Source organism: Rhinatrema bivittatum, chromosome 4, assembly GCF_901001135.1.
Source record: "Rhinatrema bivittatum chromosome 4, aRhiBiv1.1, whole genome shotgun sequence".
In the NCBI taxonomy this organism is placed as follows: domain Eukaryota; kingdom Metazoa; phylum Chordata; class Amphibia; order Gymnophiona; family Rhinatrematidae; genus Rhinatrema; species Rhinatrema bivittatum.
The window spans coordinates 468,536,047-468,640,818 of record NC_042618.1 but is presented as its reverse complement, the minus strand read 5'-3'; the positions used below and the strand labels follow the sequence as shown (position 1 = coordinate 468,640,818).

At 44.7% G+C, this 104,772-nt stretch overlaps 1 protein-coding gene and 1 non-coding gene across 7 annotated transcripts; one reads left to right on the top strand and one right to left on the bottom strand.

Moving 5' to 3' along the window:
- Positions 1 to 10,426: 10,426 nt before the first annotated feature.
- Positions 10,427 to 10,820, bottom strand: LOC115091381. The gene has a single exon (XR_003856693.1).
- A 331-nt stretch (positions 10,821 to 11,151) lies between these two features.
- On the top strand, positions 11,152 to 91,156 carry RAB3IP (RAB3A interacting protein). Of its 6 annotated transcripts, none has more exons than XM_029597202.1 (11): positions 11,152 to 11,295; positions 33,253 to 33,525; positions 44,354 to 44,609; positions 45,197 to 45,292; positions 54,639 to 54,716; positions 56,112 to 56,315; positions 58,644 to 58,772; positions 59,788 to 59,900; positions 71,023 to 71,122; positions 71,574 to 71,643; positions 90,771 to 91,156. In XM_029597202.1, the coding sequence occupies exons 2-11, from the start codon at positions 33,278 to 33,280 to the stop codon at positions 90,851 to 90,853; spliced, it is 1,377 nt and encodes a 458-aa protein (XP_029453062.1). In that variant the 5' UTR covers positions 11,152 to 11,295; positions 33,253 to 33,277; the 3' UTR covers positions 90,854 to 91,156. The 6 variants fall into 6 exon arrangements, with proteins under 6 accessions (XP_029453062.1, XP_029453056.1, XP_029453060.1 ...); XM_029597196.1 differs by having other exon boundaries at positions 11,153 to 11,295; positions 44,351 to 44,609; XM_029597200.1 differs by lacking the exon at positions 11,152 to 11,295 and adding an exon at positions 11,344 to 11,459 and having other exon boundaries at positions 44,351 to 44,609.
- Positions 91,157 to 104,772: the final 13,616 nt, after the last annotated feature.

The window sequence follows — 104,772 nt, the reverse complement described above, 5'->3', positions numbered from 1 at the left end:
GTGCGTATTTCCTCGCCAGTACTGCCTATATTCTGTTTGCATTTAAGTAATTCTCACCAGGCCGTGGGCATTTCTTAGCAGCTGAAGCCCCGGCGGAGAACTGAGGGTCAGAATCCTTCGCTTTACCAGGGAACATTCCCACGGAAAGTTCCCACTGAGGGCACGACACAGTAGCCAGGGTTGCTCCTTTTCTGTTCCTGTTATTTGTCCCAAGCTTCAGGGGCAAAATATTTCCAGGGAAACAGCTGTGCAGCCCACAACTCTACCCCCCCCCCTCCCCTCCCACTCACACAGGGCATTAAGGAACTTAAAATGGAGAAGTTACTTACCTGATAATTTCGTTTTCCTTAGTGTAGACAGATGGACTCAGGACCAATGGGTATAGTGTGCTCTGATAGCAGTTGGAGACTGATCAGATTTCAATCTGACGTCAGCCCCTAGTACATATACCCCTGCAGGAAGTGCAGATTCTCAGTATTTTTCTGTCTCCAAAGCAGTTAGGAGCTATCTTCACGCTCACCGAGCGTTACAACAAAATTAAAGAACAAAACATCCTGAAGACGAGCCCCGCACTCCTGCGGTGATCCCCTCGGGTCCCTCCCCCAGTTGAGTTTCCCGAGGTGATTTCCATGGTCCCTCGGAGGTGAGAGCCAAGTGCAACAAGTACAAAATGCCTTCTCTGTATTAAATACTGAAGAAGTTCTTGAGAAAAAGATTGAAGTGTTATCTGAAAAGAGAGAAGAAACCCAATGCATACAGAAATTCCAGATCAGAAACCAAAGAAAAAAGCTCACGGTGATGGATGACTCTGTCATCAGAGGCACAACTGCAAAGGGAAAAGTGGATAACAAAACTCAACTAAAGAGGTACAAAAGGAGTCCAGGAACAGCAGTAACCTGAACAAAGAAAGCTGGAAAGCTATGAGCACAAATGCTCGTAGTTTGGGCAATAAAATCCCAGATCTGCAGGCCCTAATGGCAGAGGTGGACTTGGACGTTGTTGCTGTGCAGAGACGTGGTTCACAGAATCTCATGATTGGGATACAGCAATACCAGGCTATAACTTGTTAAGGAAGGACAGAGTGGATAGGAAAGGCGGAGGTGTGGCTCTTTATGTCAGAAACAATATCCAAGCATCTGAGCTGCAAGGAAGATGGGGCAATGAAGAAGCACTATGGGCCGACCTAAAAAAAGATGGGACATCCATTTTTATTGGAGTGGTTTACAGGCCTCCAAACCAAAAGGAAGAGCTTGACAGAGATCTGGTTGAAGACATCCAAAAGATAGGAAAGAAGGGAGAAGTGGTTATTGTTGGAGACTTTAATATGCCAGATATAGACTGGAGAATCCCATCTGCAGAAACTAATAATAGTAGAGAAATAGTGGATGCCCTGCAAGTAGCTTTGTTCAAACAAACGGTAATGGAACCTACGAGAGGAGCTAAACTCGACTTAGTGCTCACTAATGGAGATAATGTCTCTGATGTCCAGGTGGGCGCCCACCTCAGCACCAGTGATCATCAAACGGTATGATCAAACGGTATCAATGATCAAACGGTATGATCAAACGGTATGATCAAACGGCTTTTAAAATCAGCCCCTATGTTACCGAACCTTATGGCACCTGTGTAAACTGATAGATTTTAATAACATTACTTTTTGTGCCTTACTGTAAACCGTTGTGACGGTACCCACCTTAACGACAGTATAGAAAAAGATTTAAATAAATAAAAAAATAAATAAATAAATAAACAAACAAACAAACAAACAAACCTGGCAATTACCCAAACATTAAGAAGATCCCATGCCACTGATGTAATTAAAAAAGAAGAATGAACATAAAGTGTGAACAATAAAGAGCAATATACGGGGCTAGTAAGAGGGCTAACCAAAAAAGTGATTATCCTTGAATATAGCTACCATACAAAAAACCACCGAGCAAGGATTTCCCTTGAATAAGTGGGTGTTGTAGTAAGTATCAGACACTTGAAAGGTGGTAGGAATTGTTTTTATGTTGAAGGGTAGTTGTAAAGCATTTCATTTAATTTTATTTATTCAAGAAAATGTTTGTGCACTGTGAACCCGGACCGGACACAGTAGATTTTTCTCCCGCAGTCCCTGAAGCAGGCACGCTGTGCCGAAACATGGCCAATGTCGGGCAGGCGAATCCGAACCCATGAGAAGCAATGAGGGCGGCAGCCTAGATAAGTAAAGGAGAAGAAAAATTAATGGTTGGGTCGGATAAGCAGCCAGGGAGAAGGGATAATGAAAGGAAAAGGAAAAAAGAAAAGGAAAAAAGAAGAATGAACATAAAGTGTGAACAATAAAGAGCAATATATGGGGCTAGTAAGAGGGATAACCAAAAAAGTGGTTATCCTTGAATATAGCTACCATACAAAAAACCACCGAGCAAGGATTTCCCTTGAATAAGTGGGTGTTGTAGACTGATGCAATTAATAGCAGTGGCTATTCCCTAAGTAAACTTGATTAATAGCCGTTAATGGACTTCTCCTCCAAGAACTTATCCAAACCTTTTTTGAACCCAGCTACACTAACTGCACTAACCACATCCTCTGGAAACAAATTCCAGAGCTTTATTGTGCGTTGAGTGAAAAAGAATTGTCTCCGATTAGTCTTAAATGTGCTACTTGCTAACTTCATGAAATACCCACTAGTCCTTCTATTATTTGAAAGTGTAAATAACCAAGTGACATCTACTTGTTCAAGACCTTTCATGATCTTAAACACCTCTATCATATCCCCCCTCAGCCATCTCTTCTCCAAGTTGAACAGCCCTAACCTCTTCAACCTTTCCTCATAGGGGAGCTGTTCCATCCCCTTTATCATTTTGGTTGTCCTTCTCTGTACCTTCTCCATCGCAACTATATCTTTTTTGAGATGCGGCGACCAGAATTGTACACAGTATGCAAGGTGTGTCTCACCATGGAGCGATACAGAGGCATTATGACATTTTCCATTTTATTCACATTTTATTCTGTTTCTCGAATAAAAAATGGACACTGAGACTTTCAGGTTAAAGCACCGTTTTTAAGTTTTTTAACTTGTATACTCTATTGTAACAATACTTTGTACCGACCTTTCTTCTTTCCAGCTGGTTGTAAGCTTCCAAGTTCTCTCCCCTGTTGATTGTAACTTTGACTTATTCCTACCTATTGTTATCTTTCGTTTACTTGAATTGTTACTCTAGTTCTCCCTCTGTTAAACTGTAAACCGATCCGATATGGTTATTCACTATGAAGGTCGGTATAAAAAACTGTTAAATAAATAAGGAGCTAAACTCGACTTAGTGCTCACTAATGGAGATAATGTCTCTGATGTCCAGGTGGGCGCCCACCTCAGCACCAGTGATCATCAAACGGTATGGTTTAATATCACAAAAAGGATACGGAAAAGAAGCACAAAGACCCAGGTTTTGCAGTTCAAAAACACAGACTTTGATGAAATGGGGAAGTACCTGGAGGAAGAACTAAAAGGCTGGGAGAATGAGAGAGATGTGGATCAACAGTGGACCAATCTAAAAGGAGCAATTACCAAGGCAACTAATCTATATGTTAGAAAAGTAAAGAAAAGCAAAAGAAAAATGAAACCTATCTGGTTCTCAAAGGAGGTGGCTGACAAAATAAAGGCTAAAAGAACAGCGTTCAAGAAATATAAAAGATCCCAAAGGGAGGAGCACAAAGAAGAATATCTGGTGGAACTGAGGGAGATGAAGAAAGTAATCAAGACGGCAAAAAGTCAAGCGGAAGAAAGGATAGCCAAAGAGGTAAAAAGAGGTGACAAAACATTTTTCAGATACATCAGTGAAAAGAGAAAAGTTCAAAGTGGTATAGCGAAATTGAAAGGTGGAAAGGATCAATGTGTGGAGAGAGATGAAGAAATGGCAGAAATATTAAACGAATACTTCAGTTCGGTGTTCACTAAAAAGGACTCTGGAGAAGGACCGTTGCTAGTTAACAAGAAACTGGAGGGGAGTGGAATAGATGTAACTCCATTTACAGTAGAAATCCCCTCTTACAGGAACACAATACCTGAGTAAAAATCCCCTTGTCATTAAGACCATGATAGGAGTCTGAAAGATAAACAGGCCTAAGTAATGAACCAAAGTGCACAATTGCCTGCACAGCTCCTATGAAGTCACCTTTCTGCAGAAACTGATAGCTACAATATTAAGAAACATTAAGAAAGGCAATGTTGAAAGCAGCCCTCATACCACCCCCACCTTCCCTTGTTCTAAAGGAAACAGGTGCAAGCTGCTAGATTTAGGGAAGTACAGGAAAAGCAACAGGCCCCCTCCTACCCTCCCCCATACCCCCCCCCCCCCCCCGATATGTACCAAGAAGAAACAGAAAAAAATAAGTTAACCACAAGGCTTAAAAAGAGGAACTAAAACGGGTATATAAGACCCTGATGTAATCAATAACAAGCTTATGCTCTCATTGTTAACACATGCGTGTGCTGGCTTTGTTTGCATCCGTTTGCAAATGATATCATAAAGACTTTGTTTCGCTGAGTCTTTTGTTTGTTCACTGCTTTATCATTCCCGAGAGGGAATAGTGTGATTGTTACTTCCGAGCTATCTGCATCTGCTGGAGAAAGTGAAATACTGAAGGGACACAGGGGGAGCACTGTCCTGATAGAGGATACCTTTTGAGTTTTTACTCTGTCTCCATCTGCTGGAAAGGAGGCTCAACCCACTGTCTGGACTGATCCGGGTACGTACAGGGGGCCAGGCATATATGCATATCCCTCCAGGATGTGTGCAAATACACGCTGATATGCGTGCCTGAGTTTTAAGCGTGATTAAGCGCTTCACAACGCTCAAGACTAGGTCACAAATACACACTCAAGTTTAGGTCACAGATGTATGCTCTCAAATCTAGGCAGCGGCCTTATTTGCACAGGTCCCTGTGCATGCAACTGCCACGTGGCAGGAATGCGCACACTCATGGGAAAAAAAAAACTGCTGCCATGGCCTACCACACTGTTAAGCAAAGCCTGCCTGCACTTTCGGCATGTTTAGGCCCAGATCCGTTTTAACAACCGGCACCGAAAACCATAGGCCTGAAGAGCTTCAACAGCTCAGGCCTCGACTGGCCGACAATCCATGGAGACTGGGGCCAGGAGCCAGCATCTCGCTAAACGCACTTTGCGCATAAGCAAATCAAAACCATCAGAAGACCTCTACCAGAACTAGAGACTCCTAAGTGCAAGTGCCTCTTTGCACCTCTGTGGGACAGGAACCACAGGCAATAGCCGAGGATGCGATTCACCTGTTCCTCCCGCCGACACTGCTAGGGAATCAACAATGGTCACCATTTCTACACTGATGGGGAAAGCCTCAGTGCTAGACCCCATCACCCATGACATTTGTTTTATGGATGCAGTCCTGCTCAACGTAGACCCCTGAATGCTATGCCACTTTTGCCGCACGCACACACTATTCCTCCCTGCACCTGTGGCATCACCAGCACCTCCACGGCAAGCAGGGGGAACAGTCTCTCAGCTTCCTGCCCCTCCCCCTTGCACAGATTCCTCTAACTAGTTCATTGTTCTCTGCTTTTTTTTTTTTTTTGTACCGATAACAAATAAAGATATATAGAAACCAATACTTTCCTTTGGTGCAGAGGATCACGTTCCAGGAGCGCAGGCCACATGGCAGATCAGAAAAGAGCCAGACACTGGCTGTATCAGTCTCTTTTCACCAAACTTTAGCAACCCACCCCAGGACAAACCATATAAAAGGGATACCTCCCTGCTCCACTGGGCTTGTAGTGCAGAACTGCCAACAGATTCCACCGCCGTCTCATGGGGGATGAGGGATCTGGCCCATCATCTGTCCACCCCATGGACCTCTGGACCAAGTTCTCAGAAGGGTCAGCAACCCCCTGCTCGTCTGCCTCTAACCAGAGGGGATGGCCCCACCAGGACCTCACAAGCCCCTGAGAGGATCCAGAAATGTTGTCTTTTAATCTTTTTTTCCCTCTCTCCAGCCTGCAGGTTTTACACCATCTACTGGAGACAGAGAAATACTGAGGGACTGCAGGCAGCACACTAGCAGGCCGATACAGTAAGGAGCGGTAGAAAGAGCTGCGTTAGTGCCGGGCGCACCCGCGTTTGCCGCACGCACAGTCTGCATCACCTACCGCTCGATACTGTATTTAAATGGCATGCAAATGCAAGCCGCGTCCAACGCGCGTCCATGAAGCACAATCCATTTTACTGTATAGGCGCTATACAGCACCTATACAGTATCCTGGGTGCGCTGGTACCTGTCATTTCAAATGACATTTGAAATGACAGGTACCAGGAAGTGGATCCCAACTTTAACCAAAGGAAAACCTAAAATCCCCTCCTCCCGAAGCAAGGCGCAGGCGAAAAGCGACTCGACATGTAAAGTGTAACCAAAGTTAACTTTTTTCTTGCAGCCCTCTCTGCCCTCCTCTGGAGACGCGCACCTGCCGGCGGCTGCCCCCCTGCCTCCCGGGGGCAGCCGCCGGCGAAGATGGATGCCCGGCGGCGATGGATGCCCGGCGGTGAAGATGGATACCCGTAGTGCACGGGCCCCCCAAGTCAGTGAAAGCGTATGAACGGGGGCCGCTTTCGCTGCTTTTGCCACCGGGCATCCATCGTCGCCGGCTTTCGCCGCCGGGCATCCATCTTCGCCAGCGGGGCCGCTTTTGCCGCCGGCTGCCCCCGGGAGGCAGGGGAGCTGCGGTGCGCGTCTCCCCTTGTGCAATAATAGAAACATTGGGCTGCAAGAAAAAAGTAAGTTAACTTTGGTTACACTTTACATGTCGAGTCGCTTTTCGCCTGCGCCTTGCTTCGGGAGGAGGGGATTTTAGGTTTTCTTTTGGTTAAAGTTGCTTCGGGAGGAGGGTAGAGAGGACTGGGGCTGCCCCGGAGACCAGCACCCATGAACGCGGCCAGGGCAGGTGAGCAGGGGCTGGGGGAAAGTTTGCCGCCTACCCTTACCCCTGCCTCTAACGCAGGGGCAAGGGTAGGCGGTAAGTTAGTGGGCTAAACGCGCGGCAAAACTGCAGGTTTAAAAAGCGATAATCGGGGCGCGCGTTACTGTATGGGAGGGAATAGCTAATCCGATCGTTTACATCTCATATACATGCCGCGGGCGGAAAGGGTTACCCGTTGATTTAAAGAGGCGGTAAGGATGGGTTAAAAGGGATAGTGAATAGCAGGTTGGTCTAACGCCGCCAAATTATGAGTAGAAAGCGGGTTAGAAGCAGGGTAACCGCGGCCGCACTTTACTGTATTGGCCTGTAGGTTATGTACAGTATCACTGAAACTGTCTCCATCTGCTGGCAGGGAGGCAAAACCCAGGCGTCTGGACTGATCTGAGTACATGTAGGGAATGCAGGATGAACTTTGGTGAGACAATGTCATGACACTGGGGACCTATCTGGCACTTTGTATGGGGGCCCAATCAACATGGAGCTGATGTAGCAGGAACAATGGCAGGCCCAGGTATAATGAAGAAACCAACTGTAAGACTGATTCCACATGTAGACCTCTGATAACAACATATCAGCACAAATGAAAGGATTTAAGTCCCAAGACTAATTTATGCAGTCCAGGTGCTTGTCATATAAGTCTTCCTAATCTATCATGATTATAGTTTAAAATTTGGGAGTGCCTGTAAGTAAGATTATTTTTATGATATTTTGGACTTTCCTTGCTCCATGAGTTCACTATTATATGGTAGTCTATTCCAGGTATTCATCACTCAATCACTAGGAGTCCATAATCAGGCCTGGATTTGGCAATAGGCACACTAGACCTGTATCTAGGGTGGGAAATATATGGGTGTGTTGGGGGGGGGGGGGGGAAGAACAACAGGCTGGCTGAAAATGTACTGCCTTCTAGCTGTATTGAATTTCACTCAGCAGTGAACAGCCCTCTGCTTCCTGATCCAGCCCCTCCCTTTCCAAGAAACAGAAATGACGGCAGAAGACGACCAAACGGCCCATCCAGTCTGCCCAGCAAGCTTTGCACTTTTTATTCTCATACTTCTGTTAGTCTTGGCTCTTAGTAACCTTTTGGTTCTATTTCCCTTCCACCCCCACCATTAATGTAGAGAGCAGTGTTGGAACTGCATCTAAGTGAATATCTAGCTTAATTAGTTAGAGGTAGTAACCGCCACAATAAGCAAGCTACACCCATGCTTATTTGTTTACCCAGACTATGTAATTCAGTCTTTTGTTGGTTGTCTGTATATAGATCCACTTTTCTTCATTCCCCCTGCCATTGAAGCAGAGAGCTATGCTGGGTATGCATGAAGTATCGGTCTTTCTCCCCTGCCGTTGAAGCAGAGAGCTATGCTGGGTCTGTGTGAAGCATCGGTCTTTCTCCCCTGCTGTTGAAGTAGAGAGCTATGCTGGGTATGTATTGAAAGTTAAGTATCAGGCTTATTTGGTTTGGGGTAGTAACCGTCATAACAAGCAAGCTACTCCCTGCTTTTTGTGAATGCAAATCTTTTTCCACATTTCCTCTTGCCGTTGAAGCTTTGTTGGAGTTACATTAACCGTGTGTATGTTTATTGAATAAGGATATTATCTCCAGGCAGTAGCCGTAATTCCCGCGAGCCACCCACTCTTCATTCACGTCCTCTAGACTTTATGGATCCACAATGTTTATCCCATGCCCCTTTGAAGTCCTTCACAGTTCTGGTCTTCACCATTTCCTCCGGAAGGGCATTCCAGGCATCCACCACCCTCTCCGAGAAGAAATACTTCCTGACATTGGTTCTGAGTCTTCCTCCCTGGAGTTTCAAATCGTGACCCCTGGTTCTGCTGATTTTTTTCCGACGGAAAAGGTTTGTCGTTGTCTTTAGATCATTAAAACCTTTCAAGTATCTGAAAGTCTGTATAATTTATTTATTTAAGTTTTTTATATACCAACATTCAAGACAATAGTCCCATCATGCTGGTTCACATAAAACAGGAGTGCAAATTAAACTTAAACTTGAACAATAGTGCGGAAAAAGCAGTTACATGTAACAGGGAAAAATAGAACTTGGAGTAAGAAGTAAAAGGAAACCAGATAATTACAAATCATATCACCTCTGCTTCTCCTTTCCTCCAGGGTATACATATTTAGATTCTTCAATCTCTCCTCATAAGTCATTTGATGAAGACCCTCCACCTTTCTGGTCACCCTTCTCTGGACCGCCTCCATCTTGTCTCTGTCTCTTTGGAGATATGGTCTCCAGAACTGAACACAGTACTCCAGGTGAGGCCTCAGGAAACAAAATGGGAGGGAGGAGCCTGGAGCACAGAGAGCAAAGGGAGATCATTTTTGTAAGATTAGGAGGGGAAGAATCAGGATCGTTGGTGGTGAGAAGAGGGGATGAGAGTGCATCAGATAGGGGGAATAGGGATGTGTTTTGTTAAGAGTGAGAGGAGTTGTAAGCTGGAACAGGACCAGAGCACAGCAGGCATACTATTGCCTCTCCTTCCCCCTCCCACTGCAATTCAGGTTCTCTACCCACATCCTAGAACCCTCTCCAATATTTCCTCCTCCCTTTCTCAATCCCAGGACCTCCCTCTCTCCTATCCCAGATTTTTTCCACTTTCCTCAGTCTTCCCCATCTCTCCTCCTTTCCATCCCCAGTCCTTTTCTAGCTCTCCTCTCCTTCCTGTCTTCTTTACTCCTCACCCTATCCCTCTTTCCTTCTCATATTACTCCTCTCCTTCCTGTCTTTACTCCTCACACCATCCCCCATCCTTTCCTTCTCATATTCCTCCCTATTCCCATTCTTTTCACATCCTCCTTTCCTCTTCCTGCTATTCTCAGCCTCTCCTTTTCTGCCCATCCCCGAGATCTCCTTCCTGTACTATTTGAGTTTATTTTCCTCACCCAATAATTATATACACACACAACCAAGGTTGGAATTACTTAATTTTTTATGAAAGATGAAAATGTTTGCCAATGTGCTCGATTTTTCCACAGTATCTATGCCTGAGCTGCCGCAGCAGAACCGTAGGACTCTGCCTTACACTTCCTCCTAACTCGCTGTTGTCTGACCTTACCGGAGGGGGGCACAACAGCAGCAAAAGTGCCTAGTGGTGGCAAACTCATAAATCCGTCTCTGTCCACAGTATGACAATTCCTAAGGTGAGGGAAATAAAGATAAATAAAAAACAGCAAGTGATAACTTTTTATTGGACTAATAATTCCTTTCGTGCCTGGATGCGCTAAAATACCTTGCTCAGTTCAAGGATGATGCGCCTGAGCAAGCATACAATTCACAGACAGGGCAGTGGTAGGGGCCTACTCTTCTTCCTCCCATCCACCACCACAATCAAACAACACTTTCTTCCTTCCAAGGCCGTCTGGGATCTTCGCTCACAGTAGGCCCCAGCCTTTTTTTTTTTTTTTTTAAATTCCCGGGTTTCGGATCAGAATCGCTTTATTATTCAGCGCCGGGGCCTTTGCGGCAGACCCAGAGGTCACACCGCCAGCGCCCCAGCTCATCTATCTGATCGTTTCATCACGCCCGAAACCCCTGGGAAAGGGATAGGAGCAGCCGGTAGCACCGGAGCCTCCACGCACATGGCCGGGAGAAGCCCAGCTAGCGGGAGGAAGTCTTCTCACGCCGGGAGCGGCGGCTGCATACCGCGCCCGATCAAATAAGATCAATGTGTAGGAAAAAAACGCACAGAACCAGGAGCGGGACGCAGACAGATTATACACACGCACGCAAATACTCACAGAAATACGCACAATCCCTCACGGATACACACCCCATACAAACAGCCCTTCCTCGCACACAATCCCTCACGGATACACACCCCATACAAACAGCCCTTCCTCACACACAATCCCTCACGGATACACACCCCATACAAACAGCCCTTCCTCGCACACAATCGCACGCCACACACCCTCACCCAGCTCCCCATCTGCCTTACGCTTCCGGACACGCGCTTTATAAGCCAGGTCGCGCGCCCTCCCCCCACCGAGGCAGAGGCACGCGCCTAACTCCTCCCCTGCAGCGCCTCTCGCGGTCGGAGGATAGAGGCTCGCCTCCTTGCCGGCTGCTCGTCATCCTGCTCTAGCGTCATCTCTCTTCCAGAGACGCGTCCAGCAAGGCTCCGGGCGCATGCGCCGAGCGGCGGCGGCGGCTGATTGGCTGCGCTGTCTTTCCCGGTGCCCGGTGACGTGCAAGGAGCGCTCCTAGGGTAGACCGGCGGCGGCAACTCACGGGGGAGCAGAAGGAGTCCCACTGGTAGCGCTACCCTTTCCTCAGCGGCGGTTATCAGGTGAGGAGAGGGGGCGGGGTGACAGCGCCGGCGCAGCCTCTTGCCGGCGGGAGTGCGTCCTTGTTGCGAGGTGACGGGATCTGTGACGAGAAAGGTGCTCGTGCACGCGTGCCGGGGGACCACGTGAGCAGGGGGGTCCCGTGTGCACGCGCATCTGACCCTTGGTAAGGTGGGGGGGAGGGTCAAGGTGCGCTCGCGCGGCGGGTTCCGGGTAAGTGCGGTCAGTGCGCGCGCTTAGCGGGGGCAAGGGTCAGGGCGCGAGGGCGGACGGGTGCGGTTGCTGTTTACGTCCGTGCAGGTAATGGGTGAGGAGGGGGCCTCCGCGCGCGAGAACCTCTGGGGGGGTACTGCCCTCGCGAGGCTTTATTCCAGCGGGCAGGCGAGCTCCCGGGGGTGCCTGTGACGTCAGCGCTTGCTCCCTCCCCCTCCAGTGCTCAGGTGTCCCTCGGGTCGGTGCACCTGTTCTTTGCTTTGGTGTCTGCTCTGCAAGGCCGGGGAGAGGCCGTCCCGATTGTAGATGGAACCTGTTACTTCGAAACCTAAATGATACTTCGGGAGGTTGAGGCATAAAATAACTGAAAGAGGGGAGGGAGAACGTTTGCTCGGATTCGTGGCCATTCTGTATTTGCAGGTAGAATGCTTTGCTGCAAGTCTGGAAGTCTTTCAAGCGTCATCTCAGTGTTAACCAGAATCTTCAATTAACTGGCTTGCCTCTAGGCTTTATTGCTTCCCTTTCTGCTGGTTTTGTTTCCAGGTCGCCCGTAGTTAATTTTTTTAATTGATTTTATTTATGCTTGTAATGAAAACTTTATTATGGCCCTAGATGTTTTGCTTGAATCCGCTCTTCATCCTTTATATTCATCACTGTAACACCTCCAGCATGGGGTTCTGCATCACTCGCCTTCGCAGCCCCTCTCCTAATAATGTCGAGAGTGGCCAAGTATGAACAGCTTTCCAAAACTTTACAGGAAACGATGAATCGTCGTGATTTTTGCATTAAATCACGAAATAAATTAAGTGCAAAGATTTTTTGTTGGTGCTGATGCATTACTACAGCTGCTCATTTTCAAATATAACTTTCAGATGCATTCTGGAATAGGACACAAGGCAGAAGATTTGGATTTGCTAGTTTTAGTAGAAGAAAGGAGTTGAGTTGAGTTGTGGTCTGATAACTGCACGTTTAGCAATTTTTAACAAATGTTCTGATCTTGGCTTCTCTGTCAAAGTAGTATTTTTGATAAATTTAAATAGCTGTTATTTAACTTTGCTTGTCAGTAATTTATTGTGGTTGCCCTGATAGTCCATGCTGGTTGTCAGTGTTATTTTTGTTCAACAGTAGTGAGGAGCAGGTAAGCAAACCTATTTAACTTTTTAACTGATAAATTGGAGTGAAAGGTGGTTTGAAACATTTGTTCAATCTTGTAGGATGAGGGAGTGAAACTTCTTTTTGAATAATGTATCTAAAATTGTAGAGGCTAGGAAGGCTAGGTGACGTGTCAGTGTTTTTAGCATTAATATTTTATCCCTTTGCCTGCCATTGTTTTCACATTTGCCTTTTTTTTTTTCTTTCTGCTGAATGCACTTTAACACTTACCATTGTTGTTTGGGTCTTGCCCACTGACTGTTCCTTAGAATGAATTTCCTCTGTTGTTTGTTTAACTTTAGGTGAGCTGAGCAATAAATACATTTAGGGGATCTGTTTACTAAAGGTTTTCTTCCATTGTTTTTGTTAATGACATCACAGGAGCTGGATTAGCTACCTTCTCCTCAAGGGAAAAGAGGGTGGGACATTTTAAGAAACTGAGACTGGTGATTGCTACCTTTTTGAACCTGTGGATAAAATCCTTAGTTAAAGAGAGATTCATGTGGAAATTATACTTACAGAGCATAAGTCTCTCTCTTTTTTTTTTTTTTTTTTTTCCCATGACTGAGTCGCATGCTAGAATAGATAATCACAACCAGTTAGTGGCCTGTTGGGGCTTCCCTAGCAACTAAAGCCCTGACTCGTCGCCTCAGTTGTATAGAAGTTTAGTTCTGGCCTGTGGGCCTACATTGTGTACATTTCTTGAGCCCTGTATATCTATTTATTTATTTGTATGTTTTTATATACTGAAGTTTAGCGATGGCCTTCACTCCGGTTTACAGGTATAACAACAGTTTACATGAAAGATCAACAGTTTACATTAATAACTGTGGGAGGTGGCACAGGCCTACACTCCAAAATACAAGTGAAAACGTATGTGGCTAGGTATCTGGATATATTAAGCCTGTAATATATTTATTTTCCTCATGATGTAAAAGAGGTCTTCAGGCCAGCTTAGGGGATATTAGGTTGTGTCCTGCAGGGATTTATTCCTCTGAGTACTTGTTTATTTTGCACATTAGAAGTTGTAATGAATAAAGCTTTAAAAAGGGTTGTTATACTACAAGCACAAACTATAAATAAACCCAAGCCTCTGTAGTGAATCCCCCCATAATAAACACAAAACCAACAAAATGGGGAATCAGTGATGTTTTGCCCAACTCTGATGTCCGGTACTACTTCTGCAGGTGATAACCACTCCTCAGTTATACCTCAAATGGTGAACAAGTACCATTTTACTCTATATACAGCTATTACATTTTTCATTATTTTGTTTATACCAGTAAAATCTTGGTGTGTAATTGCTCAAAATGCTTGTGAGGTAATATTCAAATTGTGCAACTCTCCGAATGTGAATACACTCAACTTGTGAAATTACAAAGACTCATAAAACTTATCTCTGCTGTGAATTATTACTGTTGTAATCAGAAATATCTCTTTCAAAGTTGAAACTCATGCCTGCCCAACAGTGACAGTGTTTTAACGCTAAGTGTCTGCTTCCGGGGCTGGTGAGCTGGATGAGAAACAGTAACACAGTCAATATATACCTAAAATCAGAGGAAAAGCAATTACTTTAAGGTGACTTACTTGTTGCGGCATCTCTTTGCCTTTAAATGGCCGTCTTTGCTGTCGGACAGGTTAATAGTTACTACTCCCCTATTTCACAATTTGAGTGTATTCACATTCAGAGAGTTGCACAATTTGAATATTATCTCACAAGCATTTTGAACGATTACACACCAAGATTTTATTGCTATAAACAAAGTAATGAAAAATGTAATAGCTGTATATAGAGTAAAACGGAACTTGTTCACCATTTGAGTTGTAACCGAGGAGTGGTTATCACCCACAGAAGTGGTGTGTTTATACTGCAAGCACAAACAACGCACGTACATAGAGATGTAGTCAAATACCACGCATTGTTAAGCAATATCAGCTAGAGGTTTTGTATGCCTTCCTGCTGCAGGCTTCATGTGTTTTGGAAACATGATGTTTTAAAGCGTTGCTTTCGGATGGTTTTGAGCAGAGTTAAATTTTTACTGCCGTAAACTAATCCGAATTACTCTGCTTTGAACAAAAGGGGGAATAAATAATTTATTTCGGCTGTCATGCTTTTAATAAATAAAGTCTGCTCATTTTCAGCTGGCTGGGCAGTACTCAGAAGGTAGATTTATCCTGTTAATAGGATGATACGTTTATAGAAAGGTAGTAGGGTTATATCTCCCTGATAGATCCATGGTGTGCCGTGCTTCATGTTATCTGGAAAGGCCCGTATGGTTCTACAGTAAGATTAATGTTGACCTGAGATGCTTTTTTTCAGAACTTTTTTTTAAAGAAGTATTGTAAACTGCACTACTCTAAGCATGGTATATGCGTATCTTCATTTTTGAAAATATATTGTTAGAATGACTTTGCAGTGGGCATTTTTTTCTGGAGTAATGGCTGCCACCTTAGGAAAAAGCTTGTCCCTGTGAATCACAAATGTGGTGCTCAGCAAAATAAGCAAGTTTTCTTTTTAGACCAGCGACGTATAGATACGCAACCATGGAGAGTAAATTGATAGCTTCTCTGAGTCCTGAGGCTTTTCCTCATAATTTTAAGGTCTTGGGTTTCTGAATACCAGACCACCTGTTTCATCAGGAGTGTTTGACCTATTGTCCTTTTGTGGAAAATTCAGTCCTTTCTTCCGTCAGGTGCTGTGCTGCAATAGGTAGAGTTTTTTAAAAATTTTGAGTGGGAAAATGTATTTAGTGCGGAAAAATAGGAAGAGAAATGTTTTTGGTTTATTTTAGGAAAATCCTATAGAGAAAAGGAGAAATCAAAAGCAGTAAAGTATATGCATACATTCTGTCCTCCCGCCTTTCAAAAACACACACACACACACACACACACACCTACTGTCATAATTCAACAGTTTGAATGAGTCGGTCCCAGCAAAAGTCTGAGTAAAATATAACAAAGCTCTTTTATTGTCTTGAGTTCTCTTCTTTTTCACTCTCCATCTTCAAACTGCTCCTCAGATATTTTCTTTATATTTTCCTTAGGTGGCTCTGGTGACCCTCTCTGGCTCCAGGGCCATCTCCTCTGAGAGATACACTTAGGGCCTCATTTTCTAAAGTATCGCAGGCCTGCTATACTTTAGAAAACTGCGGTAATGAGGGGCGGGGGGCCGAAATGGGGGGGCATTCCTGCGCTAGCCGGCAGCGATCGCACGTCTGCGGTGAGATCGCTGCCGGCATCGCGCCCAATAACTACACCATAGAAGGTGTAGTTATTGGGCGTGAAATAGGCAGCGAAAAGGCCCTTACCTTTTCGCTGTCCGCGCTGTCCTCGCAGAGTCGGCCCCGGTGATGCCCAGACTCCTCCTCTTCCGGGGCCGACTCCGCCCCGATGTAGGTAGCGCAAGCCTGCGACAGCCTTGGAAAATAAGGCCCTTAGTGTCCCTTGTTGGCTCACAGGCTCCTCCAGGGTAGCTGCAGCAGTTATTCTCTCTCCCGCCCTCCCCAGAGCTGTGTGACCATGCCCTTCCAGCCTCGAGGGGACAACATGCGGTTCTAAGGCATGAGCCATAGGACTGGGTCCCCAGGTAGGTTTATCTAAAAATAAAAAAATAATGAACAGCTTAAATGCTGTATCTAGAGCACTGCATACTTCCATAGTGCTATAGAAATAAAATAAGTAGTAGTAATATGCACACAGAGGATGGCTCATATCGCATTGACGTATATTGCTACATAATCTTGCAAGGGTGGACAAGAATATGCTTAAATTGTTGTCCGTTGATCAATGACAAAGATGTGAAGGACGTGAAACTTGTATTTTCAAACTGAACTGTATTGTAGATGAGAAGCTGGGAAGAGGCATAACTGCTTCCTGTTTTACACCTGGACCTTCAGGGTACCTGTGTGACTCTTGTTCTCCATATAGGAGGTGGAGGTGATTTGCATGAAGCCCTGGAAAGAAGAGCAGCGTGGAGGAGCTCAGTTCTGTAACTGGGTGACTTTCAAACGGGGGGACCTCAGCTGAGAAGAAATTGTTAGGCCCAAGGTTATCTTTTTGTCCCAAAACAAGGTGAAAATGGAGCAGTAACAGCTGCCTGTTGTATTTTCCTTATTAAAAACAAAGGAAGGATAGTGGCAGGCCCAAATTTCATCTGCTCGTTAAAGCTGCGGGCAAGGTTCTCTTACAAACTGAAATTCTTGAGAGTACTTACTACAAGTAAGCAAAATTCTGCAACGGAGATTTGGATTGGCCTTTATGTAAATTCAGGAGGCCAACTTTCCTGGGGATCAAAAAAGAAATCGTAATGGTTAGATGGTCACATCCTTAGCAGCTTAAGATTCAGTGGAAAAACATACAGAATCATTTATTTGGGGTTCATAATCCAAGCAAGCAGTATATGATGAGGAATGAAATATGTATGAATCAGAAGAAACATCTCAGGGTGATCATATCTGATGTTCTCAAGGTTGCAAAACAAGCCAAGGAATTCTAGGGTGCATAGACAGAATTTTATTTAATCTGTAGAAAAAAAACAGATAAATCCTACTTACAGGTCCTTTGGCGAGATCTCTTCTGGAGTGTTTTGTCTAGTTCTGGAAGCCATATTTTCTAAAGGATATGTTATCTGACTAACAGGCCAATACAGTACAGTGCGCTCCGACGGAGCGCACTGTTAGCCTGTCGTTGGACGCGCGTTTTCCCTTACCCCTTATTCAGTAAGGGGCGGAAAACGCGCGTCCAACCCGCTGAACCTAATAGTGCCCTCAACATGCAAATGCATGTTGATGGCCCTATTAGGTATTCGCGCGCGATTCAGAAAGTAAAATGTGCAGCCAAGCCGCACATTTTACTTTCAGAAATTAGCGCCTACCCAAAGGTAGGTGCTAATTTCTTCTGGCACCGGGAAAGTACACAGAAAAGCAGTAAAAACTGCTTTTCTGTGCACCCTCCGACTTAATATCATGGCGATATTAAGTCGGAGGTCCCGAAGAGTAAAAAAAGTTTAAAAAAAAAAAAATTGAATTCAGCCCACAGCTGTCGGGCCGAAAACCGGACGCTCAATTTTGCTGGTGTCCGGTTTCCGAGCCTGTGGCTGTCAGCAGGCTCGAGAACCGATGCCGGCAAAATTGAGCGTTGGCTGTCAAACCCGCTGACAGCCGCCGCTCCTGTCAAAAAGGAGGCGCGAGGGACGCGCTAGTGTCCCTAGCGCCTCCTTTTGCCCATTTTTACCACTGGGCCTAATTTAAATACTGAATCGTGTGCGCCGGGAGAGCGGGCATTTGCCCGCTCTCCTGCGGACTTTACTGTATCAGCCTGTAAGTCTGGTCGGGCCGGAGAGCAGGCCTAAAGTTAGCCAGAGAAGTTTATCCAGCTACCTGGCACTTTATCCAGCTGAATTCAGCATAGTGTGTAATTGCAGTGTTCCGCTGAATATCCTGGCTAACTTTAGCCAGATAACTTGTTCTCTCTCTGTTCTGCTGAATATCAGACTCTTAGGTATTTTGTAATGTTACGTGTCACCAATTAAAGAATGCCTTCTGGGGAGGTGATCTCAGAAACTGTACGTGTAATAGGATGCAACATGTTTTATTAGAAAGCAAAAAATAAAACCCTGTCAGCAGCACATGGGAATAATATTGCTGCTTTCAAGATACATTCCAGACGCAGTGCACTTGAGCCAAGCACATCAACGCCCATGAACAGCAAGAAACTCTGCCCTTTATGATAACAATATAGAAAGCTAATACCAGATTAGCAGAGGGTGTGTCTCAATGCAAGCATCACATTTTTTTTCCCCTCTATGGGGGATAACCTACGATCAATTGGATCCAAAATAAGTTTGTAAAAAGGAAATGGAGACCTAGAAGATCATTTTTATTTTGGGCTTGAGGCTAATGGTTTGCTTCCAGGGATACCCAAGTTTGATTCCTGCAGCTCAAGCTGTTTTAGTCCTCAGCTTGCCACCAGTGTTGCGCGCACTGCACCCTGGCAGAGGACTGACCCAAGAACGGCTCTTGCTGCGATGGTCTAGTGGGCAGAACAAGAAACGGGCATTGAGGGTAGCTGTACAAGAGCTGTCTTCAGTATCCTGTGGCAGAGGAGACTGCAGTATGCGGCTGATACAGTACGTAGAAAGAAAATGTTTGAAATCCCACTGTTAGCTGCCTGGAGAAATTCAGAAGGAAATTAATAAGGCAAGAAGCTTCAATATGCTTGGCTTTTGCGGGTAATACTTTTATTTGTTCTTACAATGGAGTTTCTAATTTTCCCTTTGTTAAGTGCCAAATTAATTCCATTCGTGTTTCAAACATGTTTGAGCAAAAGTTGAAATGAAGTTCAAAGAAATCCAGAGCCATGGCGGCATGGCCATATCGCCTGTCTGTCCTCTCTCCCCAGGCCTTACGTCGCAAGGTTTTGCCTGGAAGTTTCTTTAGAACTGAGCCCTCCTGGGGCTAGGGTAGCATTAATCTTCATTTCTAACTCCCTCCACCTCCACTGTAAACCCTTCTTCCCATCTAGCCCAGCCAACGCGGTGTCCAGGACCCGAGGTGGAATTCCAGCCATGTGTCTTTGTTAAAGTTGAGTAAAATGAGCCACATCCAGGTAAAAAGCCTTGCCCAAGGTTGCATGGATGAGTGGTGCTGACACGGGTCTCTGGCCTTTCTTCTCCCTTAGTGCCAGCCAGTTGGGTTTTCAGAACACTGCAGATGAGTACGCATGACAGACATTGGACGCAGTGCATGCAGATATCTCCCATGAATATTCATTAGAGGTAACTCATCTGGCTGCTGGAGGTGTGGTGTGGAAAGAAGGGGAGGCAAAGACCGGTTTGAGCACCACTGGCATAGAGAATGAGTGTCAAGTTGCAGATGGCTTCATGATCTCACCTCTTTCCATACACAGTATAATCATCGTGCTGTAATTTCCTACCCAGAGAAATAGAAACCCTCCCCCCCCCCCCCCCCCCCCCCATACCCAGAGAGGCTCGCATCCTCTCTGGGTATTGAAGACCTTGTAAATGTCAGAAGAGGTTCAGGGTGGCATGGAGCGCTGGCAGATTGTGTTGGACAGACTCTGGGCTTGAGCTTGGCTGCTGGGTCTGTTTAAGATGGGATTTGTTAATTGAAATGAGCCGCTGGCAGTGGAAGCCCAAATACAGCGCGGCTTTCCAGCTGCTCCCTCAGTTCTGCAGAGCGGCCGGCTGCGTTGCCGGAAGGGCAAATGACTTGTGACGGATCACCAGAGCTGCGAGGAAACTGGATGCTTCCTCTTGCTTTGAGTAACCAAATGGCAATACCAGTACAAAACAGGGCTGGGGATCTGGCGCCAGGAGCCTTCATTCACAGCAACCCGGGAGTGTGTTCCCCCCTCTCTCGGCTTCTTTAGTCCCCTCATTGTAGCAATGATCCTGGACTGGGGCCATCCACCGCCACCAGCTCTCCTCCCATAACCCTGCGATCATGCATCAGGTATCACCCTTAAAACAGTGCCCATGATCCCCCCTGTCCTCCAAGGCCCAGGCCTGATGTGCAAACTTCGTGTAGCGCTATAGAAATGTCAAGGAAGAGGAGGATTGAATTGGGAATCTTCTGTATGTAGTGCACCACTGGGCCGGCCGTCTGTCTCTTTGACATTAAAACATGCTACAAGCCCTATTCCTTCATGCGCTGAGAGGGCAGAGGCTTCTACATAGGAGCACTCAACTTACAAACCTATTCAGACTTTTGTAAATAATATTGCATCAGTATCTAGACAATAACTTGTGCATGGGCTGCTGGTTTTGGAGAACTCATTGGTATGTAGTTGGCATAGGTTCAGCTGAACCTAACTTAAATTTTCTCAGTCGTGGCCTTGCTGTCTTATCCAACTTGTTTTTCACTGTACACCTTGTCTTAAGTAGATTGTAAGCTCCCAGGAGCAGGAACTGTCTCTGTACAGCTCTGCATACATCAGGTATGCACTGTACAAATGATGATCATGATGTGACAGTAGGTAAGAAATTGCTCTTTGCTAGTCTTCCTAAATTGCGCTAAACTGTGTGAAAATATTAACTTGCTACTTGAGTCTTTTATCTCTGTCTCCTAGCAAAGCTGTCTGAATGTCGAGTAAAGGGAATAAAATGCCTCTGAGAAAGAACAGAACATTCTTTAAACAAGAAAGCATTCCCAAATCTAAGTGATAATGTATCACCCCCTACGTATCGTTCTAGTTAGCCAACTAGTGGCCACTCTGTTTGCTCCTTGTCTCGATAGTCAACTCCCATGCTTCTATATGTTGCTCCTCCATAGTGAAGAATGATGTAATATGCTGTTCTGTCTTATCCACTTGATTTATGTATGTCTATATTGTACCAAGCTCTGACCCTATCTATTTGATTTATGTATGTCCATATTGTACCATACTTAAGGGCGGGTAATAAATGCTTTTTAAATAAAGAAGAGCACCATCTTTCAAACAACAAATGACATAGAAATACCAAAAAAGGGTTTGTGCAATATTTATTTAAAGATCTGCTTAAATATTTGCTTTGGAACATAAACATTTTGTTATCCAACATTCAACCAACCAGAAAGCAATTAACCAGCATCTTGCAGTGAGGCTTCTTTGCTGTAGTAAAAAAAAAAAAATAAAAATATATATATATTTTTTTTTCTAAAGCCGCCCGCCTACGCTCGTATTTGCTGCTATGTGCAGAAATGAAAAGTTCCGAAAAAGGGGCGGGGCTTAGGCATTCCTGGTTTTCACCTTGAAATTTGCACGTAAATACTTAGTGCGCATGCTGGGGTCTCCCGCTGCGTAACTTCTGTTTCTGCTATGAATGGCGTGTAAGTCAGGAAAAAGAAAACAAACACATCAGTGGGATTTTAAGGGTCATGGTTAACGGGAGAAGGGAAGCTATTAAACTAGGAAGGTTTAGAAGTCCTGTTCCTTACCTGGGTGAACTGGGAATGAACTGGTAAAACTGGTAATGGAGTCTTTTTTTAAAATCCCCACTTGCATGGCAGAAGCGTCATTTGAGTGCCCAGGTGTGTGGCCACTTAAAATTGCACGCACATGAGCACGTGGTCAGACTTTTATACCATGCGCGCATATACGTATGTGTGTGTTATAAAGTGGCCGTGTTCCTGGGTGGTGGACCGAGAAACACGTGAACGTGCACCTTCGTGCCTGTTTAAAGTTACCGCCTTAGAGTTTTCATTTATGCACAAATAGGTTAGAAATTTTATGAAATGAAATATTTAAATCTATAACAACACTTTTCCTGTACAATGATACGATAAAAATACAAATTAATATAAAATGTAACGTAAACATATAATGCACATATAATACAGTAAGATAAACATGATGTCATACAATTAGAACCATCCTCTCACCCAGTATAAAACAGGAGCAGCTATTGAATTAACCCTACATAAGAATATGCCATACTGGGTCAGACCAAGGGTTCATCAAGCCCAGCATCCTGTTTCCAACAGTGGCCAATCCAGGCCATAAGAACCTGGCAAGTACTCCAAAAGTAAGTCTATTCCATGTAACCATTGCTAATGGCAGTGGCTATTCTCTAGGTGAACTTAATAGCAGGTAATGGACTTCTCCTCCAAGAACTTATCCAATCCTTCTTTTTTAAACACAGCTATACTAACTGCACTAACCACATCCTCTGGCAACAAATTCCAGAGTTTAATTGTGCGTTGAGTGAAAAAGAACTTTCTCCGATTAGTTTTAAAAGTGCCACATGCTAACTTCATGGAGTGCCCCCTAGTCTTTCTATTATCCGAAAGAGTAAATAACCTATTCACATCTACCCATTCTACACCTCTCATGATTTTAAACACCTCTATCATGTCCCCCCTCAGCCGTCTCTTCTTCAAGCTGAAAAGTCCTAACCTCTTTAGTCTTTCCTCATAGGGGAGCTGTTCCATTCCCTTTATCATTTTGGTAGCCCTTGTCTGTACCTTCTCCATCGCAATTATACCTTTTTTGAGATGCGGCGACCAGAATTGTACACAGTATTCAAGATGCAGTCTCACCATGGAGCGATACAGAGGCATTATGACATTTTCCGTTTTGTTCATCATTCCCTTTCTAATAATTCCCAACATTCTGTTTGCTTTTTTGACTGCCGCAGCACACCGAACCGACGATTTCAATGTGTTATCCACTATGACGCCTAGATCTCTTTCTTGGGTTGTAGCACCTAATATGGAACCCAACATTGTGTAATTATAGCATGGGTTATTTTTCCCTATATGCATCACCTTGCACTTATCCACATTAAATGTCATCTGCCATTTGGATGCCCGATTTTCCAGTCTCACAAGGTCTTCCTGCAATTTATCACAATCTGCTTGTGATTTAACTACTCTGAACAATTTTGTGTCATCTGCAGATTTGATTATCTCACTCGTATTTCTTTCCAGATCATTTATAAATATATTAAAAAGTAAGGGTCCCAATACAGATCCCTGAGGCACTCCACTGATCACTCCCTTCCACTGAGAAAATTGTCCATTTAATCCTACTCTCTGTTTCCTGTCTTTTAGCCAGTTTGCAATCCATGACTTTTTACTTTTCCTAGAAGCCTCTCATGAGGAACCTTTGTCAAACGCCTTCTGAAAATCCAAGTATACTGCATCTACCGGTTCACCTTTATCCACATGTTTATTAACTCCTTCAAAAAAGTGAAGTTATATATATAAAATGTTATACTTAAGTCGATTTGCCTAGCAATAAATTCTAAGCATGCTGTCAATATGGGAAACAGATTACAAAGGCCTACATCCAACACTTTAAAAAGGACGATATCTAAAATTGGTTGCTAGTACACTCATTTGTACTGTAGTCAGAACCCCCCAAAACAGCTGTGGTCTAACACCTGTATATGTCCTAGCCCTAACTTGAACTTAAAGGAAGGTTCTCTGAGTAATTAGAAAGTCTTGTGTGAAGTTTATCCGCTTCCAAAACGCCACTGGTTGATTTGCAGAAGTAAGTTGAGTATGCATCAGCTATCTTACATCCTTCAGGTATCCCTTGGGAGGCAGTAACATCCCATCCCACTACCCCCTTTCTGTTCCTATAGACAAAGTAAATGTTTAACATCTTTCAATCAGTCTTTTTTTTTTTTTTAATGGCTTTGAATTTTAAATATTAGAAAAGACAACCCTTGAAACAGCTGTTGGAAAGTTTTGTGCTAGAAATGCACCCATCCAGCGCGGTCTTGTTGTTCCCTTTCCATTCATTGCGGGGTTTCTGGCCAGATGAATGGATGAGATACTATTTTCTAGAACTAGATATGTCACCCTGGTCCGTTTTATTTCTCCATCTCCATGTTCTGAGCTACTGAGGTGGGGTGTGTGCTGGAGTGTATAAGGGACTTCATGTAGGAGTCTTGATGGCTGATCTTTGTGCTGGGAACAGAAAATATAGCTAAACCATCTTCAGTAACAGATAACCTGCAGGTTCCTAAGGGTCAAAGAGGTCAAGGCGGACCCTTAGCCTTGTCCCCGTGCAATGTATACCGAATAATCTTTGCTATAACTCAGCTGTGTAACATGTCTGCAGCAGTTGAGGTGCTAGCCTTGGTCCTGGTTGTGTTCTGACCCCAGACTGCCCTTAGCTGGTCCAGATGCGAGGTTACTACATAACACTGGTACAATCACATTGATAGTGGGAGTAATGCACAGCACACGCTCTCACTCAGGACTGGTATTCTGCTAGCACCGGTATGGCGTGGTTCTGCCATCTGTTTTTCCGCTACAGTAATCGCAGAAGGATTCCAGATTATAAAAGAGTTAAGAGAATTAGCCAATGAGAGAATTTTTGTTTTAGACACCACATGTCATGGAGATTGAAGCTCTGTTGGTTCCAGGGCAAGACCATGAAACGTATCTCAGTTCCTTTTCAACACAGACTCTTTCTACTCCTCTAAAATTTTTAAACTGTTAATGCTTTGTGAACCTTGTGACAGACAGGACAAGAGCTGACCCAGGGAATGGTTAAAGAGAGACGGATTTGATAGGAGCAAATACTCCATATAAAAATGAGCCAATACTATACAAGTGACCAGGGTAGAGCCCAGCTCTGGAGGCAGCATTTTCTCTTTCCAGGCTACCAGTATCTGAATGAAGAGGAGGAGGAAGTCTTGTCTTTTGAAGCTGTCTTTATAAAACAAAATAGTTTTGGTTGGCCCATTGTAGTGTTGCGTACCGCCATGCAGAGGACCTGGGTTCCGTTCTCAGGTCAGGGCTAGCCAGAGCTGGGGATGTTGCAGAGATGATGTTTACAGCCCCTAAGGGGAAGCAGTCCAGTCATGCAACAGAGGTATCTCATGGTTGGATTTAGGGCCCGTGATTGCAGAGCTCCTGGCCAAGAACTGCTAATGTGATGATTGGGCTGAATGAGTTGGGAGAGATTATAAAACAGCGAACAAATTCCCAGTAGTTGTAAAAGATTCCCAGCTCAGGTTCTTATTCAGCTGGAAGCCCCAAAGAGCAGGGAGAAGTTGCTGGACTGCCCCCCACCCCCCAAAAAAATAAACGTTTCCTGTTGATAGGGTTGAATTAGCCATGCTGTCATGGGAACTGTCCATCAGGCCCAGGAGGCAGAGCTTCCTAAGCGATGTCAGAGCTTTGCTCTGAGGCTGCGCGTGGTTTCCCGCACTGATAACGACTCTCCTCAGTCTGTTTTTCTGCATGCGGGATCGCACGCGGAGCTTCAGACCTCCTCAGCTAAACTTTTCTTCAGGGAAGTGCAGCTACAAAAAATGAAAGAACACGGTAGGAAACATGCTCCCCGGCCCTTAGGGTTCAAACCCTGCCTCTGCGGGAAGGTCATGTCCATCACAGATGAACATGACCGCTGTTACAGATGTCTGGGCCCAGACCACCCGCTAGAGTCGTGCCCTCGCTGCGGCCGGATGTCCCCGAGGGCGCGACGCCAGACAGGGGAAGAAATTGAGTGCCTTAAAATAGTGAGGGCCCGCCATGGCTGCGCCACCCCCGCAGCATAGGGCAGCCTCCATGGAGCCTCCTACCTCCAGACCTTCCGCGGAGCACCGAGGAAGAGTTAAGGTGCAGGCCTCTCAAGATCGGGATTCCTCCCACGACAAATGCCGAAGCCGGGAAGAGTCGCATGAGCCGGGGGCAGAAGAGAGCCTGCCCACGGAGTGTCCCATTTGTCGAAGCCACCGACACAAGATACACCGATGCAGCGCCATGCTGACGCGGCGCATGAGTCTCAGTCCACGACGCCGGAATATCAGACGCACAAGCCGAAGCCATCCATATTGACACACGAACCCCATGCGTCAACTGCGAGCAGGTGCGTCACTGATGCAAGTGGAAACGCCGTCAAGGCACGAAGGGACGATGCCGGCGCACCAAAGCAAACTGGGGCAGATCACGGTGCCGTCGGAGCCCGTAACAACGCCAACGGCGCCGGGACATGCTAAAAGGAAGAAATCATCTAAGATGTCGACGATCTTCCAGAACCTAGAACGGAGAAAAGAAAGGGATCTCATTTTTTGCCACCGTCTGCTACCCACGCAATTTCAAGGGCCTCCAGATGTGAACCGCTATCACTAGCACATTTTTCACCGGCCTCTTCGTCCAAATCAGAGACGGAAGAAGGCCAGATCCTCCTTTCTTCTTCTTCAGTTTCATCCGCTTCCTCATCTCCTGTATTCTCAGACTTATCCTCGGCTTCTAAACGCCGCTCCTGGAGTGACGTCCTGCAGGAACCGCTGGTAAAGAAGCACAAGGAACCAGAAGTACTACTCACCCGTAGCCATGAGACCAAGCTGCCAGATTCGGATATTCTGCTGGCGGCAATTCCGGCAGGGTGCCGGCAGGCACCATCTCGGCCACCCATGCCGCCAAAGATGAAGGATGCTTTCGTTAATCTCTCACTAGCCCTATCTGGGTTTTTTTTTTAGGTCATACAATCGTCCTATCAGCTAGCGGAATCCTCACTCAGTACTGGACCGGAATCTCCGCAACCATCAGTGCACTCGTCTCCACAGTGCCCACAGCCTTCTTCTCCACGCGCACCTTCTCTGATCCCAACGCCGTCGCAACAGCCTCAGGAACGGCCACTTAGCCCTGTGTCGCCGGATCTCCAGACATCGTCACTAGGCAGTTCGACCGGGTACCCTTCGGAGCCAGGGGAAGAACCAGTAGAACCTTACTCTCCGCCGGAAGATCTAACCTATCCGAAATTTTTAGAAAAGATGGGTTCCATCCTCAACCTGAACATTCAGAAGGTACCTGATCCAAGATCTGAAACCTTAGGTCTATTAAAAATCTTCGACCTTCCGGCAGAGCCCACCTCTCTGCCTCCCCATGCCGTACTGGACACAGTTCTGGAACGCTCTTGGGACACCCCTTCACACTTCCAGCGGTCTCCAGGAAGACCGACCTAAAATACAAATGCAAAAATTGCCCTATTACATGGCGCCACAACTGCCTTATGTGTCCCTGGTCGTAGAATTGGGAATGGCGAGAGCAAGGAAATCCAGATTATTCAGCAACCCCTCCTGGCAGGGACCTTCGGTCGTTGGATGAATTTGCGAAGCTCACATTCCAGGCTTCTATGCTAGCTGCCCGCATTAACCACCATCAATTTTACATTGTTCAGTATCTCTACGAATGTGTGCAATGGCTGAAAGACAACGCGGAGCTCGCCCACCCGTCTGGGGACGCTCACACCATTCAAGACCTGGAAGAAGGCATACGCCATCTGTTGCGCACAGTATATGAGGGGTTTGAGACCTCCTCCCATGCGTCGGCGGCCGCTATTGCAGCATGGCGTGTGGCCTGGCTGAGAGCCAGCTCCATTAGAGAAGACGTCCATGACAACTTGCCCTGCAAGGGGGACAACCTGTTTGGGACATGGTTTCAGGAAACAGTGGCTCAACTAAAGGAGCAGTCAGTGGCAGTACAATCCCTAGCCACCCCTCAAACCTACTCTACTTCACGCCGATATTCTACACTGCCCCGGAGACAAATCTTCCAGTGCCGGCCTTATCGACTATATGCGTCCTATCGTCCCCCATCCTATCAGCCGACTCCCCATCCACAGACTCAACAGAACCAAAACCACAGGGGATGCCTGGGATGCCTGCGGGGCCAGCGCCCACAGGCTCAACAACCTACTGCCCCCGCCAAACCTAATCCATCTTTTTGAACATCGCCCTGCCACCACCGCAGACGGTGCTAGCAGGGGGAATCACGGCACACGTCCAGGAATGGGAGAAGATCACAACAAACCAATGGGTATTGGACATTGTTCGTCACGGTTACAAAATTCATTTCCAGTACCCTCTGCCATTCCCTCACTTAGTGCTACGGGGATCCAGACCCCACCAAACCCGATTGGAAGAGGAGGTGAATGCCTTATTACGACAAGCAATTCGCCGCATGCCTCCAACCGACCATGTTACAGGGTTCTACTTCCCCTACTTCCTCATTCCAAAGAAGTCGGGGGATCTTCGTCCAATATTAGTCTCAGAGAACTGAACAAATTCATAGTCAAGGAAAAGTTCAAAATGATCTCTCTCAAATCTCTACTACCCTTGATCCAGCCCAAAGCTTGGATGTGCTCCATAGATCTCAAGGATGCGTACACTCACATTCCTATGCATCCTTCCTCCTGGCAATACCTGTCTTTCCAAGTGTATGGCCAACACTTCCAATACAAAGTCCTTCCCTTCAGCCTGTCAACAGCAGCCAGGGTGTTCACCAAGTGTATGGCAGTGGTGGTAGCATTCCTCCGTCAGCGGGGGATCATGATTTTTCCTTACCTCGACGACTAGCTGATTGTGGCCGCCAGTCCGGACATTCTACATCATCATCTCCGGGATACAATCCATTCCCTCGGCAACTTGGGTTTGATCATCAGTTATCAGAAGTCCAACTTATGTCCTACGCAAACGATACAGTTCATAGGAGCACATCTGGATACCATCAGCTGCAGGGTTTTTCTGCCGACAGACAGAAGACTCAACATGAGGAGACTCTTCCGACAAATAAATCGACCATATCGCCGACGGCACATCAAATCCTAACAGTGTTGGGACATTTGGCGGCCTTGATCCACGTGGTCTCCAATACAAGGCTTCACATGAGACACATACAATGGGGTCTCAAGTGACAGTAGAAGCAACATTCTCAGCTACTACAATGGAGAGTGTCCTTGACAAAGACCATGTTAGCAGACTTAGATTGGTGGTTATGCAAACCGACACTCACCAAGGGAGCTCCCTTTACTCTTCTGCCACACAATGCAGTCCTTACCACAAATGCCTCCCGCAAAGGATGGAGGGCGCATCTCAATCACTTCCAGACGCAAGGCCTCTCGACCCAACGAGAGCAGCTCCTACACATCAATCTCCTGGAATTGAGAGCAATCCTTTACGCACTATGAACTTTTGTATCTCACCTTCGAGGTCACCGAGTTATGGTTTACACAGACAACCAAGTGGCCATGTTTTATATCAACAAACAAGGAGGCTCGGGCTCTTGGAGCCTGTGTCACGAAACCCTCATCATTCTGCAGTGGGCAACCTACCACTCTATTCAGTTGCAAGCCATTTACTTGCCAGGCATCGCCAATACTCAAGCGGACAAACTAAGTCGGATATTCCATCTCCACGAATGGTCCCTCAACTGTGACATAGCAGAGACCGTCTTCTAATGGTGGGGATGGCCATCCATAGACCTTCTCGCCACAGAGTCCAACAGGAAAGTGACTCGCTTCTGCTCTGTATGGCCGACCCCACACAGAGTTGCCCAGGATGCCTCTCTCATTCCATGGACGGAATCAATGATGGATGCGTTTCCTCCAATTCCCCTCATCACAAAGACGCTGCAAAAGTGTATGCGGGACGAGGCGCAATTAATCCTAGTGGTGCCAGCGTGGCCCTGCCAACCATGGTACACACATTCCTGCACCTGTCCTCGGACGCACCGTTTCGATTACCCAATCAAGAAAATCTACTGTCACAAAAGGAAGGAAATCTCCTCTACCCGTTACACTCCTCCCTGCATCTCACAGCTTGAAGATTGAATGGCACTTTCTGTCAGAACAAGGAGTTTCCATCACGGTGCAAGATGTAATCCTGGCATCCCGCAAACCTTCCATGAGGAAAAACTATAACTTCAAATGGCAGTGTTATGCCACATGGTGCGAATCCATGAGAGTTGATCCACTCACCTACACACCGGAGGTTTTACTGGACTACATACACACGTTGTATGTGGCCGGCTTCGCTACAGCTTCAGTCTGGGTCCACCTCAGTGCGATAGCCGCCTTTCACCGGCTACATAACGGCCAACCTATCTCCATCCATCCAATGGTGATTCGATTCGTACGGGGACTCATGCACCTTCGTCCCCTGGTCTCCAAACCACCAGTGCTGGGAATCTGAACCTTGTTCTTGAGCAACTGATGGTCCCACCATGTGAACCGATGGAGTCTTCCCATCAAAATTTCCTCACCTGGAAGGTCATGTTCCTCGCTGCAGTGACTTCGGCACGACGAATTAGCAAGTTACAGGCATTAGTTCATTATAGCCCATATCTTCAATTCTATCATCAAAAGGTACTCCTCCGTACACATCCCTCGTTCCTACCGAAGGTGGTATCCCAATTTCATCTCAACCAATCGATTGAGTTGCCGACATTTTGTCCAAAACCTCACAGGAACGAAAGAGAAAAGCTACTGCATACATTGGACTGTAAAAGAGCACTAGCCTACTATAAACAAAGAACCCACTTGCCCACCAGGGCATCGCAATTGTTCGTATCTTTCAACCCGAATGTCCCGGGTCTTCCAGTAACCAAATGCACCATTTCTAGCTGGATTATGCAGTGTATACAATTCTGTTATGAGAAACGTCAGTCCAAACTATCGTCTCAACTCACGGCTCATCAAACACGAGCGGTAGCGACCTCAATGGCTCATCTACGACATATTCCACCAGTAGACATTTGCAAAGCAGCCACATGGGCTTCTCTCCACACCTTCACGTCCCATTACTGTCTTGACCAGCAAACAGCGGACGATGCAAAGTTTGGTAAAACACTTCTACAGTCATTGTCCATGGACTCAAAGGGGTCAACTGTCACTTAACCTTCATCACGCTGTATCATACACTGACTACTAACTTTAGTGCAGCGTGATGGGAGCTTAGGACTCCCATGACAGCATAGCTAATTCAGCCCTGCTATTGACGGGAAAAAGCAAGTTTGCTTACCGTAAATGGTGTTTCCGTAGATAGCAGGATGAATTAGCCACGCTGACCCACCCACCTCCCTGACCAGTTGACTCCATCTCTACGACCACGCTTGCTTTATCACAGACTGAGGAGAGTCGTTATCGGTGCGGGAAACCATGCGCAGCCTCAGAGCAAAGCTCTGACATCACTTAAGAAGCTCCGCTTCCTGGGCCCGATGGAGTGTTCCCATGACAGCATGGCTAATTCATCCTGCTATCTATGGAAACACCATTTATGGTAAGCAAACTTGCTTTTTCTGCACCTATAAAGGAAGTGGATATCAGTTCAACAGAGTTTTAAGAGTGACCGCTGTGTTAAGAAGGAGGCTGAGATTTGGGAATGGCTTTTATTTAAAAAAAAAAAAGGAGTTTCTCTTAATGTTTTTGAACGTGGTACTTGTTATGGATTCCTGTATTGCTGTAACACTGGGAGCTGGGCTTCTGATGTCCCTGGAGGGAGGAAGCCTCCCATATTCGGAGCTGAAGTGATGTCAAGTTTGCAGAAACATTAGAAGCCAGGTTCTCACTATTGCAGTAGTATGTTTAAAAACATAAAAAATACCTTTTTTTTTTTTTTTTTTTTAACAAATGGTGCTTCCAGAATCACAGCCTTTCATAATAAGTGATTGCAGGATTCCTTTACAGTCAGTCTTCCTTATAAAGCCTCTTTCTTACAGCACCTGGCAGTGGATGTATTGCTTGGGCAGTGTTATCCTTAATGTTTCTCGGCCCAAGTACAAAGGCTGGTTTCTTTCTTGTGGTGCGACTGTACTCTGAAATGAAAGGCCATGTGTGTATACTGGTGTGGTTTCTCCCGCTGGGTTGGGCTCTGCTTTAGGGATTGGTCTAATATTAAGGGAAGCCGTTGACCGAAAAAAATAAATAAATAAATAAAAGGAAGGCCAGAACACGGTTTCTTCTGCCAGATGGAGAGGTTTGCAGGTGACAAATGCGTAAAGACCAATTGTTAAAGGCTTTACATTCTGCTGCTCACTGATCACTTGGATGCAGAGCGGAGTGCACCAGTTGTGTGATCTAAGCATGGAAAATGAATCAGTTATAATAACTTCATCCAGAAATTGTTCTCTGGCAGCAGGAAAGATTCTTCTTTATTTTTAATTGCGATGCTAGTCTGCCGTGCTGTTCCCTTGCTGATGAGGTGGAGAGCATTAGCGACTCGTTTGAGGAAAGCTGATTATACTCTTAATTCTGACACAGCTGGGTTGGGTTGTTTGTTTGGTTTTTTTTGCCATTCAAATGCCCTTGGGGAGCTTGGTATCCTCTTACTTCTTGTGCTGCCGCTGCCTCGGAATGTGCTGGCTTCTCATGGCTCTCCTGCGCTTGCTTTCTCTGCCCCGAGATATATTGTGACGGGCAGAGTGCAGAGACAGTGGTAAGGCCATGAATCTTGAAACTGTGTGTTGTGAAGCTGCACTTTGTGGCCCCCGGCCAAGGACTGTCACAGGGCTGGCTGGGCAGAGCCTGAGAGAGGAATATCAAATTGGGGCTGGGGGGAGGGATTCATGGTGCTGGTTCCGATAAGAGTTGGAAGACCAAAAAAAGCAGGAGGGAACCGCTGGGCTAAATAAAGATTCGGTAATTTGCTGTGGTATAAATTTTTCCCTCTGGTTTTTATTTTATTTATTTTTGTTTCTTTTTCAAGCCCTAATATATTTGTGGCTTTGGCCATGTGATTGAACTGGAACAAGGTGAGGTATCCAGATTCCAAATATACATAGATTATTTTCAGCTTGCTGTGTCCTAAAAGACGGTGCTATTTGTAACTTGACGATGGAATGGCCGTTCTGTGGAATTGCTTTGGAGAAGTGATGGCTTCTGGCCGAAGCTGCTGATGGACACTGTCTTTCTGAGACTTTGTTGTTGTAAAGACCAGATGCAGCAACCATAACTTTAGCTCCATAGGCGAACAACCAGCTAGCTAACTTTTAATCTTGCTAGTAGAACTAGAGTCTATAAATATTTTCTGCGTCTCTTTATCTGCGCCTACAAGTCCTTTCAACCCTGACCAGTCTAGAGGTGGGCTCAGGACTCAAATCTGAACCTTCAGCTAGACCGCATCAGCTGGCTGCCTCTAACTAATTTATCATGGTAAATAAAAAAAATCAAGCCAAACCAGAACACTTTCATAACGGATCACTGTATTGTTTTTTTTTTTGTGCATGCAGACAAACAGCATTGTGAATAGCTATGGTAAAACTAAGTCCTTTTTGTAAGGATTTAGGTTTTATTGTATTAAAATGTGACTTGACGGCTGCATAATAAACCCTTGATAACCAAATATCTTTCTTGCGCAGGGTTTCATATGATGAGGCTGTTATTATGGCCAGCGACCCCCTGGAAGGCTTCCATGAAGTGAACCTAGCTTCACCCTCAACTCCGGACCTGCTCGGAGTGAGTGAGCCAGAGACCCACGAGCTACCTACCTCACCTGGCGTCATCTACTGGTCTCATCCTCCCATCAGCTCCACACCCATTCAACCGAACACATTAAATGCCTCCGACCTTCCAACACAGCCCGTCTATTCATCTCCCAGACACCGGCACTGTGAGGAAACTTCAGGGATCAGGTATGCTCTGCAAGACTAATTCATAAAACCCAGGAAAATATAACTTTTAATCAGCTCTTATTATGTACTATAGAATGCAATCAAGGACAGAATTGTTATTTTGCTAATCCCTGCTTTCTCCACCACAGCTCATAGAACTCTTTAAACTTAATTTTTATCCAATTACTTGTTGATTTCCCTTCAGTGGTAATTGATCACTTTCACTCCTGTCTGAATATAGACTCTGTTTTGCTACAAAATACCTCCTCTTCCTAAGGGACAATCCTCTGTGCCAAGATCGCCATCTGCATTAAGCTGTGCGAGGCATTCCTCCACTGCCAGAAGGAGGGTGGGTCCACGTTCCTCCATGCCAGTAGCACTTCTATTAACAACCTTGGGCACTTCGTTGTAATCTCTAATATTGTTTCATCAAAAAGCACACCCTCTGCAGTAAAAATGATCTCCTCTCTTACCACTTGGCCTGAGTATCTTCTAAACGTTCCCTAGTACTCCTGCACTTTTGGGTGGCCCAGAGTTCCAACGTCCTCTCTACACATTTGACATTGGTCCATCTGTGCTACTTTGGCCTTGTATGTATGCTATTACATTCCATAGGCTGTCCTTAATAACTTCTATTGCCCTTCTTGCAGGAGCTCGCTATTTAGCAGTATATGCTAAACATCTGATCACTTGTGATCATATGAGATTTAAGTCCAAATCTCCCCTCCATTTCCCCTTTAAGTCATCAAATGTACTGTCTGATTCCAGCCCCCTGCGGGGCTTATGCAGCTCAGACAAAGAGGCACTTTTTAACTCTTCAATCTTGAAAACATTTTCTAACTTTGTTAGAGAGATTCTCAGACCTCTTGAACTAATCTCAGCCACTCAAATAGATTACCCCTCTGTAATCTTCCTTGGTGACCTCAGCCTTCACGTGGACGCCTCCATCAGCAGAACAGCTGGAGACTTTATTGAAACTGTGACCACCCTTGGATTTACCTAATATGTAAATAAACCCACTCACCAAGTCAGACACACTCAACGTCACTTTCTGTGCTCAACCTCCCTTTTACCCTACACCAGTGGCAACCCCCCCACGTCTCACCACTGTCATGATCAGACCACTTTCTAGTGACACTGTCCCTGACTCTCTGGCAGGGGCACCACCTCCATTAGCCATAGAGCCCACCACACCAGGAAAATCACCCACAATTATTCTTGGAGAATCTCCAACTCTTCACCAGAACCAACTGCAGAGGACATGGTACATCACCAGTGAGGTATTATCGTTAGAAAAAACCCAAATGGTTCATCCAGTCTGCTCATTAAACTTCCCTTGACAGGAACTGCCACTACCTGCAGGTTACCCCCAAGTGTCCACCAAGAGCAGTAACTGCTGCTCTGTGCAGGTTACCTCCATGCCTTATGTTAAGAATAGTATACTTACAAGTAAAACCAAGCAACCATCAAACCGATAACAAAATTACTGCAACATTTTTACACGGTGAGCAGCTTTCCTGATAATTCAGACACTGCTGCTTGAACATTCTTTGCTTTTGGACTTGGCCTTAGAAGTTTTATCCCCAATGTCAGTGTATTAGTACCTTAGACTGTAAAAGTCGGGGCCCAGTGTTGGCTGTCTTCAGAACGCAATACCCTTTTTTCCCCACACCGCCATCAAAACGGAGAGCGATGTTGCAGTTGTGTCAGAATCATCAAGACTAATTGGTTAAGGGTGGTAATGCCCCATGTCTTCTGGTTAAGGGAAATAACTGCCGCTCCGTACAGGTTACCCCCATGCACCCTTTTTTTCATGATCATCCTCAGGCCTTTAGGGATTCACAGTGTTTATCCCATGCCCTTTTGAATTTGTTTACTATTTTCATCCTCACCACTTCTTCTGGAAGGGCATTCTAGGTATCCACCACCTTCTCTGTGAAGAAATATTCCCTTGTGTTGGTTCTTCCACCCCCGGGATTTTCATTTTGTGACCCCCTAGTTCTAGAATAGTAAAGTTTTGAGTGAAATGGATAAGCTAGCTCTGTGGAGAACCCATGTCAAAACATCACAAATCTTTGCCCTGGTTCACCACTGATCTACATAACCTATGACCAGAGAAGGCGCCTAGAAAGACTCTGACTGAAAACTGTCTCCACATCTGATAGGCTGAAGTGCAGCCAACATAGAACAGTCTATAATAGATCCATGGTCCTCGCAGAGAAAAACTACTTCTCATCTCAAATTGAGAACACTAAAAACAGCACCAAATAACTGTTCAAGATCTGCAAAGATGTCCCCCAATCAGATGCCAAGTTGGATAATCCACTGCTCTCCACAAACAAATGCAAAAACTGTACTCTCCACTTTGCTGAAAAAATCTTGAAGCTCCGCCCATACTTTCCACTCTCTCCCATTTTCATGGAGTCTCTAGCAGTGATATCCTCAGGATCTTTTTTGACCTCGATCTACTAACCCAGCACACATGATCCTTGCCCAGCCAAGCTCTGCCTGTCTAGCTGGATCATCCAACTGGTGAACCAATCATTAAGGGTCGTAATTTGCTAGCCATGTTAGAGATTGTAACATGCTGCTGACCACAGGGTGCTGCACCGTGGTCAATGTCCTGTACCTCACAGTCCAGGGCCCAGTGCTGTGTCTTGTGACCTGCTGGGGCCTCCCAGTATGAATCCTGGTGTCCTGCTACTCTGAGCAAGAACCCATAGCAACTCACCAGCTTTATAGGGCCAGCACCCAGGATTTCATGTGGCACTGAATGATGACATCAGCACTGCTCTACTTGACACCTTTCTCAAAGATTCCAACTCTGGAAAGTCCCCCATCCTGATACAACTGGAATTCTTGGTGGCCTTCAACATCAATCAAATAGGCTGGCTGACAGTAAACTGGTTCTGATAATTTGTAACCGGAAGAACTTAACAGGTTGACATGGGTGATGCCTTAAACTTCTGCCTGTCTAGTTTTTTTTTTGTTGAGAGAGATGCTAACATCCTCCCTGCCCTATTCCTATTTCTGAACATTTTCAATTTATAGAAAAAGGCTTTTTGGCTCGCTGGCAAATGTGTGTTCAGTACTACCTGAGAGGCCAGCAGTTCTGCTCTAGCTGCCATAGTAGGTCTTCTAGCTAGCATCATTTTTCTAGTTTCCGCATCCTGTTGTCTCTTGGTTTACAGATTGAATAACGTTTCCCTGCATCACCATCTTGGCTGTCTTTCAGAACAATGCTAGTGTCTAGGTGCTCATGATTATTTTCTTGAAATTCATCCCACTTTTTACTCAAGTATTCAAGAAATCCTAGATCACTATAGAAGTAAGCAGGGAACTTACCGCAAGAATCGCACAATTTAAGTCAACCCATATTGGAAAGTGGACCAATTTCTGCCGAAGTCACCATAGAAAAGATTTGTCTAGATATCAATATGTAGTTGATTCTAGATTGTGTTATGTGTACCCGAGACACGTGGATGTAGCCCCTCTCCTGAGTGTGAAGGACCCTTCAGGCATTTAGTAAGACTGAATTGGTCACACAGTAAACCTATCCATTCCTTCTCTTGGCAGGCAATGCAACTGGTCTAGAGCCGGTTTATGTCCACAGTTCATGTCGCCACCAACTATTACATCAAACTCCCTAAGTTTTTGTGTTACCCTTGAAAACATATTGGGGACATACAAATGTACAAAGGATAATTCTTTTTCCATACGGTTTACCCTTTACTATAATGAAACCCCCTCCTGGGTCTTTCACTACTTTTTCCATTGCGAATACCATATTTTTTTGTAAACAAGGTGTCGAGCGTTAATTAAAACAGGCGAAAAGAGAATTTAAAAAGACACTTGCCAGAGAGGCAAAAACTCAAAACTAAAAGAAAAAAATTTTCAAGTATATTTGAAGCAAGTCACCTGTGAGGGAGTCAGCTGGACCACTAGATGACTGAAGGATAAAAGGGGGCTGCTAAGGGAAGATGAGGCCTTTGCAGAAAAACTAAATTAATTCTTTGATTTCATCTTTACTGAGGATGGTATCTGGGAAGTACCTAAGCTAGAAACAATCTCTGAGGGTGATGATTCAGAGGAACTGAATCGAGTCACAGTGAACTGGGGAGATGAAACAGAGCAGATCTACAAACTAAAGAAAACAAATCATTGGAACTGGATGGTACATCCCAGAGTTCTGAAAGAATTAAAACGTGAAATTGTAGACTTATTACTGGTAGTCTCTAACTTCTCGTTCAAATCAGCTGTGGTACCTGAGGTTTAGAGGGTGGCCGGGGTAATGTCCATTTTAAAAAAAAGGCTTATAGGGGTGATTCGAGAAGCTACAGACCGGTGAGCTTGATCTCGGTACTGGGCAAAATGGAAGAAGTCCTTTTGAAGAACAAAATTACTGGTCATCTAGATAGAAGCAGATTAATGGGGCAGAATGAGCATGGATTTAGCAAAGATTTGTCATTTATTCTGTTAGATTTTTTTTGATGGGGTTAATAAACGTGGATTAGGGTGATGCAGTGGGTATAGTATATCTGTATTTTCAAAGGCGTTTGACAAAGTCCCTCGTGAGAGGTTCATCATGGGATAGGAGGTAATGTCCTGTTCTGTATTGGTAACTGGCTAAAAGATTAAAAAAACAAAAGTAGGACTGAATATTCATTTCTCTCAGTGGAGAAATGTAAATAGTGGAGTGCCCAGGGACCTGTACTGGGACTGGTGCTTTTTAATAGATTTCTAAATTATTTAGAAAAGGAAGTGATGATTGAGGTTATCACATTTGCAGATTTAAAAATAAATATATTTCTTTATATTTTATTTATTAAAAAAGCTCACAGCCTCCAACCTTAGTCCATGAGGTTAGCAAAACTTAAAATATTCATAATAAAAACAATGGATACCCAAGAATCATAAAACACAAACATAAATAAGCAGATCGGTACCAAATATTCCCATTAATGACACTCCCTTTAAAAGCATCACTAAAAAGCAAAAATATTCAAAATAGTTACATCATGAGCCAGTTGTGAGGAATTGTATTCACCTTGCAAGACTGGGGGAATGGGTGTCTAGGTTAAAGATGAAATTTAATGTGGGTACGTGCAAAACGATGCACATGGACAAAAATAATCCAAACTCTTGGGTCACCACCCAAGAAAAGGATCTTGGTGTCAGTGTGGACAGAGCTTTGAAATCCTCAGCAGAGAGTGCAGTGGTCAAAAAAGCAAATAGAATATTGGTTATTATAAAGATAGGAATAGGAAATAAAATGGAAGATATCATAATGCCTCTAAATCAATCCACGATGTGACCACAACCTGAGTACTGTGTGCAGTTCTGGTCACCCACCTAAAAAAAAAATAATAATGCAGCGGAACTAGAAAAGGTACAGAGAAGGGGTGCACAAAATGTTAAAGGGATGGAATGGTTCCCCTATGAGGAAAGGCTAAATGGATTGGGGCTCGTCAGCCTGGAGAAGAAACGGCTGAGAAGGAGATATTTATTTATTTATTGGGTTATTGTTCGATTTGCTATCACAGCGGTTTACAATTTTTAATCTGATTGTCAGAACTTAGCAAGGAACGTGCTACATACAACTGGATCTAATTTGAATAACATCGAAAAAAGTGGTCCAAAACATTGGATCTAAGTCAACAGATATGATGGAGGTCTGTAAAATCATGAATGGGATGGAATGGGTAAATAGGAAACATAGAAATGACGGCAGAAGAAGACCAAACAGCCCATCCAGTCTGCCCAGCAAGCTTTCACACTTTTTTTTTCTCTCACATACTTATCTGTTTCTCTTGGCTCTTAGTAACCTTTTTTATTCTATTTCCCTTCCACCCCCCACCATTAATGTAGAGAGCAGTGTAGGAACTGCATCTAAGTGAAATAGCTTAATTAGTTAGGGGTATTAACCACAGCAATAAGCAAGCTACACCCATGCTTATCTGTTTATTCAGACTGTGTAATTCAGTCCTTGTTGGTTGTTGCCTGAATATAGATCCATCTTTCTTCATTCCCCCCTGCCGTTATTTATCCTTTCCATTAGGACAAGGGGGACACTCCATGAAGATAACAGGTTGCACATTTAAAACAAATTGGGAGAGTATTTGTTCACTTGGTGCACAATTAAACTGAGGAATTTATTGCCAGCAGATATGGTGAAAGCAGTTGGCGTAATTGGGTTTAAAAAGAGTTTAGACAAGCTCCTGGAGGAAAAGTCAATAAATTGTTATTAGCCATAAAGCTACTGCTTCTCTCTAGTTCTGAGATAAGATTGGACCTGTTCTTTGGGATGCTGTCAGGTACTTGTGACCATAGTTCCCTCTAAGCCGAGCACGTGAGCGATCGCTCTCACATTGTGGAGCGTTGCTGACAGGTTTTATGTGGTCGCTCACATGCTTATTTTCTTTGTGCTATGTACAGAAATTCAACACTAATATTGGCGGCTCAAAAATGGTTCCTTTAAAAAAAAAAAAAAATTGCTGCTCAGATGAAAAAAAATGTGCCCGCACCTAGTCACTCCTTGGAGGGAGCATTGCTTGTAACCTGGCTTGGCCACTGTCGGAGACAGGAAGCTGGACTTGATGGACCTTTCGGCTTCTTAAGAATCGCAGACCCTGTTTTTTGTTTTGTATTTTCAATCTGTGGATGACCTGAACATCTCTCCTACCCACCATCGTTTTAGCTTCCCATGCTTGGTATAATCTAGGAGGTGGATCTCCTGCAACATGGCATCACCAGCTTTGTGATGGCGTTTTTTTCAGGGCGTGTAAGACCTTTTGTCCTTTTTTTTATATTGCAGCCAAGTCTAGCTACATTCCAGGAGACGCACCGCACTTCCTTCTTATTCGTAACCCCCCTTTTTTTTTTTTACTATCTATTCTACACCTTGAGGGAATCTCCCTCCTCTCTCTCCCCTCCCCCCCTTTTACTGTCCTGTCTGTTGTTTCTATTATCTCCATCATTTCTACATGTTCAGCCACCATTTGGTATTTTCCCCGTCCTTCCCCCACACCTCTTCCCTCTTGTTTGGGACAATCGCATGCTGCATGTTAGGACCCACTCCATCACCCCGTCCACCCTCTGCCTTTCCTTTATCCTCCTCACTGCATCAAATGGGAGAGCTCTCCCCTCCTCTTCCCACTCTTCCTACTGATGAAAAGCACATCCAGTGTTAGCTTTCTGGGTGTAACTGTCTGGCCGGCTGCAGGAAGGCCCCGCAACCGACCGCGCCTATCTTGAGTGCCTCTGAGGTCAGGATTCCACCAGGATCTCCTGCGGCAAGGACGCCGCCACGACGCATCTGATCCCCCTGCCGCCTTAGGCGTAGCGCACTGCTCCTGATTATAAGACCTATGGCGGAAAAGTCCCCACGGCAGTTCCCGATGACGTCACACGCCGATCCCATTTAAACACTGGCAAGACAACTGACCGATGCCTCAGAAACATGTCTCACTGCCTTGCTGTGTGTCTTGCTCTCCTGGTGGCTTGCATTGCTCCTTTTATTTTGCCTTGTTCCTCTGTGCCTTGTTTAATCTGTCTGTCCTTTGCTCTGTTGCCTGCCTCCTTGTTGCCCAGCCCTGCTTGTGTGGCTGTCTTTTTGTTCTTTCTTTGTCTGATTCCTGGTACCGAGCCTTGCCTTGGATCTCAACTTCTTTTCTTGCCTGCTGCCTGCCACTGACTTTTGCTATGGACTCGGACCCTCCTCTTGCCTGCCACCTGCCATTGGCCTCTGCTATGAACCCAGACTACTCCTTGTTCACTGCCTGCCCTAATCTCAGCCCATTTCTGGACTCTCACTCTAATCACTCTCAGGGACATTCGTCTAAGTCCTGGAACCCAAGGGCTTAACCTAAGGGGAACGGGTTGGTAAAAGTGAAGGTCGTCTTGGTCCCAGCCTAGAGCGTGTCTACCAGCTGTCAGAATGGACCTAGTAGGCTGCATCAACCTCGCCGTAGCACAAGGGGCTACAACCGTGATACCATGCCAGATCAGTTCGACATAAAACATTTCAATCATTTCAGCCTTCTGAAGAGTCACTGTACAACAGGGTCTTTTATCTTAGCTGTCTTTTCATCAGAAGTATCTCCGTTTGATTCTTTTTTTCTGTTGGCATCTTCAAGCCATTGGCCATCTCTACTGTGCATATGTTTTCATCTCTCTAAAAATGTGAATTTTACATGGTACCCAAAGCTTAAAATGACTGTCTCGCTGTACACTATAGGGAATCCTTCCCCTCCTCTGTGCTAGCTGCGTAGGTTTTGATGCATCTTGATTCACCTCTACCCGTTAATATGGTCCCAAATTCAGCACTGTCCAGGTCTCCGCAGCTTTACTCTTCTGAGAGTGGTATAGTCTCCTCCACTTTTACAACAAATGTGTGCGCTTCAGCAGGCGTCTTGAAGAGGATTGCTTCTCCTACGTGGCGCGCAAAGCCGTGCTGGGTACAGACTTTCAGCTCGGACAGCTTGGGTGCAAAACCGTGAAAACTCTCATCTTTGCATTGCCACCTTAGCTGAGCAATCTTGGAAAATAAGAATCCTTTTCGCTTCATAACATTATTGGAGGCCCCTCTGGTCAGCCTGCAGGACTGCCACTTTGTGGGCAGTGTTTAAAAGCCTCATGATCGCGACTCTAAGCTGCCCTGCGTTTTTCTCTTTTCGGCCCCGTTCTGTCTGTGCACTCAGTTCTCAAAGCACCTAACACTATTGCCTGGTTTAATTTCTCTGGGGGGAGGCCACATTTTCAAAAATCCCTGCAACTTCTTTTCTGCTACGCTTCTCAGGGCACCCACAAAGCATGAATTGTGCCTGCCTGATTTATTTGTTGGTCCTCCAGGTTTTCTGCGTAAAGTTTCAGCCGTCTCACGGGGCCTTGGCTGTGCACACATGTGCTTTGTCCTCTGCTCTTGAAACGCGTTGCCCGATTCTCCAAGCTTCCTTCCCGAAGGCCACCAGTTTTGCATTTCACATTTCTTATCTGAAGCATTCAGGATCGCTGCTGTTACTTCAGACCCCTAGCATCTGCTTTGCTGCTGCAGCCACTTGACTCGCCACCATCCTGGGGGTCTGCAGCTTCACCTTCTTTTTGTCTTTTTTGGAGGGCTTTTGAGAACATAACCGCTTGGCTGTGTCGGCAGGTCCCCGGGAAGCTAGCATGGTCCTAACAGCCTTTCCCTCGGACTTTAATGCACAGGAGTTTTACCAGTCTGGGTGTATGGTTAGGTAGCCCTGAGAGCAGCAGAGATTCGCGTTTTTTACACATACACATTACTCCGTCCAACTTTAAACCCTAACGTATCTTTCAGGATTAAAATTAAAATCTGAATTGGGCAGAGCAGTGATCAAATGGGAGCTTCTCAGTTTTTAATTTTTAGCACTTTTCATCCAGGGCTGGAAGTGCCATGGGAGTGGTCCTTTCTGTCCATTAGTCTGGGGACAGGATAATGTCTGAGAGTTCATTGACTGGGCCCAAACCTGGGATGGAGAGGGTTGGAGCCGGGGCCTAGCACCTACTCTATTGAAAGTGATCTTGATGCGATAAGGGTGAGGTTATTTTCAGTAGGGTCAAAGTTCTTTTTTACTCAACGCACAATTAAACTCTGGAATTTGTTGCCAGCGAATGTGGTTAGTGCAGTTAGTATAGCTGTGTTTAAAAAAGGATTGGATAAGTTCTTGGAGGAGAAGTCGATTACCTGCTGTTAAGTTCACTTGGAGAATAACCACCGCTATTACCAGCAACAGTAACATGGAATAGACTTAGTTTTTGGATACTTGCCAGGTTCTTGTGGCCTGGTTTGGCCTCTGTTGGAAACGGGAGGCTGGGCTTGATGGACCCTTGGTCTGACCCAGTATGGCATTTTCTTATGTTCTTATGAGCTGGACTTTCCATGTGGGAGTCTTAATTTTTGTTTGCTAATGTTGCTTTGAAAGACAGGAGAACACATATGCTGTCTGCATCGATGGTGGGGGTGGAAGGGAATTGGAACCAAAAAGTTACCAATAAGGGCCCTGACCTCAGCGGTCAGAGTAACAGATTATGAAAACAAATAGGTGTGAAAGCTTGCTGGGCAGACTGGATGGGTCGTTTGGTCTTCTTCTGCCGTCACTTCTATGTTTCTATAATTTACGGTTTTAAATTATGAAAGTGAGTACCCAACCACAGTGATAACACCGCACACAGTCTGTCACAACTTTTTTGGCTAGGAGGAAAAGACTTCAGATACCGAATCATAGGCTTACTGCCACCGGTTTGGTAATGGTGCAGAATCATCAGTCAGAAAAGCTTCACATTTTTTATTACTTTCTTTCATACTATGACAAAACAAATTTTTAACTACATTCTGTGTTGCAAAAAATGTTTTGACAAATTGTGATTTCCAGTGTTCTTAATAACCATGCATGGAAGCCAAAAGTATTACTTAACTTGTGTAGTTTATTATACATTGAAACTCATTTTTTGAAGCTTGGAAGCTCCTTTTAAACTGCAGAATACTTTTCTCAATTATGATCTTAAAACCTGTCTAACAGCACCTCTGACTTGGCCAGTGTTTCGCCGTGGAGGCCGCATCAGGGAGATGTCTGAAAAGCCTGCCTAAAAATTCTTAAAGAGAACAAAAGCAATTAAAAATGGGAGTGTGTGCTAGAAGTCAATTAATGTCCTTTCAATTTCAGTAAAATCAGTAGATAATGGCTTTTTTTTTTGTTTTAAATCTCTTAGCACACTGAAATACACTTCTTATCGGTTTTCTAGGTCAGATTCTTTTTAAAGTAACAAAGAAAAAAAATCTTGTTGTGTGCACATTATTTTATTACTATTTTTTTTTTTCTTCTAGCAGCCATGCTACCGACCCAATACTTTGTTCTACCTCGGGAGTCCAGCAGTTCTCACCCAAACCCAGCTGCAGAAAGGACAGCAACCGTGCAGAGAGGGAGTTCCTCCAGGGGGCGACACTGACGGATGCTGTGGACAGCGCCGACGATGTTCTTAAGCTTAGCACTGACAGTCTGTCCCACCTGCGCAGCCCGTCTGTCCTGGAAGTCCGTGAAAAGGGATACGAAAGGCTCAAGGAAGAACTCGCTAAAGCTCAGCTGGTAAGAGAGCAGGCGTGCAGTTGGTATTGTGAATCTTGCATGAAAACAGCCCATCATAAGTGTCTGTGTCCTGATACGTTTGCTGCTTTCTTAATGCCTGGGTCACTATTGCGTGTGGACTGCAGCTTTTGTTGCCATATAAATGTTGTATTTTTATAATACTAAGAAAAATGTTTGAAAATAAAGGTAGGTATCAGCTTGCATACTTCTCATCTTCAGCTGCAGGGTCTCCCATCTGAGAGCAGCGAACTGTGCCAGTAGAAGTATTGCCTTCTACTGGCAATACTTATTAAAGTCAGGAAGTTTAGAAATGTTTATTGAGCTGGTTAAGGTGCAGATTGAAATAGTGCAATACACTTTCGAACATTTTTCTGTAAATAGCTCTTGATCTTCATAAATAATTGTATTTAATTGCAGTTTGCATAATATCCATAAGCACAGTAAAACAGATCTTAAAAATGTCAACTGCTTTTGTAATACCTGGGTTTCCAACTTAGCTTGCAATGAAGAGTTCTTTGCTCCTTCCCTATAAAGAGGATATTAACTGCAGCAATAAACCTGACACGATGTTAATGATCACCCTCTAGGAGCTGAAGCTCAAAGATGAAGAATGTGAAAGACTTTCGAAGGTGCGAGACCAACTTGGACAGGAGCTGGAAGAGCTCACAGCCAGTCTGTTTGAGGTTTGTTGGATTTTTTTTTTCTGAGACAGAGGAGTCAGTGCGGCTGTATAGCAGTAGTTTCTTCAGTGATCCCCAAAATCCCAGTTTTGTACAAGCATCTTTCAGCAGGCCTCCAGCGATAAGTCAATGTTTAAAAAATCAGACCATTGTTATGATCCTGTGATGATATTCTGTGATTATACAGATTATATCTGTTCACTAAATCAGTTCAGCAAACCCAGTGAAATAAAGTGCATTAGGACTTAGTGGAATCCTGACAGTTGGCCTGAGCTTCCTGTTCTCATGCTGATGCTGTGGTGCATGGGGACAGCTTTACAAGTTCTCTCGTCCTCTGGTTTGTGGGCGAGGGACTTGAAAAAATGGGCTTCCTCTGCCTTCTGGCAGGTCCATCCCACCAGCGGGTTGTGCACCTCTGCCAGCAGCTGCAGACGGAGCAAAACGCAGACGTCACGGATATATAGCCCCGCCCCGACATCAAGCCCGCCTGTGTTCTCTGGGAAAAGCCAAACTCTGCAAAAACTAATTATATTTGAACATTATCATTAGCAGCCAACGAGAACGCTGAGTTCAGACAAAAGAAAGTAACACATGCACTAACTAAGGGGCTAGAAAAGTCTTCGGTGAAGCGCAGGAATCACACTCTGCTGACAGGGCTAACCACCATTTAAACATCGGCAGCCTAGGGTGGGCCTGGGATTGACCTGCCCTCACTGGAGGAAAGAAAATTACCAGTTAGGTAGCAATTTCCCCTTCCTCTGCATTCTGGCAGGTCATTCCCCACTAGTGGGAAACACCAAAGTACTAATCCCAACCAGGGCGGGAGGCTGCCAGCGGGCCAGTCAGTACCGCCCGTGCGAATGCGCGGCGTCCCTCCCTAGCCTGAAAATCCAAGCGGCAGTGCACGGGAAAGGTGTGGAAAGATGCGCACGTCGCCACTCGGCGGGTGACACCAAATTGATGCCGCCGGAGCCTCCGTGGAATGCAGTCGAATTTTGTTTCTGCGCTGCGGCCTCAGCTGCCACGTAGGCCAGCGGTAATGGCTTCTGTAATCCAACTGGCTGTCGTTGCCCGGGTCGCCTGTTCGCCGCCAGCGTGGAGCACGAGCAGGCAGAGTCTGACTTGTGGTCAGTTTGTCACTTCCAAGTACAATAGGAAAAGGGGGTGACTCTCTGTCTCTGTGTAAATCTCTAGTGAGCTCTCATTGGGGAAGTACTGTGTTCAGTTCTGGAGCCCACGCTTTCAAAAGGATACAAACTAAGAGTTGGTTCAGAGGGCAGCCTCTAAAATTGTCAGCAGTCTTTATCATAAAGCATATGGGGATGGACTTAAAGATCGAAACATGTATCCCTTGGATGAAAGGAGGAACCGGGAAGAAATGTACAGGAGGTGGGTCTCATTCAGTGGAAAATAGGCCTTGGACCGAGGTGTCGTGAGATTAGGGTGCAAGAGGGTAGTCTCGGGCGTAATCTTAAGGAAATATTTCCTTACAGAGAAGGTGGTGGGTGCATGGAAAAGCCTACCTGCAGAGTTGGTGGAGACTAGGACAGTATCAGAATTCAAGAGAGCATGGGACAAGCACAGAGGATCTCTAAGGGAGAGGAAGGGGCTATGAAGCTGAGCAGAAGGTGTGAATGGGCGGATGAGATGAGCCGTATGGTCTTTACCTGCTGTCATTTTCTCCATTTCTGTGCAGGCTTCTGTCATGTCAACCTCGTGCGAACCTGCTGTAAGGAAAAGCAGATCAGGGACGAGGCATATAGTGACAGCTTTTTCAAAATGTGGTTTCAGTGGTGCAAACCAGGATCCTAATTGCTATTTGTGGTGAGAAGCTTGAAAATGAGAGTTTAAAACAGTCAGCATTACAAAGGCATCTAGAAACAAAACCTAGAGAACTTGTGCATAAACCTCTTGGACGTTTTCAAAGAAAGGCACAGGAATTAAAATTAACTGCGTTCAATGATCAGGCTTAACTAACATCATATTTGGTTGCATACTGTTTGGCAAAAGAGAATGGCCCATACAGTTGCAGTAAAATGTGTTCTTTGGCATGCTTGAATAGAGTGCATACGGTTTTCATTGAGAATCCATCAGAAAAATTAAGACCTAGTCCTGTCAGCGATAACACAATCCCTCACCGAGCTTGGTATTATGAGCTGGGCTTCCAGATTCTCCACGGTTACGGGCAGCCAGGGATTTTGCTGTCCAGTTTGACGAGAGCATAGATATTTTGGACTATGCAGTACTGTTGGTTGAACACGATGACTTTGTGTAAGGCTGCTGTGATGTCTGGATGTACCAGCAAAGAGTACAGCAGCACAGACATAGCTGTAAAATGCACATTTTAGACCGGGTTAATTGCGAAGGAATTACAAGTGATGATGTAGCAAATACGACAGGGAAAAAAAAAAATACAGAGTTTGTGAAAAAACTAAGTGAGGCAGCTGGTAATGTTTGAAATGATTGCTTTGTTCCTGTCCACGTGTGTTCCCCCTAACCTTAAGGCAGTACTGAAGGAATGGGGTGCAAATTGTTACTTACTTTGCTGAAAAGCAGGCCTTTTAAAGTGTTATTCTCAGAAATGGGAGCAGAGTACACTCCTTAATGGTTTCATATTAAGGACCAGCGGCTCTCCCTGGGCAGGGTACTTACAAGCTTGGGTAAATTCAAGGAAGACTTTCACATTTTTCTGGTAGAGAAACAGTCTTACAAGATTTGCTTCAGGGTAGCAGTTGGTTAATAAAGTCGTCATATTCAGCTGACGTTTCCTCAGTTTTAAACAAACTGAATTTGACGCTACAAGGAAGAGGTGGTGATTTGGTTTCGACGCCGAACAAATAAAAGCATTCCAAAATCGTTAGCACTGTAGCAAGCACCGAGCTGTTGCAACGTGGTGAGGAAAAAAAAAATTAATGAAACGAGCGTCGTGCAGTTACGTTTTTCTGTTCTTCCTTAAGGGGTTTGGTCACTTACTTCCCTGCAGAGGGGTTTGAAAGAAAAGCGCTGGGTGGGAAATCCTTCTACTTTTAGAAAATCCTGACTCAGCCCTGTACGAGACGATGAGCCACTGCATCCGACCTGTGATCACGCGCTGAAGGACATGCCACCGGTTACGTTTCCAATCATTTTGGATCAGTGCCTTTCAAAGAATATCCACTGTAAAGTGCTATCGGAGTTCTGTCGCTACTGCCATTGGGCGTGGGCTTGATTTTTCAGCTTTAATGAGGTTAAAAACGGTGGAAAGAAACTGAATCTGCAGTGGATCTGTGATGTGCAAGTGGCTCTCTCATCTTGTGAAAGGCTGGAAAGGAGATCATGAGCCAGCAGACAGGCCCAGCCCTCACATTAAAAGCCAGTGAAACTCAGGGGAGGGGAGGGGGACAAAGGTTGATTTAAAAGGGATTGGAGGGGTAAGAGGGTGAGCAGCAGGGACCGGGGAAGAGGATGAGACAGAGTGAGGGAGAGAGTGACAGAAGAGACTGATAAAAGATCAGGGGCAGGCAAGCCCACCCATTACCTTAAAGTCAGTGAAACACTTGATCTTTTTTATTTTTTTACCATATTTATTTTATACTGTAGCTAAAAGGTTAACAAGTGATCTCAATATTTTTTTAGTTATTGCTTGACATGAAGCGATTAAAGCTAATAAATATTTCCTTCATCTCTATGGGGAGAAGAGATCTTACAATGAATATATATTTTTTTTCCCACTGGGACCTGCGAAACAAAGTTTGAAAGTCACTGGGTTAGGTAATCTGTCCCACATTACTTTTGGTGGGAGTTAGCTTTCAGAAATGAGGGATCTCTGAGAATGCTCTTGTGTTCATGGAGACTTCCGTCTTAGTTTATCAATAGTAAAGTACTTAAGGGTTTCTCTCTGTATTAAACCAGGTAGTCTGTTCTGCATCCCTGTGATTTACTGTCATGTGCCATGTGACCCTCTGTATTTATTCAATTCCTTTTACTTTCTGTCTGTGTATTAATAATTCCATGTACGTACCCAGATGAGTCCAGACTTCTGGGCTTTGCCTCCCTTCCAGCAGATGGAGACAGAGAATGTTTTACTGACACTGCCATATAACCTGGTGTGCCATCTGCAGTCCCTCAGTATTTCTGTCTCCAGCGAATGGTAGATGTTGCGTTGGAGGTGGACCCTTGGGCTGAGGTGGGGCTGATGCAACCCATGGGCAAGGACCTATGGGTCCCCACTGTCAGCAGGTGGAGTGGGCTGAAGCTAGAGGCCACTGGAGCTTCACCTATACCAGCCCTCGTTCCCCTCGGGTTGGGCCTTTGAGTGCCGGGGCCGGCAGGACTTAGGTGGGCCTCGAGGTTAGCTAGAGATGGAAGATGATTCAGCCCAGAGACAGCAGCCGGTAGATGGCGTAGTCGTATCCTGGACAGGATTCGGTACTGGAACTCGGGCACCAAAGGAACAACGAGTAACTGGAGGCGCTCAAGCAAAAGAAGGCCTAAGCCTTGTAAGTCCACATCCAGAGGATAGGTGAGGGGAGGCGTCACTGACAGGCGAGGGTCAGAGCCGGCGGCAAGTGGAAATTGTGGCAAGCAATGTGGAACTCTGGACATAGGAAAGTCTGTAGCGTAGTTGTTCAAAGCAAGGGTCAGGACTGAGAAGGCAGGCGTAGTCAGGTGTAGCGGAGGTCCGGGGCTGGAGAGAAGCTGAAGAGTAGTCAGGCGTAGCGGTGGTCAAATCCAAAGAGTCAGTCCAACCTATAGACGACATAAGAACACAGAGAACAGGAACCGGGAACCACAGGGAAACAGGAACGCACGAAGGAATGATTCTCAGAACAGGAATGAGTAATCAGAGTAAGAGGAGACCTGTTGCAAAAGCAACGCTATGGAACGAGGCCTGAGCTTTTATACGCTGAAGAGTCTGATGTCAGCATCCGGGTCTGCGGCCAGGTTCCCGCCGTGGGCCCTTTAAAGGAACTAATGATGTGTGATTGCCTAGGAAGGGGCGTGGTGCCGATAGCGGCGTCTCCACAGGCCATGCGGAGAGGCCCGACGAACAGGGATACTTTTTAAATAAATTTAATACTTTAAATACTTTTTTAAATAAAGTTTATTTTTAAATAAAATGTATAAAGTTTTATTTATAAAGTTTTATTTATAAAGTTTTAAATAATGGTTTATAAAGTTTTAAATAAAGTTTAAAAAAAAAAAAAGGGGGGGAAGACAAGCAAAGTTTTGGGTTGGGTTTTTTTTCCCCTGTTTTCCTGCACCTTGGTGGCAGAGCGCCGGTGATGCCTGTAGAGGTTCAGCTTTCATGGGATCTGATAATTCTTTTCCCTCAGGCGACACACTCCTGTGGTCTGAATGACCACGGGCATGCCACGCGGCAGCAAATGTGCAGCGTGTGGAGAGTCATGCACACGTCTCCTGGAATGGCCTCTGTACCTGCTGCCTCTCTGGGGGAAAGGGCAGTTCGGGATCGCTTGCGGGGGTGTCCGAGCGGCAGTGCAGGTCTGGAAGGCTCCTGCCTGTGTCACGGGAAACGTCGGTCCCATTCCCGGTCAGCTCGGGAATGGTGGCCATCTTGGATTCCTTTGCGGCTGCTCCAGAGGCCATGGAGGGGGAGGGGGATTTCCCTCCACCACTATCTTCACCCAATCCAAAGCCCTGGGGAGCCTGAAGAGGGGTTATTTGGGGGTGGAAGATGATCTCCTGGGGGAGGCTTCAGACAATTCTTTCACTTTTTCAGCAGAGTTTGTATTTTTATTACACAAGGCTTATTTGGCCCAGAAAGCCGTGGGGTGGTAGGAGGCCAAGCATGAGGTTTTGTCTTCTCCGCAGCCCAAGAAGAGATCCAGGGTCCCAGGGACTTCGGGGGCTACCAGGGTTCGGTGAGCCTTTGGGGTGCTCTCACAGGACTCCACAGTGGATGATCTTTCGGATGGTTCCAAGATCGGGGTGCCGGCAGGTTCGGGTTCTCCTGAAGTGGATCTTTCCCTGGGAGGGGGCAGGATCCGGAGGATGAGCAGGGGAAAGGCCCACCTGTGGAAGGAAACATAGGGGATTAGGGGTCCCAACTCTTCCCTGTTCCACAGGGAAGAGTTGGGACCCCTAATCCCCTATGTTCTGGTGGAGTTAGGAATAAAGGAGGAATTCAATTGGGAGGATGTGGATCCGGTCATGGATGACTTTCGGGGTCTAGCAAAGGTGTTTCCTTTCCAAAAGTCCGTTAAGTTGGTGGTCAGGGAGTGGGATACTCTGGAGACTGGCTTGAAGATTGGCAGGACAATGGATAAGTTATATCTTTTGCCTAAGGATACGCTGGAACTCTTGTGAGTCCTGAAGGTGGATGCCTCAGTGTCAGCAGTGACTAAGATGGCAACTATTCCGGTGTCTGGTACTGTGGCTTTAAAGGATCTGCAGGATAGGAAACTCAAGGTCTATCTGAAAAAGATTTTTGAAGTGTCTGCACTCTGCATATGGACTGCGTTGGTGCAGCATTTTCAGGCTGACAAGTCCATGTCTTCCCAGGAGGCAAAGCAGGTGGAGCGGCTGGAAGCTGTGATCAACTATGGTGCTGATGCGCTGTATGATCTCATTAGGACATCCTCTAGGACAATGATGTCTGTGGTCTCGGCCAGGAGACTTCTTTGGTTGAGGAACTGGTTGGCGAATGTTTCGTCCAAGTCTTAGTTAGCTTTCCCTTAAAGGGTAAAGTTCCTATTTTTTGCGAGGATTTGGAGGAGCTGATAAAGCATCTGAGAGAGAATAAGGTACACAAGTTACCTGAGGACAAGCCTAAAGTGGCAAGGAGTTCCTCTTCTGGACACTCTCGGTTTCAAGGGAATAGGCGGTTTTGGCAGAGGTCTTCGGGAGGAGCCCAGGGACAGGCCTCGGGGGGGGGAGTGAGCAGCAGTCCTGGAACCAGTCCTTTTGAGGCCGGAAGCCAAACAGGGATAGGATCTGTCTGCCAAGATCAGTCTGTGCAAGGCCAGTGGTTGATGGAGGAAGCGTCATGGTCTATTAATCGCTTAGAGACGAGAGTGGTGCAGTTGGCACTGCATGCATTTCTTCCTCTCTTGCTCGGCCGTCCAGTCAAAATCTTGTCTAATAATGCAACGACAGTGGCTTATATCAACCAGCAAGGTACCAAGAGTCAATCAGTGGCTCAGAAAGCCCGGGAGCTAATCCACTGGTGGAGGCAGCATCTGATGTTGATAGTGGCTTCTCACATAGCCGGGACCTACAATATGTAAGCGGAACTTCTCAGCCGTCAACAACTGGATCCTGGAGAGTGGGAGCCGTCAGAGGAGGCAATGACTCTCATCTGTTGCAGGTGGGCAAGCCCTGCATGAATTTAATGGCAGCTCAGCTAAATGCCAAGGCGTCCCACTTCTTCAGTTACAGAAGAGAGTGCGGAGAAGAGGAGGTCGATGCCTTGGTTCTTCCTTGGCTGCTGGACATTCTGCTTTTTGTGTTTCTGCCATGGCTTCTGGTAGGCAAGATTTTGCGGCATGTGGAGGTTCACCTGGGAGACATGATTCTGGTGGCTCCGGAGTGGTAGCGGTAGACGGCCCGTTGAGGCTCGCTCATCTGCCAAAGCATCTGCATCAAAGTCCCATATTTTCAGATCAAGTGGCTCGCTTCTGTCTTGTGGCTTGGCTTTTGAGAGGAAATGCTTAACAGAGAGAGGTTACTATGAAACTGTTATTTCTACTCTTTTGCAGGCTAGAAAGTCTTTCACTTCCTTGGCGTATGTGAGGGTCTGGAGAGTTTTTGAAGATTGGCGCATGGAGCAGAGGATTGTCCCTATGCTAGCTTACGTAGCACATATTCTTACCTTTTTGCGAAGGGTTTGTCCTTTAACTCCTTCAAGAGTTCAGGTGGCAGCTTTAAGTTGTCTTCGAGGCAAGGTGCACAGAGCGGCATGGCTGCACATCGGATGTGATGCGTGTTCTTCGAGGGGTGAAGCAGCTGTGTTCCTCCTACAGCCTTACCTTAGTCCAGAAAGGCATGTATGAGGCGCCATTTGAGCCTTTTAAAAGGACTACTATAAAAGATCTCACTTTGAAGGTGGTTTTCTTGCTGGCAATTTGTTCCGCTAGAAGGATCTCGGAACTTCAAGTCTTGTCATGTAGAGATTCTTTTTTGAGAAGTTCGGATTTGGGAGTCTCTTTGCGGGCGGTTCCAGCCTTTCTGCTGAAAGTAGTATCGTCTTTTTACATAAGTCAATTGGTGGAGTTCCCGGCTTTCTCAAATTTGGAGGCTACAGCACCTCATGCGAAAGAGTTGCAGCATTTGGTTGTCAAGTGTGCATTGTTGAGGTATCTTAAAGTTACTAACAGCTTCCAGTTGTCGGATCACCTTTTTGTGCTGTGGAGTGGTGCAAAAAAGGGGCATAAGGCGTCAAAAGCCACGATTATGCGGTGGTTGAAGGAAGCCATTGGCTCCGTTTATATCTGTCAGGTGCGTCTGGTCCCGAAGGGCTTATTCTACTCGTTCCCAGGTGGCATCCTGGACCGAATGTCAACAAGTGTCACCGCAAGAGATTTGCAGGGCGACTACTTGGAAGTCTTTGCATACTTTCACCAGGCATTATCATTTGGATGTCCGGGCCCTAGAAGCCATAGGCTTTGGGAAGAGTGTGCTTCGAACAGTATTCTTGCGGTCCCACCCGGCTAGGGAAGCTTTGGTACATCCCAGCAGTCTGGACTGATCTGGGTAGTGGGTATGTACAGGGAAAGGAACATTTGGTTCTTACCTGCTAATTTTCGTTCCTGTAGTACCATAGATCAGTCCAGAGTCCCACCCGGTTGAGGTAGGGGGTTTAGGAGAGTCCACTCAATCTCTTGTAATTAATCTGAAGAATGGCACAGGTTTTGTTTAGTCCTTCACGTTGTTTAATGTGGACAAGTTTATCTGTTCTAAGTTTCCACTTCCCACTGCTCGTTCAGGAGATATTAATTCGTGGTTGGTATTAATGTTCTTACTATCCTGGCTTTGGTACAGGCCCATACTGAGGGACTGCAGGTGGCACACTAGGTTATATGGCAGTGCGAGGAAAACTTTCTCTGTCTCCATCTGCTGGAAGGGAGGCAAAACCCAGGAGTCTGGACTGATCTGTGATACTACAGGAACGAAAATTAGCAGGTAAGAATACATTTTCCTGTCTTACCCACTTTTTTCCTAGAAGAAGAAATTGAAGCTTTGTAAATTGTACACCTTTGGGCTTTATTCCTGGTGTTGTGTGCACCTCTTCTCATTATTTTAACCTGTCCCAGGTATTCTCCGATTACTATTCTACTTCTGCCACAAATGTGTGGTGCTTCAAATGCAAGTGAAGTTCTTATGTCATCAGCTTAACCTTTCTTTGTAGGAAGCACATAAAATGGTACGCGAAGCAAATGTGAAACAAGCTGCTGCAGAAAAACAGTTGAAGGAAGCACAAGGAAAGGTTGGTTAATTTGTGGTGTTCTTGCTTGGAGGGAGGATTAATGCTTATTTATTTAAAACATTTATAATCCGCTTATAATAGTGTAATCCACTTAGCATGATTTTATCATAAACATAAAAACATTTTGTTTCCTGCAGAACTTTGATCCTGTCTGACTCAATGACCTTTTTAATATAGAGCACCATTCCTCCACCAATTTGATCCATCCTATCATTTCAATATAATTGAAACTCTGTCACAATGTCCCATTGGTTTCTTCTTTCCTCCAGGTCTCTGAGATGCCAATTATATCAACTTTTTCATCGAGTGCCATCCACTCTAACTCTCCCATCTTATTTGTTTTAGACATCTAGCATTTTAAACAGACATTTCAAAGTATGTTTTTTGTTATGTATTAACAACCTGCTATCAGTTAACAGGGATAATTTGACATCTTTCTTCTGTCTACATTTTACTTAGACACCTGGTCTATTTTGGCATTTATTGCAAACTCTCTCTACTGGGATGCCCTAATTCCCTATTCTCTTAGTATCCTTCAAAGATACATCATTCCCAGTTGAATTTCAGATATCAATCCCTGTTGGCTCTAATTTAATGCATAAGGGTTTCTAATGACTGCAGAAACGGGTGAGAGGGCATCCCAACCTTGTGCCTTGCTGCAATTGAATTGCCTCTCAGTATGCACCATGTACTATGACTATATCTTTAGGATCACTATGCAGAGGCTGAATTACACACATGAAATTGCCTGAGAAACCATCGCTTTTCAAGGTCTCAAAAAGAAAGACCACTCTCCCCTATGGAAAACTCTCTGCGCATTCAGATTTATCTATGCGCAGTAGAGATTCCAGCCTCAACACGTCCGTCTTCTCAGTGCAGAAGAGAGAGTTGCCTCTTAACACAGCCTTAGCTGCTTCCCAGAACAGAATCTGAGAGGACTGGTGTGCTTTATTAAACTCCATATATGTTTTCCATTTGCTAATCACAAAATCTATGAAGCATGCATTCTTGTAAAGAAAGTAAGAGGGGGAAATTTCCATCTTATCTATCGTCCTAGTTGAAACCCCTCTAAATGTCTGCATTCCCAATTTTGAAACGGTTATTTCTGTTAAACAGTAATCTAGTCTGGTTTGACAATCACGTGTTCTTGAAAAATGGGTTTATCCTTGTTCTAAAGGTGAAGAGTTATCCAGATATCAACCATGTCCAGGTTTTTGCACAAAAATGGGATACCTCTGTGTTTGTTTTGAGAAGGCATTGATGAAGTGGGAATTCTGCCTGAGAATCATAGATACCCACCCTTCAATACCATGAGGAGAGATCGTTATGTACGTGCATGCGCATATACATGATCTACAAGAAGCAGAGTCATTTTTTTTTGCTTTTGTTTTTAAGATTGATGCGCTACAGGCTGAAGTAGCAGCTCTGAAAGCGCTGGTGCTGAACACCTCCCCCACGTCACCGACCAATGAACTTCAGCCTGGAGGGAAGAGCCCTTTCAAAAAGGGTCACGTGAGGAATAAGAGCACCAGCAGCGCTATGAGCGCCAGCCAGCAGGACCTCAGCGTCCTGCAGCCTATAGTGAAGGACTGCAAGGAGGTAACACTGCAGCAGCAGCTGCTTTGCAGAGCACCGCTGGTCATTATGGGCAGGAGTGGGGAGGGAAGAAGAGGGTAGGGTGCTGGTGGAGGAAGGAAAGAACTGAATTTGGGGTGCGTCCTGGGCTTTCTCCAACGAGCTACGAACCAGTGCTTTTAGGTGATTCTCACGATTTACACAATGTAATTGAACTGAGATTCTGTAAGCAGCGTGTTTTTCTGCCGATATTGTTAATGCATGAAAGAAGTCCGCAAATTCCTAATGTTTGTTGTTGTTAAATGTATAGTGCTACCAGGCATACATAGCACTATACAGGGGCTGGTATTTTATTTGGCTGCATTCCCAGAAGAGATTTAGGTAAAACTTCAGACAGAGATGGGAACAGTTGAATCCAAAGAAACAGAAATGCTCTTTGGATTTGAATATTCTTGGTAGTTAATAATGAGGAAAGGTAGTAACAGAAAATGTACACAATCGTAACTTTGCATCGGTCATTGGGAAGAGTCTGATGCATAGTTGCTGTCTGCAAAACAACCCAGCTTTTTAAAAAAAAATTTTCACACAATAGGAGGCAAGGGACAAAAGGAACAACTACTTAGCATTTCTATAGTGCTACACGACATACTCAGCACTGTACAAATATACAAAAAGACAGTCCCTGCTCAATAGAGCTTACAGTCTAATAAGACAAACATACAGGACAAGAGACTTGGGGTATAAAGCAAGACAATGGTGAAAAAGAAAATAAACAACATGCTAAAAGCATCTCAGGGTGCAGAGCACGTAAAATACCGTATTAATATTCATAATAAAAAGGACCTTTGAAGAGAATAAAAATGCTGCAGCATCTCAATAACTCTTCTTCCAGATCTTGCTCCTCCCTCTCCCTGCCATTTTTTTTAAGCATGGCCAGCTATTGATTTTGATTGGGGAAGCCGCGCTCCGTCAAGCCCCTTTTACCCAGCACCGGCCAATAGCAGGGAGAGGGAGGAGCAAGACCCGGAAGAAGAGTTATTGAGATGCTGCAGCATTTTTACTCTCTTCAAAGGTCCTTTTTGTTATGACTATTAATTCAGCCTCAGGTTTGTTGATGAGATGTAAAGTGCTAGAGGATGACATGCCAATTGTTTCCCTGGCAAAGTTTAATGCAATGTTCCCAAGAGTAAGGGGAAGCCGGGCTTCGTCAAAAGGGGCTTGCCGAACGCAGCTTCCCCGATCAAAATCAAGTTCATCAAAAAATATAGAAAACTGTTTTTTTCCTTAAAAATGTGTTTAAAAAGGGGGGGGGGGGTGTGTGCATCTTATACGCCACTGCGTCCTGTATGCCGGCAAATACGGTACATTAAAAGGAAGTTTATATGTTGAAAAGAAAACATTTGTATTTACTTATTCACCAGTCTTGAAGATATAGTAATGTATCCTCTGTGCACAAGATTGGCGACTGGGCCAGTACAAATGTTTTCTTGTGCATTTGTTTTTCAAACCATAAAAATGTTGTTTGTTCTTTTAGGAAAAGTACACTTTTATTGAGAAAACAAATTATTTCTAAATTTACATGCACAGTTTTTTGGTTTGTTCAGAAGCAGATTCCATATTCTTTAGTTCATGGTTTCCTAGCCTTTTAGAAATAGGAGGCTCTCTCACTGGTGGCTCGTTTCATGGTCATTTAGTAAATGAGTAGCCCATCCAGCCTGCCCAGCAAGGTGCAGATTACCTCCATGCACAGGGCACCCCAGTCCTTTATAATCCTCCCTCTTGCCACTTGGGTTCCTGATGATTGAAACAGCTGATCAGCCCTAGATGAGAGGCCTAGCTTGCAGGCTGGTCTTAAGATGAGTGTTCAGGATTATTCCAGTATCTCTGACGTTTTAGATAAGGCAACCAGCTCAGAATAGCGGCCAGTAAGTTAGTAACAATATAGCGAGACCTTAATGCATGCAGGGAGGTTTGAAGTTTTTGTTCTTCCTTAAAGAATATATTTTCCTGTTCTTGAAACCACTTGCTTGTCTGAAGTTTCAAACAGCAGCCTTGCAGGACATTGCAGTAATTCCTGCAGGCAGCTGCAGAATGTGAACGAAATGTGGATAAGTCATGGGAGGGAAGTCCGTCTTCCTGACGTTCTTAACTGCTTTGGCAGGTGGAGAGAGCGCGTATGGGATGTGCAGTGAAGGTTATCCTAGCCCTGTGCCCACAGGCAGCTGTTGTATTCATTTTGTGTTACTTTTTGAAAATCTGGTTGCTGTGATCTGGCCATCAGTTGCTGCTTGCAAAATGTGTAGCTTGGGGTGGTTTTGTTTAAAAAAGTGTCTTTCTGGGTTTGTTTGTTAGGCTGATTTATCTCTGTATAATGAATTCAGATCCTGGAAAGAGGAGCCGTCTATGGAGAGAACATGTCCTTTCTTAGACCGAATCTATCAGGAAGATATTTTTCCATGTTTGACCTTCTCAAAATGTGAGGTAAATTTTGTGTGTGTGCGTTTTTTGTTTTTTCTTCATATACTCCTAACCCGTGTGATGAGATTAAAGTATTACACCCATTCACAGTAATGCTTAGTAAACATGGGACTGAACGTTCGTTCTTTTACAGACACTGGACCCTTCTGTTTTGCAAGGCATATTTTACAGTGGTGAAAGTGGGTAGAGCGAGGCCTGGTTCGGATAATTCTCTCTGTTCCTGGTGCGGAGGAGGAGTCAATGGGAAGCTACACTGAGATGTTCACATCCATAACCCTCATGTCTTAGGCCAGATTTGAGCCCAGGAAAGATCCAGTTTTTGGTTCTGGAGTTACCCTTCAGCTCTTTGCCTCTCCTTAGAGACGGATTTGTGTGAGAGATCCTAACATACACGGGGCCCTGAAGAACCAGCAGAGAGGAGAAGCATGGTGTCGGGTTCCAGGCCAGGTTTATTCGGGATAACGGGCACACACCGTCTCGCACACGGAATAGTCTCACGTGTAAGGGGCATATAGAGTTCAGGTGCGGGTACAGATAGGTCGCTCAGGATCAAAGTCCAATCCAGTCCGGGCTCCAGAAATTTAAGTTTGGGTTTAATTAAACCGGGTTTAGGTTCCTGGTCTCAGCAACCTGTTTTCAAGCCTGGGGGCTCAGTTCTTTTTTAGGGAGTGTTTATTGGCCCTGCCATCAGGCTAGCAGGCCCGTTCCCTTCGGCGCCTTAGTTTTCTCCGTGCCCACAGGTTTAACCCAGTGTACAGAGCACCGGTCAGCCTTTGAAACAAAGAAATCCAGGAAGAGAGAAATGAGTCCTTACCTCTGAAGGTCCTTCCAGCTCTCTCGTGGCATGCATCGAGGTGGTGGTCGAGTTATTTCTGTACAGCGTGAGCTGCTAGTGAGAGGCTGCTGCAGTGAAGGGCGGTGCCACCCTGCCGGGCACTAAAACTGTTCCTTGTTTTGTTTTTTTTTTTTTGTCTGTCTGTTCTTTTGTTGTTGTATTTTTTTTTTTTTTAAATTGCAGTTGGCTTCTGCTGTCCTTGAAGCGGTGGAAAACAACACCCTGAGCATCGAGCCAGTCGGCCTGCAGCCCGTTCGGTTCGTGAAAGCTTCTGCAGTAGAGTGTGGAGGACCCAAGTACGTGAAAAGCCGAGATACTTCCGGGAGAGACCCGATGATTGATTGAGTTCATAGCTTTAGAACAAGAAACTGACAGATGGCTTCAATAAAATGGGGAAAAAGCGAGCCCCTGTCATGACATAAGCTGCTGTTGTGCCCCCCGTATCCTTACATGTGCTAGAAGCCTGCATTAGCCAGAAGCCAGGGTTCGGGGACCGTTTTGTGAAGAGACAGTGATCGTGCTGTATGAATATGCCTTATTTTAATTCTTCCAAAATCTTTTGGATTTTTTTTTAAAGACTCTGCCATATCTTAAATGTCCCGTGCCGTGTCGGAACCGTTCTGATCCCTAATTTTCCAGCATGGTGCTGCCCATGTGCGAATGCGACCCATCCCTGCCATTTCCCCTGTTGGCTCCAGGACTTCTGATGGCCGTACCTGCAGGTGCTCCACAGCTGGTGAGAGACTTGCAGCCAGCTGTGAGAAGCTATAGGTTTTCCAGTGGCCAGCGTTGTCCATGGGTACATGTGAATAGTTCTGCTTCCTCTTGAGTCGTGTTTTCCATTGGGGAGGAATTTATCTTGTAGAGCTGATGGGATGCAGTCTGCTGTTGAGATGGCCTCCTCCTCGTTTTTGGGGGCCTGGGAAGGATTCTGTAGACTTTCATCCTGCTGTCTTATTCCACCCCCAAGCCATTTATACTGCTGAATCTAAAAGTGGAGATCTGAGAACCTGTGTGAAAAAAGTTCTGGCTTATAGCCTCCGGTCTTTCACTTCTCAGCACAAACCGCATTCAGATGTAGGGTAATGGGAGCAATCTGATGTGGAAGAAAGGCACAGATTACTTACATTAAATGGAGTCTTGACAGAGCTGTGCATAACCAATGTGTGCCAATCAGATCCAGCCCCCAAGACCTCAGCCCAACGCAGGCATGCCCCCCCCAGCCTGGCCCTGGCACTCTGTGACCTGTCCCTCCACAGGTAAACACCCATCACACTCATTCCCCTCTCCCCCCCCACTCTCCAGCCTGTCCCTGGCACTCTGTGACCTATCCCTCCACAGGTAAACACCCATCACACTCATTCCCCTCTCCCCCCCCCCCCCCCCAGCCTGATGCCAGCACTTTCCTCCTCCTCTCCCCACCTGGATCCCAACACCCACTTCCCCCTTCCCAGCCCCAATTCCAGCATGCTGGCCCTCTTCCCCATCCTGACCCCAGCACACTCCTCATCTCCTTCCTGACCCCAACATATGCTGTTTCCCCAACCTCAGCAAACTCTTCCTTTCATCTAACCACGGCACACTCTCATCTGTCCATGACGGTGGGGTGCACTCCCTACCATCCACCGAGCAGCGTATGAGCACAGTTTTAGAGTTATGCGCATACCTGCCAAGCTATCTGCAGAGCTCATGCTTATATGCATACCTCTGAGACCATGCACATCTGCTCCTCAGCGGGTGGCATGGGACGCAGAAATCACATGCTTCCCTAAGCATATTGTAAATATAGACACTTAACTAACGAGCATTCCCTGTACGTACCAGGATCAGTCCAGACCGCTGGGTTGTGTCTCCCTTCCAGCAGAGGGAGTCAGAGAAAAAAACTGAAAAGCACCACCCACATAACTTGGTGTGCCACCTGTGATCCCTCAGTATTTTCTCTGACTCTCAGCAGAGGGGTTGACTGAACCTGCGGTCCTGATTTTTCAATTTCTTTAAATTTAGTTACATCTTTTTTCTTACAGAGTTCTAAGGCTCTGGAAGGTTTAGTTAACATCATGTGGCTACAGCAAGTTGTTTGTATAAAATAAAAAAAAAAAAAGCTCAGTGTGGTTTTTATTTTTCCAGGCTTTTCACTCAGCAGGTAGAGGTAAGGCAGGGGCTGGCAGCTCTAAAAGCCTTGTTCCCAGCATTAAGATTGTTTGTTTGTTTTCTTTATATACATAATTTTGTTTGGCAGTAGCAAGTTGGTAAAATTAGGTTGCATGGGTGAGAATAGTTTGTGAGACCCATTTTCCAGGAAAGCCCGATAAGAAGTAGACTTGGAACTACAGTGAAAGTGTATCAGAGTAAATACCAGTAATAAGGACATCTGAGCTTTTCGTAAAGTAAATTGCCCTTTTGCAGCAAACCTGATGCAATCGTGACACCTGCTGTGTTTTCATTTAAAACCAGACAATGGATTAAAGTGATGCAGAAGCTGGATGTTCCCTGTTCGTACCCAGATCAGTCCAGACTCCTGGGTTTTGCCTCCCTGCCAGCAGATGGAGACAGAGAAAGTTTCACTAACAATGTTCATAACCCAGTGTGCTACCTGCAGTTCTTCAGTATTTCTCTGTCTCCAGCAGATGGTAGGTGGTGCAAAACCTGCAGTTCTGCAGTCAGGAGACTGTTTTGGATTTATGCGCCTGCCTCCCAGGGGGGGGTTTGGATCGAGGTGGACGAGCTCAGGGGTTGGTGACCCTTTTGTACGCTTGCTCCTTTCTTCCATGGGGTGTAAATCTGGTAGGCCAGATCCCTCCCTTTCACGAGGCTGCTGAGGCAGCTACAGGCTCAGGGCCGCTGTTTTCTTTTAGTCAGTCCCCTTTTTTGGCTGATGTTTCTTTTTTTTTTTTTCCTGCTAGCAATTCTGTGTTCCATTCTAGGGAGTAGGTATTGTAAGTCTGACTCTTTTCTGATCTGCCATGTGGCCTGTGCTCCTGGAACTTGAACCTCTGAACCAAAGGAAAGTATTGGTTTCTATGTAACAATCTGTCAGCAGCGAGGTTCCGGGGGGGGGGAGCTACCTTAGCAGCTCAGTAGCTCAGCAATGCCAGGGAGACTGGGTGTTGGCTCCGTGGTGCTGAGGGACTGTTCCCCTGCTTACTGTGGAGGTGCTGGTGTTGCTACAAGTGCAGGGAGGAACAGCATGTGCATTCAACAAAAGCATTCAGGGGATTGTGTCAAGCATGATCGCACTGGTAGAACAAGGTTCACGGATGACGGGGTCTAGCACTGAGGCTTTCCCCCTGTCAGCGTGGAAACGGCAGCCATTTTCGATTCCCTAGCAGCATTGGCGGGAGAGGCAGGGGAATCCCCTCCTCAATTATTGCCGGCATTTCTCTGTTCCGCAGAGGGGTAGAGAGGCACTTGCACTGAGTCATCGTCTCTGGTTCTGCTAGAGGTCTTCTGCTGGTTTTAATTTGCTTATGCGCAAAGTGTGTTTAGCGAGATGCTGGCTCTTGGCCCCAGTCTCCATGGATTCTCAGCCAGTCAAGAGGCCTGAGCTGTTGAGAAGCTCTTCAGACCAATGATTTTTGGTGATGGTTGTTAAACGGATTCGGGCCTAAATGTGCTGAAGGTCCAGGCGGGCTTTACTTATTTACTTATTTAGCCATTTTATATACCATCGTTTCAAATCCAGATCACACCAGTTTTCAACATAATGTTCATATTATACATTGACAAGAACAATGACATAATGAGGTCAAACAAAAAAAAATAAAATAAAGATCACAACAGTTTACAACATGACAGACTTAATGAGGCCAAACATACAATTTAAAAATGTACACTTCCCTGTATGTACCCGTATCAGTCTAGTCTGCTGGGTTTTGCCTCCTTTCCAGCAGATGGAGACAGAGAAAAACTTTGAGAACACCCTCTCTTAACCTGGTGTGCCACCTGCTGCTCCTCAGTATTTCTCTGTCTCCAGCAGATGGAGGTGGTGCACAACCTGTGATTCTGAACCACTTTTGGGTTCTTTAAAAAAAAAAAAAAAAAGTATAGAAAAGGAGAATAACTCAAAGATCAGCAGTTGTCAAGCAGAACAGGAACAACTCTCTGTCCTCCCTGGGGGACCATCCCCTTTGGTCGTAGGCTCTTTGGGAGCTTGGGTCGATGACCCTGCTTGCTCTAGGTCTCTAGTGCCGAGGATGATAGCTGATGGTCTGGTTCCCTCCCCTTGCCCTTCTAGCTGGTATTGTTTTTAAGCTGGTATTGTTTTTAAAAAAAAAAAAAGCAAGTATTGCTGTTGGCAGAGGTACAGCGGCGAGCTCGTGGCACTGAGCATCACGGCTAGAGCTCCGGCGTGGTGGGGCAGCGTTTGGAGGAGACTGCCGGGTCCAATGGCTGCTGGGAGTTGTCTGCTTCTGTTGCACGTGCGCTTCTCTGGTGGCTGGCATGCTGCCAGAGGACTTCCGGTTGAGTGTGGGAACGGCAGCCATTTTGAATACCTTTTCAGCTGCTGCGGGGGGAGGAGAGGATCTTCCTCCCGTGCTCTCACCGGAGGATTTGAACCTGGGTGGACCTCAGGGCCCTTTTGTGGGGGCAGCCGCATTACAAAAGGAGGATTTGTTGGTCTATCCGTATCTGGGTGATTGGCTTATTCATGCAAAGTCAAATGACCTCTGTCAACAATCAGTACAATGTGCTTGAAGTCTCTAGGATAGGTGGCTAACCTAGCAAAGAGCCATTTAATCCTCTTTCAAACTTTGGAGTATCTGGGAGCTCAGTTCAACACACTGGCGGAGAGAAATTGCTGAAATTGAGGAGTCAGATGAGGCTTCTGCTAGAGCTTTCAGTGCCCAGGGTCTGGGACTATTTACTGTTCTGGGTTCTGTGGCATCGACATTGGAATTAATGCATTGGGCATTCGCATGTATGTGGCCTCTGCAAGGGGCTCTTCTCCTGCTGGAATCCATTATTTGAAGAGTTTCATCTTCCTCATCCATTACAGGGGGAAGCCAGGGACAGTCTTTCGTGGCCTCTGCATGGGGCTCTTCTCCCGCTGGAATCCGTTATTTGACGAGTTTCATCTTCCTCGTCTGTTAGAGGGGGAAGCCAGGGACAGTCTTTTGTGGTGCTTGCTCACACCAGCCTTGAGTGTGCTGCGGAATTGGAGATTCTGAATTGGATGGCAAAAAGTCAAGCGGAAGAGAGGATTGCCAAAGAGGTAAAGAGTGGTAACAAAACATTTTTCAGATACATCAGTGAAAAGAGAAAAGTTCAAAGTGGTATAGTGAAATTGAAAGGTGGAAAGGATCAATGTGTGGAGAGAGACGAAGAAATGGCAGAAATATTAAATGAATACTTCAGTTCTGTGTTCACTAAAGAGGACCCTGGAGAAGGACCGACACTAGTTAACAAGAAACTGGAGGGGAATGGAGTAGATGTAACTCCATTCACAGTAGAAAATGTATGAGAAGAGCTGGTGAAACTGAAAGTGGACAAAGCCATGGGGCCTGATGAAGTTCATCCCAGAATACTGAGGGAGCTCAGAGATGTGCTGGCGGGTCCGCTGTGTGACCTATTCAATAGATCCCTAGAAACGGGAGTGGTGCCGAATGATTGGAGGAGAGCGGTGGTGGTCCCGCTTCACAAGAGTGGGAACAGAGAAGAGGCTGGTAACTACAGACCGGTTAGCCTCACTTCGGTGGTGGGGAAAAGTAATGGAGTCACTGTTGAAAGAGAGAATAGTGAACTATCTACAGTCGGGAGAATTGCTGGACCAGAGGCAGCATGGATTCACCATTGGAAGATCCTGTCAGACAAATCTGATTGACTTTTTTGACTGGGTAACCAAGGAATTGGATCGAGGAAGAGCATTCGATGTCATCTACTTGGATTTCAGCAAAGCTTTTGACACTGTCCCGCACAGGAGACTGGTGAATAAAATGAAAAGCTTAGGAGTGAGTGCCGAGGTGGTGGCCTGGATTGCAAACTGGTTGACGGACAGAAGACAATGTGTGATGGTAAATGGAACTCTCTCTGAAGAGAGAGCGGTTTTAAGCGGTGTACCGCAGGGATCGGTGTTGGGACCGGTCCTTTTCAATATCTTTGTGAGCGACATTGCGGAAGGGATAGAAGGTAAGGTATGTCTTTTTGCGGATGACACTAAGATCTGCAACAGAGTGGACTCGCCGGAAGGAGTGGAGAGAATGAGACGGGATTTAAGGAAGATGGAAGAGTGGTCGAAGACATGGCAGCTGACATTCAATGCCAAGAAGTGCAAAGTCATGCATATGGGGAATGGAAATCCGAATGAACTGTATTCGATGGGGGGAGAAAGGCTGATGTGCACGGAGCAGGAGAGAGACCTTGGGGTGATGGTGTCTAATGATCTGAAGTCGGCGAAACAATGTGACAAGGCGATAGCTAAAGCCAGAAGAATGCTGGGCTGCATAGAGAGAGGAATATCGAGTAAGAAAAGGGAAGTGATTATCCCCTTGTACAGGTCCTTGGTGAGACCTCACCTGGAGTATTGTGTTCAGTTCTGGAGACCGTATCTCCGAAGAGACAGAGACAAGATGGAGGCGGTCCAGAGAAGGGTGACCAAAAAGGTGGAAGGTCTTCATCAAATGACTTATGAGGAGAGATTGAAGAATCTAAATATGTACACCCTGGAGGAAAGGAGGAGCAGAGGTGATATGATACAGACTTTCAGATACTTGAAAGGTTTTAATGATCCAAAGACAACGACAAACCTTTTCCATAGGAAAAAAATCAGCAGAACCAGGGTTCACGATTTGAAGCTCCAGGGAGGAAGATTCAGAACCAATGTCAGGAAGTATTTCTTCACGGAGAGGGTGGTGGATGCCTGGAATGCCCTTCCGGAGGAAGTGGTGAAGACCAGAACTGTGAAGGACTTCAAAGGGGCGTGGGATAAACACTGTGGATCCATAAAATCAAGAGGCCGTCAATAAAGAGTGGGTGGCTAGCCAGAATGACGGCTACTGCCTGGAGACAATACCCTTATTCAATAAACATACACATGGTTACTGTGACTCCAACATCGCTCTAAGCTACAACAGCAAGAGGAAATGTGGAAAAAAGGATTTGCACTCACAAAGTGGGGAGTAGCTGGCTTGTTACGGCGGTTACTACCCCAAACCAAATAAGCCTGATACTTCACTTTCAATGCATATCCAGCATAGCTCTCTGCTTCAACGGCAGGGGAGAAGAAAAACTGATACTTCACGCATATCCAGCATAGCTCCCTGCTTCAACGGCAGGGGAGAAGAAAACCTGATACTTCACGCATATCCAGCATAGCTCTCTGCTTCAACGGCAGGGGAGAAGAAAAACTGATACTTCACGCATATCCAGCATAGCTCTCTGCTTCAACGGCAGGGGAGAAGAAAAACTGATACTTCACGCATATCCAGCATAGCTCTCTGCTTCAACGGCAGGGGAGAAGAAAAACTGATACTTCACGCATATCCAGCATAGCTCTCTGCTTCAACGGCAGGGGAGAAGAAAAACTGATACTTCACGCATATCCAGCATAGCTCTCTGCTTCAACGGCAGGGGAGAAGAAAAACTGATACTTCACGCATATCCAGCATAGCTCTCTGCTTCAACGGCAGGGGAGAAGAAAAAAGGATTCGCACTCACAAAGCGGGGAGTAGCTGGCTTGTTACGGCGGTTACTACCCCAAACCAAATAAGCCTGATACTTCACTTTCAATGCATATCCTGCTTCAACGGCAGGGGAGAAGAAAAACTGATACTACAAGCATATCCAGCATAGCTCCCTGCTTCAACAGCAGGGGAGAAGAAAAACAACCAATAAGGGCTGAACAACACAGTCTGGGTAAAACAAATAAGCATGGGTGTAGCTTGCTTATTGCGGCGGTTACTTCCCCTACTACCCATAACTAATCAAGCTTGATATTTCACTTGGTTGCAGCTCCATCACTGCTCTCTACATTAATGGTGGGGGTGGAAGGGAAATAGAACCAAAGAGCTAAGAGAAACAGATAAGTATGAGAAAAAAATGTGAAGCTTGCTGGGCAGACTGGATGGGCCGTTTGGTCTTCTTCTGCCGTCATTTCTATGTTTCTATGTTTCTATGGATAATAGTCATTACTGATGCAAGCCTCTCTGGATGGAGAGCAGTGTGGCAAGATCAGTCGGCGCAGGGCCAGTGATCGAAACAGGAATCCTCATGGTCTATCAGTCGGTTAGAGACGAGAACAGTGCATTTCACGTTGCTTGCCTGTCTGCCAAGGATACACAACCTTCCAGTGTGGATCTTATCAGACAATGCGATGTTAGTGGACTACATCAACCACCAAGATGGAACCAAGAATCAGGCAGCAGCTCGAGAGGCCCAGGAGTTGATTTTCTGGGCAGAACAGCACTTGGAGCGGCTAAAATGTCTCCCACTGCTGGAGTGAACTACGATCAGGTGGATTTTATCATTTGGAGAAAGTTAAACCCCAGGAATGTGAGCTGTTGAAGGCAGCGATGTGTCTCATTCACAGAAGATGGGGATATCCCAACCAAAGAGAACACCAAGGTGTCGTGGTTTTACAGCCACTGAATAGAACACAGTACAAAGGAATTGGAGCTTTGATGCTGCTGTGGACTTGAGGGATTCTTCTTTGTCTTCCCTCCCATGGCCTCTGGTGGACCAGGGATTAAGGCGGATAGAGAAACCTCCAGGCAGCATGATCCTGGTAGCTCCAGAGTGGCCACTTCAACCATGCTTTCCAGATGTGGTCAACATGGCCATAGACAGGCCCCTGAGGTTCGGACATCAATCGACTGTTTTCCACCAGGGCCCAATATTTTTGGGTCATGCAGCTCACGTCTATCTCGCGGCTTCGCTTCTGAGAAGAGACAACTGAGGTGGAGGGGATGTTCCGAAGCAGTTATTTCCACCATCTACATCCTTGACATTTGTACAAATTTGGAGGATTTTCGAGTCCTGGTCTGTTGTTGACGGAGTGCAGCCTCAGTCTGTTCAGGCTACTGTGTTGCATATTTTGGCTTTTCTACAGAAAGGTTCTGGTCAAGGGACTGGCCTTTAACTCTGAGTGTCCAGGTAGCGACTTTGGGTTGTCTTGCGGGTAAGGTGCAAGGGTATCCTCTGTCCACATATCCGGATGTTCCATGGTTCCTTCAGGGAGCTAAGAACTTGTGTCCTCAGGTGTGGAACATTTGTCCATCTTGGCATCTGAATCTAGTCCTTAGAGGCTCTGTTTGAACCACTAAAGAGAAGTACAGTTAAAGGCTTGACTCTTAAAGTGGTTTTCTTGGTTGCTATTTGTTCAGCCAGGTGAATTTCGAAGCTCCAGGTGCTGTTGTGTTGAGATTCCTTCCTACAGTTGTCTGATTTGGGGCTATCTTTATGCATGGTGCCTTCTTTTCTGCCTGAGGTAGTCTCGGTGTTCCATCTTAGACAGTTGAGCTTCCAGCTTTTATGGATTTGGATTCCTCTATGCCTCATGCAGTGTTGCTTAGGCTCTTAGATTGAAGGCATGCATTATTGAGGTATCTAACGGTAACTTATGATTTCTATAGATCGCATCTCTTCTTTGTAGATTGTATCACCCCTTTGTACTGTGGAGTGGTTCAGAGAGGGAAAATAAGTCGTCTAAGGCTACAATTGTGCAGTGACTGAAGAAAGCAAATGAGTCGACTTACTTTGTTAAAGGGTGCTCGCTGCCAGGAAGGGGGGGGGAGGTTAGGGGCTCATTTGACGCGTTCTCAGGTGACTTCCTGCACTGAGTCACATCAGGTGTCTTCACATGAAATGTGCAGGGTGGCTTCGGGGAAGTCGTTGCACGCTTTTGCTAGGCATTATTGTTTGGATGTCTGAACTCCGACTTCCATGTGCTTTAGTGAGAGTGTTCTACGAGTGGAACGCTCCACGTCCCATCTGAGTTAAGAAGAGCTTAGGCACATCCCAGGAGTCTGGACTGATCTGGGTACGTACAGGGAAAGGAAAATTGGTTCTTACCTGCTAATTTTCGTTCTTGTAGTACCACAGATCAGTCCAGAGACCCGCCCATTTACTGGGGGGAGGGAGGGAGGGAGTCTGCCGCTCGTATTGTTGCTTTGTATATAGTGCAGAGTTGTTGGAGGTTTTCAGTGCTGATCACTTATGGTAAATTTGGGAAATGCGTTTTCCATTGTCTTTTTGAGCAACTTCACCTGCTTCCGGCTCGTTGGAGGGAGACGAGTTTGCTTAGAAGCTTGCTTAGAAATTTATGGTTGCTGTCATCTTGGCTTGGATACAGGTCAATACTGAGGTTATGTACAGGGTCAGAGAAACTTTCTCTGTCTCCATCTGCTGGCAGGGAGGCAAAACCCAGGAGTCTGGACTGATCTGTGGAACTACAGGAACGAAAATTAGCAGGTAAGAACCAATTTTCCTTAGGTAGTATACTGCAATAGGCAGGAAGCCTCTTTGTGAACTGTACAGCATATGTTGGGGGGGGGACATTGTTTTAGTTGTTGCCATCCCAAATCGACCAAGTAGCCTGAATACTAGTTATATTTTCTAGAAAAACCTGCATTGTCTGTAATACTGTGGACCAATTTTTGATTAATAAATTAGTTTACTGGGCCGTTGCTTCGACTGGTTAATGCTTTGCTACGTTCATGCATAGTGCCGGTGCTTTTTCACTTAGGCAGGTGTGTCTAGTAGAAAAGCAACCAGTGTGGAAGTGAGCAGGAATGAAAGAGGCACTTGAGTGAGGCAAGGACTGCACCAGGGAAGAAATTGTCAAAGCAGAGACTTGGGGTGAGCAGGTAGTATCATGGAGCATAGGGAACAGTAGGGTAGTCTGTGATAGAAGAGTTTGCAAAGAGTGAAGAGGCTGGTGATTGGAGACAGTAAAGAAAATATAAGGGCACTGCAAGAAGTGTGGTTTCATCCTGTGGGGAAAATAGCTTTGACAGCTGAAATTACTATTGGAGATAAAGACCAATAAATGAAAAAATATAAGGTGATACCTTTTTATTGGACTAACCCAATGTTTCCCAGTCGTCTCCTGGAGGCATACCTAACCAGGATATTCATAATGAATATGCATTGCATACATTGGAGATCCAGTGCATGCAAATCTATCTCCTGCATATTCATTGTGGCAGTTCTAAAAACCTGACTGCATAGGTGTGCCTCCAGAAGAGGGTTGGGGAAACGCTGCTTTTCTAGCTTTCGGGGCTTGATGGACCCTTGGTCTGACCCAGTATGGCATGTTCTTATGCTCTTATGTGATAGAAGCCCACATTTTACAAATTCCTGCAAAAGATAAATATGACATGAGGCCAGAGGGGAGGGGTAGTCTCTACATGTATGAAACATACTCATCCTAGTAGTGCACCAGTCTGAAGCAGGCAAACCTAAACTGTTTTCTTTAATTTACAGGAAGTGCGCGCTCACTGGTCAAACTAAGTCATGTAAACACAGAATCAAGTTGGGAGACTCGAGTAGCTATTATTACATTTCCCCTTTCTGCAGATACAGGGTAAGTCATTTCGACGTGTTTGCCATAAACCCGTGTGTGTTGGGGTAGGGAGGGTCACCCTGATAATATATAAGGAGGTAGATATTCAAAAGCCATTCAGATGGATAACTTTAAATGACAAGTTTTGGTTTATTCAGCCTCTTATCTAGCCGGGTAAAAAAGAGGCATTCCAGAAGCATAACCGGAAAGAATTTCTTATCCGGCTCCATTAGCTAGAGATAATTCAAACTTATCTGGCTAACTACAGACTTGCTATTGAGTAGGTCTAAAGTTAGCTGGTTATCTTATCTGGCTAACTTTGAACTTATCTGGGTATATTCAGCGGCACGGCTGTACCACTGAATATTCTAGCTAACTTAGCTGGATTAGTCTTCTCCAGCTAACTAACTTAGCCGGCTGTGTCTGAATGTGGACCTCATCATGTTTCTTGCATTCTTTTTCTTGTCTCTAGATTACTTCTGTGTGTAACTTCTTTACATACATTCGGTATATCCAGCAAGGGCTTGTGAAGCAGCAGGATGGTACGTTTTTAAATTTTAGTTGCTTTTCATAAATTAAAAAACTTAACATTTTGAGAATGCACCAAGGAGAATCAAGCTCGAAAGCAGGCCAAATAGAAAGCAACTGCAGCAATGCTTAATGAAATAATCTCCCTCATACACTGTTGATAACAGCAGAACTGGCCTACCCGGGTCTGGTTTTATATTCAGTTTATTTAATTGATGTATTTATAATCATCCTTTCCAAAATTCACACAAAGCAGAATACAGCATCATCATCAATAGAAGACAAAACAACCACATATACAGTTGTGCTCATAAGTTAACATACCCCTGGCAGAATTTGAAAGATGTTTAGCATTTTAAGAAACAAACAAAAAGAGCAAAAATTGATTCCCACGTCGTATCAAACTTCACAAAAAAAGGAAATCAAAATGAAAAAAATCTATCCACTGTCACCAACTATGTAATTTTCTATTGTACTTGTACTGAATCCATTTCATTAATATTTTTCTGTTTTTTATTTTTAGTGTATTTGTTAAATTATACTGCATCAGCAAGCCTGTCGGCGTGTCTCAATACAAACTTCAAGACCGCCCGGATTAATCAATCATTTGCGGTATTATTTGGTGTAAAAAATACCCCCTGCTTTATACCAACGATGTTTTAGTGTGGGGTATCTGTGTATTTCTTATAACAAACAGGCAAGGTGTTTCTTCAGGAAGGGTATCTCTTGAAGGACTTAAATATTCATTATCTCAAAAAACTTGGAGAGGCTAATGCATTTTAAAAACTAGCTCAATATCTGAGCAGACTGATTTCATAAAGCTGGCTCGACAACAGCCGGAGTTTCGCGTCTCACACTTCATCAGGAGCCTAAAGTTATCTTCTTTTATCAATATGTGATCAGATATTCGTACCCTTCAAAATCATTTTCGGAAGGCATACCATCCCATGGATGGAACATGAAAACGATTTTGTAGGGTACGAGTATCTCATCACATATTGATAAAAGAAGATAACTTTAGGCTCCTGATGAAGCGTGAGATGCGAAACTCCAGCCGTTGTCGAGCCAACTTTATGAAATCGGTCTGTTCAGATATTGAGCTAGTTTTTAAAATGCATTAGCCTCTCCGAGTTTTTTGAGATAATGAATATTTAAGTCCTTCAAGAGATACCCTTCCTGAAGAAACACCTTGCCTGTTTGTTATAAGAAATACACATATACCCCACACTAAAACATCGTTGGTATAAAGCGGGAGGTATTTTTTACATCAAATAATACCGCAAATGATTGATTAGTCCGGGAGGTCTTGAAGTTTGTACTGAGACACGCCGACAGGCTTGCTGATGCGGTATAATTTAACAAATACACTAAAAATAAAAAACAGAAAAATATTAATGAAATGGATTCAGTACAAGTACAATAGAAAATTACATAGTTGGCAACAGTGGATAGATTTTTTCATTAGCATTTTAAGAAAACATGAGTGATTACATAAAACACGTCTGTTATTTGTAATGTTTTTCAAATTAAACTATTTTATGCACTACAGAATAGTACAATCATTAAACAAACCATAGCAATAAAGAAAATAATAAAATGGTTCTGTTCTAAAATTTACATACACTTGAATGTTTGGGTTTATGGTTTATTATTTTTTTATATACCGTCACATCAGCATAGCCTTCACAACGGTTCACAATCATAATACATTAAAGAAATACAATAAGACATTCAGTAAATAGTGATAACAGCTAAAATATTTAAAAAGAGAACATACATATACATTTAGCTGTTAAAACTTGTTCTGGGTCAGGCAGACATCCGAGTTTGCCATCCAGGCACTAAACTTTCTCTCCAATCAGTCCTCAAGACAAAGATTCTTTAAGTTTGAAATTATTTATTGTACAGGTAAATTCTACTTACAATTGTTGCATCTCAAACACAAGCCCCAAGGCAAAGATCTTTGGTAACTGGAGACAGGGTAGCAGGAGGGAGGAGGGAGGAGGAGGAGGTCTCTTGTGTTGCAGGAGTTAGTTTATGGTAGAGGTAGGAAGCATGAGGGATATGAGGCTGATTTAATCTTCAAATGAAGGCAGTAAGAGAGAAGATAAAAAGCCCAATCGTTTCATAGGGTTTTACAGAACGCTGCTGGCTCAGAAGCCCGCATGGGCAAGACTGAACTCTCATCAAGAGCTGCTAGAGGAAACGCCTCCACAAGCTGGGGGCAAGGTCCAATTTCAACGAGCCTAAGAACCATATGACACAGGGGGAGCATGAAGGGCAGTCCCTTGAGCCTATAAGGCACCTAGGAAGAGTCAAGTTAGATTGAGGGGCATTCAAGCTCTTCCGATAGTGAGAGAAAGTGGAGGGGGGAGGGAGCCTCTCTTAAGGGCAAGGGCTCTTCTTAAAGGCAAAGGCTCACAGATTTTTATCATGGGTTACAAAAAGTGTTTTTCAGTATTAAGAATCCTCAGAAGGGAGGACTGCACTAAACACAGTAAACTACAATATGTACAGATACAAACATGTACTCACTGCTGGAGACAGAACAAAACTAATAAAAACTTATTACTTTACTATTCCTAACAAGTAGTTGCTAAACACATCTAAAACATAAAATACCATATCAGTATAAAACTAAATACTAAAAGAGAGAGGATTAAGTTCGTGCAATCGCCTGCTACTCATTTTCTTTGTAAGCACATTGAAATAGCTATGTTTTTAATTTTGCCTTAAATTTCTTCTTGTCTACCGTTAGTCTTAAATATGGTGGTAGTGTGTTCCATAATTTTGACCCTGCTATCGACATAGCACGTTCCTGCACTTGACTCAGGCGAGCCGATCTGATTGTTGGAATTGTTAAAAGACCTTTGTTAGCCGATCTCAAATTTTTCTGTGGAACATGCAGCTTTATAGAAAAATTTAACCATTCAGTTCTTTCACCATGGATTATGTTGTGAATTATACAGGCTGGTTTATATTGTATCCGATAATTTATCGGAAGCCAATGTAAAGAGACAAGGATTGGGGTAATATGATCACATCTTTTTTTTTTCCTGTCAGAACTCTGGCAGCAGAATTCTGTAGGACCTGAAGTGGTCTAATTGTGGATTGCGGCAGTCCTAAAAGTAAAGAATTGCAATAATCTAGATTTGCAAATATAAGTGATTGGAGAACAGTTCTATAGTCATCTTGTTCTAGAAGCGGCTTTAATCTTCTCAGAGTCAATTTGAAATATCCATCTTTTAATTTTGTGGCTTTATGTTTTCTCATACTCAATTCTGTATCTATAGTTACTCCAAGATCGCGTGCAAAAACAAGGAGGAGTTATTTTTACGTCTTTGTCAAGAATTAAATCGAGAATAGAATTGTGACTTCATTTTCTTTCTAATAAAATTATTTCAGTTTTATCCATATTTAGAATCGGCTTCAGATGCTGTAGTAATTGCTTAATGGCAGTAATGTAAACTTTTATGATCTTAAAAGTGTGTTCAATTGACTCTTCAATAGGCACCAAAAATTGTAAATCATCAGCGTAAATATAAAATTTTAAGCCTAAACCGGCAAGGAGGTGACAGATCGGTAAAACATAAATATTAAAAAAGAGTAGCTGATAAAGTAGATCCCTGAGGTGCACCCGTCTGTATTGGAATTTTATCTGAAAAGGAGTTTTTAATTTTAACTTGAAAGGATTGAACCATTTTAAGTTTAAGCCTGAAATTCCTATTTCTCCTAAACGATTGATTAAAATTTCATGGTCGACAGTGTCAAATGCAGCAGACAAATCTAAAAGAATTAAAAAATAACTTTGCCCTATATCAAAACCCCTTAGGACCGTATCAGTTAATGCAATTAAAAGTGTCTCAGTACTAAAATTCTTTCTAAAACCAAATTGATTTGGAAATAAAATATTATTAGACTCTAAAAAAATTATCAAGTTGTATTTTAATCATTTTTCTATAATATTAGCTTTAAATAATAAATTTGATATGGGTCTAAAATTATTCAATTGTGTAGAATCCAAATTAGGGGGTAGATTTTCAAACCGCGCGATTTGGCGTACTTTTGCTGGCGCATCAGGCGCAAGCAAAAGTACGCGGGATTTTAGTAGATACGCGCATAGCCGCTAAAATCCTGGATCGGCGCGCGCAAGGCTATCAATTCCGTATAGCCGGTGCGTGCCGAGCCGCGCAGCCTACCCCCGTTCCCTCCGAGGCCGCTCCGAAATCGGACCGGCCTCGGAGGGAACTTTCTTTTGCCCTCCCCTCACCTTCCCCTCCCTTCCTCTACCTAACCCACCCGCCCGGCCCTGTCTAAACCCCCCCCTTACCTTTGTTGGGGGATTTACGCCTCCCGGAGGGAGACGTAAATCCCAGCAGGCCACTAGCGCGCCGGGACGCGACCTGGGGGCAGGTCCGGAGGGCGCGGCCACGCCCCCAGACCGCCCCAGGCCGTAGCCACGCCCCCGGGCCCGCCCCCGGAACGCTCCCGACACGCCCCGAAAACGCCGCGCCGTTCGGGCCCGCCCCGACACGCCCCCCTCAGAAAACCCCGGGACGTACGCGAGTCCCGGGCCTCTGCGTGCGCCGGTAGGCCTATGTAAAATAGGCTCACCGGCGCGCAGGGCCCTGCTCGCCTAAATCCACCTGGATTTGGGCGGATTTAGGCGAGCAGGGCTCTTAAAATCCGCCCCTAGGTTTTTTTAAAATAGATTTAATAATCGGATTTTTTAAAAATATCTGGGAAAAAGCCTTCACATAAGAAAGGTTAACTATTTCAGCAATGGCAGGCGCAATTGTTTTAAGGGCAGTAACTGGAATAGGATCAATGGGATCTGGGGCTGGATTTAATTTTTTTTATTAGGGTTGCAATTTCCAGTACGGATATTGCATCAAATTTATGTCAGTTTTAGAGAGCATTTTAACCTCATGTTTGGCAGTGACCTTGATATTGGAATTAAGAATATCAAAAACATTTTTTTTTTTTTTTTTTTAAGAATAATGCAATTTCATTGCATTTATCTTCCGGCAGATCGTTTTCTTTCTCAGCTTGGTTTTTAGTCAAATTATTGACAATTGAGAATAGTGCTCTAGGATTGTATATGAATTTCTCAATTGTTTTCTTATAAAATTCCTTTTTCATTCCTTCAATTTCTTTTTTTTATATTGATTTAAAGCAGGTCGATATATTCCTAAGGTTTGGGAGTTGATAATAAACACTCAAGTTGACAGACACAGGTTGAGATGGCAGTGAAGGATAGGTATCCACACCTATGCCTTGTTTGTTTTTAATTAGTGTCTGTGTATAAATAGTCAATGAGTTTCTTAGCTCTTGAGAAACCCTTGCACATTTCATCCAGGGCTGCACTGACTTTGGTGATTACTGAAGCATGGGGAAAGCAAAAGAACTGTCAAAAGATCTGTGAGCAAAAGTAATTCAACTTTTATAAAGTAGAAAAAGGATATAAAAAGATATCCAAAGACTTGAAAATGCCAGTCAGTATTGTTCAAACTCTGATCAAGAAGTGGAAAATTATGGGTTCGGTTAATACCAAGCCAGACCAAGAAAGATTTCAGACACAACTGCCAGGAAAATTTGTTGAGATGCAAAGAAAAACCCACAAGCAACTTCTACTGAAACAAAGTGGTGTGGGTATTTCAGCATGCACATTAAGGAGATGCTTGAGCAAAAATGGGCTGCATGGTAGAGTTGCCAGAAAAAGCCATTGCTGTACCAACACTACAAAACAGCCTGCTTACAATACACCAAATAGCACCTAGATAGAAGCCTCAAAACTTCTGAACAAAATAATTTGGAGTGATGAGACCAAAATGGAACTTTATGGTCACATGATTATGGTTTGGAGAGGAGTCAACATCATCCCTACCGTGAAGTATGGAGGTGGATCTCTGCTGTTTTGGGGTGGGGGGGGGGGTTGTGAGCTACTGCGGCAAAAGGAATTTAACTAAAATTGATGGCAGGATGAATGCAGCTTCTTATCAGAAAATTATTGGAGGAGAATTTGCATCCATCAGCCAAGAAGCCCTACATGGAGCACACTTGGACTTTCCAACATGACAGTGATCCGAATCATACGTCAAGTTGACCCTTCAGCGGCTGCAGCAGAAGAAAGTGAAGGTTTTGGAGTGAATATCAGTCTCCTGACCTCAACATCATTGAGGCAATTTGGGGAGAGCTCAGACATGCAGTTTATACTAGACAGCCAAAGAATGTATAGGATCCGGAGGTTTTTTGCCAAGAGGAATGGGCAGCTTTACCACATGAGAAAATAAAGGGCCTCATTCCCATCTATCACAAAAGACTGCAAGTCGTCATTGATGCAAAAGGGGGCAATACAGGGTATTAAGAACTATGGGTATGCAAACTTTTGAATAGGACCATTTTATTATTTCCTTTATTGCTATGGTTTGTTTAATGGTTGTGTTATTCTATGATGCATAATAGTTTAATTTGAAACGCATTAAAAATAACAGACGTGTTTTGTCTGATCACTCATGTTTTCTTAAAATGCTGCTCATTTTAACAGATTCTGCCAGGGGTATGTAAACTTATGAGCAGAGCTGTTAAAATCATAAAAAAATCCAATTATATAATGTTAAGATCCTACAGCTACATAATCAGGAAGCAAAAAAAAACCCAAAAGAACAAAAAAATTTAAATTCCTGTGCCGACACAGCTCACATATGCCTATTTAATAACAAAAAATAATAATCTAAAACACCCTGACTGTCTGTCCACTAATGCAAAGATTAAAATCCCACAGACAAAACCACACTAAAAGCCTGACCAGCGCTAGCCTAATACAAGGAATAATGCTGATGCTATTTAGTAAAGGGAAGCATGCCCATTTTATTCTTTGAAGCTGCCTTTGCAGCTGTATGCCATGTGCATTTAGCTTTGATCCTGGCAGCTCTCATGGGGATACTTGATGAAAACTTTGACATTTCTAACTGGAATGCTTGAAGGTGGAGTCAGAATTATCTCCTTCCTCTTATTATAAAATGATTCATTTTGCATGTCGGCCATCGGCCACAGAGGCAATGCGCCAACTGAAAAAAAAGAAATCTCTCTCTATATTTCATGTATTTCTCTGTGTACTTTGCTCATGCTGTGTGGCATATAATATAGGGGAGCTGCAGAGTTTGCTCTTGTTTGACATTAACCGGTTTATGACAGTGACTCTTCTGAAAACCCAGTGAGCAGAAGGATGTGGTAGCTCTTCTTTCAGCTGAGACCCAGACAAGAGCTCCAGCACTGAAAATGCAGTGCCTGCGGTGGATGATCATTCCATAGAAGCCAGAAGAGAAGTGTTTAAAAAGGGACAGGATTGATACAAAATTAGTGAATTTTAGGAGTGTGCATTCGTTTGCAACGTATTGGCAATCCGCAACGTATATGCCATATTCGTTGTATTCGTGGGAGTCATGAAACGTATGGCAAACCCCCACGAATACAATGTATCACTAACGAATAAACCCCCCCACCCTCCTGATCCCCCCCCAAGACTTGCCAAAAGTCTCTGGTGTTCCAGTGGGGGTCCTGGAGCGAGTTCCTGCTGTCAGCTGCCGGTATTCAAAATGGTGCCAATAGCCTTTGCCCTTACTATGTCACAGGGGCTACCACTGCCATTGGTCGGCCCCTGTCACATGGTAGGAGCAATGGATGGCCGGTGCCATCTTGTGCTTCAGACCCCTGCTGGACCACCAGGGACTTTTGGCAAGTCTTTGGGGGGTCAGGAGGGTGGGGGGTTGAAATTAATTAAATTTAAAGGGTTGGGATGGGGTTTTTTTTGGGAAAGGAATACATATATAACTAATGAATGGATCGGGGTCCTCCAAGAACGGATGCAACGGATTTGGGGTCCCGACGAATACCGAATGAGACGAATCTGTCCCTGCTGCACATCCCTAGTGAATTTGAAAGGGTTGGAATTTGAGACATAGCACAAATTGTCCAGATTTATCTATTGACCAGTCCTGGATCTTCCATGAGCATTCAGAATTTAACAACTTTAAAAAAATAAATAAAAGATTTGTATTCATTCACCTTATGCTTAAAACATCTATTTATTTATTTATTTATAATTTTTATATACCGACATTCTTACATCCGATGTAAATCATACCGGTTTACATTAAACAGAATAGCAGGAAATAAATTTCCATAGTCTAATACAATGAACATTTCTAATTAAAATTGTTAACAAGCGAAAAGAAAAGGTAAAGAATTGGAATAAAGGTTAAATAACAGAAAAATATAAAAGATTTTTTTTTTTTTTAGAAGCACAAGGGTTGCACGAAGGGGTGCACAAAGGGGAGAGCCCCTTTGTCGCGCCCCTTCGGCGTGCGGCGCCTGATAGTGAGGCGCTCTTCAACCGTCGCCGGAGCTCCCAGTGACGTCAGGGGGGGGCGTGGTCACACGTCGCATCACAGTCATTCATTTCCTTCACCTCCTGCTGTTAGTTCCATATCTTTTTTCCCCTGCCATTCAGTTTGATGTTCAGTTCTCGCGGGGGCCCAGGATGGAGGGTGCCTCCCCGCTCGCCGGCGCCTGATGGTGAGGCGCTCTTCAACCGTCGCCGGAGCTCCCAGTGACGTCAGGGGGTGGCGTGGTCACACATCGCATCACATGAGCATAGGCTTGGGAAAGAAGTTAAGGAATGCCAGATTAGGGCTTTTGGAAGGTAATTTCAGAATGGTCTTCTGCGGGTAAAGTAGTGCTTTCTTGGTAGAAATGGCTCTTTAGAAAATTGTGCCACTGACACACTATATGTGCGTACTTCCATATGCATAGTGGAGAGGCATCTTCCATCAATAAGTAGACTGAATCAGCCAATACATGTGGGTGACATCATTCAGTGGCACCAAACGGATTCGTCTCTCCAAGCTAGTAGAACTTTGAGCTCTACTGAGCATGTGTTGGGGAGTTCCTGCCCGGATGTTGCCTCATGAGTCTCCGTTGTCATTTTTTGTCCAAGCACAGCACGGACGTGCATGCTTTCTCCTACATTTTTTCTTTAGACATCCAAAACTCCTTTATTTGATATATTTTTACTTCATTTTCTTCTTCTAAAGTTGCCTTGCTGCCTCTGCAGTCCCACAATAGCATTTTTTCAGTGCTATTAAAATATTAAAATAAAACTTTCTGACAACGAATTGTGGACTTCTCTTCTACTATGTCCAGGCAGAAGAAGAATTCAACCATGGTAAATGGTTTTAAAAGTTGTATCTGTTGGAAAATTATGACCCCAACTGATGGCCACAAATTTTATCGATGCCTCAGGCCAGATCATGACCAAAAGAACTATTATGACTGTAGACTGATATCCCCAGGCTCTAAAAATCGAGGAATTGTATAAATCTCCCCAGAGATACAGTGTAACCTTGTCTGCCTTGCCAGGAACAGAATTGAGCAAGAGCTTGTCAAAATCTCTTCTGTCTGCTCAGGCCGAAGCAGTATATTTGAGTTTTGCCAGCTGCCCTGCATCAAAGGCAAAGCAGCATCAATCACTGGAACCATAGTGTTGAAGAAACATAAGCATTCTAAGTGCCATGTATCGTACTGATGCCGTCAATGAGGCCATCAGTGACACAAAGTACATTGACTCGCCTGATGTAGCTGATGCCTGTGTCAGGCAATGCACCAAGCTCCTCCTGATTTGCTCTCTTTGTCATTGGAGTCCTGGATAAATGACCCTATATCTTTAGACTCAGATGAAGAATACCGGCATGGCCTCCGATCCTCTTGTAGATCTTTCGGACCACATTTTACCACAAGAAGATGTAACCTATTCTAAATTTGTGGCAAAGATGGGTACTGCATTGGCCATCCATGTCCGCAAAGGCAAAGACCCTCTTTCCACCCCCCGACCCAAGCTCCTCAAGCTTCAAATATTGGATTCTTCAACCAAAATAGTAGTCCTTCCAGTTCACAACATTCTTAATGTTCTACAAATGTGGGAAACTCCCATTTCTGTCACCTCAGCTGTCAGGAAGTTTAGATCTCAAATTCAGAGTCCAAAAATCACCAAGCTTTGGTGTCATCCAGCTGCCTCACCAGCCCATAGTAGTCGAATCTGCTATGAAGAAGACATGCATTGACTTAAATTATTCTCCTGGAATAGACCACAAACTTCTAGATAACTTTAGCAAGAAGATCTTTCAAAGTGTAATGCGCTCTGCTCGCATTACCATCCATTAATTCTATATGGTGCAATACATCCATGAATCCATTCAAAAGTTGAAACCTTTCTTAGCTGCCATAGAGCAAGGCAATTACTATCCATTACCACTCCTAGATGCAGAAGAGTGCATCTACCATCTTCGCTGATCCTTTGATTCCATTTCATGTACTTCATCTGCCTCCATTGGGGCTAAACATATGGCATGGCTTTGAATGAGTAGCATCCATGAGGACATCCACAAAAAACTAGTAGACCTCCCCTACATAAGCACTCCCCTACATCAGTGAAAAGCTTCTTGAGACGGTCATCCAGATTAAGGACTAGAATGTAGCGGTGCATTCATTCTCAACAGCATGATGTCACCTCTGTCCATACAAGCAACCATACTTCCACAGGAGGCCTTACTGGTCTTTTCAATACCATCTACTGCCCCTTTCAGCCCAGCATCAGTAGCAACAGAAACCTACCAATAGGCCCAATCCAAACCAGGGCCTAGTTTTTGATCCCTCAGAACAATCCATTTCAGATTTTCCCAGTGGGAGAAGAATCCAGTATTTCGTGGAGGAGTGGCATCAGCTCACCAAAGACCCCTGGGTCCTTTAAATTGTATAGTCTAGATAACAGTTGCGTTTCTCCTGGCCTCCATCCTCCCGCATTGTTTGGCACGCCATCAGGATCTGTCTCATTTACCGCAGCTTTGACTGGAAGTTCAATCACTTCCCCAAAAATGAGCGATAGAACCTATTCCCAATGCTTCCATATTACCAAGAAAACAGTCGGATTGTGGCCATTCTCAACTTGAAATGTCTGAACAAACATATACTCTGAGAGAAATTCAAAATGAACTCCCTCAGAATGATCCTACTTTTTATACAGAGGGATGAATGGATGTGTGCCTTGGATCTGAAGGATGCATATGCTTACATACCTGTCCACTCTTCACATTGGTGTTATCTTCACTTCCAGATAATTCTTCCTTCTACCAGTACAAAATGTTCTAGTTTGGCCTCTTGTCAGTCCTGAGGGCCTTCAAAAAATGCCTTGTAGTAGTGGCAGCCCATCTTCCATTACCAGGAAATACAAGTATTATGTTCTCTGAGCTCAACCATAGCTCTGCTACAATGTTTGTTTTCTAATCAACTTCGAGAAATCAACCGTGGAACTCCGTCTCAAATTCATCAGGGCCTGCATGAATTCGATACAGGAAAGAGCATTCCTGTCTTGCGACTAAGTGAACATCACGAAGTCGCTCATCTACAACTTTCTCTCTTCTCCTCACTTGTCTGCAAGACAACTCCAAGTGGTTCTTGGACATTCAGCAGCAGCCATTCATGCTGTTCTGCTGATCTATCTTCACATCCGCTACCTCCAATGAGATCTTTCCCAAAGGGATCGACTTACATAGCCTCTGATATCTCCAGTGCAGATCACAACTATGAAATGAGAGTTGCAATGGTTGTTACACCCACAAATTCTCAAAGAAGGATCCCCTCTTTGGTCACTCCCCTACGAAGTAGTTCTTGCTACAGATATCGCCACCAAAGGGTGAGGAATGGATTCTGGAACTCTTCAAACACAAGGCCTCTGGACTCTTCAAGAGAACTACTAAAAGATCAACTTTCTAGATTGGAGATCAGTCATATACACTCTATTCACCTTTGCGCATCTTCTGAACTTCCTGATTCAAACTGACAACAGATTGCCATGTTTTATGTCAACAAGCAAAGAGGAACAGGATCATGGCCTCTCTGTCAAGGTCCTAAACTTCTGGCATTGGGTGGAGATAAATAGAGCTTCTCTTCAAGCCATGTATCTGCCTGGCATCTCCAACATGCTTGCAGATCGACTCAACAAGAGTGTTTCAACCACATGAGTGGTCTCTACAGCAGTCAGTGGCCGACAAACTCTTCGACTCATCGGTGTACCTTTTGCCTTACAACAGAACACAAAACTAAATCAATGTTGCTCAATTCTATCAAGCGACCATGGGTTAATTCAAGATGCTTTCCTCCTTGACTGGTGTCAAAGCCTCATGTACGTTTTTCCACCATTGCCATTTATCACCAGAACAGTGAAGAAAAGTCTTCAAGACCACGCTGGTCTAATTCTCATAGCCCCAGTGTAGTCCAGGCAAATCTGGTAGGCATATCTCATACAACTTTCCAACTGTCCTCCCATACATCTGGGAACAGACCCTGCACTGTTGATGCAGGAAGATGGGACATTGTACCTTCTCGACCTGTTGGGCCTTAACCTCACAGCTTGGAAGTTGAGCACTCAAGGACTGAGGATCTTCACCTACCTATAGTAATTGTGGACATACTTGTTTCCTCTAGGAAACCTTTCACTAAATGGCACAGGTACTCCAGTTGGTGTCAACAAAACACTTCCAACCCATTTTCCTGAGAGTCTAAGCTTCTCTTGAAATACTTGCTCACCTTTCTGACTCAGGTCTCGCCACCTCATCTGTATTGGTGCACCTCAGCACTATACTATAGCAGCTTACCATACTCAAGTAGATAGCAAACAGATTTCTATTCTTCTGTTGATACCTCACTTCATGAAAGGCCAGTGGCATGTTAAACCCTTGGTATAAAAGCCCACCTGTTCCATGGGACCTGAATTTAGTCCTTTCTCAATTAATGAAGCAGCCTTTTCAACCATTGGAGTCAGCTTGACATGGAAGGTGATTGTCCTAGTTGCAGTGACTTTAGCTCGAAGAATCTGTGAACACTAAGCTCTCATCCACTGTCCTCCATACATGTAGTACTTCCTCAAAAATATAGTTCTTCATAATCACCCAAAATTTCTTCCAAAGGTCATCTCGGTTTTTCATATCAATAAATCCATCTGTGGGAATGAGTGGTGATACCCACAGGCCTGGAGATAAAATAGTCTGGTTCCAGCCTTGCTTAAAACAGTATATCTTTAGTACAGCTTCACACATGCACAACAGTAGACTGTCTTCCCTTCAGAACAGTGTACTCTCTTTACTTACAGTTCAGTACTGCTTCTCTCAGTACTCACAGTTCAGCTTAGTCTCAGCTCAGTGTTTGGACAGTATTACATTATAGGAACTGCCTTCTTCCTAGAAACCTGGGCCTGGTCTGGTTATCCCTGCTTGGATTCCAGCTCTTATTTCCCAGTGTCTGGTTAGCCATCTGAGCACTACCTGCCCCGCAGGATCCCGCCCATTGAGTATTCTCTCCTTAGTGGACCAGGCATCTAGCCTGGTCCTGCATAGGTAAATAGGGTAACACTAGAAGCATTGCCTCACATACCCTTCCCCTCAGCTTGCATCCCTACTTCCTCCTGGATCCCTTCCAGGAGAGTCCAAGGCATCCCATTGTTTCCCATTAACTATGCTTGGGAATAGAGACCTAGTGGCATCCTCACCCCCATCTGTCAGGGTTACGCTTGACAGCATCACAACCACCATGCAGTGTGCCGTTCACGCATCCCAGTCCTTTAAATCATTTGCTGGCTCCGGATTCGAACTCCACCCTGATGGAGCTTTATGGACCGACTTGGGAACCACCAGTACTGGTTCCTCTATAACCAGCTGCACCTGCTTCCTGGCATCTGGTATCTCTGAAGTAGAGCCCCTCCTTGGCTCCTCTGTATCCTCAGTCGCTGGGGTCTCCACAGCACCATCCTCTGGGCTCTTCGTGGACTATTCTAGGATCTGTGCAGTGCTTTCCCCAGTTTCTTCCTCTGTACACTCTGGCCACTTGCCCATGCCAGGCACTGGGATCTCCACGGCGCCACCTTCTGGGCTCTCCATGGCGTCTCTCGCTTTCCGTGCCCACTCTCTCTCTGGGCTTCTCATGGAGTCTCTGGACTCCCGGTAATGTTTGGGCACTCTACAGGGTCTTCCGCGGGACCTCCTGTAGCACAGCTTCTAACGTCTCAATACTTCCGCCTTCCTGGGTAGTCTGTGTTGCCCTCTCCAGGTCTCCCTGTGACCCCTCTCTCAAGGTTCTTCGCCGCCCCCTTCTCAGGGCTTCTCACGGGAGCTGTCTCTGGAATCCCAGTAATGTTTGGGCACCTTGCAGGGTCTTCCTCAGGACCACCTGTAGCACCATCATCTGGCTTCTTAAAGCTGCCCCCATCTGGGCTCACCGCAGCCTCTCTTTCTAGGGCACATTGCCATTGGACAGCGGGGTCTCGATTTGCACAGTACTGTCCTTCTTAGCTAAGGTGGTTTCACGTTTTCATTCAGATCAAATGGTGGAACTGCCTTCCTTTAGAAAGTCAGGCTGTAAGGAGCTACAATTTTTGGATGGCCACAGAGCCCTTCTCGGATATCTGAAGGTAACCAATTCTCTTTTAGAAGGTCAGATCATGTTTTTTCTTTTTTCAGGACAAGAGAAAGGAGAACCCACAGCAAAGTCCACATTAGCCAGATGGATCAAAGAGACCTATTGCTTCAGCTTATCTTTTGAAGGGATTGGTAGTCCCAAAGGGACTTAAAGCACATTCAACTAGAGCTCCAGCAGCATTGTGGGCAAAACTTCATTTGGTTTCTGCGAAGGAAATTTGTAAGGCAGTGACCTAGAGTTCCTTGCATAATTTTTCCAAACATTACTGATTGTACCCTGGACACTACCTGCTATGGCAGGTTTCCTCCCAGTGTAAGGATGGCATCCCACTGGTCTGATGGAAAGAAAAATTTGGTCCTTACCTACTAATTTTCTTTCTTTGAGTCCTTCCAGACCAGTCCAGGATCCCGCCTGATTTGTTTTAGCCTTTAGTCTGCCTTGTAGAGTGAGGTCTTTTCATATTGTTTTTCAGAACTGTGGTAAATAATTGTTGTTTATTCTTCTGTGGTTAAATTAATGTGTTAGATATTTTGGGGCTCAGTTGGGGGCCATTTTGGAGTGGCCTTGCTCCTTAGAGGGAGGTTCATATGTTTGTGTGCTTTGATATACAAACATGAGGAGCTGTAGGTGACATATTTCTCCAAGGGGGATGACATCATCAAAGACTACAATGCTCTTAATTCATAGACCTCTTGATTCTCCGTTACATGACACCATTACTATTGATGGTTTAGTTTTTTCTCTCTGTAACCCCATTAAAAGCTTGGGTGTTCTGCTTGATTCAACTTTGTCATTCAAACCCCAGATCAGATCATTGATCAGATCTGGTTTCTTTAAACTACGCCTTCTAATTGGCTTACGTCATTTGTTATATGACACCGACTTGTTGATGGTAGTACGGGCGATAATTTTCCCTCACATTGATTATTGTAACGGTCTTTACATTGGTCTACCCAAATTTGTCATTCATTCGATTCAATTGATTCTGAATTCAGCGGCTAGAATTGTTTCATCTTCTAAACGTTTTGATAAGATCTCTCCTGTCCTTGCTAAACTAAATTGGCTGCCCGTTCAAGAGCGTATAGTGTTCAAGATTGGTATGACTGTGTTCAAATTACGTGCTTCAGAGTCGTCTGTTTGGTTTAATGCGCTTTTACGTATCTATAAACCTGTTAGATCTTTAAGATCTTCACAGTTGAATTTATTAGAAATTCCTACAGTTCGTCAGGCACGTCTTTTTAATACTAGAGAAACTTCTTTTTCTATTGTGGCTCCAGTCCAGTGGAACTCAATCCCTTTTGAAATCCGGGTGTTGGATGATGTTAAAAAATTCAAGATGGTTTTCAAGAATTATTTGTTAACCCGTGCATTTAATAGTGCATAATTACAATGTCAACATGCTATAATTCTATTGTCAATTCATGGTGTGTCAACCTTTGAACTTTTCTGATGAGTTTACTCCATGTATGTAATACAGCGATTCTCTAGGGATATATCGTTAATGATAGTTTGGAATATTTTATGATAGTTTCTATGAAACTTATATTTATGTATGTTATTTTTATGTCATTGTTTTTATTATTATGTCTGTTTATTTTGTATATCACCTAGGCCATTCTGTGTTAGGCGTTTAATAAATTTTTTTAAATGAAATGAAAGCAGTTTCTACTTCTCTGCCTCCATCTACTGGTAGGGGAACAAACCCACTGGTCTGATAGGACTCAAGGAAAGAAAATTAGCAGGTAAAAACCATATTTTTCCTTTATCGGTTGAATTATGAAAGAGTTAAGAACATAAGAACATGGCATACTGGGTCAGACCAAGGGTCCATCAAGCCCAGCATCCTGTTTCCAACAGTGGCCAAACCAGGCCATAAGAACCTGCCAAGTACCCAAAAACTAAGTCTATTCCATGTTACCATTGCTAATAATAGCAGTGGTTATTCTCTAAGTCAACTTAATTAATAGCAGGTAATGGACTTCTCCTCCAAGAACTTATCCAATCCTTCTTTTTTAAACACAGCTATACTAACTGCACTAACCACATCCTCTGCCAACAAATTCCAGAGTTTAATTGTGTGCTGAGTAAAAAAGAACTTTCTCCGATTAGTTTTAAATGTGCCCCATGCTAACTTCATGAAGTGCCCCCTAGTCCTTCTATTATCCGAAAGAGTAAATAACCGATTCACATCTACCCGTTCTAGACCTCTCATGATTTTAAACACCTCTATCATATCCCCCCTCAGCCGTCTCTTCTCCAAGCTGAACAGTCCTAACCTCTTTAGTCTTTTCTCATAGGGGAGCTGTTCCATCTCCTTTATCATTTTGGTCGCCCTTCTCTGTACCTTCTCCATCGCAATTATATCTTTTTTGAGATGTGGCGACCAGAATTGTACACAGTATTCAAGGTGCGGTCTCACCATGGAGCGATACAGAGGCATTATGACATTTTCCGTTTTATTCACCATTCCCTTCCTAATAATTCCCAACATTCTGTTTGCTTTTTTGACTGCCGCACCACACTGAACTGACGATTTCAATGTGTTATCCACTATGACGCCTAGATCTCTTTCTTGGGTTGTAGCACCTAATATGGAACCCAACATTGTGTAATTATAGCATGGGTTATTTTTCCCTATATGCATCACCTTGCACTTGTCCACATTAAATTTCATCTGCCATTTAGATGCCCAATTTTCCAGCCTCACAAGGTCTTCCTGCAATTTATCACAATCTGCTTGTGATTTAACTACTCTGAGCAATTTTGTATCTGCATTTGTATCTGCAAATTTGATTACCTCACTCATCGTATTTCTTTCCAGATTATTTATAAATATATTGAAAAGTAAGGGTCCCAATACAGATCCCTGAGGCACTCCACTGACCACTCCCTTCCACTGAGAAAATTGTCCATTTAATCCTACTCTCTGTTTCCTGTCTTTTAGCCAGTTTGTAATCCACGAAAGGACATCGCCACCTATTCCATGACTTTTTACTTTTCCTAGAAGCCTCTCATGAGGAACTTTGTCAAACGCCTTCTGAAAATCCAAGTATTCTACATCTACCGGTTCACCTTTATTCACATTGTTTATTAACTCCTTCAAAAATGTGAAGCAGATTTGTGAGGCAAGACTTGCCCTGGGTAAAGCCATGCTGACTTTGTTCCATTAAACCATGTCTTTCTATATGTTCTGTGATTTTGATGTTTAGAACACTTTCCACTATTTTTCCTGGCACTGAAGTCAGGCTAACCGGTCTGTAGTTTCCCGGATCGCCCCTGGAGCCCTTTTTAAATATGGGGGTTACATTACCTATCCTCCAGTCTTCAGGTACAATTTAGTTTATTGATTGATTGTTTGAATTTATATTCTGCATCATCCAAGCAATTTGATCAGTGCAGATTACAGGCTAATGTTGAAACCTTGCTACTAATTCACTCATCCAGAGACTCAGTCAGCAACACTGCTTCATGGTTTACCAGAGTGCTGCAGAAAGAATTGCAGTGCTATATTTGTGGACTACAGTGAACAGTTAAATGCATTTCTGTAGCTTAGTATTTAATTTACAGATGATACACAAAAATATTCAAAGGAGTTGCAACTCCTAACAGACTGTGTTTTAAGCGAACCTTGCCAGACTGGGGAAATGGGCATGTAAATGACAGATGACACTGAATGTGGACAAGTGCACAGTGATGCACATAATTGGTGGGCAGCAGTGGTCAAAAACTCAAATAGAATATTAGGAATATTTTTGGAGAGGAATAAAGAACAAAACTGAGAATACCATAGTGCCTTTGCATAGAACCATGGTGCGACTGCACCTGGTTGCCCCCATCTCAAAAGAAATGTAACGGAACTAGAAAAGGTGCAGAGAAGGGCAACAAAAATGATAAAGGGACTGGGACGACTTCCTCATGAAGAAAGTCTATTAGAGCTCAGGACTGAGAGGGGATATGATAGAGGTTTATAAAATCATGAGCGGTGTGGAACAGATTAATAGGCAACAGTTATTTATCCTTTCAAATAGTGATATTCACTAGGGGACACTCCATGAAACTCAGCACGCAATCGAGCTAGGTAATTTGTTGTCAGAGGATATGGTCGAGGCATCTAAGGTTTAAAAGGGGGTTTGGGCAATCTGCTGGAGGAAAAGTTCCATAAACCATTATTAAACAGGTAGACTTGGGGAAAGCCAGCGCTTATCCTGGGGAGTGAGCATCAAAGAATGGATCTACTCTTTGGGATGTGCCAGGTACTTGTGACTTTTGATCAGACCCAGCATGGCCCATGTAATGTTCTTGTGCTCTGCATATATTTCTGTGGGTTCAGTATGTGTGCATGAACTCTGCAGTGGTGTAGGATGAGTCCACTTGAACATTTCAGAAAGCTGCAATAATTTAATTTTAACAAGGTAGCAAAGTTTACACTAAGTGAGAGGATGAATGTTGTAGAATTGATTATGTATAGCCCCAGTTTTAAAGACATCTTTGCTAGGAATTTCTACCAGCTGGAAAGTGTAAAATAAACAAACACAGCACATGTCTTTATTAGCATTATAATCTTGGAACAAAAAGTGATTTCATTTTACTTGTGCCTTTTTTTTTTCCTGGGCAGTTGATCAGATGTTCTGGGAAGTTATGCAGCTGAGGAAAGAAATGTCATTTGCTAAGCTCGGACATTACAAGGAGGAGATTTAATATTCTGCAGACTGGAGCATGCATGACTTCTCACCGAAGAATATATCTAACTTAGAAACTGCTAACGGTTTTATTGTTACTCAATTATTTATTTCAAAGGAGTTGGGTCCAAAATCTTTTTTGGTTTTTTTTTAATTTCCTCCTTTATGCAAATTGCACTAAGAAGTACTGTGACTTTTAAACTGACCTTCGCTGTGTGTGCTTACAGAAAGCTTTAGTTGAACAAAATATGGAAGCACGTGCAGGCGTAATACGGTGATTGTACATTATGTTTGCAAAATAAAAATAAAGCTGGTTAAAGAACTTTCTGTGGGGGAGTTATGTTTTTTAAACAAGTTATTACTATGACCATGTGCTTTTTTTTTAAAAAAAATTGTCTAATATGAGTGCTGAACAGACATACTGCAATTATTAATTTTGCTGATCTGCATCCAGTCCTGATTATGAGGTGTCATTTATTCACAATATGTTTTTTGTGCTTTTTTTATTAGCAGATTATTGGCTGCAATTATACAGGTATGAATGTGTACAGTCTCATTGTCAAAGTAAACAGATAATGTCATTGGTTCTCATTAGAGGGATTTTCTTGTCCCTCTGTGACCAGATTTCAAATTTCTGCATAACTGTATCTCTACTGCAAGTGCACATGGACACCGAGCACTGATTCCTGGATCTGAAGCAGAGTCCCTTCTCCGGGACTTCACTTCGATGCTGTAAATCAGTTGCGCCCTTCTGAAGTGTATCTTGATGATCAAAATGCTGGTGGCAGACAGACAGAAGCATCCAACATAGCTGCAAAACTCCCTGACACCTTCTGACCTACGCTGAGAGAGGCAGGTAACTATTTCAGAGGCCTAGTCTGAGCTCTGTCCCAGCCTTACATTTTCTTTCACATCAGCTGTCTCTCGCCGGCTACCTCATTCCGTTTCCTGTTAGTGGTCTAGCCAGACGCGCTATTGGGAACCTGGTCAGCGGGAGCATTGCTAGATTTACAAATGAATCCAGTATCTACAGGAAGAAGGGGGACACGTTCTTTTTGGCACTCTCTGTCACTTAACTCCCTGTATGGCAGTATATCTCTGACAAATAACCACTCTCCCATCCTCATCACCAAATGTAGTGGATGATAAGATTGGCGGTTTTTGCCGAGTAGTCTGGATCACACAACACACTGGTACGGTAACTTTTAAACAAGCGAACAGATGCCCATGTAGCACGTTTGCGGTTCGTGCATGCATATATGCACGTATAGTATAAAATAGCCTGGACGCGCACACAAGTATGCAATTTTAAGTAGGCACGCAGCTATGCACGTAAATGTCACTTTTACTACCTAAGAGTAGACACACACGCTAATGTAGTTAAAGTTCACCCGGATAAGGGATAGGATCTCCTAACCCCCTAGTTAAATAGCCTTCCGTTTACCCTGTTAAATTCGATCTTTAAAACCTCGCTCAACTCTTTACTTTTTGCTGTTTTCTGATTTACATGCCATCCATAGCAAAAGTAAAGTTACGCAGCAGGGGAACATAGGGGTAGATTTTATAAAAGTACGCCCACCAGGCACAAATAAAAATACGCCGGATTTTAATAGATACGCACGTAGCCGCGTGTATCCTTTAAAATCCGGGGTCAGCGCGCAGCCTGCCTCCGTTCCCTCCACCCCCCCCCCCTTCCACACCCCTTGTTAGAAAAGTTACACCTGACTGAGGCAGGCATAACTCGCGCGCGCCAGCCGGCGAGTGATTCCCCGGCCCGGGAGCGGTGTCGGAGGCCTCGGCCATGCCCCCGGGCCAGAACCACGCCCATGGCCCCGCCCCCGAATGATGCACACACACCCCCAACACGCCCCCTAGCAAAGCCCCGGGACTTACGCACACCGCCGAGCCTATTCAACATAGGCTCGGCGCGTGCAGGGGGAGGTTGGGGCAGGTTTTCGGGGGGTTACGCGCGTATCTTACACGCGTACCCCTTTGAAAATCTGCCCCATAGTGCGTACTTGTGCGCTGGTTTCATTGAGAAATCCAGGAATGCTCCTACCACACCCCACCCTTTTTTGAGAAATATTTTTTGTGCACGTAACAGGAGATAGGTGTGTAAGCGGGTGCCTTTTAAAATCTGGGTGGCACACGCCGGCCTGACTTGTCCATGTATCTCCCGGTTTTGGCACATGCCGGGCTTTTAATATTCACCTTCACTTGACTAGAAAGTATGAAAAGCTATATTCTCTGCATAATATATGCACAAAACAATTCTTATGATAACGTCTGACCAATAAATAAAACACAGTTATATAAATTAGATACCAAAAGTTATATATATATAAGATATTTACAGTGACACGCTCCCCTCACACATTCCCAGGTGCAAGACAGTCTCATGGAGGCGGGAAGCTTAGTACCGGAGATTCAGTCTTGGCTCTTTGGTTGGCTAGTGGCGCTCCCCTTGCCAAATGTGATCTTCATCCTGATTCTCTCAGCTTTTATTCTATATTTTGGGTTTCCTGTGAAGCTGCAGCTGTTCTGATCCTAACCTAATCTTTGTTATGTAGGAGAGTTCTGCTTCTAACCTAATCACGGTTATGCAGGAAACGACCTTGTAGCTGGTCTGTGAGTTCCGAGTTCTGCTCGTTCCAACTACTCCCACCTTTCACGTACAGTTGTCTTCACATTCACTAATTAACTGCCTGTACAGTTTTCACACACTACGCCACCTTTATCCATTATCCAAGGTGAGGAACAACAAAATGATACATATCACTGAACAAAGTAGGTTGTAGATATATGTAGGTTTGATGTTTCTTGCTATAAATGTTTACAGTCATAGATATTCATTTCACACACACAAAATATAGGTCATGGTACGGGTAACAGATGAGCATAGTAACACAGTAATTTTTGCCAGATGACAACCATCCTTCCCAGTTACCCCTGCTGACTGTCTCATCACAAACCGTACTCAATCTCCCCTTACCTGCTTCCCTTGCTTTTATCGCCAACCTCTGAATTTGTCCCAGGCATGCATGAACTCTGGCAACCTTTGGTTGCTAAAAGATTACAGAACAGTACTGTCTTTAGGTAAATTAAATCATTTAAGTCACTTAGCTTTCCATCCTGGAGTGCAGCTCTTCTAGGAAAGAGCTTTTTAGTACATCCCAAAAGATCGGGAGAGAAAGATGTGTTTGCGTGCAGTAAAGGTTCAAGAAATGTTTATTGCTAAAGGAAAATCTAGACATTTTGGTCTGTGCCAGTGATTATGCTAAACATTTGCTGCCTTCTCTCGGTGAAGCACTAGTTCTCCTCTGAGTCCCCGCTCCTTCCAATATCCTATCTTGAGCCCTCATCCTTATGCTTTCTGATTCAAAGACTGAGCCAGGGTTAGAGGGCCATTATTACACTGGGCATTTCTGGTTATATGGTACAATAGCTATGCAAGTCACTGCTAAAATATTGTTAATTTTGGGAACGGAATAAACAATAGTAATTGGATTATAATGGAAAGGCTGATTTTCTGAACGTTCAAGTGGTTATGTACCTGGCAGAGACCGGACTCTCCCTCAGCCCTATGGCAGGGGGATTCCTGTGTCCAGAGGAGCAGGCGCGCCGAAGATGCAAGCAATGTGCTGTGGCTGGGGTAGGGTTGGAGGCTTGCCAGTAGATGATGATGATGATCCAAAGGGTCAGTCTGAAGGTTTGGCATTGGGGCTAGTGCAAGGTGAAGTGGAGAACAGGTCTCAGCTGCAGCTGCTGAAAGAATACGCCAAGAGCCTCCTAGAATCAAGATTCCATCACCGCTTCCACCACCGACGTCAGGGAAGGCCTGACCTCTTCCAGCAGTGCTTCTCAACCAGTGTGCCTTGGGTAGGTCCTGCCTGTGCCCCAGTCCTGGGGCAGCCCCAGCAATATCCTCCCTGGTCTCTCGCTTTCACTCTGTTGGACAGTACCTCAAATCGCTTGCTTATTGCTCTAACCCCTCCGTCTTGTCCCCACAAAAAAAGATAGCACCGTGGAGTACTGGAGAGAGGGGGCAGGAGTAGGGAGCCAGCACAGCGGCAGGGAAGGGCGGAAAAGAGCCTCTGCTTCCTCCTGCAGCCTCTCCTTACTCTTGTCCACTTGCCACGCTCTCCTGCTGCCTGGAGTACAGGGCTCTTTGCTGCTGTACTGGCTCCCTGCTCCTGCCCCTCCTCCCTCCGCTCCTCCACAGTGCTGTCTGGTTGATGTCTGTGCTGCAGGGACCTGAGCCTCAGCTGACAGCAGAGGAGAGAACCACCCCGGCTCCAGTCAGCACAGGCAAGAATGATTTACAGGAAGATGGGTGAATGCTTGGGGTGGGGAGGGCAACTTAACATGAACACTGGTAGAGGTGAGGAGGGAATGTGAATGCTTGGGGGGGGGGAGGAGGCGGCACAGGGTCCTGACATGGTATTATGAATTGCTGCTGCTGCCTGCCAGGGGCCGGGAAAGAATTGGGACAAGCTGAGGCATCTCAAAGAAGGGGATAAGAGGAAGAGAGAGGATCAGATCTGAGGTGAGGGGGGGGGGGGGGGGGGGGGACGACCTCCTGTAGGAGGTTACAGGAGAAGAGAGGAGCAAGCTCTGAAGGAGAGGAAGAAGGAACCTGGATAAGGAGCAAGTTGTAGAGGGAAAGAGGACACAGGATAGAGAGAGAGGAACAGGTACTAGAAAGATGGAGAAATAACTCAGGAATAGGGAGAGAGATCGGGGGGGGGGGGGGGGGGGGAGGAAGGAGGAGAAAGAACACCGGAGAGGGAGAGAGCTGGGAATGGGGAGAGAGAAGGCCATAGATTTGGGCTTGGTGGAATCCTGAAAGATAATGAAGGAGAAAGGAAATGAGGAATGGTGGGGAGAGGAGGACTGAAGAAAGGACATGAAGAGAAAGTGTTAAAATATCTGCTGAAGGACCGAGACACAGAACAAGCATCAGAGAAGGAAGGAAAACCAGAAAAAGGAACATAGCGAAGAGCAGGGAATGAGAAAAAGCAATGATCCTGAAAAGCAAGCCCCAGGCACCAAAGGTCCGAAGCTTATTAATAACTCTTCAGGATGAAATATCCTGGGAGTCAGTGCAAAGTCTCGAAACTGGAAAGGGCTCCCAGTTGGGCACAGGTGGACTTTGTTGGCTAACTTTTGACTCTTTCTGGTGTATAAGTCTCTTGTATGCAGAACATAGCCACAGCACCGAGGCTTTTGTATTGGGCTCAAAAATATTTTGTGGTAACAAAGAAAGCTTTTAGGTATATTTTAAGAGTAGATTAGCACAATTTTCCATGGGGACAGTCCACACACAGACTTCCCCCCTGCCACCAAAATGAACAGTTCATTCACTACTGGCGCTAAAGGGAACTCTGGTGATCTTTACCCTCCTTCCTACTGGCAGCACTTCTTACCTGTCTGCGCCTCTTTTGCCAGCTTCAGTCTGGTGCTCAAATGGGTGGGGCCCTGTAATCTCACCAGGCCCGCTGGTTCGACAAGTTCAGATGTCAGGTTGAAGCCAGCAGAATGAGGCGCGCACAGGTAAAAAGTGCTACTCTCCTGCTGCTGCTGGAAGGGGAGGAGGGGGGAGAGGGAGAATCGTACAAAATTTGGTTTGCTGTGCCACGAGGATTGAATAAAGTGGAAAGTGTGCCACGAAATAAAAAAAAAAGGTTGACAAATGCTGCGCTAGAGGACCTAGCTTTATCCCAATCAAGACTGGAGGGTCTCTTGGAAAGGTGTGTCCATCAAACTTTGCGTTTGCTGACAAAATGTCTCAGGCAGCCTCCAAATGTCAGGAACAAGAGATCAGTTTGACTTGCATGCTGCCCAGTTATAACTAGTGCACTTTCTTCACAGTTTTCCTTCTTATTGATGTATGATGTATCTACGAATACCGGTATATAAAAACTGTCAAATAAATAAATACATTATTGGGGCTGAAGACTGCTGTGGTTAAAGAAAATGCATTTCTTAATACCTCCTTGAGATTTTGGAAGTGCCACCCCAAACCGTACCATCTGTGGTGTGCAAAGTTGTTCTTTCATCCCAATATCCTAAAGATTTACATCGGTTAAGGTTGGTTTCAGCCAACAGTTTGGGTGTTACTGCACTGACTGAAACAACTGAAATGCAAGTAATTTGTAAAGGAACATTCGGGCCGATACAGTAAAAATCGTGGGAGGGCGGGTGAGCGCCTGCTCTCCCGATGTACACACAGGCCACTCTTCTGTGCACGCGATTCAGTAAATTAATTTATTTAAATTAGGGCCCACGGTAAAAAGAGGCGCTAGGGACACTAGCGCGTCCCTAGCGCCTCTTTTTTGCCGGCGTCTGTTCTCGAGCCCGCTGACAGCCACGGGTTCGGAAACCGGAAGCAGACAAAATTGAGAGTCCGGTTTTCGAGCTGCGGGCTGATTTAAAATTTTTTTTTTATTATTTTTAACTTTTTTAACTTTTGGGACCTCCAACAAAATATCGCCATGATATTAAGTCGGAGGGTGCACAGAAAAGCAGATTTTACTGCTTTTCTGTGCACTTCCCCGGTGCCGGCAGAAATTAACGCCTACCTTTGGGTAGGCGCTAATTTCTTAAAGTAAAATGTGCAGCTTGGCTGCACATTTTACTTACTGTATTACGTGGGAATGACTAATAGGGCCATCAACATGCATTTGCATGTTGCGGGCGCTATTAGTCTCGGGTTGGCCGCGCATTTTCGACGCGCTATTACCCCTTAAGAATCAGGTCTTGCAGATTGGAGCTACTTTCTTTAAATATTCTTGGAAACATATTATTTCCTTTTGAGGCAATGAGTATACTTCCTGTGACCCTCTACGATGGCAACATTTTCCTAAGGATTAAGTAATTTAGTTAATTATTGTTTTCAGGTCCCTGGGTTCTCTGTACTTATGCCATACCATATGGATCACAGGTCATTACTACTTAACACTTCTATAGCGCTACTCAATGATTGTACTGCTGTACAAAAAAACCCAAACACATAAGAGACAGTCCCTGTTCCATAGAGCTTACAATCTAATCAAGACAAACAGTACAAAAGAGACTTGGGGATTTTTCTTTATTACGACAATGATTAAAACTTAATGAGCCTATAATTGCGTAGGTCGATTATTTGGGAAGAGGTTATGAAGTAAAATTTAAGACCTGCGCGTGGGCGCACGTGTGTGTGCGTGCACGATTTTATATTGATGCACACGAATGGCAACTAGAGTGCGTAAGTGGGGGGAATTTTAGTAGGTAAGCGCGCCAACGCAATTACTTGTTTTCCCAGTTTGATTCCAGTTTGGTCCAGTAAAGGAGAGGACTTACAAAACCCCCCTAGTTAACTTGCCTCCATATTATCCTATTAGCCCCGAGCCTTAAAATCCCGCTGACTAGCCTTAACTTGAAAAATAAGCTTCGTACAAATATGACCTGTGATTATACCTTAGACATGGTCTTAAGCAGACCGGTTTGGACTCCATAAATAAGTGGATCTAACGTCTACATATGATGGTCATATAACCTTTCTCTTATCATAGATATTTTCTGCAGATGTCGAGGTGAATTAATCTTTGTATTGTGCATTCACCAAGGGGTTTTCCATCACATAGTGTTGTTATAATACCATGCAGAAAGGTGTCTAGAAGGAGAAACTAAAGATAACAATCAATAATTATTGCCCTGTTACCTGCGCATGCCTTGTTTGAGAAATCACTGGGCACAAAGGTCCTTTAAACCAGGAAGAAACAAGGCATGCAGATTTCTGTGCGCATTTAAAAAAGAACTCCATTTTACGTTCAGCCCTTCCGGAAATGTTGGGGAATTGCTCTTTGAACCATTCATCTTTCCAGGTTGTTTATTCCTGATCTAAGAAAAGAGGAAGAATGCCAGTTTCACGTTTCCAGCAAATGATCTGTTTAGTATGGTTTGGCTGAAGGGACTCATCAGAGACCATGGATGGTGTGGCGGGGCAAATTCTCAAAAACGTGGACTTCATTATAAGCTGTTGAAGAACACAGAGGACGATTTTATCAGTTTCCTGGAAGCCTGGCCTGCCTCAGCAGTCAAATAGAGAGGTGCAAGCCTTAAAAAGACTCGATTGGCTTGTCATGGATGTTATTGGAGAAAATGAGGCTCTGCAGCAGTTTTTTGAAGGTAGGAATTAATTTTCCAGCACGCTATAGTGTATTATATCAGAAAGACCTGTAAGGGCCTACATCAGGGTTGGCAACCAGGTCTGGCTTTCAGGATATCCACAATGAATATGCATGAGGTATATTTTCATGCCCTGCCTCCATTGTATGCACATCTGTCTCATGCACATTCACTGTAGATGTCCTGAAAACTAGCCCTGTTTGTGGCACTCCAGGACCAGAACTGCCTACCCCTGCTCTATATGTAAATGGCCTGGATTGAGTGCATCGTTACATATACAGTGTGTTTACTTTTCAATGTTAATGATGTTGGAGATATGGAACATTAAACTGCTGCTAAAACATTGGGCCAAACTAAAGCCCGTTGCATTATCAAGTTATGCATTTCCCTGGGTGAAAAGGATACTGCAAAACAAATTATTTTCCCCTCTCTCCCAACAGTGGGGCCGATGCAATAAAAGTGGTGCTGAACAGTCAGCGCCCGCTTTCTTAACGCGCCCCCGGGCGCGCCATGCAATATTTAAATTAGGGGGGTCGCGTTAGCTAATGCGACCCCAATTGGTTTCCTAACTCGGCCATCTTTTAAGTACAGTTTCTTTAAGCATTTAAAACAAGTACAGAAAAGCATTTTTTTTCTGCTTTTCTGTACTTGTTTTAAATGCGTTCAGCCATTAACACCTGCTCCAGGCAATGTGCGTCCTAGACGCACATTTTTTTTTTTTGCATCTGGAGTGAATGCTAATAGCCTCAATCACATGCATTTGCATGTGATTAGCGCTATTAGACTCACTCCGCGTCCGACACGCGTTGAATAATTGCATTAGGGGTGGATTAGCGCCTATTCAACCCACGTCCGAATGCGGGTTATACAGTGCACTCGGCTGAGCGCACTGTATTGCATCGGCCCCAAAGTGATTCTGTTTTTCTTTGGTATTTATCTACTAAAACCGGGGACGGTAACTTTGAAACAGGCGTACAGGCGCACATTGACACTTGTGTGTCTGCGAGTGCCCAGAGACACGGCAAATTTATAACATGCGGGCACATACGAGCGCATGTCATAAAATAGCCCTGGCGCGCATAGCTGAGCTAATTTTAAGTTTGTGTGCACCTAGCAGCGCAAGTTGGTTTACAGATGTGCAACTGCCTGTATTTTAAAACAGACACATGTCCAGCCGAGGACCAGTTTCACCAGTTCATCCAACAGTTTGCCCAGTGTTCTCCTAGGTCCTCCCAACACCCCCTGGTTCTTTAATCTGCATTCCCTCCAGTTAACCCAGACCCCTCAAAACCCTCATATGCCTGTACATTATTTTTTTGTAACTTACACCTCCTCCATAGCAGAAGTAAAGTTACGGGGCAGTGGACCTGGGCGCACACCCAGGTGCATGGGTACTTGCGCGCACATCTCTTGGCCCCGCCCAGGAATGCCCATGCCCCGCCCACTCCACGCCCCTTTTCCCCTCCAATGTGAGATATTCGCACATCGGGACTTGTTGCGGCCTTTTAAAATCGGGTGGACACGTGCATGTCCTACACGCGCGCACATCTCCCGATTTTGGTCTATGCCCACGTTTTAAAACTGTTCACAGTTTTTGGTTTTACCGGAAATGCCTGCAATAAAGCCAGCCCAGTTTCCTTATGCGACTCCAAGGCTGTCTCTATACATGAATGGATTCTTCTACTCGGCAACGGTCTACCCTCATTCCCGGTTGTTCCACACAATCCCCTTCCTCCCAGTCTCCAGATATTAATGTCTTCAAAGTGCATCAATGCTCACAAATCCTAGAAGGTCATGGCTTGGGTTGGCCAACCGAAGAAAATAATTATGTGAACTTCAGCCCGATTTCTGATGCAGCGCTAATTGATTTAATACAGCATGCCGTGTTCCCTTTCTGATAGGAGGTGGCAAAACCGTTCCACTGCTCTCCCGTTTATTAAAATGGGGACTAAATTCTCATCCCTTCTCATAACAAAAAATGAACTGAGTTGGGCGATCTAAAATTGCGTCAGAGTACAGATCATGTTTTGCACAGTGGCCTATAGGTGACAGGTATGAGTTTCTTTTGCTTTCAGTTAATGTGGGGGTGCATTTGTAATGTCCAAGGGAAGAACAGTGTACAAGCAGGATTTTCCACAATCCAGAGGCGGGAGGATGAGCACAAGTGACGGGAAACTAACGTAAGACTTACCGTCCATAACGCGAAAGCTCTTGGTGCTAGAGGGAAGAGCTGGAGAAGCTGCTCGCCAGCCATTGAACACACACAGGCCTGACTCGACAAAGGGATTTACCAGTCTCGTTGCTCAGTTATCCCCTCTTAATTTCTTCCTTTTGTATCAAGCACTACCTCGCTATAAAAATAGAAAAATAATACTGCACAAAAGCTGAAAGCGAGGGGAAGAGACACAAGCTGTTGCCCAAGTGGTGAAAGTTTGACTTAAGGACTGAAACCTGGAGTAGGAAGAAAAGATCAGGGCACAAAAGCTATGAGACAAGAAGTAGAGGGGAGGAAAAAAAAGTCAGGGAGGGAGTGTGAAATGAGGGAAGTTATCGTGATCCTCCTGAGATAACATGATCCAGGATTCATTCTGAACGCCAGGTAAAACCTCCACTCAGATCAGTTGCAAAATCAGCCTTTTATAAACTTCGTTTCCCTGTGCGTACCCGGATCAGTCCAGACTCCTGGGTTTATTCATCCCTGCCAGCAGATCAGTATTTTATAGGCTTCGTATACACAGGCGTTGCAGACATTTTATTTTGACTTCTGATTTTAAACTTTCAGTGCTCTTTTTCTTGGTATTGCAAATGTTCAAAGTCCCACAGCTGATCCAAAAACTGATTACAGGAATAAAAAAAAAAAAAGTGACAGAATCAGCCCTAGGCTAATGGAGCTGGACAGAGGGGGCTCTGTTTAAAATATTCCCTCTGATACAGAAGATTTCAGGATGGGGACCCAAAGACTTGAAAATCTATTACCAACAAACCTTGAGGTCTGCTGAGAAGGTTATTTTGGTTTATCCCATCTTTCTGGCTGAAAGCTTTTTCTGTTGCAGCTCCTCCTACCATAAGGACTTCCTGGTCAGAAGATTTACATTCTCAGTATTTAGAAAGAGGGTAAAAGCCGTGCTGTATCCCCGGGCTTTTGTATGACTCTTTCTTCTTGATGTTTTTCAGCCGCTTAAGCTTATATGAAAAAGCCTCTATCTGTTTTTATTTGTTATTCTGTTCTCTGTCTTCAGTATTTGTATATTATATATATGGATGAAATCTGCATTCATCCTAACCTTGAAGTCTGCTGCCCTCTTGGCCCAGGGGATAACTTGCATGGCCAGGGATAACTTTGCTGTTGTCCCTGTGTAAATGATGCCTCTGCTGCTCCTCTTCTCCCTGTGGAATCTAATGGAGCCCTTCTTTTTCCATGACACAAACTTTGAGTCAAAAAAAAAGTTAATGACAGCAGAAAAAGACCAAAATGGTCCATTCACTCTGCCCAGCAAGTTGCTTAGGCTAATAAATGCCGCTCCGTGCAGGTAACCCCCATGTGTCTGTTAAGGGAAGAAACTGCTGCTCATGCAGGTTACCCCCATGTTTCTGTTAAGGGCAGTATCTGCCGCTCCATGCAGGTTACCCCCATGTGTCTGTTAAGGGCAGTATCTGCCACTCCATGCAGGTTACCCCATGTTTCTGTTAAGGGTAGTAACTGCTGCTCCATGCAGGTTACCCCCATGTGTCTGTTAAGGGTAGTAACTGCCACTCCATGCATGTTACCCCATGTTTCTGTTAAGGGTAGTAACTGCTGCTCCATGCAGGTTACCCCCATGTGTCTGTTAAGGGTAGTAACTGCCGCTCCATGCAGGTTACCCCCATGTGTCTGTTAAGGGAAGAAACTGCTGCTCATGCAGGTTACCCCCATGTTTCTGTTAAGGGTAGGAACTGCCGCTCCGTGCAGGTTACCCCCAAGTTTTCTGTTAAGGGCAGTAACTGCTGCTCCGTGCAGGTTACCCCCATGTGTCTGTTAAGGGTAGTAACTGCTGCTCCGTGCAGGTTACCCCCAAGTTTTCTGTTAAGGGCAGTAACTGCCGCTCCGTGCAGGTTACCCCCATGTTTCTGTTAAGGGTAGTAACTGCCGCTCCGTGCAGGTTACCCCCATGTTTCTGTTAAGGGCAGTAACTGCCGCTCCGTGCAGGTTACCCCCATGTTTCTGTTAAGGGCAGTAACTGCCGCTCCGTGCAGGTTACCCCCATGTTTCTGTTAAGGGTAGTAACTGCTGCTCCGTGCAGGTTACCCCCATGTTTCTGTTAAGGGCAGTAACTGCTGCTCCGTGCAGGTTACCCCCAAGTTTTCTGTTAAGGGCAGTAACTGCCGCTCCCTACAGGTTACTCCCATGTTTCTGTTAAGGGTAGTAACTGCCACCCCATGCACGTTACCCCTATGCACCCTTTTCTTTGTTTCCATGCTCTAGTCTTTAGGGATCCACATTGTTTATTCCAGGCCTTTTTAATTCATTTACTGTTTTTGGCTGCACCACCCCTTCTGGAAGGGCATTCCAGGCATCCACCATCTTCTCTGTGAAGAAATATTTCCTGACGATGGTTCTGAGTCATCCCCTGGAGTTTAATTTTGTGAAACCTAGTTCTAATGTTTTCTTTCCATTGGAAAAGTTTTGAAGTTCATGCATCATTAAAACTTTTCAGGTATCTGAAGGTCTGTATCATATCTCCGCTGTACCCCCTCTCTTCCTGGGTGTACATATTCAGATCCTTCAGCTTCTCCTCATAAGTCTTTCCGATGCTGACCCCTCACCTTTTTGGTCGCCCTTCTCTGGACTGCCTAAATCCTGTCTCTATCCCTTTTGAGATGTGGGCTCCAGTAATGAACGCAGTACTTCAGGTGAGGCCTCACCAAGGACCTATACAAGGGCATCATCACCTCCTTTTTTTTTTTACTGGATATTCCTCTCTCTATGCAGCCCAAACTTTTTCTGGCTTTAGCAATTGCCTTGTCACATTGCTTCGCTGCCTTCAGATCGTCACAAACTATCACCCCAAGGTCCCTCTCCCAGTCCATGTATATTAGACTTTCACCCCCATCACATACAGCTGTTTTGGATTGCCGCACCCCAGATGCAGGACTCTGCACTTCTTGGCATTGAATCTCAGCTGCCAAACCTTCAACCACTCTTCAAGCTTTCTTAACTCACTTTTCATTCTCTCTACTCCTTCAGGTATGTCCACTCTGTTGCAGATCTTAGTATCATCCACAAATAGACAAACTTTACCTTCTATCCCTTCTGCAGTGTCACTCACAAAGATACTGAACAGAACCAGTCCCAAAATCGATCCCTGTGGCACTCCACTTAACAACGCTCTCTCTTCAGAGTAGATTCCATAAGAACATAAGAAATTGCCATACTGGGTCAGACCAACATCCTGTTTCCAACAGAGGCCAAACCAGGCCACAAGAACCTGGCAAATACCCAAACACCAAGAAGATCCCATGCTACTGATGCAGTTAATAGTCGTGGCTATTCCCTAAGTAAACTTGATTAATAGCAGTTAATGGACTTCTCCTCCAAGAACTTATCCAAACCTTTTTTGAATCCAGCTACACTAACTGCACTAACCACATCCTCTGGCAACAAATTCCAGAGCTTAATTGTGCGTTGATTGAAAATAATTTTCCCTGATTAGTCTTAAATGTGCTACTTGCTAACTTCATAGAGATGTGAATCGGAACCGGAATCGGTTCGGTTCCGGTTCCGATTCAAAT

Excerpts from the sequence above, each read along its gene's own strand:
- RAB3IP (XM_029597196.1), top strand. The coding sequence starts at position 33,278 with ATGGCCAGCGACCCCCTGGAAGGCTTCCATGAAGTGAACCTAGCTTCA. Across the intron at positions 54,717-56,111 it reads TGAAGGAAGCACAAGGAAAG|ATTGATGCGCTACAGGCTGA; the intron begins GTTGGTTAATTT and ends TTTGTTTTTAAG. Across the intron at positions 58,773-59,787 it reads TGACCTTCTCAAAATGTGAG|TTGGCTTCTGCTGTCCTTGA; the intron begins GTAAATTTTGTG and ends TTTAAATTGCAG.